Source organism: Calidris pugnax, unplaced genomic scaffold (assembly GCF_001431845.1).
Source record: "Calidris pugnax isolate Ruff unplaced genomic scaffold, ASM143184v1 scaffold39, whole genome shotgun sequence".
NCBI classification, from domain to species: domain Eukaryota; kingdom Metazoa; phylum Chordata; class Aves; order Charadriiformes; family Scolopacidae; genus Calidris; species Calidris pugnax.
Window position 1 is genome coordinate 908855 of NW_015090828.1, and position 144179 is coordinate 1053033.

At 37.7% G+C, this 144179-nt stretch overlaps 1 protein-coding gene across 1 annotated transcript; it reads left to right on the top strand.

The window, feature by feature from the left end:
- The first annotated feature begins 12759 nt into the window (after nucleotides 1-12759).
- Nucleotides 12760-76833, top strand: SH2D4B (SH2 domain containing 4B). Its single transcript, XM_014940401.1, has 9 exons — nucleotides 12760-12943; nucleotides 25083-25242; nucleotides 26357-26504; nucleotides 37423-37567; nucleotides 45834-46048; nucleotides 47175-47179; nucleotides 48747-48874; nucleotides 72411-72631; nucleotides 76309-76833. Exons 1-9 carry the CDS (start codon nucleotides 12760-12762, stop codon nucleotides 76399-76401), a joined length of 1299 nt encoding a protein of 432 aa, XP_014795887.1. The 3' UTR covers nucleotides 76402-76833.
- The last annotated feature ends 67346 nt before the right edge of the window (nucleotides 76834-144179 follow it).

The window sequence follows — 144179 nt, forward strand, 5'->3', positions numbered from 1 at the left end:
GTATTTATGATGTTAGAACTGCTTGTATTCTTCTGAGATTGCTGTGGATTTTCTTCATCTCATTCCACTTCAGTGATGACTATGTATCATTAGACATAAAAAGTTATGACATCAGGGTTTTTTCTTTTGGAATGGAGTTGCATATATAAATTTTTACGATACTCGCATGATAAGCGTGTAAACATGGAAACATATCTTTATATGTGATTTTGCTTATTGATCATTTAGCAAAGACCACAAAATACCTTTGCTCACAAGATCAGGCATCATTAATGGAACGAGGTATTTTGTTGAAATATAACAGCTGCAAAATACAATTATATCTCAGTAATGGAGAACTGCCTTTGTATTCAAATCTCTGTTGAATTAAAAAAAGCAGACATGTTCATAATGGAAAACAAGCCATAGTAAATCTAGAAGTTTATGAATTTCTGGAAGGCAAAGATCATAAAACTCTGGATCTTGGTTGCAATTTCAGAATTTCCACCTGTCGAGCCTTAGTCCTTAAGCCTGAAAGGATCCCTCTAGTAGAAGAGTTCCTGATTGCAGATCCAGATTTTTGTTGTTAAAATCTGGGATCTAGCTTTATTAAACCAGGGAGTAGTCTCTTTCCATTAGTTTCTTTTTAGTTTGTAACACTATTAGCTCTTCCTTTCTCCCTCTTTTTTCTTTTTTTTTTCAAAATGCAGCTCTGACACCAAAATGACAGAGAAGCTGCGGATGCCCCATCCCTGGAATCAAAATGACAGAGAAGCTGTGGATGCCCCATCCCTGGAAGTGTTCAAGGCCAGGTTGGATGGAGCTTTGAGCAACCTGGTCCAGTGGGAGGTGTCTCTGTCCACGACAAGGGCATTGGAACTCGATGATCTTTAAGGTCCCTTCCAACTCTAACCGTTCCATGATTCTATGATTTTATTTCCAGAAAATAAAAAGTTTTAATGCAGCATTTTTGTAATGGAACAGTAACAGCTAAAGAAATATGTTCTCTGAATACTTCTGTAGAATCATATGAAAAGAGGCTGAAGTCGGAAGGAAAAAAATGCAATAAATGGCAATTTCAAGGACTTAATCTTCAGTTTAGCTGAGCTGAACTCTTTGTATAGCCTTGGGCTCTGTGGGAAGGGCCTGGAGCAAGCAGTGACAGTTCAAATTCTTGTGTAGCCTAGAAAAGCCTCAAGGTTGTTACAGTTCTTTACCTACCTTTTTTTTTGGCCCAGAGGGACATGCATATATGCATCTTTTCTTTAAGCTATCTGTTCTATAGCATCCTGCTGATGCCTCGTAGCTTGCCCTTCAGCTGATATGTTTGCTTGGTCTTGTGAGCTGCTGTATAGATTGTATGGAACAGCACAACCTATGGAATGGAGAGTCCTTTGAAAAGTAGCTAAGCTAGTTGTATGCTCCCTGTGGCTTCCAAAGAGCTGTATCAGGGATAAGAATTTGGCCTGTATTTCCCTAGTCCCCTACATATTGCATAATACTCCCTTGCACTTACTGGACTTTTTTCATGGACGATGCAGTGTCTGATCCCATTTCTTCAGTGATCTACAAAGCTTTTAAATATTACATACTCTAGCTAATCCCATTGACTTTACTAGAGTTGACTATACAGCATAAAGTTAAGTGCCTGCTTCAGTCTGTAGGGATAGAAAGCTGCTTTGTTTTCATTTCTAGAATAGTTATGGTTATAAGAATTATTAATTTATATGATCAAAGTAAAGATTCAATAAAACTATCAGCACAAGTACTGCATTACTCCAGTGCCTTCTGGCAGTTATCATGTTTAAATGCTAACTCCTTTGTGCTATTTGGTGACAACTCCACTCGGGAGCAGTCTGTCTCACTCTTGGGTGGGTTTATAGGTTCATAGTAAATAAGCCAGAAGGGACTATTAGATCATCTTGATCATCACAGGCCATTAAAACTTAACCCAGTTATCCAGGTAGCATTTGTTCTCAAAGCTGGATATAACAGATCTCTGACCTTTCTGAATTCTATAGGAGAAAAGGGAGTGACTTCATGGGGGTTCCTGGAGCACTCTAGCGCTCAGAGTTGATGGTTAATTTAGTTTGCAAAGAACTGTTTGTGGTGCCAGTGGAGAAAAATTAAAAACTTCCTGTGAACCTGGGCCTTCCGAGTCAAGTCTCACTGTGAGACTAATGATTATCAGTATAATTTAATTGAAGAGCTGCTTGTATTTATAAGATGTAACCTACTAGATGACTCAGTTGAAACTCCCAATGTAAAAATTCCGTCCTCTAGTAAATAAATCACATTTCATCAGCCTAATAAGAGGGACTAGGTCTTCCCCCGTGGTTCAGTCTCTGAGCCAAATGGCAGTTCATTATAGTAACTGTCAGAACTTAGGAATGACCTCACCTTACGTCTGTAAACTGATCTGATCTACTTGCTTGCTCTCGTGAGGAATAAATGATCTTTACCTAAGAGGTTTAGCTGGGAGGTAGCAACGTACTCAAGGGCAGCATAAGCCCAGCTTCTATGGAAGGGCCAGCCTTGTGGCTAGTGTGGAGAGCTGGGTCACTGGCTGCACAGCCAATGGTCGTGAGATTGTGTGCCAGCCTGGCCTGGACATTGGAGTTGTGAGGAGAGGAGAGAAGACTAAGGAAAAAACACACCTTTCTAGTTTCTTTGTAGTTTGGAGCAGAACAGTTAAGGCTTCTGGAGTTCACGGCAGTGGGAGCAGAGGAGCTACTCTGAGCTACTTGGTTGTGCAGTTAGGGCAAGTGGTCTGTAAAAGAGAAGACAGGACTTATTAGCATGGGAACTACTAATGTGGAGTATGGTAAGTAAGCCTTGACATGAAACATCAGAATCTTGAAAATGTCACAGGAGCTGAACCAGGGATGTGCTAACAAATGTCAAGGAGCTCTAGTTATTCCAGCTATAATGGAAAGGACTTACAGGCAACTGCAGTGACCTGTGAGTGACTTTCAGCTGGAGACTCTGTTACAGATGTGGCTGTGCCCATGGCTGGAGCACATTTTGATAACTAAAGTACGGCAGGTTACTGAGCTGTATGCCAGATTTCTGAGGACAGCTGGCATCAGTTTCTGTCATTCAATGCTTTGCAGAGAATGGAAGAGATCAGAGCTGCTGCTGATCCATACAGGTAGCACTGAGAGAGGAAAAAATCTGAAACAGTAGTAGTACACTGTCTCCTGCGTGGATGGCGTGCTCTCTGCCCAGTGGTAAGATAAAGAGGTACCTAAATAATTCTCAAATGAGCACATAAAACTAATCTTGTGTGGCAATTGGAGATAATATTATTTTTTAAAATGTCTGAATATCCTTTTGAGGGCATGTAGGTGGCTTAAGATGACAATAAAAGGAAAGACCTGGAGCAATAGCCATAACCTGCTTGAATCCAGTGTTAGTTGAGAATGGCTAGAAAATTTGGCCAACATATGGTAGGTGTCTCTTTGCAGGAATTAGCTTATTTGAGCCATTGGGAATGTAGAATTGGGAATTACCCTCTCCATCTTCCTGGTGGGAGAGGGTAAAGGTGGGATATCACAGGGACATTCCCCTGTTGCGGTGAGAGGAGCAGGGGCGAATTTATGTGAGCTGGTCCTCTTTCTCAGGAGTTCACTGCTGACAGTGGGTAGAGGCATTAGAAATCCAAATTGCAGAAGCTTAGAGGAAGGGAGAAAATAAACAAAAGCATGAAGAACTGAACTGTGTGGCACTGGAAAAGCATCAGGACGTGACTGTCATGACTGAGGATATGACAAGAAGAGAAAGAATGATGTGAAATAGAGTTGTTCTTACTTCTGAAGTCTGCCATAAGGCATTGATAGGGGCACATCCCTATTGTGAAACTTGGATCTTTCATGATTTTGCAAATAGCTTTGAAGAGTGTATTTTCTGTTGGGTGAATGGAACACAGACATGAATGCTAAGGCTTGTATTGTGAAAGTGAGTCAGCGGGCTTAATCCAGGTTTTGTGGTTTGAAACTGTGAAAATGATTAGAGTAAAAAAAAAATAAGAAATAAATCAAGTCTCAAAAATGTCGTGGGCTGTTCTTTGTCCCACAGTATGTGACAGGAGTGGAGAAGGTCTTAAAAAGGCTATGAAGTAAAAGGGAAGCATTTTCAGAATACTTTAGGATGCTTTTTAAACATTTTGAACAGCGCCTCAATGTCAAGACAGGGAACGGGCCAAACATGATCTGCAGCAGAAAGGTAGTGGTCTCCTGCGGCAGAGGTTTTGCCGCTTTAGGAGCTGCACAGCAAGTGAAGCTGGGAATTAAGGGGCTTTAAAGAACAATACAATGCCAGAAGTGTTTGTGGATTTTTGTACCTGACCCTTGAAAGCAAAAGAAGTCTGGCTTCTTATGGTGAGTGAAATATTAAAAACAAACCCACAAAAAACCCCACCAGAAATAAAAAGCAAAACAGAAATCATCAGAAGTTTGTTGGTGCAATTCAGAAGGGCAACTGGCTTTGTCTTGCTGAATCAGGTCTTGCAAACAAGAGTCTGATAGTCAAAAGAAATTCTATATAGTCTGCACGTGGAATGTGCTCTGCCTTTTGGAAATCTGTAGGATTTTATTGCTGACAAAGATGACAAGAATAAGAAGTGGCTTAAATGGGCAAAATGCTATGCCCTGAAAGAAAATCACTTGCATGATGCCACTAAAGCAAGACATTTTGTATATAAAGCTGATGAGTCATTTAAATGATTAAAAATTTTCCTATCGGTGGCCTTCAATTACACAAGTAATCAATTTAGCTGCCATAATGCGGTGTCTAATATGATGTGAAGTTGATAGGATATGACTGCTGCATTATACATAATGCAGCTAAATTGTACCAGGGAGTATATTAAAGAAAATTAGCTCTCACATGATACATTTTGATGCACTTAGAGTTAGATGGAAAAAGGTGAACTTACTGAGCATCTTCATAAATTGATATATATCTGAGAGAAGAAACTCACATAATTTAGAGCGTGGTATCTCCTGGGTAGCTTATTGTAATGAATTTCATTGAAAATGTACCAAATGCTGGAATAATTTCATGTAGCAATTAGGTCATGGAATCCAAAGATCTCTTGGGCTTTGCAGATACACAAAGCAAATAATTTATGTAAAGGAGAATATTGAATTCCTGCTTGAAGATATGTATCCTGTCATTATGCAGACCGCAGGGTCTTGGAAAGGTGTGTGCTGAGGGGCAGGGGAAGAGGAGCAGACTATACCAGTATTCTTTAGGTTGCTGTCTACTTGGAGTTTCATCCTAGATTAACAGTTCATTATAAAGATCAGGTAGAAGTGAATCAATAAAAAGGAAAGGTGTGTAGAGCTTTGAGAAAAGGCTGTCACTCAGAAGCTGAAAGGCAACCAGTTCTGCCTTGGAGAGTCCTGGATGGCCTTCCTCAGCTATGGAGACTTCTGCTGAGAAGCAGATGGACTGGTGTACTCTGTACCTAAGCAGCACAAAGCTGAACTGCAGTGTGCAGGGTAAGCATATGCTGCGTTTAATACAGTGAGGTATAACATCAGGATCTGACATGAGCGAGGACATGTAAATAGGAGAGCAGGGGGCAGTGCGTTCTGCGTCTTTCTGAAGCAAGAGATTCCTTGGAGGCTGTTGCCAGTGGGCCTTTTAATCTATGTCCCTACAGACACTTAGTGAGCTGTAATTGCTTCCTAAGTGGAGCCTGCTGCCAGCCAACCAAGTACGCCCTATTCATAGCCAAGGGTCTGACCCGAAGAGCTTGATTACTGTTTGGTAAGTAAGATGTATAGCAACTGTATTAGCACAGACTGAGTGAGAGGATGGTGAAGTACCAAGAGCTGTTTTTGTTAACTGCAGTGTGCGTGTTTTGCCTTCTTTTTCTGCCCTAACCCTGGAAAGTATCTCTCTACAGTGCTTGTCTTACGGGACACTAGTTGCTGCTTGCGAGCCTGTGTACCACGTTTTCTCAGATGAACTCTCTCAAGGAAGTTTGATTATTTTTTTCTTTTGGTTTACTTTACTACTTTTCACTCTGAATTATTTTAATGGTAAATGTTTCATTCTCCATTTTAAAAATTATGATGAGACTTGCCAGCTGTTTGATGTATCTTGCTTTAATGAGTGTATTAATAGCAATGAACATCAAGCATGTAATGTTCTAGTTTGGGTTGCATCCGTGTCTATTACTGTAGGGGTATTAAATTAAAGCAAGTCTAAAAGTTGACAAACTTGTATTAACCTTAAACCTTTGTAATGTAGGTCAGAATTTCAAATATCTACTATCAACTTGACGAAAAATTGGAGTGGTGCCCTTTCTATCCAGCTTCCCAAATCTCTGATAAATTGTGCTGAACCATGAAGGCATTACAGGCCCCAGTGTAATCATGTGTACAACAGCTGTAGCACAGAACACAAAGGGATAGACCTAAAGTAATCTTGCTGGGTAGGATTGCCACGCCGCCAGGCAAAAATAATCACTGATGTGACTTCTTCTGAAGGGCAAGTAATATTGCAGAGTACAGAATTAACCTTGGGAGAGTGGAGTAATGACAGATCACTCTATCGTCTGCAGCCCTAGACTTCAAATACTGCTTTCTTTGGGTTAGTTCCTGTCCCTTTTCTTACCCTCTTGTTGGTGCTATCTATATTTGGGATTGTCTGATTTCCACAGGAGGCTGAGGAGCAACAGATTCAAACTTCAAAAAAATCCAGCTACCTGATGAGACTACTACCACTGTAAATCATCATTGCATCATTAAAATCTCAAATTAGCATTATTTCACTTACAGCTATGTGACTGACAGTATGATAAGACGTCTTTTCTCATTAATTGGTTTGTAACTCTTCTGCTGCATTTAATTTCTTTAAGATGAGGTTTTAATCTATTTCATTCCTATTTTTCTATACAGACCTCAAGTTTTTTCTTAATTTATTATTATTATGGCAAAGCCTTGTAGAAATATCAGTTTTGAACCAGTACAGAGAAGATAACAAAGATGCAAAGTCAGTCCATGCTCAAAACACTTAATAGTCTGATTTACTGATACTAGTGCCATATGGAAAAAGAAGGTCTGGAGAAACATACCCTCATTCTTGCTCTGTGTGGTACTTGTAAGGGAGTAGCAGCTTCAGAGAAATATTCTTATCCAGCTGCAGATTGTGCTGTTGAGGAGCTCGTTTTAGCCCTTAGAGGGAGCCACAGACTTGACTATGGAAATGGAGGAAAACCGGGCAGGTTTTGTTACATCCGTCTGTGATAGAGGAGGTGGGGAGGGGATGATTCTCAATTGCTGGAGTTTTTTCTAGTTTTTAATTGACAGCAACGTGCAAATCGGACACAAGACTGGTTTGTTGTGGTGAGTGCTCTAATGTATTTGCTTTTCTAGTGACAGATTTGTAGGGTTTAGAAGGCTTCAAACGAATGTTAATTTTACCTTTCTCCTTTCACGTTTTCAGCTCGCACACACACCATTCAATTCCAGATTCCACTATTCTCCTTTTGACGCTGACACAGCACTACTTGATAAATTCAGATACTGTACACTGATTCCCCTTAAAAAATGAAAAATATAAAAAAAGAGAGACAAATCACAAAAAATTGATTAAGGCTATGAAGTTCACAGTCTGGAAAACATAGGATTGCCACGTTTTCTGTCTGGGTTTGGTTGGGTTTTTTTTCCTTCTTCTTAATTGTATCCCTTTATTTTAGGATAGAGGTGCCTTACACCACTCCTTTCTTTGCCTGTAATATGTAGGTTACAGCAGAATATTTTTATGCAAATGACATGGTTAAAGTAGGTTATAAGGCTGTGTAGTAAAATTCAAATGAGAATGCTTTTCTGCTGGCTCAGCATTCATAAGCATTGCCAGTAAGTTATTCGGTTCAGGGAATGGAGGATGCACATGCTAGGAGGAAAATGGATGAGGAAATTTGCAAGCCTTGGCCAATTAAGCACTTCTCCTTTCTCTTAAAAATGAAATTAAAATGGTTTTCTGTGCCTTTTCCTCTCCCTCCTTCCCCTTTGCCCAGCAGATGAATTCTAGTGGCAGACTGAGGACTGCTTAAGCCAGAAAGATGCTATACCAGAGTGGGGACAGAGTGTGTCTAGTTGCAGAAGATTAAAGGAAACTCCAAACTTAAATTTTAAACAGCTATGAACTTCTTGCAGAGACGGCTACTAATTAGAGCATCAAGTTGTGTGGCACTTATTGTAAGGTAATGACTGCCAACAAAGAACTGCATTAGTGGTAATTGTTTGTGTATAGGCTGTTGAGATGTAATGTCTTTCTGTGGTGATTTTAGCTTAGTTTGGACTGTTGAATTAGGGATAACCAAGACGGAAGAGCAGTGGGGAGGTCGTTGTCCTTCTAACATTCAAAATACTTCCCAGAAAGGCTGGGAAGATGTCGAATGGCCGCAATCAGGAAGAGGGCAGCCTTTGAATCTCCCTGCTCTTCTGAGTCATTAATTCATCCATATCTTAATCAAGTCTGGGAAAGGAAGGGAAGAGAGAGCACTTCTTTTTCATCAGGAAGTTTTATTTCATGCTTTGTCTGAGTTATCTCCTGTTCCTCAGCTTTCTGACTCTGGCTTGGCTGTAACTGCATCATCCATTACAAAATAGGAGATAATCCTAGAAGTAGCAAGAGTTTTAAAAGTAGGTTTTGTGTTCCTTCAAGGTTGCATTTTGAGTTTTGGACTTCCATAAAATTTCCAAATTTTCTGAGAAATCAGGAAAGTTCATGATCATTTCTTTGTAATAATTCAGAATATTAATGTGGAATATTTATCAAAATGTGAACTATGATGAGAATCAGTGTCTACTAGGTTAAAAATCCAGTCTCGGATTTGCATAGGATACTGCTGGGAACATTTCATATACAGACAACAGGTTCACTGACATAGCCAAGACAGAAACAACCCTTTTATCTCCTTAACTGGGCCATGTCTTCAATGGAGAGAAAAATTGTCTAGTAGACAGACGCTTCCTCTCCCTCTGACAGAATAGGTTTAGAATTGGAAATTCGGTTCTCAGTTATGCAAGGAAATCTGTGGCCTCTTGTTTTTTGACTTTTACTATGGCGTTTTCTTTGAATTTTTGATTGTCAGACATTTCTCATATCCGAATCTGTTAACTTTTACCTGGGATCATTCTAGATACTGTCATTCAAAGAAGAGTGGGGTGTCCAGCTTTCTCTTAGTGAAGAAGATGAACAGGAAGCAAAGCTGCACAGGTGCCTGTGTCTCACTGGTTGTCCTGACACCCCTGTGTGTTATGGGAGTGGGCTGTGAAAACAGTCTACTTTTAAAGATCACTAAAGGCCAGATGTGAGGAGGGCATTAATGTTTAAAATTATGCCTCCCACAGGAAGACAAGCAGTATAGAAAAAGAACATTTTAACACAAGAATTCTTTTATTGTGGGTAATAGGTCACAGCTAGTCAGGAAGGCTCTTAAGTTTGGGCTGCCAGGTGAGGAAACTGGCTTCTCAAGAAGCTTCATCACAGTGGGCAGGAAACAAGTGGAGCAGCTTGGAAGTAAACTGGGCTGGAAAAAGAAAGAGGGAGATAATTTTCCTGCTATCCATCTTCCCCATGATGGTTATACAAAGGGGCAGGTGACTACATTTTGCATAGTCAGGTTTTTATATTCCTTGCAGTGAATGTTTGGGGTCATTCTACTGTAACAGGTCATTTAATTGTTTTCTAATAATTCTTCAAGAGATTTGAGGTATTGGAATGGTGGTTAGTGACTACACTTCATTGTCTGAGTTATTCATTGCTCCTTAGCACTCATAGTCCGGTGAGGGTATATGGAAGGTGGACCTGCTGTCTAATTCTTTCATGACCTGCGAGGTGCTCAGCATAGATGGGTTGAGTGTTGCCAGCTCCTGATGAAGGAGCTTTAGCTCCTGGTGAAGCCGACAGGCTAGGCTTAGTTTGGGTCAAATACTGTGTTGGCCTGAAATATTCAAAGTTTGTGTTTCTGGGAGCATCACACACCATTAGTCTTCTCTGGTAAGTGGAACATCAGATGGTTTCTCAAGCATGCCTAGTACTTGGGATCTGCAGCTAGCTAACCACCTCTCTCCTTCCATTTACTCCATTCCCAAATTGCTATTGAATTAAATATTAATTAGTAAAGGGAGGGAAGGGACCAGGGAAAACACTTGATTCTTCCCATTGGTCCTCTTGAGTTTTGTACCCCATAAAGAAGCATAAGTCTTAAACCAAACTTAGCTACCAGTGGAGGCAAAGGGAGAGAGTTGATGAAAAACTTTCACCCATGTGAGAGTTCAAAGACCAAATGTTCTGAGGCAGAGTATTTTTATCTTGACAAGAAACTTCTGAGAGACTTTGAGATATCTTTCTACTTCTTTGGTTGTTGGCTTATGTCAGAGTATTTATTTATCTTCCTTATTTCCCCTTTGCATTCCCTCCCCCCGCCTTTTTTTTTTTTTTTTTTTAGGGTTGCTATAATCCAAAGAAGAAAAGCTACAACAGAGGAAGTTGGTCAGATTCATTGCTGTGATGAGTTAACACTTCCACATGTGACTTCAAAAAAAAATTTTAAAAAATCCTACAGATTAATACCGCTTGATCATTGAGTTACCACTTTCACATATTTTTGGTGAATAGTTTTCAGGCAATGGGCTGTTTGTGAAATATTCATTTCATCTCCATGCTCTTGCTATTTTTGTTGTGTGACTGCTCATTGAACATTACCAGTAGTTGCCTGAAATTTTGTTTGTATGCTGTCTTGTGTCTTGTATCTCTAGCCTGAGCTACTTCTGCAGCTAAATGCAGTTCTGAAATGTTTTTTTCTTATCATGCTTAAATGCACATAATCCTTGATGAAGAGTTTGTTCTTTGCACTGTGATAGCTTCTGTGATCAGGATTTGATTTCTGTTCTGTGAAGTCAAGTAAAATAAAATAAGAAAGATGACAAACGGGTAGAACAGCAGAACTGCTTGCCCTGAAGCCTTTGCAAAGGCGAGTCTTTTTCAATTAGTGCCAAAATGTAGAGCCACAGCTCTAATATAATTAAATAAAAGCAGAGAAACAAAGGCTAACCCCCCCAGGCTCTCCCCCTTCTATACCTGACCAAGTAAAATAGAAGCAGCAGTAACCAAGTCTTTCCTACCCCAATTTTTTTCTAGCTCAACTGTATTTCTTAAAAATATAAAAGCATTTTATTTGAGGAGACAAAATGTGTACATGAGAGATCCTGAGTTGCAGAATGGCATACATGTGAACTGAACTCTGTACAGCCCAAAGATGTTGGGTTCTGAAATTCTGTTTCTGTTGAGGACATCGTTTGAGTACAAGGTGATACGGTGTCTTCTCTTGAATTTTAGTTTAGATCAGATGTATTTTCTGCCTAACTTTAAGATGATAATATTTTGCTTATCTTAAAAGAAAGTTACATGAATAGATGCATTAACAGTAGAAGTTTTGAATATGAGGATCATGGAATTCATAAAGATTTTGGCAGATATCTGTCTATAAAGCAGGTTTCTTGTCAGGAGATGCAGATGTGCTTTTGCTCTTCGTTCTTGTGTAAACATCATGCAGTGGGATGCGGCTCAGCCTGCAGGTGTGATCTGTGTTTCGTTATGACTCGAGAACCAAGATGTGGCCACTCTTGTAGAAGACGGCCCCCTTCCCACAAAGTGCCACCACTCCCCTGAGGAGCTGGGCCCCTGCCTGGTGAAAGCAGGCTTGGGAATCCAGAGAGTGGGGCGTTTTGCTGTGTTGGTTTTGGGTTCTTTTACGCAATTAAGTGGCTGTTGGACCTGATGCTGAAATAATAGAATTGTACTGATTTGGTAAAACTGTGTTAAATAGCGACAAACCACAGTTTGCTTGAAGAGCAGCATTGTAACTTTCTTCATTCACAAGGTGGAAAATAAATTAACAGCAGGACTTGCATAGGCTGCATGAACTGCTGAGAGCTTACTCTTGTTTAATGAATATTAATTTACTATTTATAAAGTGATAACAAGATTCTTGAGGCTTTTGTTACATTTCCTTTTAATTTTAAAGGCATTTTAATCAGTTTGCTGCATGACAATATTTGTCAACACCAGGTAAATAGGACCTATAACATGACCTATCCTGTTGAGACTAGTTAAAAGGCTAGACTGGGAAATAACATGTGAACTCGTTTCTCCTCTCTTATCAGAAGAGATCAGTTCCCAAAGTGACATAGATATTGTTGGTGTAGGTGATACCTTTAACCATGACATCACTTTAAACCCCTGGGCAACACTTAGAGCCTTGGGAACGGAGCGTATCGCTGCTGAAGGGACCCACTTGAGCTGAAAGTCCGAACCTTTCTCTACATTGAATTTTCTTCTGCTCAAGGGAGCAAAGCTGATGGGTTCAGTCAAGAATCCCTTATTTTTACTGGCTTGCTATCAGGAGCACTGAAGTGACTTTTTTTTTTTTTTTTTTTTTCTCCTGGCCTTTTCATTTTTTACTTTGTCTGTTCCTCCCCTTTCCTTTCACTTGACACCTGTCCCTACCTTTGGAGGATGAGATAAGCAGAGAACTCCATCCCTGTAAGAGACGTAGGAGCAGAATATGCCTGCACGAAGAGAGCCAGAGCAAGAATCAAACTTCTCCTGGGCAGGCAGGAGTGGGAGAGCTCCTTTGCTGCAGGTTGCTTTCTGGAGTGCTGTCGGTGGGGTTTTGTCACTGTACAGACTGTAATTGGAAGAAGCAGATTTATCTCCTTTTTTATTATTTTTTTATTATTATTTTTTGGAGGCACCATGCTGCAGCAAATTTTGCGTGATATGTATATTGACCCTGAGCTCCTGGCAGAGCTGAACGAAGAGCAAAAGCAGATCTTGTTCTATAAAATGAGAGAAGAGCAGCTGAGGCGCTGGAGGGAGAGGGAAGAAAAAGCACGAATGGAGGAGGCCGTGCTGAGAAAGACAGCGAGGCGCAAACAGAGTAAGATTTGTGACCTTCTCCTGCACTTAAGAGCTGGGCATGGTGGGCATGTGACTGGTTATGGTGCAGCGTGCATCTGGAAGAGATGACAAGGAAGGGTGCTAGCTGTCCCCATAGCCTGTCCCCAGCTCGTGTTAACACGCCCTTGGTAGAGAGCTTTCCTTGGAGACCTCAATACAGATAGATTATTGGATTCAATTGTCAGACTTCTTGAATTATTTGGAGCCTCTGAACCCTAGAAAATGCCCGTTAGATAGTTAACAATTCAAAGACTGTTATTATAGAAATGTGTTTCACAGTAAAACTAGTTTCCAAAACTTACTTGAAGCAAAGGCCTTTATGAACTGACTCTAGAGTAAGTTACAATGGTAGCCTTAAAGTGAAGGAGGGATGTTCAGAACGACTGAATCAGTTTAAAATGCCCCCTCACAGATGGCAAGGTGGACGTTGGAAAACCTCATTCTGTTTCATTTCTATTTTCTTCATGTTAATGTGAATGGTGCTCTCCTAAGAGGGATTGTGGCAAAATAGCTTCTCTCATACAGCAGAAAAACCTTGTTCATTTTGATTGATTTGTAGCTGAGAAAAAAATTAAAAATGCAGTTCAGCTCCACAAACCAAAATAACATTGTATTGTTGAGATAATCTATATTATGTTCATTCCTTCAGGAAGACAGATGCAGAAAAATCTAACTGCAAAAATATTTATGTGATGATTTGTCACAGTGTTGACACCTAAATTTCCATATATAAATTATACATTAAACCTGTTCAGCTTCCTGCTACAGGAGACCATTTTCTGGGTAATTAATTTTCTGATTTATAAAGAATAAGAGAAAGGAGAGCAGTGGAGTAACCTATAGATTATGTTTGCTCTGACAAAAGTATTCACAAGTACTTGTTGAGTTAAATTTCACAATAACCCATTTCCATTTTACCTTCTTAAATTGCCGGTTTAAGGTGTTGCTTAGGTTTTACTTTTGCCTGCTGTTAGAAACTTTCTACTTCCTTCAGAACTCTATTAAAGAACTGTTCTTACTGATTTTTTTTTTTTTGTAGGGAGAACCATTGGAATTAGATTTGCAAGTCAGACATTTGGTTCTGCTGAAAAGATATTTTTTGACTTCCATCAACTCATGTGTGCCAGTTACAAAGAATAACTTCCATCTTTCAGCTCATTAACTATACAGATACTTGTAACTGATTTCTACTGTACAGCTCCATAATATGGTGGTAAATGTTCTCATACTGGAGCTCGTTTCTTGTTTAAAAAAAAAAAGTGAAGAAGTCAACCAGTAATTATGAGTGTAAGATAGGAATTGCTGAGCAGTATTTTTGCCTTTTTGACAGAAAGGGGCAGAGTAGATGACTGTAATAATAATTTCTTATCTTAAAAGATGTTTGGCATCAACATTTTTTGGACCTTGAAGCTGCTTAGTTTTCAGTTTCCAGTGATGTATAAATGAATTTCCAAGCATTTCCCCCTAAGCTACACAGTGTAGAATAGGGGGTATTTTTATTCCTATTTAAAATTACTGGCTACCAGGATATATAGAGCTACCGCAACTACATGTTCTTTATTCCTTTGAAACTGAGGGATTTGAGCAGTTTCATCAGCAAGGGTTTGTTTTTGACTCTACTGCATGACACAGGTTTTATGTTCATGTTATTTTGTTGAAGCCAAGAGTTACTCTGGCTTTATAGAGATCTTTGTGGCCTGACACATAGTAGAAAACAGAGGTGAGATTTTAATATCTCCAGTGTTGTGCTGGGTTTCTGAAATTTTCTAATTGACAGCAAGACGTGTATGGTGTTTGTGATTACAATTTAACATTTGCATAAAATAATTTTTTACTAGTTTAATCAGAGTTATCTTTATAGGACTGCCTTTCAGATCCTTCTGGTTTCCTCATAGTTTGAACAGCTATATATGAAAACTTGGCTGCATCTCTTTGGGATGGGATAGGGTGAGATAGAATGAAAGGAATTAATGACAGTGGGCACTTCTCTAACTAAAAATGCTCTGAAAAGTGCTTGGGCTTGATCTGGAGTCCTGTACCCCAGTTGGTACAATTCTCCATCAATTCAAGAGCCTACATGCAATGGTACATGTGAGCCCAGCAACATAGCAAAAGGGGTGGATTTTTTGGAACAGAGCAGTGATTGTGTGTCCAATTTTGGTTTTCTACAGACATGAGGATGAAGGGTTCTTGTGCAAGGTTTAGATGTGTTGCTTTACAGAAACCACAAGTGCAGCATTGGGGAGGAAAAACGTGGCATGTGCAGGTTAGATTGGCCTTGTGCTACAGTTAAAATCAACTGCAGGTTTAGGAAATGCTTATCAGTATGATCACTTTTAATTATGTGGAAACTAACTAGTGAAGGCCCAAACTCTCTAGTGATTTTTATAGAAGCACCATTGAATGCAGATTGTCCATCAATGTCCTATTCAGTACTTGGAAATTTGCTTCTTAGAAAACAAAACCAAGTCCAAACCATGAAATAAGATGTAAGTTGTTAAGAGTGTTTAGCAAGCCAAATAGTGTAACAATCTATGTGTGATTAGTCTTACTCTTAATTTCTAAAGAAAATAATATTAGTCACCTTCAGTAAATGCTAAATTGTGACTGGTTTTCCATTTGGATTGTTTGGTTTCATGTGTCTTGAGGAAAGGTTAAGATTAAAATTTGTATCAGAATGAGTCAATGTTAAAGAAATTACTTCACTTTGGGGGTGAATGAAATGTTTTCAGATTATTCAACAGTTTTAATTTCCTTTCCTTTTTAAAAATACAGATCAATGTCTAAAAGGGAGCAATACATAAACATCACTTCATGATGAAACACATCCTTTAGAAGATATTGAATAAACTATTCCCATGTTTTTGCTGTTTGTACCTAGGCAATGTTTGTACCTTGCCTAAAAATATTAGTAGAATTTGAGCATCATTTGGGTCCTTCTAAAACCGCAGCATTTAGTGAACTTATTCAAGGTAAAAAAAGTATTTCATAGCTTTAATTAAATCGTGACTCCTGGCTTGTACTGAAATAGCTTCACAAGTAAGTTGAATTCTTGGAGGTCTGTCTCCAGTTCATTTGAAAATTACTTCTGGGCAGATCTTTCAGGAACATATTTTTATTGTAATAAAACAGGTTGCCTTCTGTCATTGTGCTAAAATCACTAAGGGAAGTGTCCTCAAAATTTCAGGAGCCCTTTGGGATTTGCTGAGAGTTGACTGACAGGCAGCTTTGCAATTTGCAAAGAAACATATTTATTTGATTAGGCAGGAGCACTTTAACCGGTATAGCTGAGTTGGGAGTAAGTAAAGGACGCTGCCAATTTGGATTTTGACTCTGATGCAGTATCCAGAGCTGTCAGCATACCCAAAATGAGATCTCAGAAACTATTGAGCATTAGGTAGCTGAAGGACAGCCATGTGGGAGGGAAGACAAAGCTGGTCTGTGGCTGCTTATTCTGACATTTATTCGTTGTGAACGGCAGCTCATGATGTTCAGACAGGAGCTGTTTGTAAACACTCCTATTTACCTGTCCTTAACAAAAGTAGCTGGGTGAATATTAGGTAGGCTTATCACAGCATGAGTAGAAAATAATTTCTTTATCTAAATGGCATTTGTGTTAGAAGATCATTAGAGAATAGGTGAAGCTATTTGGAAGCTACTATTTAAAATATCACAAGTGGATGGTTGGAGGATACATCAGTGTCACACGTGAAGGCCAGTGAGTGGGTGTGTGTTTCAGCGTGTGTATGAAGGGTGAGTGGGTGTAGATGCAGTGACATTTTCTTCTGTGTTTTTGAACTCAGAAACGTATTCCTCATTTACGCTAAGGCCTCTGCGCACCCTGGTAATGCTTAGCTAAGATTTTGTCTCCTACAGAGGCATGCTCCTGGCAGTGTTCATTGTCTCTTTCTCTGTATTATTGGATAACCAGAGACATCAGATGAGTATTTCTGAAATTGCTGGCTGTGTGTGGTCTTGAATTCTGTAGAACTCTGTCTTTTGTATCCAAATCGGATACAACTGAAAAAGTAACAGGAGAACATTAACAAGAATGTGAGAATAGTTTTTATTAGGGAACTGAGCCAATTAATTTGAAGCCATGGGAAAAGTTTTGATGTAACATACACCATGTGTACGGCAGCTTGGGATACGATGCAGTTTTGTTAGTACTGTATACCTTGGGGCCAGAACTCATCTGCTCAGAGCTCGTGCCCAGTGTGGCTGTGTACTGAGGTATGGTTAAGCAGCAGCTTCTAAACTGTTTGCTTCTCCGAACCCGGGGCTAGAAAGAGACCCCCAACCTCCATATGACCTAAATATCTACCAGATGGAACAAATCGAGAGGGACTTCTCTGCCCGCCTAGGATTAGCCGTAAATCTGTACTTTTTAGTCTCATATCCTGCCCTGCAGCTGATTCTCCTTTTTGCAGACAAGTAAGAGCAGGATATTGCTGGCTACCTGGGCCTTATTACACAGGAGGTTTCTCTTGCACCCGTGCGATCCTCAGCATTTCTGTTGGCTGAAGCATCTGGCATCAGCCGCTTTCTGAGAGAGGCTACTGGGTTAATTGAGCCACTGGCACGGAGAGCACTCCTGTGTTCCTCTGCCGCATTGTGTTCCTCAGCCTGTCTGGACACAGTGGTGTTAGATGGGCTTTCTTGGACATACTAGTGCTCCGGTAATGATATGAGGTTGTGAATGTCTGCAAGCTCATGAATACTTGATATGGAAAGAGAGCAGTACTGCAGCCAAGGGGAGAATGGGATTTGCCCAAGCTAATTCAATATTTCCTTGTTGATTTTGCCAGTTTTTAGCATAAATGACTAAAACATTCAAGGACAGAGGCACCAGGTTTTGATAGCAGGATTTGGAAGACACAGTAAAACTCAGTGTATTCAAGCCAGGAGCGGATTTAGCCAGACACTGATGGTGGTTCATTAACCTTCAAGTCTACTTGGGTGCTGTGGTGCTAGAAAATCTCACGGTAGTGGTATAGTTGTCTCTGCTTCTGTGGCCTTGTGTGCCTGATAAAAGGACTCAGTGCAACCCTGCCACGCTGCATTAGGTCTGGTGCAGAAAGTGATCCGTAGTTCCTCTGTTCATTCTGTGCCAGAGAACCCTTATCCTTCTGCTTTGAGTTTCCAGCGGACCCTGAAGTAGCTGTGCAGACTTCTGTTTATTCTCCAGCAATGGGAAAACCTGGATGCTTTGTGATAGCTCTGTGTGAGAAACCAAGCCCTGTATATAGCTTTTAATCTTTACAAGAGACCACTGGGATCAGGAATCAGAAGTTATAGTGCTATGATCGTGACTTTATTTTTTTAATGAAGAAAAAAAAATATCAAGTGAATGATATCGATGTGAATGATTTTACACCTTCAACTTTAATCTGATGTGTACCTGCATTTTTATACTGTTTACAGTGAAAGGGTCATTAAAATGACAGACAGGAAACTACCTCTAGATTGTACATGGAGTTAGAACTCATTCTCTTTAAGAGTGAGTTCTGAATGTTATCTCCCAGTTGAAAGTGGGCAAATTGCAAAACTGTTACATATAACAGTGTGTCTTGGCCAGGGAGACAAGAAAATATCTGGGGCATACGAAATAGAGACCACATAAATGCTACTTTATCTCGGTGATGTTTTTTTTGTTTTGTTTTGTTTTTCTTTTTTGGCTTACAATATGCAACCCTACCTATAGATATTGCATATATACATACCATGTGATAATGCAAACCCACTTACCTTTGGGTGTTATGTGCGGTTATCTTTGCTGCAGTTGTTAATTACCATAGTCTTATTTGAGTAACTGTTTCCTCCCTTAATGTTTGCTCTCTTGCAGTCACTCTTCCTTTATTTGATCCTGCAGGGGTATATTGCAGAATAATTATTTCCATGGTAACAGGCTGTAATTCCATAAACAGAAGATTGAGTTTGTTATATGATCAGGAGGCAGCTGGAGAGCTATGAGGGCTGATTTTTCAGCAATGCTGAGATCCCACAACCCTTATTGATGTGTATTACTGTAAATCAGCTGAATTTCTTTCTCCCTCTGCAAATCCTCTTTTAAATAAAAAGGCACACAACACAGCATTGAAACTGGAGGGTGTGTAAACCCTCCAATTGTTGGGGGGATTCTTGAGAAGTTCAGAATTTTCCCCATTTTCTTTTTGTTTTAAGAATTGAAGTGATGGGTTTTTTTAATGTATTCTCAAAAGAGAGGGGTTCATGGTCCTATGACTATTAGCAGATGACAGAGGACAGATGACAGAATTAATTATAGAAAACCTTCAGTTTATTGTGGGATTGTTAGGACAGATGACAGAATTAATTAAAGAAAACCTTCAGTTTATTGTGGGATTGTTATTCTCATTTCTTTCCTTATTACCACCTAATTATTCTAGATTAGTGGATATATGGCAGTTAATGTTTGGAAAAGTGCATTCTGTCCTTTGAACAGTCTCTCAGAAACATTCACAGTAATATCCTAGGTTTTCTCCTTAGAAAGAAGTGAAATTATGTGTGTGTGTTGATTTGTGTGTTTGTATTAAAAACAAAAGAAAATAGACCAAACCACCACCAAAAAAATTGTATAGGGTAAGCTCAAGGAACTGAGAACAGCCTAAGGTTCACCTTCTCATTTTCATCCTAATCAGTGTGCTTCTAACACCTCCTGCACCTAATGAAACTCTGGATGGAACCTCATTTACGCTGCAGAATATCAAACTTCAAGCTTCTACTTTAAAGAAGCCATAAAAATTGTTTGCTCAGAAAGCCGAGCTTCTCATGTGAAATGCATTGTGCTTAGACCAAAGTATAGCAGGCACCTAAACTGAAAAAGAACAACAACAAAAAAAAACCCAGCCCTACAAACACACCAAATCCACAAGCTACAGTTTATCCCTGAATGACAAAAGTAGATCAGGCTGATCAGCTTGATGTCAGCAGCGAATGCTCATGCAGCCTAATTCAAATGCAGGATAAGTTTCAGGAGCCTTTTTCTAGTACAAGGAGAGAAAAGAAAAGGAATGTTTTCTAAAGAGAGAGTTAAAGAATATTTGTATGACTACAAAGCCTTCCAACCAGTGAGGATGGAGAGTCAATTGCTATTGCAGAGATCTGTAGCTTCCAAGCTACAGAGAACTACGGAGAACTATGGTGGGAAGTCTAGCCTCAGGGAAACTAGAGTCTTCAAGGAAATAGCAGACTCTTTTGAGAAAGTGTAAGCTGACTTTGAATGCCATGTCATTTTCCTGAGATTATAAATCAGAGATTTTCTAATTTTCTGATTTTACACTTGATGCAGCCTGTAATATTCCCTGGGACAGAAAGGCAGTTGGGGTTACTTGGTGCTCTCTCATTTTGCTGGACTAAGCAGGCAAACTGTGGCTAAGCGGCAGCACAGCTGGGAGACTTGACACCAAATCAGGCCTTAAATGGTCCTTGGAGTGGTTCCCTTGTAAGCACTGGAGATGGATCACAAATGGGAATTGTCAGGGATGCTCTAACTGTTAAAGCAACGATGAACACGCTTGGAGGAAGGAAGCTGACTCCAGTAATATTTCATTTGCTCTGATTACTGTTATTTTTAAAGCACTTTTAAGTAGAAACGTGTGTGCAAAAGAAGCCAGATACAACCCAAAAGTGTCATAAAAAAACCCCAAACCAATGAAAAACCCCAAAAGATTAAGCCAAGCACTCCCCACCCCCCAAAGCCCCCCAGAACCCATCTGTGGTTCTGCTGCTCTGTCCTGATTAGCAGAGGCAATGAAAGGTCCAGTTCTCCTTTGGGTAACTCCATTTGTTTTAAGCCTTAGTCACAATGTGGAAGCTTGATCCGATTGGAATTGTAGCCTGATTTAGCTGAAGCATTGCTTGCAGCCAGGATTCCCCCTCCTGTGCACCTTAAGGTGCTGCTTTCTCTCCCTCCCAAGGTCTGTATTTTCTGGCAGCGCTCAGCAGTGACATCCTGCCCGCACCAGGGACCTCCTGAGGGTAGCACAAAGGCCAAGAGCAGCCCGTGGTGCCAAACCACTCAGCTCATGGTTGTGCTCCAGCACTCTGTGTGTGTCTAGGAGATTAATAGCGCTGCTGGTAAAGACTAATAATTCTTCGAGGTGAGATTTAGGCCCTATTCCTCTCTAGGGTCATTGTTTTATACTTTCATTGCTGTTATAGAATTTACTGCATAAGTACTTACAAATAGAAAACGTGATTTGGTATTATTTTTGATTGTGTGTGCTTAGAGATGCAAATTTGTGTTGCTGTTTCCAAGGAAGTTTACACTGTGATCCCTTTGCGCAGCAAATTTGGGATACCTGATTTCACATTTGTCTGGAGTCAGCAGCAATATCCAAATTACTGGTCTCAAAGCAGTATAGATATAGGTTTAGGGCTTCTCCATGGGAGATACTAATTCATGGAGGAGCTACAGGTGAAAAGAACTGCAAGAACAGAATTAATGTTGCCTTCTTGTGGTGCTACAGAGTTGTTTTGGACAAAAAAACTGGTAGAATGCTACAGCCCATAAATCGTTGGTCTGAAGAGTTGAGATAGAAAACACTTGGTAAATTATTCAGTACATTTTCCTGATAAAGCAGTGTTTATTTCTAAACCACTTTCATTGCTAGTGTCCAATCCAGACTAATTTTGATGTCCACTACTTCCTAATGGTAATTATTTGCAGCCTGCCACAGGCTCTCCAGGAAAAGAAAAGTACTTTTGTGGTCAAGGCAAAATCTGGGACTCAAGAGATTTGATTTTTATTTCCTGACTCTGCACTGGGCTTTGTGACTGGGCTGAGAAGCTTGCTTCTGAACAGCAAACATTAGGTTCTCCTCCCTCTTTCTCACTCAGATTTCAAGTTTGTTTAGTCAGGAGCTGTCTCTTTTAGATTTACTTGTATTTTCTGTTGTGGTTTTTTTTTTTTCCTTTTTCATTTGGGAATGAAGTGTGTTAACATAATATCTTATTTTGCAGAAAAATGCAATACTTATCTTAAAATATCTTTATGTATCTTAAAGCAGAAATTATTTTATTATAATTAGGTAATTCTCTGCTTGCTAAGCAGACAACACTAGTTTCCTAAAAATATTAAGGAAAATAATTTCCTGTACTTTTAGCTTAGATCTTGCAAATGGTTCTACGGTTTAAAAGGGCGAGCCCAGTATCATTAGCCTAGAAGAGCTGACACTGACCGCTCTGAACCTGATTCTGCAGCTGCAAAGGCTTTTTATATGGCACAAATTCCATTTTCACAGTGCCAGATTTTCTCCCTCAGCTGCTTATTTCTTTTTCTGCACGCTCATTTTTTAATGTTATTCTGTGCTAAGAAACTACCGTGTTTTACGATCAGATTGTGTGGTGAAGCCCATCTCCAACTTTATGGGAGTGTGGGTTTAAGGGAAGATTTGCATGGGAGTAATTTCTTGAAGTAAAATAGAAAGGGTGGTTGGACATGAAAATGACATTCTTCTGTTCTAAAGAAAAACCTGAATTAAAGCATGTGTGCTCAAGTGGAATTGTTTTATAATCACACAAGTGGAGGTGTGTCTGTTTAATGCTGAAGCTTAAAATTGCCAGGTTGTTTGATACTGTTATTGTCTTTCAACTTGAACTATGGATGCGTATACAGTAGTATACTGTGCTGCAGTATACAGCAGGTAGTGCGGAACCAAGAATATGTTATACTGATGTTTTCAAAAGAGTTTATCCATCTACTGTCTAAGCTTTAGCAGAGAGATCCGTTGTTTTAAAAGGAAGGAAGAGAAAAATTTCTCAAGACGCGTCTACAAATCAACTATTTGTTTTATGGGGCTGGCTGAGTAGTAACGGATAAGTTGTGCCTCTGAGAAACATATTGATAACTCTTTGGCGCAAAAAAAAAGGAAAGAAGCAAAGATAAAATTTTTCTGCTTAGCTGAAAAGGTTTTTTTTAAATTCTCTTTCCATCTGGTAAGCCCATAAATGAACTGAAGTAATGCAGTTGTCTCAGAACAGTAGAAGTACTTGGCATCTACCAGTTATAATACAAATAAATTACAATGGGGCATGTTGTTTGCAATGTTTTCTTTAAAGTACTAAATAAAAGGGAACAACTAGGATATCCAGATTCCTCGCAGGAAAGAGGACATTGGCCATTTTTAAAACAAAAGCTGCATTGGTGATGTGGGATCAGTACTTCTGGGAAGTCATTCCATACTCCTCAAGATACTTCACCATGAAATGCAGTAGGTGAAAACCTTGTGGACAAATACTGATATGGTCAGTCGGTTCTCAGCAGACAGCATTCAAATGTCCAAAAAATAAAACATAAATGTTGTGCTGACAGGAACACGGGATAGCACAGAATAGGAACCACAGTAAAATACATTCATATTTATAACCTGAGACATAATTTGATAAACTGTGAAAGAGCAAATGCTTTTGAGACTTATTGAAGGAAAACGTTATTAGCTTAAATTCCCACCCCCATTTTGAGTCAGTACCATTAGGCCAACACTGGGTATTCGTATAAATCACATTTTCAAATTTGATATAGAATATTAGCTTTCATTGAGAGATCTGATACGTTAGTTGCCTTCAGTTCAGATTGTCAACACTTGGTAGCGTGGGTTGACACCGTCACTGCCCGCTGTCAGCAGCCCCGCTCCATTCCCTCCTGCGGCTTTCTCTCTTCAGTCTGGGATGTCAGAAACACTTCATTGATTGTGCATAGGGAAACTTAATCTGGTTAAATGGATACTGTCCTACTGCAGAACAACAGGTAGTTGAAGGTGAGAGTAGCTAAGCAGATGCTAGTAGAGAAAGACGTAGAAAGACTGGAAGCAAAGACTGGCCCTTCAAATAGGACCAGGTTTCTTTTAGCACTTATGAGAGCATCAGAGAAAAACTACCTAGGAGAATGGCAAACTGTCCACTTCTTCACATTTTCAAATAAGACAGGATACCTTTCAGAGACTATGCAGCCATACAAAATTTACTAACCTCAATATTTGGGCAAGAAGGTGAAATCTACTGGACTGTAGTATAGAGGAAGGGAGGTGAACTGATGAACTGATTTTGTGGCCTTTTAGTTTGCATTCTTTAAAATAAATCCCTTGTCTGTCTTGGCAATGGTCTTTGTGGTGGAATCTCCTTTCGTGAAGAACAGTTTCAATAAATTGACAAGAAATAAAGCATAAAAATAGATGCATAAGAGCTGTTTATACCAATTCCTTAATATGAACCTCTAAAATGCATAAAATATCTGTGAGTCGTATGTATAAAAGCAGAAGGAAAAGACCAAACTGCACTAAGGTAGTGTATGTGACTATGAAAAAGTACTCAGATAGGATCTAAGCCAGTGCCCTTTGCAGTGAGCAGGAATGCTGTAGCTGATTCTTGAATGTGAAGGTTCACCAGAAGTCGTCTATTTTGTAAGACGACAAGAGCACACAGGCTTTTTTCATGTTTTTAAAAACACTCTGTCAACACAGTAACCGTAGATTTTTGCATGGTGTCTTTCATGAAAACTGAACCAGAAACTTAATCCCTTTCAGCTGCCTACCTGAGCAGAAAAGCTTCTGCAGTGTTGAGTGGTGTGCTCTGAGTATGCAGGCTTCCTGAAACTCCTCCTTCACGCAGTGGGAGCAGGAAATTCCTGCTTTTTTGGCAGGGTTCTGATGAAGTGTCTGTACGCTCCACACTTGACATCCCCCATGAGCTGAAGCATTGCTAGTCACATAATATTTTTGGTTGTCATTCCATCTCTTTTTCCCTTCTCTTTGTTCATCCCTTGCTGAGTAAAGCAAGAAAATATACCTATAAAGATTGGAAAGGGATCGTAATACCTAAATTCAGGGAAATGCATGTCAGAATTAATAATTCCTTATTTTTGTGGGACAGTGAGTCTTTAAAGATTGTGTGATCTGGAGTGTACAAACGCTTTTTCCCCCAGCATGGCAGATTAATAAAATCTGAACATTTCATCCAACTCCTTAGTAAAGTTTTGTTCTGAATAGTGAATTGCAAACTTGATGTTTCTAAATTTCAGATTCCTCATCTTTTCATCTATATTTACCTAAGAATTTGACCCAGTATTTACAACTTCTGTATCTTCTTGGTGGCTGTTGCAGGTAATGGCAAACACGTGCAGTGGCTGCGTGGGAAGGATGGTGAGGTCTGGGTCTGGGTTATGGGAGAAGCCCCGGGTGACAAGCCGTATGAGCAGATATCAGAGGAGCTCATAGCAGAGCGAGCCAGGCAACAAGCACAGAAGGAGGCAGAAGAACTATGGTGAGGATTTAAGAATCTGAATTCAGGGTCCACTTGACATAATGGGAGACATGGCCTTGTAGAAAGGTGGCAGGTAATGGTGGGTAAAATTGGTAAGTATGTTTTGTGAACATTTGCTTTCACTTGTTTTGGCAATTTTTCAGCACGTGAAAAATGTAATTTTATTTTTATTGAATACTGAAAAACAAAAGCTCTATTTAAAAAAAAAAAGTGAAGCAAACGTTTTTCTTTTGGGTTTTTTTTTTCTAAACCATCGGCCAGTTTGTAGATAAATAAAAATGGAACAACCTGTTTTTGAGATGATCGAATTAGAAATGTTTGTGGCATCACAATGCCTGCAATGGAGATTTGGTGCATAAAATCCTTTTTGAAATTGGTTTTCTTTGCATATTGCTCGTATTAATTCTTATCCCAGCAGTTCAGAAACTGATTATACAAGTGCCATGCTGGTGTTTCCAGCAGGGCCTCTTCCAGCTTTGGGAGAGATTCAAAAGTGTTTTGATGCTTGATATTGTTGGGAAGTAGGCCACCTGCCTCCCGCGCTTCCTTTTGTAGTGCAGCACTGAAAAGTGACATTTTAAATATCAGATTATTCAATCTTATTCCTTTTCATATAAGATTCTTCTTGCTTATAGTGATCGCATATTTAAGCAGAGATTAAAGGCTCCAGCCTGTGTTCTGCATTCCTTTTACATTGTCAGTACTGATAAACAATCTACTGTGAGAATTTGGCAGACATTTGCATTGATATTTGAAAGACAATAAATTCCCAATCATGATTTGCTAGACTGACAGAAAAATCTATTTTTTCAGGCAGGGAAGGAAAAATACAGGGTATGACTCGAAGACATTCAAGAAGTACTTCTCTAATTTAGAAGGTGCTATTTTAATTAGTCATTTATCAAAAATTGAAAATGTCTGCTTTCTGGATAGCTTCCTCAAATCTGATTTGTGGTAGGTCTTTTTTAAAATACATTTGAATTCTTTCCTTCTATGTTTCCATGAAATCTTTTGCTTATTGTTTGTTGCAACCAGTGAGTAAGTATTGATCATCAATTAATAAAAAATAAATCAATGTCTTAAATTATTTTCATTTCCAAATTCTTTTCTGAAGGAGACAAAAGGAGGCTGAAATTACAAAGAAATTCCGGGATGCTATGGCTCAAGAAAAAGCCAGAATAGTGGCAGAAAAATGGAAAATAGAAATAGAAGATCGGAAAGCTGCCAAATTGGAGGAGGAAAAGATTCAGGAGGAACTGAAGGTTTGCATAAAATAATTTAGCTTTTAAAATGGTGTTTTTATATAGATTCAAAGTTCTTGTCACCTTCAGTGCATGTTTATTAATAAGCTTTAAAACCCAGAGTTGTAATTTTTCATCCTGGAATATACAAATAGCTACATGGTGTTCACCAGAACAGCTGGGTGAGTGATGTGAAAAAATTACATATCTCATTCAAAAGTGTCAGGACAATCAAACTGGTTATTCAGCTCACACATTAACAGAATTGTTCAGTCAGCTGTGCTGAGTGAATCATACTGGGGGGAAAGACGTACAATTGTGAAATGCCTCATTTTAAGTTAGTTTTTGCTTGGACATATTTTGTATATTTTGAATGAGTTGTTCACATATTTAACTTGAAAATTTTTTCACTACTTTCTTTAAGATAATGAGGGGTGGATCCTTCTCCTACTCAACATATGGGAAAAGTCCAGTTGGCTTTGCTGGAAGAAGTTAATTTGCCTGATTTTTATCGACTCCATCATGAATTTTCTATGAGCTCAGTTATAGTATTTTGATGCTTGTTTGAAATAATGCTTTTTCATGTTCTCTTGTTGAAAATAACAATTTGAAGACTCAACAGGAAATTAAGGCCCCTGTCTATTCTTCTCATACTACTTTATAAAGCTAAAAACTTGTTTAATAAACGAGAAAAGAAGATAAAATTGGTTTAGTGTGCAGAGAAATTATCATAGCCTTCTAAGTCTGGGACTGCACAAGATTGGTGAGGCTGGGTTTCCATGGAGAAAGCCTGTAGCAAAATATGACTTCTAGGAGATCTGCATCCAGTAACTTCCATCTACATGCCTCTCCCCTGCTGACAGCTTGCCATGTCATTTTTCCCTTCTTGGGATGGTGGTTAAAGGTGTGGAAAGTGCAGATAGACTCCCCCCTTGTCCCTTAGTGATGGGAGGAATCCTGAAAATCTCAATGTTAAACTTATGCGGTTTGATTACAAGCTGGAGTCAGCGAGTTACGTGTCATTCTATAAAGAGTGGGAGTGGGAGTGGAGGGTGGTTATATAGCACAAAGCGAGGGTGGTTCCTGTAGCCTCCTCTGCACAAAGTTGCTGATTTACCTTTGCACAATTAATTTGAATTCATAGGAGAGAACAGGGCCTTTGAAATTTGATGTCAATGAGTAATGAAGCTATACCTTTCAAGTGTGTTTGTTAATGTATGAATAATGAGCAGAGCAGCTAATTAAACATTCTTTCCTCTGCTTTTCAGAAAGCAAAGCCCTCTTGAACAAAGACTGATACAGGCCTGTTCACATATATCTCTGTGGTTGATTACAGTGCACTTGATGGGGTAAATGTCCACAAGCTCAGTATTCTTCTGTTTCAAGAAGACTTTTTCAAAAAGCAGAATAAGCAACTTGTGAGACTTTAAGTGGCAAGCAGTCATCATTTTCTATTAAGGAAAACTAGTCTTTCAGTTGTTGACACAATTTGAAAGGAATGGCACCAAATTCTGTTCATTTCCATGTTGATGGAAAGGTAATGTCTCAGTGATCTGTGTTCCCACTGTTTCCTGGGAAGTGAGGTATCCTCCATTCAACCGAGTGCCTGGTAGGAGCAAGAACTGCAGTGCTCTAAGTGGGGTGAGAATTTGATTCAGTTTCTACTTTGAATTTCAAATACTAACCTTGGCCCAGGATTTCTTTAGCCCTATTCATAAAGTTGCCAATATCTTTATTTTATCAAAGAAACCGAAACCCTTTCCACCCCTCTTTGATTCCCTTAAAATAAAGCATTTGAACAGAATACATGCAAAAATTTAAATAAATGGACCAAAATTTTTAAGACAAGACCCAGCAGAAATGAAGTCTTCAGCTTCAAAAATGCGTTTGAAAACAAGATATGCAGTGGTTATTTTTCAAATGCCCCTTTATTGAGTGTGCTCCCAGCATTTGCTGTATTAATACAAGATAGTCTAATTACACTTCCAGCCCTGGGTCTTCAGTTAGGTTTATAATTTGATATTGTTAGGAGGGACTTGGACTAACATAGGGTTCCACCAGCAGAGGCCCAAATGCAGGACTGATCCCTGGTACTATAACACCTCTCCTTTGCTACTCAGAAGAGCAGCTCATCTATTACTTGGTCTTGAAAGAGCAGATCTCATGCATAGTGCTGGAGAACTACTTAAAAACTGTGAAGGCATTTCAAAGACAAGTAAATCTCACAGGTTAGTATAGGGGAGTTGTTAACTTCTGTCCACTGGTTTATTTAAGCTCAAGTGGCTTTCCATCTCCTTTCCATTTAACCTTTTTTATACCTACTCTTGTGCAGTGGAAGAAGTACATGAAACATTTATGGACTGAGTGGAAAGGTACCTAGACAGGAAAACAGGAAGGTCATGTTTCTGGCATCTACCTCCTACAAAAAGTGACTAGAACTAAGGTGTTTGGAAGAAGATTCATTAATGAATCTGCTCATGTATGACTGCAATCATTGAAATCACAAAGAAATATACCTTTCATGAATGATTCAGGGTGTGGAATGAGATGCAGATCAGTTAGCAAGCCCACTTTAACAGGTTTAAAATATTTAATGAATTGATAATCATTCTTCCGTGATGATGACCAGACAGCATTTAAAGCGGTCTCCAAACTGGGGTATGAAAAGTTCAGTCTCTGCTAATGCTTCATCTTCTTGAAGCATTTTGACTTGGGAGATTGAAACTCTGTGCTTTTTGCTGATGTGTTTAATTCCTAACCATATTGTATCACAAACACTCCTTTTTAAAATGGTTTTATTCCTCTTGACCTATCATGGGACTTTAGGGCTGTCTGCACTAGATAAATGATATCTCACATATCAAAGTGAACGATGATCCCTGCTTCCATTTCCAGCACTATTAGAAAAGTATTGCTTTCCTTGGTGTTTCTTAAGCAGAATTGCCTTTAATTTATGATGCTAGAATATAAATGTCGACTGCTCTATTTTTGCAGTTTAAGGACAGCTATTCTTTTATGCACCTACTGCAAAGGACAAATAAGAGAGCCAATTACTATCATTAATCTTTTTGCTAATTCACAAAGGCTATGAGATCATAGGCATAATTTCCTACTGTTATCAGTTGCTGTCATTAAGAGTCCTGAACAATGTGCAGAGCTAGGGCAAATTAAAGGTATGAGCATCAGCCAGCCAGGGGCGGGTGGTATCCTTCAGCTGCATTTAGAAAGAACAGAGAGATACTCTCTCAGTTTGCTCTTCATGTGGTCTGCATAAAGCAAGAGAATGTTAATAGTAAAGTACGGGCTGTATGACAACATCAGATAACTGCCAAATTTAATAATGTAAGCACAGTTGACATTAAAGCTAAATCACTTCTTAAAATTTCCTTGGGAGATGAAATGTGTGTTAACCAAAAGCTGCATATAAACTTTTATGGGCATAATTTTTCTTCATCAAAAAATATTTAGTGGGAATTTTAATGAGAGTGGCAGTTAAGGAGAAATAATCCTTATTCTATTAGCAGACAACAAGACAGTGCATTATCATTTCCTTCCAAATTTTTTTTCTTTTGATACCAGTTTAAGACCTTTAATTCCAGTTGGGATTGTGGTGAGTGAAGTGAGCTTTTTTTTTAAGGTTTCTTTCCAAGAGTTTCTGTGTCCTGGCTGTTTCCATTCTCATCAAAGAAGACAGATTTAGAATCAACTTTCAGAGAGGAACAGAATAATTAGTGCTTCATTTCAGGAAATCTCTAATAAAGACAAGTTATGCTTAATAGAAAGAACACACTTCAGTCCCATTGACTTGAATGGGCTTTCAACACGTCTGAGTGCTTCACTGTGCCCGAAAGTGCTGGGGATCTGACTCTTAAGACAATTGCTGCCAGGTGTAGAGTTTAGGAATACACTAAAATGCCACCATCGCCACTTACAGTACTGTGGGCTTGTTATGATACAGCAGTGAGTATCCTGCCCTGATCTTAAAAACCCTCGTCTCCAAGTAAACATCAAGCTCTTGAGTGGGCCTGCGAGCCTTCAGTGCAGATAAGCTCCGAGTTCAGCTCTGTGCTTTGCTGGGAACTCTTTCCCAAGGACAGCATATTTAGAATCCAGGAATATGGCAACAGTTTCTTGATGGGGTTTGGCACCCGGTTCATTCTGCAAATGCCTCAGTTGGGTCCATTCAGTTATAATTACAATAATTCAGTAATACTTCATTTTGTTTTCTCTCATGCGACTTCAGAATTAATTTTTTTTCTATAGAGTTTTCTCTTTAACAATGTAGGAAGTGGGGCAGCTGTTAGTTTCTGCTGGGAATCCAGTCTTCAAGGTTTTCTATCCTACTTGTGAGGAACTGTGATATTAATTTCAAAGAAAAATCTTTTCCCCAGTGACATCAGTAACGATTGCTCTGCTGGATCACTAGTGAAAACTAGCAAAGGTCTGATATTTTCCATGGGCAAATGGGAAAATTTGAGCCACTAATGAGGATAGTTTACATATCAGGAACTCAAGCTGTGGAGAGTCCCTAAGATCCAGAGACAAACTCTTAATAGCTTGTCACTTGGATCATTGCTACCCAAGGAGAGTCTGCTCCAGCACGTGCAATAAATCTCAGACCTGTCCCAGCAAGGATCAATCCTTAGCTTTGTGTTCTCTCTCATCTAAAAGAGGGTCTTTGTGAACCAGAGTATGTTGTAACATCCCTACCCGAGCCATGTGTGGATAGCGTGTCCTGGGGCATATCCATGATGGAAACATAACTTCTACATAAAGCATGACTGCGTTTTGTACATAAGTCTCTGTGCAAAGACCTGCATGGTGAAGTGATGAAGACCGTGTGTTCCTCTTGAGAAGAAATCAATGTGTCTCTGCAGACACCTTCTTTTCCGAGACAAGTGAGAGAATTTTCTCAGAAGGTTGGGAAGGAGTTGGACATATTTCTGCTCTGTTAGAAACTGCCAAGTGGGTTTGTGGAGAACGCTGTTCTCTGAATTCAGCTTGCAGTGTCACCCTTGCTGAGGACAGGCTGTCCTGGAGCCGGGGACCCCAGGGTTTCCACATTCCCTTCTTCATAGCAGGGAGTCCTACGGGCTCAGATCTGGAGAGGAGCTGTGCTCTCAGCTCTGTGGCAGGTAGCCTGAATGTCTGCCCTGGCTCAGGGGTGGTTGCTGAGGGGTCTCGGGAGATTCACGGCAGCTGTAATGCAGCCCACTACCTCCAGCTCTTGGGGCTGCCAAAGACTCTTCCTGCCAGCCTGAAACATTGAGGAATCTCAGGCATCCCATGCTTCAGAGAGGACTGTTGTAGTAAATATGTCTTGCAGGTTTTGCCCTGAGCAGGATGGCAGTCATTCAGCTGTTCTGTATCCCATAAGACTCCCCAGGGAGACCCCAGGAGCTGTGGCAGCCAGAAGCTCAGTTTTCCATTGTAAAAAAATAAATTACTGTAATTTGTCTTTTCCTCAGTGCATTTTTTATTTTTTTAAATCTTTCTGCAGCAAAACAATAAATGCTGACCTCATCTTCTCTCATCTGCATTGGACTGAAACATTAGAAGCTAACCGTGGCTAATATTAAATATTATTTAGAGCTGGCTGCAGTAAAGCTATGAAACATTGTGATGCACGCATCTACAGTAACAAGTAACAAGTCTGTGGTAAATGCTCAACTGCCAGAGGCTAGATAAGATCATTTAGCATGTTCAAATTCTCCAGTGGAGTTAAAGCAGGAGAGGATTACTGCTGCCTGTTCAATTGCCAGTGTGATTTGTCGCAGCAGGTCAGTATTTCTTGGCAATTTGCAACTACATACTGCATTGTCACCTTCTTAACTATTCTGGAAGAGCCAAAAGGGTCACGGCACACGATACACCATCTCTCAACTCTCCGGCAGAAGGTGGTGTCTGTAGGTTATTTTTGCTCTTCTCTCTCAGCTCTGATGTGGAGGATTGTGTTCACAGGGAGAAGCAGATAAACTGGTCGCTGTATTCTTCCAGTAGAGTGAACTTGAAAAGTTCAGTTGGTGTTCATTTTAAATCCAAACACATACTCATAATTGACAAACGGAAGTCTTTTCTTTCCTGTGTGATACTAACAAGGATTGTTTCTCCTCACATACCTTTAAGGAGTAGCATAATTTACTTGCATGTGCATTCACGTGCTAATTTGAATAAATACAATTTAAATTTTTGCTTACTTTAAAAAGGAAGATGCTATGAAGAAATTTTGTGAATTCAGAATCAAATACCAACATTAAAGTTTTTCTTGTTGTTACTTCTTTGACTTAAATCTCCTCAGTAAAAAAAAAAAAGGTAGAATTTTCTTAGTAGGCATCACTGCTTTCCATTAAGAACTCAAACTCTACTTGAATTCTGATTTTTTGTTGGTTTTGAGGTTTTTTTAGACACTTTCATCTTTTTACTGAAAAAGCTTCAACAATAGCTACGTTAAAAAAGCAAAACTTGTTACAAAACTCATGTGATTCAGGGAACCTGCTGTGAGAGTGATTTTTCTTTTTTTTTCTCAGTGCATTTTTTATTTTTTTAAATCTTTCTGCAGCAAAACAATAAATGCTGACCTCATCTTCTCTCATCTGCATTGGACTGAAACATTAGAAGCTAACCGTGGCTAATATTAAATATTATTTAGAGCTGGCTGCAGTAAAGCTATGAAACATTGTGATGCACGCATCTACAGTAACAAGTAACAAGTCTGTGGTAAATGCTCAACTGCCAGAGGCTAGATAAGATCATTTAGCATGTTCAAATTCTCCAGTGGAGTTAAAGCAGGAGAGGATTACTGCTGCCTGTTCAATTGCCAGTGTGATTTGTCGCAGCAGGTCAGTATTTCTTGGCAATTTGCAACTACATACTGCATTGTCACCTTCTTAACTATTCTGGAAGAGCCAAAAGGGTCACAGCACACGATACACCATCTCTCAACTCTCCGGCAGAAGGTGGTGTCTGTAGGTTATTTTTGCTCTTCTCTCTCAGCTCTGATGTGGAGGATTGTGTTCACAGGGAGAAGCAGATAAACTGGTCGCTGTATTCTTCCAGTAGAGTGAACTTGAAAAGTTCAGTTGGTGTTCATTTTAAATCCAAACACATACTCATAATTGACAAACAGAAGTCTTTTCTTTCTTGTGTGATGCTAACAAGGATTGTTTCTCCTCACACACCTTTAAGGAGTAGCACAATTTACTTGCATGTGCATTCACGTGCTAATTTAAATAAATACAATTTAAATTTTTGCTTACTTTAAAAAGGAAGATGCTATGAAGAAGTTTTGTGAATTCAGAATCAAATACCAACATTAAAGTTTTTCTTGTTGTTACTTCTTTGACTTAAATCTCCTCAGTAAAAAAAAAAAAGGTAGAATTTTCTTAGTAGGCATCACTGCTTTCCATTAAGAACTCAAACTCTACTTGAATTCTGATTTTTTGTTGGTTTTGAGGTTTTTTTAGACACTTTCATCTTTTTACTGAAAAAGCTTCAACAATAGCTACGTTAAAAAAGCAAAACTTGTTACAAAACTCATGTGATTCAGGGAACCTGCTGTGAGAGTGATTTTTCTTTTTTTTTTTAAAATTTCATTTTTCTTTTCCCATATTAAGTTGTGGTTTGAGATGTTGAATAGAAAACATTTTGATCACCCAGGATTGCCCATGTGTCTGTCCATCTTCCTGAATAGATGGCCTAAATGTATTGGATTTTTTTAGGAAGCGAAGCTAAGCGAATATTCTCCTGATAAGAATAAAGAATAGCTGATTGCATACTTTTTCCAGGAAGAGAACAAAGCCATTTAGCAACAACTGATTTATAGAATTACTGATTCTATGGGGTACGTAAAAGGATAATTTATTTTTTAATTTATTTTTTTTCATTCTGAAGAAGCTGCTGGGCTTTGAAATCAGTGCTTCCTAAAAGCACTGACTTTTCAAAAACTGTCCGCTCAACTAATCTTTTTAGGACTCTGAAGATAACAATGGGAGGATGATGTTAGAAATAATCAAAGACAGTAGCATTAAAATATAAAAAATTGACTGAAGAACAATGCCAGGCTTTTCTTTCTCAGAAATAATAAGTCTAATTTATTGTTCATCATGTGTGTTATGGAACTATTATTCTCTACGCAGGTACTTCGCTATTAATACCCAATATTTCAAGTCTTTTGATTTGTTGTATTATCATAGAAGACAGATCCTCTGCTGGTGTAAACTGGTGGAGCTCAGTTGTGCTAAATGGAGAAATGTTGATTTATGTTACTTAGGGAAATGGAAAAGGTTGAATTCTTTCAAAGGGTGGAGATTGCATTTGTTCCGTTTTCCCACTTTGAAGATGGTGTTGCTTGTCACTGTTAAATTGCTTACTTCTTTTTAGTCTCTTTGAATTGTTAATGGAGAAAAGCATTTAGAACCTTGTCAGCTGGCTGACTATTCCAAAGCAAACCATCCCTGTGAAAGTCAAGACACCTGTCCTTGTTTATTCACACTTGGATCTACACTGTTATTTCTGTATTCATGCAAATATAACATGTCATTCTTCCTTAAACATGCTGTTGTGATCCATGACCAGAACAACCAAACAGTCCAGATTCCTTCTGCAGCTTCTGGCCCTCACCGAGCTTCTAGAGGTTGCAAACAGCAATATCGTTTGCTTTGGAAAGCTGCCTTCTGAAAAGAATTAGAATTGTTTTCCTTTAATTCCAGATTTCTGGTTGACAATAGATAACTTTTGCAGAGCTAGAGAGAACTGGGGGAGGGGGAAGGAAGAGAGAAAAAATAATCCTTTCCTTCCCCATGGTGGACAAAAGATTTTTTCCTGTTCACGAGACAGACATTCCAGATACCTGTTTCACTCTTGGGAAAATACGTATGAATCTCTCCCAGGGGCATTAAACAACAATATTGTTTGGACATTCATATTACTGTATTTGGGCTGCTTTTGATATTGGTGCCCTGGCAGGTGTTAAGACGGACAGCCTTTGAATGAGTACTTTTCTAATGTACTGTAAACCACAAACTATTTACTTTAGGGAAGGGCTTAATCAATTAATATGGGCTTTTACTAAATTAGCATAGCTTTTGGAGAGTTCAACCCCTTTCAGCCTAAAAATGGCTGAACTATAGCAAACATTTCTGTATAGTTTGAATTTCCATATAAGTAGCATCTTCAAACACTGAACAGGAAGAACCTACATTCAAAAAGACTAGGTATGCAAGTTGCTTCTTGCAGGTTTATGAGTGACATCATGAAAGCTCAGTTGTGCATCTCCCACAGATGGAGTTTGGAGAATAATAGAATTTGGTTTTAGTGCCATTTTTTAAATCTCTCCACTCATATTTGCAGTACTTATTAAAATAGACCATGGGTAGTTTTGGTCATGCTGTGAATCCTGCTGCGAGCAAAGTTTGTTTTCAAACTTAGGAAATATGCCTTTCCAGGAAGTTCACAGTGCACAAATATGATATAATAAAAAGGAAACTAACTATGTCCAATTCCCCTAAATCCAATTACATCTGAACATAATTTTCAGACTTTACATCATACTATATCTCAAGAAAAAAATAAATTGCCAGTACAAAGTCTGTAGCTAGACTTTGGCTCAAATACATTAACTCAGCTGATTGATAGACCATGTTGGTGCATTTGAGAAATTTTTTATTCCAGTTTAACATAATCGTTGGGGTGGTTTGGTTTTGCATTGGTTTGGTTTGGTTTTTTTTTCCCTATGCTCAATTATTGCTGGTCCCGTTGCAATGAAATACTAAAACCCCACCAAAAGGGAGCAGTTAGGAAAATGTGAAGATTTTATGAAATCCCACTTCTGATCTTTAATAAACAAAACTTATTTAAGGAAGACAGAAGGATCTCCCCCGAACCTCCTAGAGTAAGAAAGCAGAGTTTCACTAGATTTTATTCAACTGGTTGTCAGTTGCTTCACCCTAGAAAGTTGATAGGATTAACATTTTGCAACAACTCACAATCTACTTGGGGCTTCATTTACTTATAGGTTAGGTTAGGTCACTAGGTTAGTAATTCAGAGAGATTTTACTCAATGACTTATAACTTATCTATAAGTTTGTTACCCAAAAGGGTATAGTGTTGGTTCCATTATAAAATTAAATAAAAACCTGTTCTTATTCATAACTCAAATTATTTCAATAGTGCAAATAACACTTCATAAAGTTCAGTTTTGCATTCTTTTGGGAGGGTCAGCTGAACAATGAATTGAATTTTCTTCTTCACTACCTAAGAAAATTGGGAAAATTTATTAGAAAACAGATACAGATTCCAATTTCTGCAGGAATCAAGCTCTTGTGTTATAGTATGCAAAAGGCCAGATGTAGAGGCAGTCTTTATCAGATTTCCATCTCCTTGAAGGTCTTCTTGGAACTTTTTTGTATGTTACTTGTAGCTAGAATTTGCAAAGTGTGTGCTGAAGTATCTGGGTTGTCTTCCAGAATGTAATGATTTTGGTATTTGGAAAATACTGTTCTCTGTGTTGGGTTATGATGACACATGGTGACAGTTGCTAAACTAAGAACACCAGTAAATCAGTTTCTGAATTCTACAGATTCTGTAGATGATGTGTGTACTGCTGGAGTGACAGTGATGTCTCCACTGGGTTTATGGGTTGTAGGATAGCACAGGCTTTGGTGCCACTTGATAAAACATGTTTTCTGTGTAGATTTCAGGTATTAGGTGTTTGCATGTTCCTTATTCCTGTGATACCCGTGCATCTCAAAACATACTTTCCTCAGAAATTCCTAAGAGGTGGGAAGCTTGTTTGTTGTGAAAGGTGAGAAACCCAAAGCTAGAAGAGACAGTGGTCCAAGGTGACATAGCTACCCCGTGGGAGGAAGCAACTGAAGCAGTGTCCTAACTTTTGGCACATTTTTCCTCTTTAGTCACCTCTGCTTTACTTCATTTTGCCTAGAAAAGAGAAGAAGAGGAAAGACAAAAGGGTGAAGAACAAATAAGGCAACAGGAAGAAATCCGAGCAAAAGAGTTGTATCTGAGCCTCAAGCAAGCTCAGCAGCATAGTCAACACAGTGACGATGACCAGGAGTGGGAAGAACAGTGTAAGTAAAATTTACCTTCACAGGATTAATGTATTTCTAAAAGCAAATAAAGGAGACTTGTAGAATGGAAAAAGATGCTGCTGAAAATCTACCTAGAGCAATGCAAACGATATATTGTTATGCAGGAAATTACCAGCTTGACAAACAAATTACTGTGAGTTTACCACATTTCACATTTCTTTCTGAAAAAGAATCTTTGTCAATGCCTTATAGAAAATTTGTCATGTACAGTGACTGAGATCATTGATTTTTGTCTAATGTAATTAATTAACAGTTTTGGCTTAGTAATAATAATTCTGGATACAGTTATTTTGACAGCTTGTCCTCACCTATCTCTGAAGAGAGTAAAATCTGTCTTCATCTGGATTTTAATTGCTGCCATATGGTGATGGGGTCAAGCTATGACATCATCACTAAAACTCCATTTCAAAAGATTCCAGTAAATAATACTTAGATTGTTGCCCTGAAAAAAATCCTTATGATCATGACCTCACACTATTGAGGTGCTCTTCCTTTTTAGTCACCCTGAAATTCTTTATTATTACTATTAATTTAAAAATACTGGTGTGATTTTTAAAAGCCTGTAAGGACCAGAAAAAAATATTACTGTATATATGTACACATTCATACTGTAGGTAAGTAAAGGCCTACTTTATGAGTAAATAAGACTTAATAAAATGTACATCTACTCCATCTGGACTCTATTGTATAGTTGGCTTTAGAAGGAGGAAATTTGTTTGCGATAAGAATTGTGCATTTTTGGGGAAGGAGGAAGAATATTTTATTTGCCACATCTGTACTCATTTGATTACTCTGCAGAAAAAGGAAATGTAGTGATTGGAAAGTTTTAGCTCATGAGGGGTTATTGTGTTAATTATATATAACACAAAGGTTAGTCAACTAATACTAAAAATGGAGCTTTAGGGAGCTGATAGTCAGTATGTGTTGCATGAAATACCCCTTGAAGTAGGAAGAAAATATTGCTGTAGTGTTACTTATTTCCTGACAGAAGTAAAAGAAATGTTTCAAAATATGCAATGAGTTTATTTTATGGTTTTAGTCATCAGTTCAGGAGTTCCTGAAGACTAATTACTGAAGTCCTATTACCTGGGATTAATGTGATAGTGAATCATTCTGTACAACATGAATTAAATCTATATGAGATATGCTGGTGCAATTTTCCAAGCTTATAGCTGGCTATGCTCATTTTTGATCAATAAAATCTCTGTATATTACACTGTCAAAAAAGAGAAGGTACTTATTTCTTGAAGAATTATCTAAATCCAGGTGTATGTGTTTGTTCAGAAAGGAAAACTGTAGCTTTTTGTATTTTGAGTGTTTAAGAACAGAATGAGGGAAAAAATAGCCCCTTAGTTTTGTAGAAAATGAGGCATTGTCAATTAGCATCAGCTGGCAACCTAGCATAGAGGATGGCATTATGTACTTTAGCACGTCTTTGATGGTGGATAAGGTAAGAAAATATATTTGCAACCTTATTATATAAAAAAAAAAATCTAGCCTGTCTCTACACTGAAATTGTCAATAAAACAAAATGCTATAAACATTACTAAAAGCAGGTATCATATTCTTAATATTGCATTGAAGAGGTAACCAGGGTTTGAAATTGTTTCTAAGGGAATGTACAGGGACAGATACCAGAAATGCAATAGAGGAATTCTGTGAGAAAGCAGGGAGGGAAGGAACAAGCTATGAAAGGTTTTGAACATGATTTCTGCGGTGGCGTTCTTGGTCTGTCAAAACCCTTTCAGCTGCATCATATGCTGATGGATATAATGTACCACTAATATTTTTTCTTGTGTCACCTTTGGAGTGTTCTGTATGCTCTGAAGGAGCTCAGTCACCTCCAGGCCGTGTGCCTCAATACCTAGGGGCCTGTCTGCTTGTGGTCAAAAAAGGGCGACCAGCTGCTGCTCACATCATTTCAAGCTCTCTAGCCTGGCCATCAATTACGGTGCTGCCCAGGCAAAATCCAACCTCAGCACCTTCTAGCTGGCGGCACCACAGTTGGGTTTTGCAGCCTGCTATAAATTCTGTGCTGCCAGAGTTTATGCTGTTATCAGTAATTGATTTAGCATTAAACTAACTGCAGACTAATGACTAGAGTGTATCACATCCTTGTTTATCCTCTTACGCTTATCTCAGTGTCTCAATTTATCCCAGTTGGTTTGAGGGCTTAGAACTGTGTTCCATTAGCAAATGGGTGTGACAACTTAAGATATGAAGATGCAGTGTTTAGTGCCTTATCTGAAACCAGTTCCTGGCTGGTTTAGACTATGCCATCAGACTCTGCAGTGAGCTTCCTGAGGAATGTTAACATCTTCTGTTTCCTTTACTGCTGCAGAAGCCAGAACCTCTAGCAGACAGGCAAGAGAAAATATTTGGAAGTGGGAACCTCTGAATTTGCTATGGAATGAACTAGTATCTCAGGATCACCAGATTTTTCACTTTTTATTTCAGTTTCTGATTAATTTTTTCCCTTTTTATGGTAATCCTTTTGTTTTGTCTTCAAGTATTCCTTTGGGACGCTGAGAGGAAATTTAGTCAAGTTAGGCACATCTATCCAGCTATCCGCTTGTCATCTTTTCTAAGCAATAAATAAATGCATGAATGCATAAGAGAATTACAAGCAGATGTAATATTAACATCTTTTGTCTCTACACACCTGCAATGGAAACCATATTGCTCATTAGGAACAAGGCCAGGCTCCTTTGCATCTTACCTCCTTGAAGTCAGCCCTTCATATTCAACAGTGTTGGGGGGTCAGTACTGAAGAGGAGCAGCAGCTATTGTACAGAGCAAATGTAGCAATGATATTGATGACACTACTAATTTATTTAGTAGATGGAATTTAGAATGTGATGAGGATTCATCTCCCCTCATCACATTATCCCTCAGCTGTTTATTGCCAAGGCAATAAGCAAAGTGTTGCTAATATTAGTTTCTGTTGTTCGGTTCAGTTTGCTTCTGCTGTTTGCCTGATTGTGCCAAATAACAATAAAAGCCTGTAGAACTGCTGTGTGAATTGAAATACATAATTTTAGTGCTTTTTAATATACTAAATAACAAATGTAGAATAGCTTGAGAAATCAGTACTAAAAGGAAAAGAAATATGTTGTGAGAGCAATTATGCACTTTGATTTCATATTATAGACATATGTTGGGATATTTTAGAGGGCAGTTGTGAGTTAATATTTGGAGCAAGTATATTGACTGGCAAATGAGAAGATGAATAGTGGAAAAGAGTGAAAGTATCCACTGTTCATAGCTCTTATTCTTTGAAACTGAGAAATGAGAACCTAAGGCTAAGCTTAGACAGAGGAATGTATATACTCTGATTAGTTTTGAACCTCTCTTACAGGCTATTCCATTTTGTAGGTTTCTAGAGTATTCAATAAACAATGCCCTATATCACAATCTCCAAGTGTGACCTCCCTCTATGAGAACAGATAAGGAATCTGCAAAACATAATAGGAAAAAGTGGAGCATAAATATTAACCTGATTGAATATTACGAAAGGCATTCTGTTAGTACACTTGCAAACCTCTGCAAGCTCTATCAAGCAACGAAGTGCTCAGATACCGTGTGACCAGCTGTGCTCATCTCCAGACAAAAATTATTCCAGTGAAAATGTAAATAGAGTTGAGTGACTTGATCTATTGTTAGGCCTCTCCCTAAGCGCCCACTTTTGGTCTCAATTGGAAGCAGGATACCAGCCTGACTCATTATAGCTTCTTGTGTATTGTTATATTTTTATGTTCTCCTACAAACTATGTCTATGAATTTATTTTTGTCTGAATTTTAAAAGAATTTATGCTCTTATGGTACTTATCTTCTGCAGAAATTCAAGTGAGTAAGTTTACTGGCAGAAGCATTTGATAAAATGCTGAATTTTCAAGTGAGTAGTCCCCAGTTCAGCTCTGCATTAACTAAGCCAGTGCTCAACCTTAAGTATGTGCTCACTGAACTTCAACAGGTCTCAGAGTGTGTTCTTGAATAGGGATGGGATTATTCGGTGCTTTCAGATAAGATTTCTGAACTGGAGCCATATTGCAGAGCATTTGTGGGAAGTTATTGTCTAATTAGGAAATGGAAAAACACTGTGTGATTTGTATGTGCATTCAGAAAATGTGAAGATTGAATTTTATCTATTAAGTAGTCATTTTGAATTGCTCATAAACAACCTTCCACGAATTATTAACAAGGGTAAAGCTGAAACAAAATAATTTAAATATGAGGATGCATATTCATGGAATATGTTTTTTTCTGCTTTCACAAAGCTCTGACTGTAACTCACAGCTCTTCAAAAGCACAAAATAGATTATAGAAAAGGAAGAGTTCCTATTCTTTCACAAATTATGTGATTACTTTCAGCTGCAGTACAGCATGGGTTAATCCTCATCTGTGTCCAAAGGTTTGGTATTAGGACTTTTCCAGGACTGTTCATAGAGATTTCCAAATCCTAAATGAAAATATTAAAAGCAACCTTGCATTTTAGGTTGGCATAGAGGAATAACAGATTCTCGTAAACTGTTCAAGGTAAACAAGGCAAACTCAAATTGACACCTGTAGGATCATAAGAGCTATTACATACACAAGCTTTGTGGTTTCTTCTTCTTAGAGTATGTTCACACTGCAGGTCATGTGGACATGTTGAAGCTGTCTATAAACGGTTTCTTTCTAGAGCTGATAACCATATTATCGCGACAGCACAGACCTCAGGTGGGATATTTTTACCAATTTTCCCGGAGGGTTTGGTAACTCATTTTTGGCCTGCTCTACTGTAACTACGATCATATTGGTGCCTAACCTTTCTAAACAGCTCAGGCGTTTCTGCACGAGTTACAGTGTCATCTGGGCAGAAGTGTGCTTGATTTTATGATCCCTAAAGGAGGATGTACCTGTTGTTGGTATCACACACATGAAAAGAAAACTGGTAGTGGAGATGGACTCATCTTGGACTCTAGATTTCCTATGAGCTTGACGAATCGTTCAAATTCCTGATTTCCCAGTCTTGTCGGTCCTGACATTATTCCATAATATAATAGGAAGATGAAGAAAATGTAGATAATTATTGGTAGTAATTGTTGATGCTAGATGGACTTATGGTGATGATTCAGGGATTTTAAGGACAAAAGACGTAATTCAGATATCTAATCTCCCAACTGAAAATACTGACTATTGAATGTAATGCTTTGCACAGGGGTCACGTCAGAAGTACATTTACTGTAAAAGGACCGTCAGTCAAGAAAACCAATCTGTTCCCATTTAAGATAGTATTAGAAATCCTGACTCCTTTTGCTTTCATGTTGTGTGAAAGGCTATGTTGTGTCCTGAAATACAGCAAGTAATGCAGAATTTGTGACTTTGGATCCAGATATCAAGTTCTTATTTCTAGTGAGGTGGTTCAGAGTCAAAGAAAGAAATATGAATATTCACTAAATTCTATTGTAAGAAGAACCTGCTACAGAAATACGGCCAGATTTATGTTCAGACTTTGAGTGATTTTCTCAAGATATGTATATTTGTGAGACGTGTTGGAATGGGAGGACAGTTCAAGTGACACACATAATCTTGTCTGGAGAGAAAAATTTTTGTAGATTTCTGACTGCAAAGGCTGGATGAATCTTTATCCACAATACTAATTCCATTCACCAAAACGAGTTGATTACTTACCCGACATAAATTCCCTTGACCAATCAGAGAGTTTTCAAAGAAATTGGGCATAACATAGTGACCCAGATCCACAGTAAGAGCTGTTCTAGACAACTCCTAAAGATAGAGGAATGTGAGAAAAGAGAGAGATTTCTGGGAATAACTATAAGGAATGGAATAGAGGGCTCCAGTAATACAAAAAAAAAAAAGGATTAAGAGACCCTCTGTGTCCCTATGGTCAATGATACAATTCTTCAGATAAAATTTCTTCAATAAAAATTCTTCATAACATGAAAGAGATGCCTATATGTGTGTGCATATATATAAAAATCTATATGCATGCATTTAGATATCTATGGCATGCAGCCTTTCCGATCCTGACATATATGCAGACACATATATGGGTATATACATATATGTAAACAGTTATATATAGTTATGGATAGGGAAGGCTGCATGTCATACATACTTTCAAAAAGTTTTCTGAATGTTGATATTTGACAGTTGCAAACTCTGCTACCTCTTTCCATTGTTTTGTGATGAGAAATACTAAAATTTGATACTGTTTGGGAAAAGATAGTCCAGGTCCCTAGCTTCTGATGGTATAGATGTATTAGCTAGCAAAAATACAGTAGGAATGCCCACTGAAAAGAGTATCCATTGCTGAGAAAAGCAGGGCATGAAGATACCTTGCCTTTTTCATTACCAGGCAGTCTGTACATCAGTAGAAACAAATCCCAGAAAGCTCCAGGCAGTCTGCCCTGGTTTGTGTACTGTGATTGTGACAAAAACCGACTGGTTTCTAAATGTCTTACCAAGCTGCATTGCACTCATCTTCCTTCTCTCGCTCCTGTTGTTCCAAACAAAACGTCCACATTTAAAGCAGCCATTACTGAGTGGCTTTACAAAGGATAAATCACAGAAATTTTGTAACTAATGTACTTGGGCCTTTGAAATAGCATATTTACATGACATTATCTACCCTGAAAAATAACGACCTGTAAGATAAATAGTGAAACCCATTACTCATGTTTTCTGTGCTGTACAGTTGTTTGTTACCCTGCAGTTTTAGCTAGACACAGTATGTAGTTAAGTGAAACAGAAATCCTGCCAGTTGGATACGTATGAAACATCTATGACTCATTTATTATGCTATCTTGATGAGCTTTTAGTCTTGTATACCTTTCCACAATTTGATATAATTCTAAACTTAAAGGTCTTTTCTTTTTCCCTCATTTGCCCAGAGGGTTGTATTTCATTTCATTTTGCTTTGAGAGCTTTTATTCCTTGATTCCATTAAACCTTTTCATAATTTGGACAAATCCATTTATACTTCCGCTTGCATTAAATCAGGAGTGTGAACCAGAAGCATGTAAACAGCCTAATGAAATGCAGCTGTCTGATATTATATCATGCAGTCCTAGTCACAGGTACAATCAGAGCAGAGTAAAAAATAGTGTGTGCACTTTATGAATTGGGTATGATCTAAGCCAGGATAAGTCATGGCAGGATTGATAATTGCTACTGGAGGCAATAGCTTGCTGCTTTAATATTTGCTTCACTGGATGTTAAAGTTTGTTTTGTACTGGAATAATTTGCCTGCCTGAAGTTATTTGTGTCTCCAAAAAAATCATCAAAATGGAGCTTGAGGCACCAGAGAAGAGCTGATAGATGACTAATATTTGCAGTATGATTCTTCTTGGTGCATTTAAGTTATACCGTTTTGAAGACAGGGTTGTTAGTACATTAGTTTTAAAATGAAGAAGCTTTAGTGAAAGATGCCTGATCTGCAATGGGCAGAGCAGCAGCTTCATTTCAGGTTATGGAAATGTGTAACTCCCCGGTTGGTACCGTTGATAGGTATGAATTAAATCTGCCAGTACAGATTCTGGTTCTTCATATCCAATTTTGGACACTCACGTGTGAGACAGCCCCATCCAAAGGCATGAGCGTGCCCTGCCCAATGGCTACTAATTTCTCTGCTGTTACCGAAGCCATTTTTCAGACTGCAATTTTCAAGGTGGAGATTTCTGTGACTCTAAGTAGCGTAACAAAGACAATATCTGCCTTTCAGAAAGAAAGCAACATTAACAAAAAAAAGTGCAGCCTACGTGTTAGGTTTTATAGTTGTAAATTTTGGGAGTAGCTCCTGAAATTCTAGTTATATGCACAGTTGCAAAGAATTCTGTTAAACGCAGACTTAAAATTAAGCAGTAGTTAACATTCACTCTTGAAACATAACACTTGATGCACAGCCAGTGGAAAAGATGTCCCGAAGCAGAATTTCTCTTATTACAGCCAAAGCAAGTGTCAGATATAATCACAGTATGTAGAGGCTCAGTTATTGCCAGTAGTGATCAGCTCACTGATAGCTCAGGTCTGGTGTGCTTCCTCTGGAGGTGGGCCTGTGTTTGAAGCATCAGGGAAGTCATCCAGTTAGCCATCTCTTTGGTAGTCCATTGTAATTTGAACGTTCTCGAAATCAGGTCATTTAAGGAATAAAGGTAGTAAGTTGTTCTATAAGGAAAGGGGTAGATGGCTGTTTGTATTTCTAAAGTCTCTCCTCCCCTCTATTCCCATTCATTCCACCCAGTGCGTCGCTCCAAAGCTGCAGATGAGGAGAGGAGCCACAAAGCACGCCGGGCCCGGGACGAGTACCGACGACAATCCCTGCGTGCCATCCAGAAGGGAAGGGTGGCTGGCCTGAGTAATTTGTTCCAGGGTACAAGCCTGAATAACGATCAGGAGATAAAACTGAACAACAACAGTGCGAGTCCTTTGCTGGCTCTCTCTGCAGCATCCAGGTTGGTTTGTAGAGGAGTGACTTTGAAACAGTTTTCTGTTGAATTGCTCCCTCTCCAATCCCCACCGTTTCAATGAACTCTCATTCAGTTGCTGGAAATTCTCAGTCTTGCTCTTTCACTATGACCAGAAAAAGAACAATTACAGAAAAATGAAAACTGATTGAATACTTAATGTATACTAAACACCATTCATTTTTTCAGACAGATTTCTTAGAGTTTGTGGAGAGAGAGATGGGTCCTTCAAAAGTCACTGTGAGATTAGTATGCAAGGCTGTGATATGGAGAAGTCAATTGGACAAATCCTTTGCAGGTCTTAAGCCTCAAGCCCAAAACTGCCTGCTGGTTAACAGCTCTCTGAAACATTTTATAGAGAGCTGTCACACTCTCAACTTTCAGGGATTTTAAGGCTTTTTTCAGACAAGATCAAGTGTCTTTGGTGTTTATTAATCTTTCATCTGACTATTTAGGGACTGAACTGTGGAAGAGGAAAATATTCCAATCAAGCAGATGGGTGCTAGTCATTCTAGTCTTTTTCTGGTTTTATCTTGTATCATTAATTTGGCTTCATGTGGTGATAAAGGCAATGTGAGCACTGGCAGGATGGTAGCATTAAATGCTAAAAATAAAATAATAATAATCCCAACAAACAATATCCAAGCTCAGAAAGGAACGAGTCCCATTACATTGTTTTTCTTTACCAGTCAGTGTAACACCAGAGAGAATCAGAGAATCAGTCCCTTGTTGTTTGGAAATGTGTTCTGCTTTGACACGTTCTTTGCTCTGCTGTGTTGAGACACAGAAGCTCTCTGGTAACAGCAGCCAAAACTCCCAGTTTGAGAAGGAATCAGAATTTTACTGTCAGAGAGTTGGGATTTTGAAGTTATCATCGAATCAACTTGTCAAAGGAATTCTCATTGTTTTTCCAAACTACATAAAGTCTTCTTCAAACTGAAGTATCAAAAACAAAAGTAAAAGTGGTAGATTTTGGAAAAAGACATTGCATAACTTCCACCTGAAGTTCTGAGCTTCTGAGATGAGGTTTTTTACTGTAGAATTTGGTAGTGCTAGATATGATCATTTTCAAAAAGGGCCAGAAAAAAAGGCTGAAAAATATTCTCATCATTTTCCAGCCCATGTTTAATACTATGTATCTGTTTCTAAGCTATGCCTACACTTCAAAAAAACAGGCAGTATTTATTTTTCTTATCTCTTAATACTCTTCTTTGTCGGTGTCCATGACATTACTGTGAAGGTATCTAGAATAATAAAAGTTCCTTTAGACATGTGCTTTAATAGTAAATACACGTAAATGTATATAATTCAACTTCTCACACCTATCAGCAATATGGTAAAGCAGGAGCAGATGTGTATCTGAAATATTTTGGCAGTGGCCTGGGTGGTCAATGAGGAGATACACAGTATGTTGTTATTTACCACTAGTGTGACACGGGTTTTTTTTGCCTCAAGGGAATGTGGGTTCAGCGTTATGTCTCTAAGTTTTTCAGCATAAAGCATAGCTCCTGTAGTTTTTACCTTGCCTTGCCTTTTCTTTTAAAAGAAATCACATGAAAATAGCATTATTTTTACTTGAGATCTCTCTTATAATTCCTATGTAGTTTAGAAAGCTTCCATTCGATTTCTTTCCTACTGTCTGTCTTATGTTACTGAGTATTCTCTTCCCAATGAAACTCTTTGGCCCACTTGGTCACTTTTAACCTTTTGCCTACTGTGGGTTTTTTATTTTACTTTTGTGGTTGTATTTTTTCTTCCTGCCCCTACTGGACAAGCTCCACCAGAGTAGCTGTGTAATTCTGGGATTTGGCCCAAGGCAGAAAAAATTCTGGATTTGACAATTTTTTCCAAACTAAACTGAATTAGAGAGAAATTAGTTGAGAAATGAGAATGGACTGTAGAGCCCTAGAATTCAAAGGGGTTTTTATTTCTTTATAGCAAATATTCAAAAACAGAAATATGCAGCACAGATAATTTGTTGTTGTTTTTTTTTTTAACATGTATCTATAATTGAATTCTCACTTTCTCCCCCTGATCGTGGTTGTATTTTCAAATTTTATGATGAATATTGGTCAGATCTACTCACACAGGTTTATGTAATTTAGAAATAACTGTTACATTCACTGAGGGCTTCATCACTTGATATGAAGAGAAACAATCACTACTTTTAGTAACAGTAAGACAATCTGAAAAGAGGACTCAGTTGTGTATCATCAAGCTGATGTCCACAAATAAAATTACCAAATTGCCATCACAAATTGTCATCACATTACCAAATCTTCATCACTGTTCTTCTTCAGATAAGTAGGATGAAGGCTAGCGTGGGTATGTCTACTTGTACTGTAATTTCACTTTCATTTGGTGAGACAGACGCTTCACAGTGCCCAGTACAGTAGCTGGTTACGTACTTCTAGCTTTCCTACTCTACCTGTCATGGAGCTGCCAGTTAAGGTATATTTCTATGCAATGTAAAAAGTATTACTAAAATTAGAATGTCAGCTCAGAAGTCACCAAACAACTTTAAAGTAATTTGCGAGATAACCAAAAACCCCCCAAACCAATCAAGGTTCTGCAATTCATGACAGCAAGGTGCTTTTTGGAAAAGATTCATTTTCATATTGTCCCTTGCTTTCATACACTGCTAGTTCTCTGTATGAGTCTTTTCTGTAACTACTTGCCTTCCAATGCAGTAACATCTGGGAGCGTCCTTCTAGACCCTTTTCCCGAGATGTCATCATTCGCTGGTTCAAAGAAGAGCAGATCCCTCGACGTGCTGGGTTTGAGAGGAACACCAACAGGATTGCTCAATGGTTTCATGGTAATACACTGATCCTTCATTTCTTATGTAATAGAGCTGTAAGGTTATGCTCAGGAAACAATATTGTCAGCTTTCATCACAAAAAGGAATGTCTAATGACATTGTGAAACATAGTGCCTTTTAAAACAAGATTTTTACATCATTCCTATTACTAGCTTAGAATTTTCCTATTTTGCAAGATCAGGTAAATTAATATCTGTTTAATCCCTGCTGTGCTTTCTAAACTGGGGTAGCATTTTCTTTCTTATTTTCTTTTGCAAACCAAATTTATTGAAAAATCTTGATTTTTCTCAGAAAGACATGGGAGTGTATGATTTTAGGCAGTTTTCATGACATGGGGAAAACCAATTCCTGTTCAGATGCATAATTTGCTGTCATATCTACTGGAGTTCCTACCATCTCTGAGGCTTTTGCTCTCTGTAGAGTTTGCAATGCAACTGAATCTTTGATATCAAATTGACAGGTAAGACTTCTTATTTTCATAGGTTTTAGCAATGATCTTTATATTTGTTATACTTAAACATGGAATAAAAGAATTCTGGCTTAATAGCTGATATAATTGATGGACTGGAAAGACTTTTAAGGTAAATATCAATATTTTTTCCTTGCTGCTTTGGTGAATCTGCTATCTCTTTGTTCAAAGTACTAAGCTGACCTTGATCCTCCTTTCATGATTCTCTGAGCATAAGATGAAGATGTGTGGGCGTTCTAAACTGAACCAGGCAAGGAAGATATCTGAACAAGTTTAATGTTTCATATATTTCAGATTTCTTTCTGTGATACACAAATCCTTAAGTGTTAGAAGACATCAGCAAGCTGTTACTTTCATTGGCGTAATTAATTAGTCGAACACACTGAAGTCAGTCGTGAATAGATTGCAAATGCTACACACTTCCATTTCTTATGAACAACGATGCAGACGGGGTTTTTTGTTTTCCTACAAAATACATTTGGTGTGGTTTCTTTCTGAGAGACAAACTGATTAAAATTTCATCTGTGGAGATTTTTTCAAAAGTATTTTCAACCATGATCTTTCTGTGCGGTCCAATGGTAAATGTTTTCCCTGCTTGTGGGAAGTTCACATCCATAAAAGTTGACATGATTAGTTACCCACATAATTCACGCCTGAAGTTAAGAAGGCATCTGGGCTTGAGCTAACGCCTGTGCAGTCTTTCTACTAACTTGAGTGGCTTTTGGATTAGCCTGTTAATCACTGCAAGAATTGAGGATTCGTGATTTCTTTAGTTTCTCAGATCATGCCGTTCATATCTTAAGAAACTGTGACATTTATAAAAGTGAGCAAAGTACCTCATTTGTCCTCTTCCCACTCAAGGAGTCTGACAAAGATAATTAAGATAGGTTCCCAGCACAGAGCTCAGTGGTTTTCCGTGCAGAGATCCACACGAGTGCTGCTTTGGTACCTGTTTGCTGGGTTAGCTGTTTAAGCTTCTGCAGCTCTGGTCAGATTCATCCTAATCCTTAGTGAACAATTCACCTGTCTCAGAACTCTTCTGGAATGGTGGAAGCTAAACATCAGGTTCTTACAGATGCAGTACTCCATGTTTGGTGGTATTACTGAGTGTTTATGTTGCATTTTGGAGTGCAGAAAAACTTTGAGGAAAACCAACCAACCAAACAAAAAAACCTGGAGGAAAGTACTAGAAAGTATTGACATACTTTAGCTTCTTCTTTTCCAGGAAAAAAACCTCACCTCTTAATTGAACTGGCCTCCAATTTGGGGGCAGAGGGAGGAGGGGAGGGCAACCAAAAAGATTTTGATCCAGCCAAAAATATTTTTTCTATTCTTTATTTACTTATTGAAATAAAGCTTGTGACCTGCTAATTGATCAATATAGGCAGATGAATCTAACTTACAAGGGCATCCTAATGATGTATCGAGATGTATGAAACTTTGTTGTAAATCTGAATTCAGAACATGCTTTGCCAGGACCTCAGCTGCTGGTACACTTCAAAAGGTGGGACGAAATTTGGTGTTTATGATGAGGAGGTCTTTGTCTCAAAAGGGCTAGAGAGGAAGACGCGCATTGTTTTGGCCAAGTTTAGCTTTGACCTGGAATTTTCTTTTCAAACCTCTGTGTGACCCATGCCAGGTAAAGGGAAATTTACCAGCCTTCCCTATATGTTGAAGAGTTTGCCAAACTCTTTCACAAACAGTAGCAAATTGTAGTTTCCTGTTTACTACAGGCATAAGACATGGGGAATAATATTCAATATGGCAACAAAACTAGAGGCCTCTTACTCCCATAAGTATTTAACAGAAGGATGCTGGTGGCCAAAACAGATGATATTTCTGTTTGTTTGCTCTGCCTTTCATTTGTCCTTTAACTGTTCTTTTGCCTTTTTTTTTTTCCCGTTCCCACTGCTTTGCCAGCTGTTATTTTTGATATTTTTCATATTTTTTTAACTTCAGATGTTAGACTTTTTGCTCTCACATACTCTGTTCTGCACTGGGTCATTTTCCATCCAGAACATAGGAGGGGGTTGCTGTTTGCAGAGGGGGCTGATCTCTAAATATTTCCCCAGCTTTAGTTGAGACCAGCGTTTTATGATTGTTGATGTTATTTATTCACGATATAAAAGGGATCTTTCAGAGGCTCAGTGAGTATAACACGGTATGACAAAATGAGGAATTTATTCATTGCCTGTCTGTGTGCATGTTGGCTGAGCATCTACTGTAGCACTATCAGATCTCTACTTGCCTTCGGGTTGAAAGGAAAGTTCGGAGGCTGATATCACAGATCTGGAAACATGAGGTACTTGCCCTAAAGGTTCTACCTTTAAAATGTAATTGCAGTAGCACGGTTCCTTTTGTGGAGAACATTTTATCAAGGGAAGTCAGGGTGGCAGCGCAGGTTACTGGCTGAGGGAGTGGAAAGCTGTGAAGAAGCTGATCAGAGCAAGTTGAAGGACGGGTAGAAAAATGCTGAGAGAAGCAGCAGCTGAGTAATCCCTGAGGTCAGGGAGCCAGGGAAGACCATTTTCAATTTAACAGGATGACGTTGCAAATGTTTATAGATCAAGGTTTAATTTCGGATGGCTAATATTGTTTTCAGGTAGAAACTTGTTTTAAAGAGGAAAACCTAGCAGACCTAAATGGTTTTGCAAATCAGATGCTCTCAGTAAAGGATTCAAGACTTAACATTTCTGATAGTCTACTAATTTTGAGTCCTTGAACAGCAGGAGCAGAACTGCGTATATTGGTGTAGCTGAACTGTGGGAAATATAGCTTATAAAATAAAGCTTGTATTATAGTATTTTCTAAGGGACACAGAAAAGGCAGTAGTTTCGTTTGAAAAACATCTAATAGCGAATACAGTTTGCTGCTTTGAATGTAAAAGCAGATTTTTTCTTCTGCTCTTGAAGAAGAACCTTCCAGTCATTCAATGAATGCATATTAGGAAGATGTAAAGTAAGTGTTGTGTAAATCAGCAGAAGTACAGCCTTCTTGACATTAATGATCTATTTGCTATTTCACTGTTTTATTCTTATCTAGCTTTTACTTCTGTTTGAGAAAAGGAGAGAATCTATCTGTGCACTAAGTAAACTCAGTCTCAGGGCTCTGGGATTTTTTTTTCCCTTTTAGAATTGTTGTTGATGGGTTATCTTGTTGGGAAAAAGATACCAGATCTTATTAAAAATCTCCTGAATTCACTGAGAGCTTTTCCACTGTCTTTCACAGGGCTTGAAAGATGCGTCCAAAAAACAGCTATGTGCAAAGCTTGGTATCTAAAACATCCTGTGACTGTGAAACATCTGGAATGGAATCAGAGAATCCTGACTCAAATGATTAAAACAGTTAAAATAAAAGTTGTCTATTACAATGTACCTGTTATCTTGCACACATTTGCAGGACAGCTCTGGGGTCTCTCATTTGTGCAAGTAAATGAAGAAGGGGAGGTGTGAGATTAATAAGGAGTTACAGAATTTATTTTGAACAATTCTGTGGATAAGATTGAAAAAAGACTTTTGAGATTATAGATTTAGAAGTGACTGTATCTTACTCTCTTTATCGAAACGGTAGATTTCTCTGTTTTCTACTGTGCCAGCCTGTTCTCAAAGAGAGAGGGCTGACGCAGTCGTGATCAGCAGTTTGAATATCTGTGGACTCCGTGGCTTGTGGCTGCTGCAGGGATGCACCCAAGTTGACACAGGCTGATAGTTATTGCTACTTCATTGATTTTACGTAAAAAAAGTCACAGTCATGTAGTATTAACTGTCATTCCTAATCTGTGTGGATTTCTCCAAAAATGTTGTTAGGAGTGAATGTTACTTTTGCTGGAAATCTTGGCAGGAAGAACAGAAATGGAACAAGTTTGAACACCAAATTACGCTCTCCTCACATAACCCTACATTAGAAAATGGGTTGAGGTATAATGTTAGGTCTGAGTGGGGAGGCGTGCACTGCTGTCACCCCTGTTGTCCCTGTTCTGTGGTTAAACCAGGCATGCTATTTGCCAAGGCTGCTTAGTCCTGTGCTTTTCATCACTGCTGAATTCAGACCCAGAGATGAATGATATTCACATCCCAGTGGTTACGCAGGATGAATGAGAGCCCTCTGTTGTGTTATAGAAAGGGTTTGCTGAACACTGAATGAGACAAGTCAGGCTGGAAACTCTGTGTCTAGCATTTGCAGGACTGATGATAGGCTCACTGTTTCTGTACCATGGCCTTTAAATAGTAATAATACTGTAATTTTACTTTACTTTGAAATAATTATAAAGCAATAATGTTTATAACCTACACATACCGGTTCTATTGGTGCACTATACAACAACCAGTTTGTCTTTGAAGTTTTATATATATTCTCAATATGGGTTGATTTACACATAGTTGTTAGAACCATGATAAATCTGTTCACTGTGAGATGGAACACTGTTTTTTATATTTTCAGCACATATTCCTATCAAACATCTACTAGATGTTCTAATCGTGTTTTTTTCAAAGACAGTACAGTATTGGGAGTTAAGTGTCTAGATCCTGTGACAGATTCTGGTACTTGATTGTGGATGTGGAGGAAATGGCCTCAAGTTGTGCTGGGGGGGTTCAGATTGGATATTAGGAAAAATTTTTACACTGAACGGGTTACACTGAAGGGGTTATTAAGACTTGGAATGGGCTGCCCTGGGAAGGGATTGAGGCACCATCCCTGGAGGTATTTAAAAGACAGGTTGACATGGTGCTTAGTGACATGGTTTAGTGATGGTTTTTTATCAGTTAGGTTGATGGTTGGGTAGATGATCTTAAAGGTTCCTTCCAACCTGGACAATTCTATGATTCTATGTCTAAAGTCAAGACAGACACATAACATACAACAAAACCCAAATACTTCATCAGCTCTAATTTAGTTCTCAGCTTCTTCCTTAAGAAATGAGAGGTGTTTTGCTGTTTTCTGAGAAAGAAGGTGATCCTTCATATACTAAGTCATTCCACTTAGGTCATAATGATTGTTTCGGTCTGTTAGTTCTTTTGAAGGCTTTGGAATTGTTTTTCTAGTGCCATTACAGTTCCAAAGTGTCTACACAGACAGGTTATTAGCAAACAAAATAAATGTTTTAGACTCATGGCTCCCCTTGGAAGAGAGCAAAGTATCAAAGTGAGGTAATGTGAGCTGTAACATGCCACAAGGAGAAAGGAAGCACAAAAGAACAGCAGGGAAATTGTAGAATGAGGCAATTGAATAATTAATGTAAATAGGCTAATTGCTAGTGTGGGGAATGAGCTTTCTTATTCTTTTACAATACATTGTCCTTCTTGACTGCTTTTTAACTGGAAGCTATAATCTCAGGATTAGGCGTGTTCTAAAGATAGAAGGCAGCAATTTTTCTGAGCAGGTATTGCAGACACTAAGAATAAGAAATGATAAAGAGCATTTGACCACAAAGGGAAAACACGTTTGAGGTCTTAAGGGTTTCATGGATACAAACGGTCAGGTGCAGTGTCCATACAGTGCACTGCTAGTCAAAGATTTAAACAAAGCCAACAAAACAAGTCCTTTCAATTCCAGTTAGTGCCAGACAATTCTTTGTATTTGTGAAGAATATGCACCAGCTTTTTCATAGAGTTTACTTCCAGGTGAATTTACTAATCTCTTAATGAAAAAATATTTTGTTATTGAAAATCAAATTGCTTTACCTTCTGAAGACTTCTTGTGCCCTTTATTTGAAACACTTTCGGATTTTCTTCTCTATGTGCTACTATTGGAGCATGACAGAGTGAGCAATTGCGATTTCACGTAGTGAGCCATCAGTAACAAATTTACCTGTAATTTTACATTACAGTTCTATGTTCCATCTCCTTATTGAACTGGAGTGTGTGTGAGGCTATTTCTCTGTTACTGCAGCTCCTTCAGTCAGGCTTTCTCTATCACATTACATAAAACAAAAAAGAAGAGGTGTTCCTGAATGGAAAGCTCTGCTGTTAGCATTTGGAAAAGAAGAATAGTTTATAAAAACCAAGTGATATAAGAGCATGAGTTATTTGGAACAAAACTTCTATCAAGACTTAAAACTGACCCATATTAAAGAAACGAAGGAAGGTTAGAGTCAAGTAAAAGGCTCTGACAGCTACAAAATTTGTTTATGCTTAGTCTGGAAGAAATTATACTCTTTATGGTGACCAAGGTGAACACAGAATGCCTTGTTCATCTGTCCAGTTCCCTTTTACATATATTGTAGTCTGCTCCTTACAGGCTGGATCATGGATTCTCCTTTCAGTGTCGATTGTGTATGTGTTAATTGGTTGGTTAGTTAGTTTGTCTATGCACAAGGTGCACTTAGGTGTCAGTTGCTACCAGCACACGACATTCAATTCCTATTGCATATCTTTAAATGCTATATCTGGATGTTTCCTCATCACCCCCTCGAGCGTACCACAGGTGTCCTGTGTAGAACCTCGTTAGTCCTGTACGAATTGCTGATATCCTGCCTATTGTTAGTCCATATCTAACTGTTTATCAGCTGTGCCTCCAGCTCTTGTTCCTTTGCCTACACACTTAAAATATGCTTTCTATTTTACAGGCTTCCATATATTTTCTTCAGCTTATGCTAGACTAAGTCATATTTATTATTTTACCTGCAGTATGTTCTCTTTAAAGCACAGCAAATACTCGCAGACCCAAGGTCAGAAAATGTTACTGGTTTCCCAGCAGATGGCCTTCTTACAGTCCTCCTGTCTTGCTATGCAAAGTATTGAAACCGCAGTCCTATTGATCCAGCCTCAAGGCAAAAGGAAGATTACAAGTTACTGGTTCAACAGCTCCTTTGAACCAATGCTGTTTTCCTGCCACGCAGACACAACTCTCCCAAGCAGGGTATGAGCAGCTGTGGTGTGTTGTCACGCAGGGGGGAAAGGCACATGACTCTGCAAAATTATGTTTGGTTTAGCTTAACTCCAGTTCACCCAGTTAGGAGCAGATTATGACGCTTAAACTGCTTTCACCACAGGAGATAAACAGTAGGAGATGATAGGAAAACAAAGGGAGGAGATTTCTGGGACTCTGTAGGTGACTAATCTGTATGTGCAACTTCACCCTGTGATGCTGGCACGGAGGCAGGATGAGGTGGTGTGAGGGAAATGCATTTGCCCTTCCCCTCCAAAAGTTAAGGGAGTGACAGCTCCCCTTCTTCCCTCTTGGATTTCAGGAGGGGCAGTTCTCCCTTCTTCTCCTGGCCTTTCACGAATGGGACTGTCAAATCACAAATTTATGAATCTTTTAAAGAGGCAAAACTCGAAAAGAGCTGTGTAGGTTAGCGTGCTGATTGATGTGGCTCTGACTGGATCACACGGTACCTTCTCTATTCAAGATTAGTATCTGTAACATAATACACAACAGTTCTTAATCCGTGACAGGGAGGACTCCGATCTAAATTGTATATAATTCCATGGAATATTCTGCCACTGCTGCTACCACTGCTTCTCACGATTAAACACAGCATGGATCTTTCATGAGGGCATGTGGCTACTGTAAATCCATTCCAGTACGCTTGACAAAAGTAATCTTTTGTACTTGGAGTGAGCTGGAAATATTTATAGATATTTCCATCGAAGGTACGAGACAGTAATAGTTTATTAGTCATGGGACAGAGCTCCTCCTGTTTTCTCTCTTAACCGTGTTCCTGTTTACAGGGTGGGGATGGAAGCCTTGAGAGCTACATGGTGGTAGCAGCAAATGATTCTGCACAATTGCTGTATGTGTGCACCTCCTCTTACTATGTAAACTGGAGCAGTTCCATTGATGAAATCTAGCATAAATAAAGACTCTTAATTCCAGACTTCATATTAGAAATTAAGTAAAGCATTCTGTTTGTAACTTTTTCAGAACTTCAGATGAAGTTGGTCCCTCCATTGAAGCCATTTCTGCTTAGTGAATAGTGGCTTCCAACACCTAATTCAGATTATCCTGTTGTGAGTTTGAGCCCAGCTGCCAGCTCCCTTACTTCAGTTCCAGCAGTGGTAGGAAATGAGGCTGTTCTGTGGCTGGTTTTTAGTGCCTTAACTGAGAACTGGGTCAAACCCCAGAGGATGTCCAGAACTGGATCATTGTAAGAGCTGCACGTGGTTATTACACTGCTGCTCATTAGGCATGAAGTTTTTACTATCCCAGTGTTATTCTCATTTGACTTTCAACAGTGCTTCAGTGTCTGGTTCACTTTATTGAGTGATTAAAGGTAACTTTTTCCCATGAGGAACAAGACACTAAATCAATATGCAAGAATGTTGCAAGCAGCTAGAAAACACTACAAAGTTAGCTTAAAGTTCCCAAATCTAGCCAAACGTGTGAGAAGAAAAATTAATAATCGATATTGTCCCTAGATTTATTTTTCTTTGAGCTGGATAAAGAAGTACAGTTTCTTAAGTACTTAGAGAAAATGCCACAATCAAACTGTTTTGTAGAAATCTATCGGAACTGCTATTTTAATTTGAATATGGGAAAATACTCCAGATAGAACATGATTTAAATTTGTGTACCTTTTAGCAATTAAAGTTCTAATGATTACATGATTGAAAAACATGTAGAAAGATTTCTTCTAAGCCCCGTGATGTAATCTGGAAGATTTTCACAGAAGGAAATAGATTTCAGATTTGACTGCTAACGTACTAAAAAATACAAGCATTCCTAAACTGTACACAAATGGAATTCAAAGCAAAAACATTTTCCTTCACCTCGGAAAAAAGCACAAAAAGCAAAGAACACAGTGTATTTTCTGCTTAGTTATCTATTGTAACAACAACTGTAAAATTTGAATTCCAGGGTTTTTCCAGGTGATTTTTGTTTTACTACTCCTATTGAGTGAGCTCTGCTGACACAGTGATTTACTGTTATGGATGTCATTTAGGTTTATGGAAAATGTATCATGACAGCTTCTTCATTATAGCGTTCTAGGTAAAGTGTAAGATATATGTGCTTTTGAAGACCATCATGGGCACATGCGTACATTTGTGTGCATGTAAAGTTTTTCATACTTTTTGGATCTATTGATTTGATTATAAAAAGGAGTAGAGTTGATTGGTAATTTTTGAGCAGGGAATGTATTTTTCTTAATAACCAAGGTTTGTTTTCTTTTATTTATTTAAAAAGAAATTGAGAATGCATTCAACTGCTTTTCTTCTGCATAATTCACAATCGAGAACATTACCATTAAAACCTCCTGAAAACTTTTTATACCTTACACTCACAAATTGTAGTGGTGATTGCAGAGCCAGTTGTGCTGTATGATTGCCATTATCAGCTGATATCTATTCAGAGTATTCATGGTAGTGAGTCAAATTGGCTATGAACTGTGGGCATAATTTATAACAGTAGTCTAAGTTCCTCCTGAAATTAATAGTTTCATGCCAGGAGCGTACAGCAACCCCCAGCTATGTCGTAAGGTACAAGGAAACATACCATGGGAAGAGAGAAGCTGGAGCTTACTGCACTCTGGTGACGATGCCATTCTGGTCCCTACCTACCTGAATAAGCCTTGGTCTGCCTTTCCAGGGCTGATGTAGAATCGACCCCAGAATCAGAAAGTCGACTCTTGTTGCTTATGGACCTGGAGGTCAAACTAGACGTTTAATGAGTCTTGTTGGATGCAATGAAGAATCAAAATCTAACTTCCATATACTCAGATAAAAAGCAAATTAAAATTAAAACAGCATAAGTACATCAATACAAATCACTATCAATATAAAAAGGCCAGTAAAAAACATTAGTAACTCTAGCAAATTAGCAGCTTGTCAAGGCTGTAATGCGATATTTTGTTTACTGCCATGTAACTCAATTAACTTCTAGACATTTCGGTGTCCGTTCATTGGGCAAATGCTCTTACAGTCAGACAACTAAATTAATGAAGTTGTATTCATAATACATGCCCAGTCTACTGAATGCCAAATCAATATGAACATAAAATAGAGCCTTTTAAACTAGCAATATGCCAGGAGGACTCCCAAAGAAATCTCTGAACATTCCTAATGCTCAAAAACATGATCAACCTAGATATCACCTCTCTGTCATTAATCACTAGACTTAGGAAACCTTGCCCACGCAGCTGTGCATTTTGTATTACACTGTTCAAGATATTTGGTCATAGAAATTTGACATTTGCATTAAACTGACAAAGTGTGGATATATATATGGAGAGACTTGTTCTGTTTACATACAAGCAGATTTTGAATATCTAATAGTTCTCATTCATGTCAAAATCTTGATTCTCTGTTTCACAGTAGTAGTTGTGAAACTTGTTTTGTTTTAGATTGAACTGCAAATTATTTGCCTTTTGGAAAGTAATTTAAGTATTTATTAAATATTTTTTTCTGCTGCAGAGGTGCGTCATATAGAAAAAAATTGGATCCATAGCAGTATCAGTGATACCTGCTAGTCTAAAGCAAATCATTCAGTACATCTCACTTATTTTTTTAAGTTTTATTCTAAATAGGATTAAGGTATATTTCCTTTTTGCTTGAAGCTGTAATCTGTATGTTTGGTCGCTTTACTGCACGCAAATAAAATATGTCAACCCACTAATAAAGACAGTAAGTTCAGTTTTCAAAGCCCAAGTATGAAGTGTTGGGCTTTATCTTAATTCAGCAAAATTGTGAAAAAACTTAAGTATGTATTGAAGGCTTTGTCTTTTAATGAAGAAATTATACTGGTTTTATATGAGACATTGACAAGCTTTATGGCAATGTGAAAAAGAATAGAAGTTTTTTTTTTCCTAGGGATGAGTTTGAGACAGTGGCACTGCTGATTTTCTCTGATTTTTACCATTAATAATTGCAGGCTTTTTATAATTTAGCTCATGGTTAAATGTGCTGGTTTTCCCTTCTTGTTTTTTTGTTTGTTTTTTTTTTTTTTTTTTCTTGGAGACGGTCTGATAAAGGCAGGATTACCCATAAAATGTGGTGATACTGATAGAGCTGCTTTGCTTTTGCTCGTCTTTGTAGTCAATCTCTGCATCATGCAGCCTCCAGTGCAATTAACTCATGATTTAAGAGTCATCTTTATGTTCATTTTGCTACTTCTCACTTGGCTTGATGAAATTTGCCAGTAGCTTCCTATTATCTAAGTAATTTGTTCCTTGTCTTCATTTAGTAAATCCAGTGGCTGTTTCATAGGTGTTTACAGCTGTGGCAATAGCGGCACAGGAAAACTGCACTAGGACTTAATGTTGGTGTTTTACTTATTCCTTTTGATATGAAATCATAGCATATTACAATTCTCAGTAATTTATTACTGTTATTACTAGAAAGCTTTTCGGCAGCTGGTTGTCTCAGTCCAGTCTGTGTGGACAAGGGCCTGATTTTTAAATTTCTCTGTATTTTCTGTACTCAATTACATGATGGAAAAATGGGTATAATGGATCACAAAACCGCCCCAGAATAAATGACTGCACAACATACAAGGCAAAAGCAAATCAGGCCCTAACTGTTCTGCCAGAGTTTATGTTGATTTATTATATCATTTATTCAGTATAATATCATAGTCACTGCCTAGACATTAAGAATTTCATGGGCATTGAAGTAAATCCCCTGTTTTCCTCTAGAAGTGGTATATTTATGATAGAGCATGCAAATTATGGGGTAACCGCAGTGGACTTTTTAAATGAACATGCATTATTGCTCTCTGATCTGTATATCCTTAAAAGTGGCCATGTTTTTATAAGAGGGGCTGGTAGCACAAAGGATCCCAGTCTGCATTTGCAAACATAAATGATTAGTTTGCCTAAGAATCCGTGTATTCACAATTTGGAAGTGTCAAAAATTATTTGCATATCAATACTTTAAGTGAAACCATATATAATTGGTTTTAGCATATAGTATTTTTCTTTTGTCAAAATTATTTGAGGACAGAAAGAAGCATCTTAAGAGACATCAATATATTAAAATGTGTAGCACAGAAGCAGAACCTGGTGCTAAAATAAATACATTGTATATTATTTAACATTTAATTTTTTTAAATAGTGCTTATTTTTTAAAGTAGTCCACACTCCAGTCAGTAATGCTTATTTTGGAGCTAGTCAAATATTCATGCTGTTGTAAAGGATTGCATATTTTGTCCTTCTAGGTAGAAGTTTAGTGCTTGACTTGCATTTCTTGTTGAGATTAAACACCTGTTGATTTGCAAGTACAAGTATTTCTTCCAGCACTGGTTTTCAAAGAAAATCTTGGTGGTTAAATGTATATATGTAGTTCAGCGAAGGGAGCAGTGGAAAGCTGATAAAAATCCAGTTTGTGCCAAAACTGCAAAAACCATTTGGAGAAAGATGAAAACAGTAAAATGAAATGACAGAAATTCTACTATGCAACTTAATTACTCTGGAGATGTTCTCTCACATCTTCAGACAAAGCCTAATGAGGAAAAGACATTCTTTTTCCTCAGATAATAACACCCTGCTAACAACAGGGCACAAATGTTTTAGGTTACTTGTTTTCACACTTGAAAAAAGAGCTACGGATTGAAGCCTGACTTTGGTGGTTTGTTTCACATATTTCTCTGACCATATCAAGAAATAATTTTGTGGAATATTCACTCCTCTTAATTAATCTGATTTAGGATATCCTGGACTTATGTTCAGTGCTGAGTGCTTTGTTGTTAGTGGATTATTTTTGTGGTGAGCCTCCAGTTCTGGAAATACTATGAAAGTATTTGAAACCATTTTGTGAGTTTGAAACAAAACCCTTTCCTTTTGAATGGGAAACTTTTGCTTTGAAATTTTGGCTAATTTATAATTTTGAAAGACAAAAGTCTTGAGAGGCTTGAGAGATGGGCCTGTGTGAACCTCATGAAGTTCAGCCAGGCCAAGTGCAAGGACCTGTAGCTGGGTCATGGCAATCCCAAGCACAAATACAGGTTGGACGGAGAATGGACAGGCTACAAAAAGAGACTACCTTTAACTAATTCTTCTACTTTGCCTTTTTACAGAGATCTAAAGCAAACAAAAATGTCACTGTAGGCTTTGCTTTATTTTGTGCAATTGGGTTGGTAAAAGCTCAGTCTTCCATGTTTTTTCATGTCCATGCTGCCCTCTGAAGTATTTAGGAGGAACAAGGACTTACGATGGCTGGAGTTATAAGAACATAAATAGATGCGAGGAGGGCTCTTGCTCTTTCATCCTCTCCTATCACAGGTCAGCTTTCTCATCTTTTTCCTTGACTTAGGTCACATTTGCCTAGCAGAAGATTTTCTCACTCATTTTCAAATTTAGCAAAATTTGAGGATTTAAATAAGAAGTAACAAGGTGAGTAATGTAAACAACTGAAGTGGTTAAGAAGTGCTTGCAAATGATGCTCATAAACTAGAATTTCCCTTTCTTTTTTCTCTGTTACTTGCAAGACTAAGACTGAACGAATGCAAATATTTTTCTTCCTGGCAAAAAGGTGGTGAATACTGGCCACTAACTTTCTAAAAAACTGCCATGCTTTTCAATTTTCACACAAAACACAATATCAGTGACTATTGTACCAGAACAGATGTGTCTCTCTTTGCTTGGCTGGGATCACAACTTAAATCAGTTTTTTTGCTCTACAGCGTTTTTGTGTAACACCACTGTACTATTTCTAGCCCTGTCAGGCTGCTCTAGTGAGGTATTTCTATGTGCTTTACTGATTAAGCAAATTTAAATGTTTCAGAAGATACAGTAAAGTCTTAATATCTACTTTGCATGTGTCACTTCACTCACCTATCACGAAAGTTTATTGACAGTCTGTACAGTTGGCTATGTTTTTCACACATAATAGAAATAAAAATTCCATCCCATCTGTATTGTAAGGAGGTGAATGCATCCTACAGGAGTAATATTTGTAACAAAGTTCCCCATTTGGACAAATGTGCTGATATTTTCTCAAAGCACGTTTGTTTCTTATTTGGAGTTTGCAGACATCCTCATGAATTAACTTATTTTCCATGCTATTTGCAGGAAATGTCAATTATTTAAACAGCATCTAAGATGCTTATATAGGCCTGGAATTATGTACTGATTTATTTATTTATTCATTTAATAAAACCCCACTTCCTAATTTCCCAATCATCCTATCAATTAAGGAAAAAACCCATCATTGTCAAGAATATTTGTAGTGTTTATGTAAGGCATCCTCTTTAGATGCTTGAATCTCCTTGTTGTTGATCTCTCATTAACTTTACTAGATCATAGAGGCTTCCAACTGTAGTCAGTGGAAATAATGCAAAAATAAATATTCTTGCCCCTAAATTTCTATCAATTTACTGATCATACATGGTAAACTACACACATAGAATGTAGTTTGAGAAACTACTGAAAACAGAATGGTTAACTGTTCCACTTTTTAAAATGAGTTTCTTTTCAGAAGCTGTTCAGATGAGTAGAGAGAACTCACAAAACTTAAATGGTGATAGCAGAGGTTTAATGCAGAGTTTTCAGGTCAGAAGAGCCCATCTCTAAGGAAAAAAATAATAATCAAGAATATATATGAGATAAAGCGTTAAAGGTCTTTTGTGCTGTCTTTCCTCCTCTGATAGATGACAATTAATAATGTACAAAGAGAAGAGAGTGTTTGAAATCTTTGTTTTCCTCCTGGCTAATGCGTTCTATAGGCTGGTCTGAAAGGAAGGAAGGAGAGAAACCAAGGCTGTGCTTAGAGGAGACATTAAGGGAAAAATTTATAGCTCTATTATACCAGTGGTGTATTCAGGCAAGTAATGCAAACGCCTATCTTTTATGCGCTGCACTGCTTGTTAGTGAGTATGGTGTAAATATTTTGACAGTGAGTATAAAGGGTTTTTACAGTATTTGATAGTTTGGATATAGAATGAACTTTAAAGGAGACAATTAAGGGGTATATTTTCTGCAGAGTGCATAGGGAATTAACTGTGAGCCACACTGGAAACAATGGATGTAGCACATCTGATTTTCTGTAAACCTGAAGAAAAATACCCATTATAACTGCATTACTCATTTAGATAGGATTTTCAAAGATTCCCAGGAGAGTAAGGCACCCGTTCCCTTCAGAATTTCAGTAGGTTTTTAATTGCTTTAAGGAACGTCAGCCTTAGGAAATTGAGAAGGCTTCTGAGGTCTGAGTTTTCTTATTCTAAGAACTGCTTTATCCTGACAGAACAGAAAGATTAATAATATTTAAAAAAAAAAAATAGAAAAAAAAGAAAATAAAAACCTCAACAAACCAGGTCTCTATATTTTAACGTATGATACTTTTTCCTTGGTGAATTTCTCCTGTGTATAGACGCTCAAGCTAGTCCTATGCACCACATAAGTCCTGAAGGAGAGCTTGTTTAGGGCATGGTGCATGATCAGTATGCCTCCTCCTTGCCTGAAGGGAACTCTTGCCATCATCCTCTGGACCTTGACTTTTTATACACGTCTGTACATAGCCCAGAGCATACTTTCCATACTGCACAAGGCCCACTGGGGAGGCAGCCAAGATTCACTGATGTGTTGTTTCCCAATTCTGTGTGTATTTTAAACGTACCAGGATGGTTCCAAAGGAGAGGGATGGTGAAGAATGGGTAATGGGTCTCTGCTCACCTTTCAACAGCACAGATGTATCTCTATCTTAGGTATCCTACTGTGTGCGTTGCTCCTGAGCTTGTGCAGAAGAAAAGGTGGTGAATGTGGAACAAAGGAAGGTTTTTCCAGAGGCTCACTGACCAGTGTCACTTCACTTTGCCTGTGTAGCTCAGAGACCAGCCCCGTACTGACCACTGAGTACTCGCGTGACCTGTGACACGGCCAGGGGATTTCAAATGTGCATTTTCCCTGCTGATTTCTCAATGCATTCCAGCTTTGCATCCCGTTGCAGTTCTGTGCAGACAGGAAGGTTTTAGTTTATTTACTCTTGGTTCAGGTTTTGCTTTTTGTGACCTATTGCACATTTTTTCTCTATTATCAGCACGGAGACCTACAACGCCTTACTTAGTAACATTTATGGATACTGTGCTATTTAGTAGAATTTAAATGAGGTTACCGACATGCAGCACACCATGCAATAGCTGCATTCTCACCAGCTGTAAGGAGGAAAAGCATTTCATAGGAACTCAGCACCCCTTGGCCCTTGGGCTCTTGCCATGACATTTGTGGCCAGGTTTTGAAAAAAAACCAACCACAGTCATTGTGCTGTTTTGTTGTTTGTTAGGTTGTTTGTTTTTTTTAATGGCCATTTATTTTGATGCCTAAATGGGAACAGAACCCTTTTGAAGATCTAGTCCCAAGTGAGTTTATCCTGCATTAACAGCAGATGGTGAATAGCTTCAACAGCTTTGTTTCTATTACCAGCCGTCTTTGATTTACTCCCTTGCTTTGCTTTTCAGTCTTTATTGCTTCTATTCTGAAATAGCAGAGGCAGAGCTTTTGTTATGTCTCAGCCATAGCTTTTCTCACACAATACTATTGATCTCTTCTTGCACTATTTGGTTTCTTTCACTATCCAAAAAAAGTACTGTGACTAAAAGGAAGGAGGAGAGGATGAAACCTTTTTGACTGCTGCAAATATTTGTGCATGTATTTAATTGTGTGTGCTGCAGAGAAATGACAAGCATGACCTAGATATGCACATTTTCCTTTGGCTATTTCAGCTGCAGATCAATCCATAAACGTGTTTAAATTGTACGTGACATCAGTAGTCTCAAGGATACCATAAAGAATTCATTCTGGACGTCATAGTTTTGTAGATTAATTGCGTCCTTCCCAACAAACATCTGTAAGTATGTTCTGTCAGCTTAAGAGTCCACATATAGACTTGCATCTGTGGGAGAGAATTGAAAAAGTCAACCTGAGGAAACTATTGCTTTGAGTGATGTAGCAACTGCTTTTCCTGAAGAGCATAAACTATATCTGCTCTAGTTCTTGCACTGCAGGGAGCAATCACTTCACCTTCCCTGCTTTTATGCTTTTGATCTTTCTGAGTAGTTGAAGGAGCTGGATTTTTCACCTTCTCCTAGAGAAGAGCTGGTTGCTAGTGTCGTATATTCGAACATTTCTTTCAAGCCTTTAGTGTCCCACCTTTTTATGGGAACTAAAAAAAATCAGATTTGTTCTAAACTTTAGGTTCTCAGCTTCAGTTTTCATCTTGGCTTGTGTTTGTTCTTCCTATATATCTTCCTTTGTTGTGGCCTCTGAAATCTATGACCCCTTCTCTTAGGTTCGTAGGCCAGAGTTCCTACAAGCTGCTCTTGCACTTCCTGAGAGTGGTTTCTGTTAATGCTGGCAATGCTAACACAGGCGTCAGCTCTTCCCAACCCATACTGGCTGCAGTTGGATTAATCTCTTCTGAATTTCTCTTCACTTTTCTGATGATATCTTTCAAAACCAATTGCCTTGCTTTGTATCTTGATCCCAAGGAGGTTGGGTCTTTACTTCCAACTACATTATTTTTATTATAACGGGCATAAAAACCTATGACGTATTTTCCTCTCCTCAAACCAGAACTTTTCTATTTTGATTAAAAGTACCCAAGACACTAAAATAAAATTTGTTTTCAGGCTTTTATACCTGTTTGTTCTGAAATTTGTTTCAGCATTTTGCAAGGTAAGGTATAATCCAACTTTTGACTCTCAAATTAAGTCTCAGAAGAAATTTATTTGGAAATTTTTGGAAAATGTGGTTATTTATTTCCCTTTGGGAGAACATTTTATTCCAAATGGTATAGATACAGTAGTATGTCTGTCTAGCTCATTTTTTCAGTTCCAAAAAATGGAAGGGTTTGGCTGGTGCTTAGCAAACTGATCCTTCTAACCCTTGTGCCATTTTATCGCTATCTTCAAATTACTGTTTAGATCGGCCTGCATAATTGGACAAATATAGTCCTCTATGTTATTTGGGAGTTATCTGCTAATTCCTCATAATTCCTTGTGTTTACTCATTTATTTATTGTTTACACTTGCTCAAGGTGTAATGTGTCTGTGTGACCTCTAGCATGTGAATTATTCATGTAATGATTCCCAGGAATATTTGTATTCATATGGGCTCTGATCTAATCCCATTGAAAACAAAAGAGATATTGGTATTGGCTTCTCTGTGTTTTGGATCCTGCTCCTAATTTTGATTGGTGACCTAAATCACACACTTCCCTGGTTAGATGTCTTAAGTTGTATAAACAGGATGACTCTTTCCTCTTCATTGATTACCTGTGAATATTCATAATTGTTCAACAAATCAATTTTGCATGAAATAGAAGGCTTTTCATAATGGTCATAAAAGCACTTTGGGCATGAATGCTCTCATTAATATTTATTCATGCCAGTATTTGTGACGCTTTTGCTCTGTGAGTAAAACCTTGTGCACTAGAGTGTTTGAGATCAAGCTAATGAAAAAATATGAAAAGAGAAAACATCAGCTAAGCAAATAGCTTCTATTGCAGAAGGGTAAGTGAACACTCCTGGGCTGTGTTTGTCACTGCTGTCCCTCTAATCTTAGTCAACCTCTTGGCATACATAAAAGCATATATGCATACTAAAAATATATTGATCATTAAAGACCAAATTATCTTTAGATATTGACATTATTATTACCTGTGATACATTACACCATTGGTAGATTACAACAATGGACACGATGTACTTTATTTGTATAATTAAAAAAATAATTCTAGACTTCTAGTATGCAGTCTTGCCTTGTTGGCAAAGTTTTTCAGCTTTTCTACTTTGGATTTGTGCTTGTTATGGCATTCTCTTAGCAAATATTTATGTATTTAATCTCCTGAGTTTCACTCAAGGATGTATGTAGGATAGTGCTGAGAGAAGAGTGGGAAGCTGAAGTGTCATTGCATAATATTTCAGAAGAGCATTTTCTGCTGTGGAGGCTGCTGTAAACTTAGAAGGCAGCATCAAGATTTCTTAGCTGTGCCCACTAAATTCATAAAGGACTCTCCGGTTCCCACGTGAGCTTAATTTACTGTAAATGTTAGGATGTTCTTTTTCCTTTTTGGAAGATTGGTGGCAGTAAAAAGAGCATAATTAGAACAAAAATGTTAAGACTTTCCTATCACCTACAAATTGTCATTACAGGCACTGTATTTAAAAATGAAACTGTTAATTAGGAACATGCCAGTTGATGATAAATGTCCTGTGATTTAAAATAACTGTCTTCCAAAATGTGATTCTCTTGCTAGGAACCCAAAGTGCTAAATGTATAAACATTGCAAAACTAGAATGTTTAAGGTGAACATGTAGATGTACGTAGTGTGATAGATGCATGTAGTGAACTTGGGGGCAGGAGCTAAAACTCAAGTCAGCTGATAGGGTTTCCATGCATTCATGAGGAGTTAGTTACACCTTTGATCCACTCCCAGTCAAAATCCTACTGCTCTTTTGCATATCGTTATAGATGACAGCAGTGTGTATACTCTGAGAGAAATTATTTGGCGTGACAGGTAGAAGATATGAGTTTCAGTGGGGTAGGTGACTGCTGTCCAAACACGCTATTCTGTATTTGGCCGAATGACGAGTTAAAATGGTGATACCGATGATAGATTGATTAATTGTGAGGTATTTATTTAAATTACTGATCTGCAAAGTTGTGCTTGCGTGAAAGGATTACTGCTTTTGACAAAGTGCTGCTTTACACCAAGCAAAGATGTTGCCTCTTTTTCTTTTCTTTTTTTTTTATTTTAAAGAGATTAGCAAGAATTAGAGAGAGGAGAAAATTAGCTTTCAAAGCATCAGTAGTTTCTTTTCCAGACAATATTTCCAATTAATATCCTAACTAGCACAAATAAGAGCATTGGTGATTCTAAACCTCTTACTTAAGCCTTGGGAGACCAAAGTTTCTTGACTTCAGTTCAAACAATTTTAAATGTTCATGTAGGGGTTTCACAGATGTTGTTTGTTTCTCTACAGCTGTCTCAAGAGTGAGCAGTGCCACTCTTTTTCTAGTTGTCTTGAGAACTGTGTAGTGTTTTTTAAAGGATAGAGGGAGACTTTCATTGCTGCAATCACCACCCACTAAAGAATTGAACCAGCGAAAAATAAAATAACTGGAAGGCAGAGAGAGGGAGGAGGTGGTGGGGAAAGATGGTTTCTCATGAGCTGTTAACAGAATCAGGAGAGGAAAAGGGAAGAAAGCAGCTGGCTGATAATTTATTACACCATCAGAAAAGAGAATTAAAACAAAAAGGAACTTGGCCGTGAGCAATGTAGCATTTCTCACCTACTCAATGATATAAAGCACCCAGAACAAAAATAAGGTCTGGCAAAGGAGCATCATGTGGAAGCCTGCAGCGTTTCAGCTCTACTCATGGGAGTTGAGAGCAGGTGAAATGATTGTTTAGCATGAAACTAATTGATGCTAAATTAATTTCATATTATATGCCTGGTAGTGATGGTCATTCGAACCCTAGAAATATCCTAAGAATAATGTTCTCCATATAAAACAAACCCTCTTTTTTTACAACTCTCGTTTTTTCTACAAGCTCTCTATTTTTATAGGTGCTAAATTGTCTGGGCCACCTCATTCCCTAGCAGGGCTGCACAGCATTTCTGACACTGCTTGGAGAAGTGGCAGTTGTAACAGCACCCAGTTCCTATTCCAAACGCTACCAGCATGATTCCAATCTAGAATTACAGTATAAATATTGATTATTGGAATTAATGTAGTATTTGCTGGTGATGGAACTGTTTACCCTTTCCGGTGTCCTTGAGTGCTCTGAGCTTGCTAGTGTGGTTCATCTACATGCATTTCTAGCAGAGATTTGTCAAGGAAGAAGGTATCACAATCACTAATGAAACCTTTCATTGTATATTTAAATTAAGGCAATTTGAGAGAAGGCTGGATATTTGCCTGAACAAACAGTGTGATTTCAGAATCAATTTTTGTGTAATACTTGGCACACGGCACCTGGTATTGGGATCTAGTGATACAGCTTCACATAATATGCTGTATCATATGGATTCTTGTTAGTACTATCTTTTCATTTGAACAGAGTTCAAGAATTTTTAACAATTCACGTTGGAATGCTTCCAGTAAAACTGCTTTTACTTTTGCAAAGTGCAGTAATTGCCACTGTTGGCTGAACAGTTGCATGCTGTTTCTAAACAAATGCATACGTTTGCATGTTTACTGCCTGTTTTGTCTGTCTGGTGTAAAGATGATGTAATATCCTCTGAAAAAGAACTGTACGTTATTCAGCAGAGTATATATGTGTATGTTTGTTCTTAGTACTGAGAATATTTCAGTAGGGACGATTGAATCCTTGTTGTGTTCATCATTGCAACAAGGAAAACTTTTAAAGAAATTCATTGCCTTAAAGTAGACAAAAACTGAAAGGAGGAGGTGCTTTTTTATCTTTCCTAACATCACACAGTGCTTGCTTTTAGAACCTAGATCTCCTCAGTCCCTTCCTATGTCTCCCAGAGGCATTATTTTCCTTGTGGGCATAAATAGAGCATCCCAGACTTTGGTCTTTCAGGTGGGCCCTTCTTTGCATGAATTGGTAGTCTCTGGGCTGTGGTTGTTATTACACTAAAACAATGTGAACTCCATGGAACTCTCACTAGGACATGTGTACAAGTCTACAATGACAAACAGTTCCATTAAATATTACATGTATAGTTTTGAGAAAGTTTAGCTTCACAGAGAGTAACTTTGGAACATGTACATATATTATTTATTGACATTTGTGCCATGTTCACATTCAGGATGGCCTAATTCAACATCTGTTCCTGATTAAAGTGAGCATCTGGTATTTCACAGATAATTATGAGACTTGAGCTTACTGTCCTCTAGGCCTAGCAGACAAATTGGAACCGGGTTCTCTAGGTGGATGGTAAGACCTGGTTCAGTGCTGGGTTCAGTTCTGATCACACCTTTTATGTGAGGTGTGGTTGGAATAGGGCTTATCTGTTATACCCTGTTTGCAAGCAGAAGTACCAGCAACCTCAATGCTGTGTCCTAGGATCAGAAAGAAAAAGAGAGATGAAGATTTTTCAAACACAGAACAACACAATGGGAAAATTCTTGAAAGCTCTGCTCCTGTTAAACTTTTTCCCTTGCTTACTCTGAAATTCTGAATTTGGAATCTTTCTTTTGCCCTGACAACTAAGTTAGTCATCCAGCAAAGGAATGAAGTTGCCTCTAAAACAACTACTTGGTGACCGGGATGTGGGGAGAGAGTTTGTTCTCTCATTGAGTTTGCCCAGAGAGGTAAGTTGGCTCATAGAGAAAATGACCACAGGATGACAGGTATCTACTGCAAGAAGCCCCAGCTAATTTGGTCTTCTCTTGTCCCGGAGCAAGGTGCATAGCTCATTGTTGTTCATTATGAATTGTAAAGATGTGCTTACTTCTGGCCAACAAATACAATAGTCAGTCTTTTGTGCTGGTACTCTGTTTAGTTCATGGTTATGTTTTTTAACTAGAGGAGACTATTGCTTTGATATTAAGCCTGAAAGGTTCCAGAAGGGAGGGCCTGTGATCTTTGTTTCCTGATTTCCTCTGTGACAACGTTCCCTAGAAATGCAAGTTTCTGAACAAGTAATCTAACATACCCATCTCTGTTAGCAGCTCTCTTAGTTGTAGGATTTGATTTCTTTGTGCTCCAATTTATCTATGGATGTGTGTGTGTATAGATGTATAAAACCTTATTTCTCCTGGCACTTGCTTTACATTCCTTCTTTAGTGCCTATAGAACAGTTGTAAGGCAACACAGGAGTACTGCAATGCAATTGCAAATATCAGCAATGTGTTGCAAATTCAAATTGTGGAGCCAAACCATGCTAGTCTGCTGAGTTAGCACCTGTGCAGAATTCACTGGTCTGATAGGCCAGTTGCATTTATGCACTTCCTTCGAAAAAGCAGTGATGGGGAAAAAAGCACTTCTTAATCAGACAATTAAAAAGCATATCCCACCAGACTCCATCGAAGCCATTATAGCTATCCTTCAGAACCAAATAGCATAAATGTAGTCTCCATAGCTCTAACTCCTCCTGTAAACATTTCAATCTTTAGAAGTTGTGGTGTTTTAATTTCACTTCTACTCCGTATTTGTTGCATTGGATTTACTCTGACAGACCTGTTATCTGCATAACCATAGGTCTTTTTTTTCTTGCCAGGTATTATCAGCCGCCAGGAGGCAGAAGAGTTGTTGATGAATAAATCTGAAGGAACATTCCTGGTGCGAGTCAGTGAGAAAATCTGGGGCTACGCATTGTCTTATCGCCAGCAAAGTGGGTTCAAACACTTCCTGGTTGATGCTTCGGGGGATTTCTACAGCTTCTTGGGGGTAGATCCAAACCGACATGCAACACTGACAGATCTTATTGATTTTCACAAGGTAACACTTGCTAGGGAGAGATCAATAGCTGAGTGGAATGGATTAATAATTTAAAGAGGAACCATGTAATTTGAAACCACACTGGAAAGTAAAAGTAACTGTAGTGGGGAAAAGAATATACGTATGTATTCTACAGCAAGCCCAGCTGTAGCATTTGTAGTTTGTGTCTGTTGTTGCAGTCAATCAGAAGGCTTTTCCCCTTCTTTCAAATGATTCAACATGTATTTGTGTCCCCTTCTAAGCAGATTCTTACACAATGCATGCTGTCCTGGGCTAAAAATGGACTAATAAGGGCTGACAGAGCTAATGCTTTTTGATCCTCTTTGCTGTGCAAAATTGGTTTGGAAATACCAATACCTTAGAAAGGTCTGTCAATAAAATGTCACCATTTTTCCACCTTTGATGTGAGGGCTGTAATGTGCAAAAGCAAAGGAGTGGAGCCCTGCAGTGAAGCAGGGAAAATTGGGGGTTATCTTTTAGGGATGTGCTACGGGTCATTCCTTATTATCCAAAACAATCGTACAGGAGTAATTTATTACTTGTCTTTGACTATAGGTGGGATTGAACTCCTGTTTCTTGTTCTCTTTTTTATCCCTTTCTCACTCTTGTCTCAAACTAATTCTATTAATTTTTTCCTCCTCCTTTTCTTCACAGCTTTTAAGTTTTTTTCAGTATTGTCTCACAGACACGAAGCAGAGCTTATTTTCCCTCTAATTTTCCTTCTCTTTTAAATCTTTCTTTTATTTCAGCTAGTTTGCAACATCTCTTCAGTCAAACTTGCCCACTATTTCTTCCAGCTGTAATCCTTACATTTCAGTTGTTATTAGCAGTACAGTAGAAGTCGATTATTTTGGATCTTATTGGCTTAATAAAAAGAAGTTGAGTTTCTCAGAATTTACATTACATGAAGGAACAGAGATTATAAGGTGATATCCTTCATAAAAACATAGATGTTCACTTCCTAAATAAGATTTTTAAGTCCCCAAACAAAAAATAACATTAAAAAATCAAGGGCAGAAAATCCCAAACTGAGTCAGGTTCACTGAAAATGATTAATTTGTTCTGAAAGTGAGACTTTTGGTTGGCATCCTCTCCCTCACCTTCTTTCTCCCAGCTTGGCTACCATCACGTGTGCACACAGAGGTGGCTTTATTTTAAGATCAAATAAAAAGTTAAGACAAATGAGGTTTGCCTTAGTGTCCCCTCACAGATCACTGTGACACTGTATTTCCACAAATTATATTTCCACATGGAAGGATAGTAGGTGTCACATTTGACCAAAAAATACCTCCTCCCTAATTTGATATCTTTTCTCAATGGCCACCTCGGAAGCCAACCACACCACAGCTGCCCCTTCTTCCTCTATTCCAGTTTTTATTGCCGAGCATGACATTATATAGTACGGAATATCCTTTTGGCCAGTTTGGGTCAGGCAGCTGGGCTGTGTCCCTTCCCAACTTCTTGCTTGTCCCCAGCCTACTCACTACCAGCAGGGGCTGGGTGGCAAAAAGAGAAAGCCTTGATACTGTGCAAGCACTGATCAGCAATAGCCATAACGTTAGTCTGTTCTCAACACTGGTTTAGCCACAAATTCAAAACACACCAGGATAGAGACTGCTGTGAAGAAGGTTAACTCCATGCCAGCCAGTCCCAGTACAACTGGAAAGAGTCTGACCAGTGCCTTGTCACGGAAAGGAAAGTGCACATACAGCACCTCGAATGCCGATGACCAGGCATTGGGTGTAAAAGCTCTGGCTAAAGTAGTATCTCCTGTGCACCTGGAGAGGGCCGATGGTGACAACCAATTCCAACCATCTCTGCTCCAGTTATGTTCCTGTATTTTCAGCAGAACTCATCCTAGGCAATCACTGTACAGGAAACAGATCTGTTTACAGACAGCTGTAGGGCACTTGTCAGAAGCAGAATGTCTTTAAGTTCCTGACATTTTTTTAAAAAAAAACCTTTTCTTAGCTTTCCCCTGATAATAGTTGATAGCTCCTCCTGTAGTAAGCCTATCAGAGAAACTGGTTCAACTTTAATTTCACCACACAATTCTCTTTTAACTGTCTAGCTTAATAGCTATATTTAAACTTGTCTCTTTGGCAATCACTTCAGGAGGCATCTTATCCTGTCTCTCCCATCTCTCCCATGCTTTTCTTTGAAGCTTTTCTGCCTGTCCTTTCTGATGAAGTACATTGTCAAGTGTCCCAAAGCTCTCTGGTAACCAACAGTGCAATCTTTATGTAAATGACTGGGCACACTTTCTCTTGCAGCTATTGCTATGTTGTTTGGAAAAGTTGCTGCTTTCTCAGGACTATTTTTGGCAAGAGCATACTCCCCCACCCCAAAAGTTGCATGGACTTCTCTTTGAGGGTCCTTTTCACTTTCAGTCAAAATAAGCAGGGTTGGCATAACTGGAATAACTACTTTTTTAGTTGCTTATATTTGTTCCCCTAAACTTGCTTCGTTATGATCTAAAAAAATTAAGAAGTTGCTTGGGCAACTCAGCTGACGTACAAGGGAATGGTAACCATTAGCTGGAAGAACAAACTTCTCATAGAAGAGGGTGTCAGTGTGCATTTTCTTTTGGTACTATTTGCATTTAAGTACTGTGTGGAAAGCAATAACAACGTATCCAAGAAAATTGCTAAGTCTTTGTATTTATTTCCTCACTAACCTTCTCAAAAGCATTTAAGTAGTAATTTTCTGAACTTATTCTCAGTCTGATGTAGTGATTGGGAAGGAACCACAGCCGGGAGCCTGCGTGTGTTTAGAGGAAATCAGGCACCAAATTTCCATTGAATCTCAATAGAAACTACATTAAGTTTTGAAAATGTTAGGCCCATATATAGATCCATAACTTGGATCTAAACTTTCAGATGAAGGATTGCTATTTTAGTCAATATAATTCTGGATTCTGGTTCATTTTGGTGCACCTATAAATCTTAAACTTGTACAAAAATAAAAATGAAGTATCATTACTCTAGGAGTAACTGCAAAGACCAAATTCCCTACTTTTCCAGTAAGTTTTTTTGTATTCATTTTGGTAATCAATTACTGAAATGACAGACTTGGCATGTGGGTATTTAATTAAGGAGAATAGGTGCTATTTGTAAAGACTGTCTTTACCCTAGCAAGGTTAATATCTTTCACCTCTCTGTCATCAGTCAGAAAGCTGTTACTGTTTGTGTGAGCGCTCAACATGGAGCTCTTGCTCCGCCTGCCTGAGGAAGCTTCTTTCATCCCGGTGATTGTGGAAGTAGCATAGTAGGACTGGCACACGCCTGTCCAATTAACCCTTGAGAACATCCTTTGTAGGCATCTGTAGCTGTTTTTCTTAAGTAGTGTAGCAACGTACAGGTGGTAATAAAGCATTTTTTGTACACCAACTGTTTGATTTTGCTCAAAACATTTTTTGTACACCAACTGTTTGATTTTGCTGTTTGGTACTAGCACAAGTTACTCCTGGCATAATTACGAGATAAACAAAGCATGAAGAAAATGAATAGTTGATAGGTCTTTGCTGGTCTGTACTTATTTTATCAAGCATTTTTTTCATAATTGGTTACCAATTACAGTGGAGTGATGGTCTTTATTGCTATCAGTTGCTTTTCTTAGAAGACAGGGAAAGGCTTAGACATCTATGAGTGATGTTTTAATTGTTTTTTTATTTCTAGGAGGAAATCATCACATCCTCAGGTGGAGAGCTACTACTGGAGCCATGCGGACAGCAGAAGAATCCACCAGACTACAGCCCTTTATTTGAATAACTGATCCAGGACTGACAGGGATGAGTTCTGGATCGCTGTAGTAATAGATAGCTGCAAAAGTAAACACTGAAAAGTAGTTAACAAACTTCCAAAGCCACTGGTCTTGTGGCCAAAAAGTATCCTCATTAGAAGGCCCAAATATTTCTGTTTTGCATCTGAATTATCATCATTATTCATATTGGTAACATTTTAAAGGTGAGAAATTACTGGCAAATTACAAATGAGGACTATTCCCAGAAATGTTTCAAGGGGTTGTGGCCAATTGCACTGAGCGCTAAGTTCCTGTCTTAATTTCCTTAATGTCTGAGATTGAAAATGCAAAGCGCAGCAAGAAGGAACTATTCATAGGGTGTTGTGTGAAGTATCAATATTGGTGAACAGATTCTTTTTTCCAAAGCAAGGTTTGTCAGTTTCTGTTGACAGTCCCATTACTCAGTGGTGCACTTTTGATAACAAGAGAAGCAGTCTTAAAACATTCTTTTGCAGTTTGTGGTTGCTGAAATGGTTAGGTGTAGCTGGAAACTTGCCATTGTGCTTTTGAATTCAGGCCTACAAAGTTCACCACAGCAGAGACAGAATAAGGTCATTCACATTTTATTTACAATTTCAACAAGTCCAACAGCCTTGGGAAGAATTTTACTCCTGCGCTGGAAGTGGTCAGTTTATTCTAAACTAATTTTTCTAAAGAAAGCAGTTTGATTTGCAGCAACAACACCTCTCACTGGCCTTGTCATGTTTTCTGCTTTCTGATGTGCAAGATGCAGACAAGGACAAGATATTTTCCTTAACTGAGCTGTGAGTGAAGGTGGGGGTGGTATATTTATCCATAGAAAAGGTGCAACTAATTACATTATCATCATGCTTTTTCATGTTTAAAGTAGATGCGCACAATGTGTTCTAGATCCATTTGTTATACACACTAAACCTCATGAAAATGGACCTATAACCTAGATCTACAGAGCAGTTATTAATGTTTGGACTATTAAAAAAAATAAATCTCATCACAGTAATTAATTTGCCTTCCTGAAATTTATGTCTTAGCAGTCCTTGCACTCTGGGTGTAGGCACACTGAGTGTATTTCTATATGCTACTGCTTTGGGCAGTCTCTGATTTCCTCTGTGGTTCTCTCCCAACTCCCGTTGTAGACTTCCATCCCGAAGCTTATGTAAATCTGTCTCTCCTCAAATAGTTATTTCTATTGACTCACTGTTTCCTTCTAGAATTTGTCTGACCAAGAGGGTAAGCTCATCTAGAAAATAAACTTTTCCTGTGCAAACTTATAAAGCACGCTATACATTTAAGGTGCTACAATAATAATAAATACCTGTAGTAATAATAGCGACAAGTTTTTCATAATTAATTCTGCAGATACCCCATATTAAAGTACAAATTTTTGCACAGAAACTTCATTGTTGTTGAGGAAATTTTTCTTTTGTTAACGTTGCTTTTTGTGTGATTTAATCCATCAATGTTTGTGACCCATGAAAAGAAAATTCTAATGAACTTTCCTTAGAGACTTTGCCGGACAGTTTCTGTATTAATCACTCGGGACAGTGGCTCGGGAGATTTTTAATAGTTACTGTTAGCACCTCATAACAAAGCAAATCAGGAGACAGCAAATAAGCAATGCTTATTAGCTGGAGCAGGTTTTCTTAGTGCACAGTGCTCGGGTAAGATGACAGCTGGGCTTTTCACAGCAAGTAGGCTGACAGAGTTAGGAAATTCTTTAGCTATGTGTCTGGTACCTTGAGAAACAAAGTCACTTGGCAGCTAGACAAAAGGTAAAAATACCCAAATGGTCTTGGAATTTTGTGAAAGTGTGGTCCTCTGCAGGTCACCAGGGGCTGGATTCCTGAAATAGAATACAGCTCTGCATTTCTGAACGTAACACTTACGGAGGCCTCTAGTAGGATCTATAGTCTCCATTAAATGAGAAGCCTGGTATGTGTGATCCAGGATCAGAATACACCTGGTCCTGTGTCCTCTTGTGATGTCAATAACATCACAACAGCATCATCGTTTTCACTTCCGAGCACATTTTCTACCTTTAATTTTCTTATTTTTTCTGTCTGTGTTCCATCCATTTCTCATTCTAGGTTTTACCTGGCTTTAAAATAAATCTCTTCTAAGTTCCCCTGCAAATGAAATTACTTGGAAAACTGCAATTTCATCTGAGAATTTTATTATGCTAATAAATTTCAGAATTCTTAAGCAAAGGAACTGCTTTTTTCTCCCCTCCCTCCCTGTAGCCCCACAGAATTAATGAAAAATAGCCAGCCAATTCATAGAGTAACCAGGACAGAAAAACTGAACAATACATAACCAGAAGCAGGAGCAATAAAATACAGTACAACTTAACTGAAGATGAGTTTTGAAAGAATCAAAAGGAGATCATAGCAAGCAGAAATTAAGAAGAACAGAAGCTTTCCTTGGTAGAGATGTGCAGCTGCTGCCAATACACTTGAGAGCTGTGGGGGGAGGTACAAGTGTGGAGATGTTTTCTGAGCTAACAAATGCTTCTTGTTGCCTTCCAGAAAATAAATAGGCTATGAAAAGGCAGCCAGTTAGTAGGAAGAATAAAGAGAAGGCAGTGAAGGAGTAAATATGAAAAACGAAGAAAATAAGAAAGGAGAAAGTGTTATCCCATTATTCCGAATGCATTTTGGATTTTTGCTACTCTGGGAGTAGGACTGGGCACTCCTGCCTCTTTTTCACTCTGCAAGTCTCCAAGATTTCAGCTTCAAGCTAAATCTACCTTGGAGCTACACTTCACCCTCTCAGTCTGTAAGAGCTGACCTGGTCCATACTGCAGCCTTGAACGCTGCATCTGCTTCACGCTGTCTGCCTCTGCATTTAGTGCTGTCTGAAGCTGTTCATCACTGCATACAAAATCTTTTTAGTGCTGCAGTTTCATCGTCTGGAATGGCTAGCTTTATTCTATTACACAGTGACCTTCAAGTCTTACTTTCTGATCTCTTTTTCTAGTGGTAGGTATCATTGAGTTGTAAGAGGTGCGTGTTATGGATTTCATTATAAGATTTCCTGTCAATATTTCTTGTCAATGAGACCACTGGGAATACACTGAGAAACCTATTATGGTAATTCTGTTTCATAAGGAAAAATGCTGCAGCAATAAGGAAAACTTTTAAACTTTTAAATGAATCAAATTTTTCTTCATATCTGTTTCACAGCAATAAAATACGGCACACAAGGTCCCAAGGTTGTTTGCACGTATCTTTTAAAAAGCAGCTCTTGAGGATTTATTCTTTTTTTTCTTCCTGGATCCACAGATGCATCCATTCTTTCTAATTTTGTTTTCGTCTGTTATAGTACATACACATCTGCAATTTAATACTGCTCTCTTTTCTTAAAGAGAACAAAAACCAAGGAAAGAAATTGACAGCAATAATGCTTGAGATTTTCAAGGCTACTCAAAGAATGTAGATGCCAGTCTATTACCTCTTATAATTACTGTAATGAAATAATTATGTACTATGAGTATTTACATATTAGTTTTATAAAAGAATAATGCAGGTCAGCTCTTAAGTGCTAAATCCCTATTGTGCTGAACAAGTACTGAGCAAAGGAAGATAGCTCCTGCCTCAAGAAGGTGGTACCTGAAAATTTCAGTTGTAACAGAGATGATTTTTAGACTTGCTGAGTAGAAGCTGTTTCCGAAGAGTTCAGAGTTCATTCAGAGTGAGAATTTCCACTAGATTTCAATGGCTTTGAATCAAATTAATAAAAGCTATTTGTTTGCTGAGGTGAGCCAAGATTAATACACTGACTACAGTAAAACAATTCGGTTTTGTACAAACTAGGGATTCACTTCTGTTTTTTCTTTCCCTGAGTTCCCACAGACCTGAATATGGAGCAATAATGGAGTTACAGCATGTTTCACTGTATACTAAATTATTCTCTTTATGTAATGCCACAACGCAAACCTGATCTCAGGTGAAATGTGGTAGTTCATGGTGGGAGAAATTTTTCTGTTCCTTTGTATGAATAAATTTGCTTGCGTAATTTACAGGTTATTTTTCAGTTATTTTCAAGGACTGACTTTCTTTTCTGTTTTATTATGCCTTTGCTTTAAGATTCCTTTTTCCCTTCTCAAGAAGATAGGGTTAGTGACCTCTGTGAAGTAATAATGTGTTCCTGGCTGGGCTATCAATCGTAGAATGAGGTGTTTGTACTTGACCAGATGTTTGATCTGTGTTTCCTGAGATGAATCTTCTGGAAGCATAATGTCTGATGATAATGATGCGTAATTGATTTTTATAGCTAACTTCTTGCCATGCAAGTGCTGTGTGAAACCTTCTCTTCAAATATTTGTTTACTGCTAGTGATTAGTCCTGTAGCTTGTATATTTACATTATGACCCGTAGCTAATGCAAATTTTCTACTAGGCTGGAGTCTTCAATGAGTTTCATTTCTTCTCTCATGGAATTTCTTCCAGTAGTTCTAAATGAAGGTAACATCATTTTATGGTATCTTTATTAACATCGATAAGTGATTTTTTATATGGAGGAGAAACAACTTCAAAAGAGATTGGACATTTAGTGAGCTAAATGCTGTGGGAGCTGAGCCCCCCCAGCATCCACTGGAGTTCGTGTGGCAATTCTTAGTTGATATGAGAATTATTTGTAAGGACTGCCCACCGGAATCACTTTTCACTTCCTCCAGAAAGAAAGTGAGCTACTCTCAAATCTTCCATTGACACTTTTTAATGGAGAAGTGTTCTGTTTTCAAAATGCAAAGCTTCATGAAATTGTTTCAATTCTTTAGAGTAAAAAAAGATTAAAATTATCTAAAGGCATTTTTAATTGCAGAAAATATGAAAAGTATGCACAAATTTAACCCAAACAATGTCTATTTTTTATTCAATCCTAAAAGAAAATGTGCTGCATTAGGCTCCAAAGTCAATACAGATATTCAATGTTTTTGAGATTTCATTAGCTATCCATTCTCTCCCTTAATGCTAGTATCCTTTTAAAGGAGAATGGAAATACCCAGGGAACGGTTATTCAAAATGTCAAGCCTATTAAATATCTGATATGACAACTGAAATAAATTTACAAAGGTTTAAATAAGACCCCAGATAATGTTTTCTCCAGAAAAAAAACCCCACAAGCTACCAAGAGAGGTGAGTTCAGAAAAAAGAACTGAAGTATATTGTTCACAATTTTGAATATTTTGTGCTACATGCTTACAGTATGATTTCCATTTATGCATGGCAAAAAAAAAAGTGTGAGTACTGAAATATAATTAATTTAAATGGAATAATAAATAATGGAAATTGTCTTCTATTGTCTGCTAGCCTCTGAAAAAGGCTAATTCTATCAAGCCTATGGTTATCAAAAAGACTAAGCCTATTCATGAGCTTTCGCAGGAAAAAGGATCTAATTTTGCAGGTTGTCCTTGTGCTAGTCACAACAAAAATCTCCTCCTGGATGAAGATCTCTGTTCAAGAAATGCAACTGTATGTATTTGACTACACATTCAAATACCAAATGGAAACATTTGCAATGAACCACTTGCATGCAAATGAGAAACATCCCACAGAGTAGCCATCATCATGTAGCAAAAATGAATAGCTTGGACTCTAGTTGTTCACCTTAACCTGCACTAGAAATGTTGACTTCATCCAGAGTTCTAAGTCGGTGTGATATCAGCTCCTCTGTCAAAGATCACTGGTTATTTGAGGAGATGTGAGTGTGAAGACTTTCAATACATTGAAATATTTCCACGATAGGAAAAAAACCGACCACCTTAGATAAGAATCAGTTTGCAAAGGACAAAAAGCAGGCTTTGTAAAACTATTGCGGACATCTTCTTCCTATTGGTGAGTAGACATTTAGACAATTTGTTGAAGTCAACGAGAAGTAAGTGGGGAACAAGGATTTCACAGTTGGGTCATTTTTTATTCATTCTGTTCTATGGCATCGCACATACAGTTGTGAAGTGCTAACCCATCTGTTCTAGGAAGTTGTTCAAAATCCAATGGACTAAAAATATTCTGTCTGCCAAGGAGACAGTCAAGGTGATTTGAAAAGGCTTGGATGCTTTTACTTTGGGCCACAGTCTCCAGATAAATTAAGAGGCATCACGGCTTTTATTTTTTTCCCTCTCTTCTTCCCCCAGACCTATTAATAATGAACCAAATTCACAACAACCAAGGAGAAACCTGCCTGCTGGCTAATATTCTGTTTATAATACTGTGTCTGCACCTGCCCATGGTGATAAAATTCATTTCAAGTTACACGTTAGTAATTGATGATCACTTGCCATATCCCTTTATAAAGCTTTTTTATCAATGTCTTTGGTGGTTCATTTTGTATCAGCAGCGAATCAATGCAATTTTAATGGAACAGAGTGCTCTACTTGAGACTGAATTAATGTTGCTTTACCTGTTTCAATATCAAGTGAAGTTTTCAAAGTCTAAAAGGATAGTAGTTTTTCAGATTTTTTTCTTCGATAACTTTGTTTCTGCACAATGGTGACATCCTTGTGATCAACTGCCATAAAGATTAAATGCATTAATGAACATTAGCAATGTGGTGTGAGAGGCAATGGAAAAATGTGGGTTTTGGACCTAATTGCTGGATCCTTGTAAATGTAAGTAGATGTAGCAGGGAACATAATAACTCCTAGAATACTAGCTGTGGAGTCAGGGAGGATCTGAAATGGGTTAAAAATCTCCAAGGTAATGCAGTAATTAACCACACACAGGGTAGTACGACAAGGTCACCAGTTGAGTTCCCATCTTCAAAACTGCAGGAGGAGCCTGTGTTGATGTTGGGATAACCCAGCAGCGCTGCAGGAGTTACACCAGCCGCTGCACCTGCCTCAGAGCCGCCCCTGAGGTACCAGCTCCTTGCCTGCAGGCCTGGCACACAGGGGACTTTTGGTCCATAAATCCTGCTAGTTTATATGTTAAAAGATCTTTAGAAGCTGTGTATTTTTTTATTATTATTATTATTTTAAAAAACAATTAATTTTCAGGCAGTAAAGCTTATCTGCATGCTGAGCGGGCGGCCAGCTCCCTCAGGTGAAATGGCGGGAAGGTCCCTCGGGGCCTCGCCTCTCCCCCTCAGCCCCACAGCGAGGTAGTCAGGCGGCAGTTGTGTGCTGCAACAAATGCCACTTGATTTTGGCCTTTGCAACGTGAGGCTGCTAGACTTTAGCCATTCTAAAAGCAAATTGAACAACCCCTTTGGAGATGAGAGAAAAATTAAGATAAGTATCAGACAAGCAGCAATTCTTGTTTCGCGTTAGATAAAACTCATTGAATTGATCCAAATTCACCTGAGCTGATCGGGATTCATCTCCCAGCTTGGCTTTTGTCACCAGTTTTGGTGGATTTCCCTCTTTTCACCCTCCTGCTCCCCTGTCCCCTACATGGTGGGATGGAGGAGCCATGCCCTTGCCCAGCCCTGTCAGCATGGGGTTTTTGGGGTGGCGGGTGCTGTGGCACTGCCTGAGGTGGCCGGAGGGGCTGGCAGCTGTGGAGGGGGACGCAGGGTGGAGCTGGCATGGCACAGCTCGCTCATCAGTCCTCCAAAGAGACCACTTGGAGTTTGAAGACTTCATCTTGCAGCTTTACTGGAGGAAACCTTCAACAGCAGTTTCCATCTGCTGAAAAACTCCCTATACGCCCTATGGGCCCTATACGCCAAAACACGGGCCTGATAAAAACTTCTTCCATGGCGAATTCCTCTCAGGCTGAACACAGAAGGTAATTCAGACTGACAACTTAAAACTGGCAGTAGGAAATACACGGGGTACCACCAAATGAGTCTGGTTTAAAGACTCCTCATCTGCTGGAAAGGACTTAATTGTGCTATTTGTGGCTGGACAATAGAAAAGGGAGGACCATAAGGAAGGAAGCTGCCATGTTGCGTTCCAAGACAATGAGAGAGAGCCCTCTTCTCCAGTAATATTCACCTGACAGAGGCTAATGTGTAGGTAAGATAGATTTTTTTTTTTGTTTGTTTGGGTTAGTTTCCGAGAATTGCCAGGGTAAAGGTGCTAGAATTCATCTTTAACAAAATGGCTGGTTTTTGAAATAGGAAAACCCGCAGGAGGTTAGCATGCACTGGCCCAATTTGTTGACCAAGTGTGAAGTTCAAGCCTGATCTAGAAAGAATCTAAAGGAAAAGAAAATGTCCAACACATTTGTATCTCTGTGAATCACTAAAATTAAATGAAATATTACTTCAGTATTGAGGATATTTCCAAAAATGTAAATGTTTTCCAGTGTTTCCAATGAGTGTTTTATCAAGCCTTGAATGCAAAAGAAGATAAATTTGCCTTCTCACCTTCGCAGTCACAGCTGAAACACACATCATCAGGGCAGCTTGTGTTCCCATAATGGCACTGTTTCTATTCAATGAAATAAAATGTATCAGTCTCTGAAATTGTAAATTTAAATCTTATCACTAACACCTTTCTCCATACAGCACTAAAACCACGATTTCAGATACAGGAGAGGGAAAACTATCTGAAGACTTAGAATGTCTAAATAAGAAATGTCTAAAATAGAATTGTTGTGGCAGTGAAAGCAGACTGGCAAACAAACAGCTGTGTTCTGGTTAATTGGATGTGCTTTGATACACTCTATAAACTTTCCAAAACTGGGTCTATTTAATACATACTGAAATAATGCTCAGTAATATAACATAATAAAGCTTTTGCATAATAAGGACTGTTGTAAATAGCTACCAAGAATACAACGATGCCTGTTTTTCACAGTGAAATTATTCTGTTTTGATTTCTTTTTCTAAAGTAATCTCAATACGCATCCTTTCACTACAGAAGAACAAGCTAGAGAACATCTAAACAAAGTTAATGTTTTCTTAAATAGTTCAGATGAAATGTTTATGCTTATTTAATACTTTGTGGGTATTTTCCGGGATAACTTAATTTTTAACAAACCAACGAGTCCCAACAGAGAAAATCAAATGTCGATATAGGATATTGTAATTTTAGTTGATGAGAACTAGCAGGTAAAAATGAAGAAACTTCTGCTCTCATTCTGCACAACACACTTGTAGAACCATAGAATAATCTGAGGTTTTATGGGGTCTTTGGAAGTCATGTCTGTACTAAATTTTAGGATGGCTTCTCCTGGACCTGTATTTGCTCAATTTTGTTTAATCTTTCAGCATTTGGGATCCTTTTTTTTTTCTTCCTTGCCACTATACCCTCTGGAGGACCATAGTTGACTAATTTATTAGTTCAACCAATAAATTTTCTGATCTGTCCTTGTATTGTTATGAATTTCTTTTGGCGTGTCATTACTGGAGCTCGTCTTTCAGTAGTTTGTGCCATGCGCTATTTTTTTTTTTTTTTTAAATCTTAGATTGCAGCAGAGTTGCTGGAATTCATTGTGTGTGAATATGGCTAGAAGTTCTACCTAAAGGGGCTGAAAAGTATTTTAAAGAAGCCAGCTGGGAATCCTTGCCCATGTTTCATTTTTGCAGTATTAAATTTCTTAATATGTATGTAATAGAGCTATAGAGGTGTTTTTGTTGTTGGGGGTTTTTTTGTTTGTTTGTTTAAAAAACTATTTGATGGGATACCAGAGGATTTGTTGAAGGCTTCATTTTAGCCTAAACAGCTGGAGTTTTTTCTTTAAGCTTGATGTTTTACAGTGACTGCTGTTGATGCATGTCTGATAAGACACTGTTGCTATGAGGTCTGTAACAGATACAGATATGACTGAGAAAGTGTCTGGGGTGTTGGGAGCAATATAAGAAAAGAAGAAAAAAAAGCAGCCCATTTCTAACCAAAGAATGCAAGGAAACAATTCATCACTATTGACAGCAGGAAAATGAATAAATATTGCAATAGATATATGCCTACCCAATGAATTTATATGAGCATCTGAGTGATGTCCTGTCTCAGGAAGGCTAGTAGACCAGTGTTATTAACTTCTTTGATGGAGATCTTTCCTTTCAGGCGGTGATTTTGTGGTGTGAAATCAACATTTTATTTATTGTTTTTCTTGTATTCTTTACTTTCTAAAGGAGTGTGCATATTATTACATTACGTATTTAAAAAAAATATATAAAAAGGTCTTAGTTGAATGTCCAGAGCTAGGCTCCAACATTCACATTTTGGCGCCACAATAGAAGTGGCCAAACTGAAGTCTCAGATATTCTACATAACTTTATATATACAATGTATGTGCATCATATTGGGAAAATCGTGATTCAATATAGATGCAAAATAATAAATTTGGAGCCTTTGTTGGGGCACAGAAAGTTCTAAAAGTTCTTGGCAATGTATTTAGACACAGATTATGAGAGTCCCTTGTCAATAGTAATTATAAGGCTATAAAAGGAGCCAATGGATTGTGTTTTCTGGGAAAAGTAAACTGCTAATCATAGCTTAACTCAGCCTATGAACTGGTTCAGTGTTTCTACTTGAGTTTTCTTGTTGCTTAGTTTTCCAGGTCCAGGATCTTCTGCTCTTTCTCAGAGATAAAGTTGTTTTTTGTTTTTTTTACTTACAGTCTAGTGTTTGCTGGTAAGTTGTAGTCACTTGAGATTCCTTTGGCAACTATGCCAGAATAGTTATTGTAGAAAAAGTAGAAAAAGATAAACAACTTTGTTAAAGAAAGAAAAACAATTTCAGGAAAACTGAATTCATTCTGTTAATTCTGGTTTTGTAAGTAACAATACCAGAACTCTTTGAGGTTTGAGAGAAGCTCAGCACCTCCACTTACAGCCTCCCCTTAGAGTCTCCTAAGTTCCTGATTCTTACCAGTCTTGAACTGAGTGCCAAATGTATGCTCTGTTAGTGCCTGCCTGATCCAAAACTCCTGGAAATCCATGCAAGTCTGCTTTTTCCAACTTGTTAAATGTCTGATACAAGATTTATAAATAATGGGAAGTCTCAAAAGAAGACCTTTCTAGGAATAAATTCAGTGGACCCCAAAGACCTGAATTCCATGAAACAGTTTCATATGAATGCCTGAACTCTTCTGTTTTGTATAAAAACATCTGAATTTTTGAGAACAGCCAATCTCTAATGAAAATGTCCTTATGTATTTTTTAATCTATCCTGCTACTTTGGATGGTAAGTCTTTTAATAACTCTTCAGAATACATCAAAATGTCATGCTGTGCAGAATGCCTGCTTTTTTCCCTCTGGATCCTGGCTTAAAAAATGAATGCTGTACAGTAGGAGATCATTTTGGATTACAGAACAACTTCTCAAAATGTCAGTGGCAAATAGTCAGCAAATCCCTCATTATCTATAAAACGGCACTGATATTCAGTAAAAAGTCATTTGTAATACTTTCAAATCCATATCCTCACAAACCTTTTATCTTATAGCAATTCTACCAGCACCAAGCAAAATAATACTGTTTAATGTAAAGAGGGATCTTTGGGTTTTTTGCATGCTTAATGAACTTGAGTAAAGGTTTTAGAAACTCCTTCTGGACAAGGGACTTTGATTGTAATAGTGTCTTAAACTAAACCATTTAAAGTTATTTTTATTTCCCCGTCCTTCATCACTGTAATAGATAAAAATCCTTTAGTATGTGTTCAGATACCATTCATTTTCTGAAATGACAGTCTTATTGTTTATGAAACTGCTTTGCTCTGAATGCTAGCTTGAATGTCACTAAATTAATCTTGAGGGTTTGAGTGTCTGACTTGTGTTTAGTTACCTTATTCATTTATACATATTCATTAAAAGCTCTCTATCTTGCGTGAAGTGAAAAAAATACCTGTCCAGTGTTACTTGTGTGGAAATTGTAACTCAATAGGCTTAAAATCAGTATTTCTTCCATGTAGGTCAACTGTAAAATTCCCATTGACCTCATTGGCAGAGAAGTTAGACTCGTATGAGAAGCAGAGAAAGAAAACAACTCAGTGGAAAAAATACTATGAAAATTTTATACCTTCAGACAAAATGTGGTGATGTTCAAGACAAAAAGTGTGAGCGCAGTGATAGGTATTGGTGTCAAATTGAAGAGTGCAAGGTTGTTTAACGGTAGTGTTGGGCTTTCAGCACCCCGTGACTGTACAGTTGAACTTGGTTCTGCAAATTCTAAGACTGAGAGGATGAATTTGACTTTAAGCTTTTGACTCATCTGCTTAGCTTTCTGACTGGCAATTAGGTAGCTGTTTACTGGGAATCCCATTAACGTAAGACAGCTCATCTTACAATAACTTCTGTAAGTCATCAGCCTGGACTGAGCTGCGCTTTATTCAAGGATTCACAAGGGCAAGTCTAGGTATCTGTTTGCAAGCTGCTAGCCAGTCAATCATATAAGAAGTATTAGGAGAGCTTGTAAAATATTTAGAGCTTGTAAAAAAAAAAAAAAAAGTTTACCAGGAGATGTGGATCTGTAAAATTTTAGCCAAAAGAATAACAATAAAAATGATCTTGTAAAATGCATCTGCTACACCTTACGCGCTGTTGCTTACAAGTAAACGTTACTTCAGTAGGCTGCAGTACTAAGTCTTCAAATAGAGATGCTTTTGAAAGGAAAAAGCTCACAAATTTTTGAAACAAAATTGGCTAGATTTGACTTCCAGAAATGATACATTCTGAGTGAAACAGTGTCACAAATGTGTACCAGTCATTTTCAAATTCTAAACAGTTTTAAAATCAGATTCATCCATAGTAGCTAACTTTCAAACATATACATTCTTTTTCATAACATATCACTCACACATGCTCATGACAAAAGTTTGTAAAAAGGTTGTCTTCACTAGAGCCTGGACTGCCCACATAACTTTTCTTTGTCAAACTTGTGGTTCTTGAAAGTATATTATGATTCTTTCTCCAGCTTCTTTTTCCTTCTGAACTGCCAATCGTGGTTGATAATTGAGCAGTCAGCAATGCTGACAGTTACTGGATTGCATAGTTGAATCTCAAAGCACTTTTTGCTAGGAGTACAGATTAGGCAATGGCAGTGGTATGCCTCATTTAATACTTGAGCAGAGTTGGAAACAGCTAGGGCTGAACTTACTTGCATAACTCCATCCAAAAGGGAGAGAGAGCCTGCAAGCTCCAGAGGATAATCCAGACACATTTTAGGATGTAGAAAGCAGATCTTTAAGATGTAAAAATGGGTCTCTAAGGTTTGGTGATCATCACAACAGCCCCTCTAATGTAAAAGCAAGTAAACAAACATCAATTTATTTCCATAGTCTATGCCTTTTATATTATATTATAATTCTCACCTTCAAACCGTCCCCTACATGGGGATTTAGATGATTTTCTTCTGTTGACATTGTCTAGTCCTCTTGTCCTGCCAGAGGAAAATTCAGCCCTATTCAAAAGACTGACACACAGCCAACACATGTACAGTTTTGAAGCTCCTGAGCGGCTGTGCAGGGGAAGTTGGTATTCTGGGAAAATTGTAATGGTGCCTTGCCATGAAAACTGTGTTACCACAACCTGTAGAACAAGGCAGTTGGATGCGGGCTGAAGAAAGGATTGAAAAGAGCATTTGCTACATGATGGGCTGCATTGCTGTGAAGGTCCACCTCAGCAATATGTCAATGATGGAACAACTTCAAGCAAAACACTAAATAATTCACTACAAAATATTTGCTTTGCTAAGAGGAGATTTTTAATGTTACACAAACAGTATACTGAGTTTGTGAAAAAGTATTCAGTGTCCAAGGAAGTGAAGGGTAATTAAAACCTCATTAAAACTGATATAAAGAGAAGGGCTTTGAAAGACTGACTCCCTCAGAAGTTCAACTTACCTAACTTCTGTCATTTTGAGCCTAGTGTACAGAATCTGAACATGAGAATATAGTCTAAATAGTCTTATTCACACAGATAGGAGTGAACTCTTTTGCTTTGCATATTCAATCTGCTGCAAGCAGATGTCAATGTATTCCTCCTGTGCTCAGAGATCTGAGTGAGCATAGTGCTGAGTCAAACTAATAAAACCTGAACTGAGAGAGTATATATTAACTCAGCTGTGACACTGTGCAAATTGTTAAGCCTGCCTCATCATTTTTGGTGCTCAATTTGATGATCATCTAACGCTTGTAATGCTGGAGTTGGGAAAATCCTGATGGGCCCAAGTTGAAGAAGGAAGAAGCGGGAAAAAGATCTTACCAGAGTTGTTCCATTTTACTATTTCTTTCTTTTTTTTTTTTTTAAAGTGCATCAACATGCTACTTGATTTTGTTCAACTTCCATAATTCAACAGTGGTAATTATTCTCAGCTCTCTGGTACTATATTTCTTGTAAATTTTAGCCTCCTAAAAAACACTTTTGTGTATGACATTATTTATACAAATGTTCAAAAGGTTCAGGTTTAGTCACTGGGACAAGCCTACTGAATTGGGATTGTCTTGCTCACCCAATCCCAGTACTTTGGCTAGTTGCCACATCTTTTAAAACAGTATTTTACTGAACCAGGCTTTCAGATACTTTTATTTAAGTGACTGTAGCATCCCCTTGTAGCTGGCTAAGTTTTTAGAATGTGTATATATTGGAATGGAGCCTTTCTTATAGGGAACCCTGGCTGCAATATTCTGCCAAGATTTGATAAGGGAGCATAACTCATCATAAATATATAATGAGAGTAGTTTTGACAGGCATGGAGTCAAGTAGGTTACATTCTGGTTTTGGGTAGACATTCACAATTAAACCCTTCTCAGGGTTTGGCAGATGCAGCCAACTTAAAATGTTTCAGATCACACTAAAATTGGAAGAGGCATAAAGTCTTCCTTAGCTAGTGTGTTACTGTCACTGCAAAAGGCCCGAGTACCGAAATGCCAGGGAATTCACTTTCTCATTGCCCTTCTGCTTGGGAGACAGGCAGCCAGCACACTCTTTTAAAATAAATATTTTAATAGTATTTGGTACTTTGGCTTGCGTGTGGTGGTCTGCCTTTGAAATTAAAGCCAGAGACCAAGACAAAAATTGACTTGTTTTGTAGAAACAGTATCCACTTATGAACTAGGGTGATTACATGCTTTTCCAAGAAGTATAAAAGACAGGTCTGATCATCTTGGCAGCCAGCATTCTGCAGTTCATATATTTGTATTTCAGTGTATATTTCAAGAACAGGCTTGGTTGGGAACATGCTACAGCCAAACTTTTCAAATGCGATGAGTGGTTTTGCATTGTCTCGTTTTGTTCATTAAAGACATTTTGTAAGGTTTTATATTTGCTAGCACTTTGCAGAACAAATCCTTTCAAAGGAACTCAGGCGAAAAATTGAGGCATCCAAAATCATTAGACATTTTTGAACAATCTTTCTTTCCTTGTTATTTGATAAAATGCTTCTTCACAGCTCTTGATTAGAACTTCTAAGGGAAATTAAGGGTCTGGAATATGGTTATCAACAAGAATGCTCAATTGATGGTCTCCATTTGATGGATACTTTTTACATGTGTTAAATATAGTATACAGATATAATGCCATAAGTCAGTCTAATCAAGAGAGAGTCTAGCTCCTGCCTGGCCCACCACTGTCTTTTTGAGAAGATATGGAGATGTGCTGCCAAAACTGTAAATGCTGCTCCTGATCAAGTGATGTGCTAAGAGGCTGTTGGTGCAGGAACAGAAATGTATTTGCCTACAAAAGAGGGGAATGCTAAGAAATACATCAGCCCTTCAGGCTGACTCATCCTCAGGTGGATGTGGAGCAATTAGAGGATAGCAGCCAGAGCCATGATACTCAGGTGAGAGGGATGATGAGTGCCATTTTACCCCATCAGTCCATTGGCATTTCCATTGGCTAATGCAAATTTGAGGCCTCTCCCCATTCTCTCTGTGCTTTGATGTGAATGTGTGGTGAACTTCAGTGCAAAGTAAAAAGCCTCACAGACTGAAAGGAAGTGGAGAGAAAATCAATCCCTGCTAGCAAGTCCCTAGGCAGTAATTCATCTAGGAATCAGGCTAAAGTTCTTGTCCCTTTTTCATGATTTGTTGCTACTGCTTCTTCTCTTCTATGTTATTGCTGCAAAGAGTTGTCCTTTTAACTGTGTAAGCTTTCAAGGTCTCCAGGTAAGTGTTATTAGGAAAACTATTTATTTTTTTCATGAAGCATATGATGGACTAAAAATATGCTTTTTTTTTCCTTTGGTATCTCAAATTCATTTAAGTATTCAAAAGTTTCATTAAAAATGTGAAAGAGAGAAGATTCTGCAGTTTCACAATTGTGATGACTATTGAAAGTAGTCAACTCCATTAAGACTATTGAGACCTGGCTTAAAACAAGGACTTGAATTTCAGTTTCCTATATCAGGTTGCTGCTTTAGTAATTAGCAGGATTTTTACTGTCTTGAGTAAAAGCTTTTTCTCTCTTTCTCCCTTCCTTTTCTTTACTTCTGTATTCAGAAAAACTGAATTTGTCTAATCAACTCATCTTCCTGACGTACCTTGTAGCCTTCTGGCTGTGCTTCACTGGATGAAGAAATCAGAAATAGATTTTTTGTGTGAGGATCTTTTTCTGTGTTTGTTTTTGGTATATTCTCCTGACTTACTTTCTCCCACACCTTTAACAAGATATTCCTAACTGAGAAAAGCTGGGCTCATCAAGTTAATCAGGGGAGTAACTGGTAGATGATTGGTAATGGAGGGTGACGAAAAGTGATTCATCATGTGATCAGGAGAAAGCAGGTATATATGTTTATATGCTTATTTGCATCTCTTAAGCAAATATTTGCAGAGACAGTAAGATTGCTAAGCAGTCCTAAATTTTGGGAGTATGTTTGTAATACACTACAGCACTGCCAAGGCTAAATTACAAGCATAATGGCTTGAATAGCATAGCATTATTAATCATATTTACTAATTAAGAAAATTGCACCGTTCTCCCCAAATATCAGTAGAAAGAAATTACACAGTATTGATGTTTCCATGAGAAATCAACACTAAAGACAGGGTTTTTTCTCCCCTCATAATACAAGTAATTAAATAGGAAAAAACCAGCATTAACACTAGATTCTGTGGGTTTCATACATATGATAGCAATGGACATTATGAATCAGGGTTTAAAAAAGAACATGTCTACTTTGAATACTTTGTGTCTTTCTTATAAGATTCACCTACAAAACACCAAAACACTATTTGTTGTGAATAACAGAAAACGGCTTAGCTTTTACTCAAACTCTTTCAATGGCTTAAAAATAAGTTTAACAAAGCAAGAAAATAAGCTTCTTATGGTCAAAATTTCTATTCAGGAGTGGTATATGCATTACCTCCTTCTCATTGTAAAGCTGCATGAATTTGTACAGTATTCATGGTTTAAATGTGCAAAAGAATGTAGTCTGTATGCAGAACAGGTGATGATCGGTACAATTTTAAGCACCTCATGGACCATCTGGGGTTTTGGTTATGTTAAGATGGAGAAACAACTGCTTGACATGTTGACTGCAGTCAACCAGTACTGTATAATATTTTTCAGTATTTAGTTTAGTGTCTTTTAGTGAAAGAATGCATACAGATGTTAGAAATGTAATATTAGAAAGAGACCTTTTTATCTGGCCCATCTCCTTTCAGTGAGAGAGGATTTATGACGGATGTGTTGTCCTTTGTTGTCTAAGCAGAGACAAAACTTCCCTGGCCACCCTAATGATAAGCACAGAAACACTCACAATTAGAAAATTTCTTCTGATATTTATCTGAAATCTTTGCTGCAACCAAAGTTTGTTTCTCTTTTTCCTTCTCCCAGTGAATCTGGAGAAAAATTTAACAATACAGCATTTTTACCAAACTTCACACTACAGATCTGTTGTCATGTTACCTATAAGATTTCTCTTCTCTAGACTAATCCTACTGAATTCCTGCAGCTTTTCCTTTTAGGTCACATTTTAAAAACCTGTTATTACTCTTAACATTCTCTTCAGGACTCAGTAATTTGCTTTTGTCTGCCTTAAGCAGACTGGCCAAACTGCAGTCAATGCTCTCACCAGGATTACGAAAAACAGAGCAATTTGCTCCATTTCAGATTTACAATACTCCTGTTAGTACATTTCAAAATAAGTGCCCTGTATGGTTGAAGTGTATTTAGGTTTAATTTTAACAACAGGCTCTTCCCTGATGTAATCTGATTGTTTGTTTCCCTTTATGTTTATACTTTTTATTTCCCCTTCCTATGGGCAGTGCTTGCACTGTTCCAAACTGAATTTATTTTACAGACTTTAAACCATTCCTCTGACTTACCAGGGTCATTTCCATTTCTGATCACCTCATCCAAAAGGTTTGCAAATTCTCCCAGTATGAAGCCATGTGTGGATTTTTTGTGTTTATTACATTACTCAACTAATTTATAGATATTATGGCTTGAATGGTTTTAAAAAAAAAATTAATCTCAGGACGGACCTCTAAAAGACCTCACCTAAAGTCTCTTAGTCTGATAATGAGTTGTAAACTATTAGTTTTTGAGATTATTATTTTGCTTACCATTCTGCAAATATTTCCAGTTTATTATAATATCACAGTGTCAAATGCCTCACTGAAGCTGAGGTGTGGCACATCTATTGCTTCATTAAACTAGCTAGGAGGAAGTTCCATTGCTCTAATAAGATGTTTTTGATAAGACTGTACATCATGGAGGTGGATATTGTATTTACTTATCACTATCCTCAGAATGTTTAGCAACTCTTCCGGGATCTTCCTAGGTATCAGATATGGCTGGGTGATCTCTGATTCTCTCTTTTTAAAATAGGCATTTTTCCCCCTTCTGCTTTTGCAATCTCAGTCATACTTTTCCCTAAAAATCAGGATTCATTTCTGATCTTGAAGCGTAATTGTTTACACCTGTGTTTCTGGGGGACCTCCTTCTAGATGTAGTTTTATTCACTTTGCATTTCTCTCCTAGCTGTCACAAGCTAGGTAGGCATGCATGTATTCAGACATTCCCAGAAATCTTTATATGAAAGAACTGACTTCATAAAAAGTAGGATAGAGCCCTCACAACAACATGGCATTTTGAGAAACCATCTCACAATATCAGTGTTTTAAAAATATACATAAAGGAATGTTATTAGAGATGTAAATTTACTTGTACCCTGTAAAATGGGTAAGTTACTTGCACATTATACATAGATGTAAGTGAACGTGCAAGGATATTTATTGGATAATTATTTTCTCTTTTCCACACCTGAAACTTATGAAGGAAATGAACAGAAGTATCTCAGGAAAATGTGAGCTATGACTGTGACTACCAGGTAGCCAGAGCTCCTCCTCAGGATAAGAGGATGCAGAAAATATTGGAAACTGCTAGCAGAAGAAAGCCATAGTCCCAGCCTGAATGATCTAATTACAGGAATATGAGGATTTTTACTATTAAGCAAACTAAAACAGTTGGTAGAGTTTGTATAAATTAATTTTGAACTGCAAACATGCCCCAAAACTGCCCCAACAATCAACCAACTATTTCCCTATTCCATAATATGCAGAGGAAGGGGGAGGGTTGCGGGGGTGTCTGTATTTTTATTGGATATCATGCATTTGATGTAGTGTGATTTTAGGTTACAATCTAGTGGGTGAGTTAAGATGTTTTTAGTGAAATACATGTTACAGGAAGCCCTCAATTTAATGAGATGGTGGAAAGTGATATCAAAATAATGAAGCATGATTTAAGAAAGTTGCAAAAGCTAACTTTGCTCTGTAATTTTTATTTTAAATTAACAAAACATTAGCGATGTTGCATGGGTGGTTATTTGCTCGTATTTATTGAAGAATTGAAACAAGAATGCCTGCATTGTTAGAGCCCAGCCATTGTCACTGGATACGTGCAAGCAAATAAAGTGAGAGCAAAGGCATAAGAAAATATTCAGTGTATTTTAGCCTGCTGCGATCGTTTGGTGAAAATGATTCAGAGTACATCTAAGTCCTCAGAGGTGGTCAGGGGAAAACTGTTAAGTGTATGATGTTGATATATGAAGAATATCTCTGAATTCCACACAAGGACAATTACAAATAGAGGTCTTGCATGAGACCTCAAAGAAGCACTGCAGTAGATTGACATTATTCAGCCAGGATTACAATCTCAAAGCACTAGGTCAACTCAAAGATCAGTTGAATATAGGAGATGTTTTTACATATACTGGAATTATGAATAATGCTAGCTAGTATTTTGTCAGAATGGCAAGAAAGTATGCCCTTAAGAAGCTCTGGCAAGAGTCCTGAGGCTTGAGTATTGCAGGCGAAACATAAGTTGCAAGGGAACGGAGCAGACCTTTGTCAGAGTATTTTTTTCCTGAGATATTTCTGAGTGCTGCCTTACTTTCAGTGAGAATCTTTGTGGGAGGCTGACTGATACAAGGTTAGACAAACAGCTCTAAAAGCTAGATTTATTTTGAAGTAATCTGAATGACTAATTAGGTGATCAATACCCAGCTTCAAGCAAGGCATCTAGAAGTAGCCAATACTCTATTCCAAGCTGAGAACTCAGTTGGAGCCTCACAATAGAACAGAGTTTTGCAAATTCTCATAATGAAATGTCAGACCTTCAGTGCAAGTTGCCCAGCTTCTGTAGCATCGGTTGAATTGTATCAGTGTACAGCAGCTGAGGATTTCTTCTATGGACTTGTACCAACAGAAACATGGACAGTAAGATAAATAAAACTGGCACGTCAGGTTTCCTTTTCAGGAGTTAGAGTTTATCTGGGAATTAAGCTTTAGCATTATAGGGGAGAAAAAACATTTTAAACATGAAAATAATTAATGAACATTAAGCAGCAATTAAAGCAAACTTAAAAGTGGATAATCATGCCTTTCACTAGCAGTTCAGATATAACGTGTTATTTTTCTTTCAGAATGCTCAGTCAAAAGGATTGAATTAAGAAAGGAAAGCAAGATAATAATAGCCTCCTACTTTAATTGTAAATACTGATTCTACATCAAAGGCTCCATTTCTACTTTTAATACTAAGCAGAGAATGTTTTGAGAATTTAATATTTTTTTCCAAAGCCTATGTTTTTCGACATTCCAAAATTGATTCTGCTCTCCCAATATGTGGTCTTTTCATCCCACTGTTAACTTTGAGAAAAGTCTTTCTAACATTTTAGAAACTCTGTAATAGAATAAATGGCTACAGCTACAATAACTGGTTCTTCTAGCCCACGGGTGCTCATGTTTCTGAAAGCTGAGGAGCAAATGTCTTTTTATATGTTGAAAGGGAAGAATGACACATTCAAGCTGTGTTACGTTTTATTGCCCAAGACCTCATCGTGTTCATTAGGCCTTGAAATTAAAGTTTCTTATAAAACTGAATGTACTTCTAAGATTTGGCTGGACTGATGCAAGAGCATAGTTGTACTGAAGACAAAACACACTTTTTTCTAATTTTTTTTTAGTAACATTGCAAGTTACGAGCCACATATGCTCAATTTTTAGGTCAAGTCAAAAGCTACCATTCTCTGAAACATTAACATGGCTTCAGGGATGGTAGATCAATATGATCATTAATTTTTACATGTTCACTAGAGGAACTTTTTCATACTGGGGATGTGGGACAGAAAGCCTTGTTATATGCATTCTTTATAGCTCCTAGTAGAAAACTCATGACTACAACTTTATAGCATGACTTATTTCTTTCTCATCATAACAACATGGAGAATGAGAGCTGAAAGGGTCTGGTGCATTTCTTTTCTGCAATATCTATGTCTGAATCAACCAAAGTCTCAGAAGTCCTTCCATTAATTTTGGTGATTTGCTATCAGTGCATTTTAGAGGCTGATTTGATGGCCCAGCACTGTAAAAGGACTTGAAAAATTCTTCATGCTATTGTTGCAATTGCTGTTACTTTTTTACTTATTTACTTTTTTTTTCATAACTATGAATCTAAGTATCCCTAAGTGGATATTAGTATCATACCTTCTTAAGGTTATTTGATGCTTCCAACAAAAACCTGGTTTATTTTTTTTTAAGAAAAAAAAATTGAAAAAGGTAAACAAAATGGCCTTTCTAAGTATGTGAGATTAAGAAGTGGAAAAGGGAGATGCTCCAAAAAAGACATATCAAATGTTCTAACTTGTAGCAAATTGTATACAAATTTTCCATGACTGCAAAGTAAATTTTTCCTGTAAATTTGCTGTGGTTTTGAATTTTTTTAAAACCAAAAATAGTAGCCTAAAAAGGAATGGCATTATGACAGAGAGGATCATAATTAGTATATTTAGCTAAACTCTCTAATCCTTAGTGATTTGATGGAACACCAAGATTTTCTGTGTTACTACCATATAGATTTTAGAATATACCACCCTCACTTTTCTATTTCTAGATTTATACACACACATACTTGTGCAACATGTATGAAGTATGTATAATTTGCAGTGACAACTGTGACGTGTTGAAGACATGAGTGGAATTACTATTTCTCTTTTTTCTCAGTTTGAAATATCTATTATTCTATAAGTGGAAGGTACATTATCTAAGCTTCAAAATGAAAGTAGGGTCTCGTTCATAAAATCAACTAGGGCAGAATGTTCAACCTGGAGAATGGTGTTAATACAGAAAGGAAATGGACAACAGTCCCAGTAGTAATGTAAAAATATGAGTTCCATGCTTAGATTAGTCTAACTGGGCTAGATTTTTTTCTTACTTCCAGCTCGCTAAACATTCATTAAGTATGAGCCAAATGAGTAATCATTCAGAATGATACCTATAGACTAATAACATTCAGGAGCCCTTTGGTTAATTCTTTGCTTTGTGAGTTGGGAAATTGTAGAGATACGCCATGAAAATACTGCAAAGAAGTCAATTATGCTGGCTCTGCTAACAATAAAGCACTGGAATGAAACCGTACATGACTTAGAAGGATACCTTAAGAAGCTCAGCTTATTTTTCTTATTTACTGAAGTCATTATAAGTGGAAACTTCCTATGGAGTTCCTAGTGCCATGTAGCTTTTGATGCTTGCAGTGGAACCTGGGTATTTGCATTCCCATATTCTTGAGCATGTGCTTACAAGCAACTATTATAAAGTTCATACTACAGTGGCCCAGATGCCGTATAGAGAATGAGTTTCACACTGCTTCTGCTGGGGCTAGAACTTGAGTGGAGTAATCAAGCTATTTTTCTCTATTTCGTGTGGTTCTAATACCCATGGTTAAGGGTCAAGACCCTTAATCAATTCTCTGGGAGTCCTGTGTATCTGATTTCATGCTGCCCTGAGACCTTCCATAGAGAATTCTTGCGATCTCTCGGCTACTGCTATTACCATCAAGAATTTCTGTTGGCACCCAGCAAAATGAGGTCAACAGAACTGAAAGCAAATCAGGAAAAATCCTGTGCATTTTAGGTAATCACTGTTATACTTCAGTGGACATCTTGCAGGCACACAGAAAGAACAGTCTAAATAGCAGTTAGATGATGCTATTTTATCAGCTCAACAAAAACGAAGTTACAGTCTTGAAAAAAGGATACAGCAAACAATTAACATATGTCTATTACCAATACATGGGAAAAAAATCTAAATCTTCACAGTAGTTTGGCTTAAGATTCAGGAAAAAAAAAAATTCCAAAGAAGCCTGGGAAACTGATGAAGGTGTATGATGAGATCGAGAATGGGGAAACTCACAACAAAGGAGAAGTTCTAAATACAAAGTTAGCAATACCTTGCAAGATGAAACCATGTATGAGAAGTCCCTGAGAAGTTGCAGCTTTTTCTCACATCCAGTTATGTGAAGGGTAATCCAGTTTGTAACATTCACTGTTGATCATTGCATACCTGCCTTCAAAGGCATCGCTATATACTGTTTCTAGTTCCTTTCTTATATTTGCAGGAGTTCCATGATTTTCTGGCTTGTTGTTGCATAGCATAATACTGGTAAGGTAATTGTCTCCTTTACACAATGCCAAAGCTGTTACACTACGAAGGTGATGGGCAATCAGTCCTGTTTGCAGATTTGAGCAGATTATAGGTCTGTCAAAAAAGTAGGTGACAAAGCTGTGGAAATAGTGGAAGCAGCGATGATGGGTAACTGTATTATAACAGAAGTATGTTTTCTGGGGTGTGCAGAGGGAATGTTTTATGTTGAACGTATTTGAAGGTGAACGTTTCTGATCAAGTTCCTCAGGAGACCCAGATCTAGAAAGATATATGAATAAGTTTATTGCTGTTCTGTCCCCTTAGTGTGAGTGGCTAAGTAGAAACACTGAGTCTTCATGACCACGTATCATGGTGCTCTTATCCTGGCTCATTCAATCTCCATATCTAACAATACTCTTAACTACTATTGTTCATATCTCTTTCCTGGCACATAGTGTTAAGGGAGACACATTCTTCTTAATGAGTTCTTCTACGAACATTCTGGCTTCTTTCAATCAAGTATTCATTAATTTCATTTATCCAGCACAGTTTTAAAATCTATATTCTAGTCTAATGTGAGTCAGGACATTTTAATATGAGGGAGTTTTGCAGCATTCATTGTGAGGGAACAAAAATGACTGTAATATTATTGAAAAAAATTAGTATTAATCCAGTCCTTACCAAAGCCAGTGACAAAATTCCAAAGACAGCAGTAAGGCCAATGCTTGTGGTCTAAGACAAAACTTACTAGGATGTTTTAAAATCATGTGGCATTTATAACAAGGATTAAGTGTTTCAGTGAAAATCCTGAGCACAGGTCAAACAGCATTTAGAATCCCGTTCTCTAATAACGTTCTACAGGGAAACCTCACATTTGTCAAGCTCTTATTACCAAACAAAATGAATATTCTTACTATCTTTAAAGGTCTGTCTACTTTTCTTTGCACAGGGTGACTTCACTGATCAATGGATATTTAGTGTGTATGTGCTTTTCAGCCTTGAGAATATGACATGTAATAGATCTCTAATGAGTTTTGGGTTGGAGCTGGATTTTTTTTTGGTAAAGAATATCTGGCTTTACATGTACCAAAAAGAGCTCAACTTGCTGTTGTTTTTCCAGAGCCATTGATAGTTTTGGTCTCTTCATTATTATTTAAATATTACAGTGTTTTGTTGTTGCCCGTGAAATTACCATCTAATAAGAAACAGATCGAAGGATAGTTTTAGAGGTGAATACTTAAAAAGGCTCAATCTGAAAGTGGGTTAGCCTTTATAATCATAATTTATATCATCTTGACCTGATTTGGAATAATAATGAGGGACCACAGCCTAAAATAATGTTTTGGGAACACTTTTATTTATATTTGGGTTCTATGGCTTGGTTCTGTTTGTAGCTTGGGAATAATAATAATGAGTAGCAGCACATGCTGTGAAAGGACATGGTAGCTGGTGCCAAGTGCCTCTGTGGATGCCCACCTGTGCTCAGTCCTTCTGGCTGTTTGTACGATTGGTACTGCTGTTCTGCATTAGAACACCCATTTGCATTTCATGGCAATGTTGTTACATAAATAGTCCTGGTGTCCCTTGACTATGTTTTTGTTTTCTCTTGGAAATCTCAGTTAAAGTTGTTAATAAGAACAGACACTTCCATGACTCTGTTCATCAGGCTGCTCACATGCCTCACCAGCACAGAGAGCTAAAATTCCATAGAGGGAAGATTTTTATTCCTTCTGCAGCACCATCCAGAGGCAGAAAAAAAGTTATCCTGAAAAATGAGTGAGGCTTTTCTTTGCAAAATTTCACATAAATTTCTATCAGCAGAAAAATCTTTCCCAAAAGGTTTAAAACATTCTCTCCGCCAATGTCTTGGCAATTAGTAAGGCCTGAAGTTTAAATGAAATTGAAAAAAAATTCATATTGTCCCCTTTAGAAATCTAAGGAAAAACAAAACCATGAGATGATAGAGGAATTATTTTATATGATTATCTGTTTGAGATTATTCTGTCTGTCCTCATAGTTTTGGATATGATTCCCTTTTTCCTCCTCTTCATTTCTGGCTGAATAGTACTACGCAACTCTGAAGGTCTTCTAAAATTAACAAAAAAGCAAGTTTAGGTAAACTTATGAGGCTACAATTCCACTGTCTCATCCTCCATTTCTGGCTGAATAGTACTATGCAACTCTGAAGGTCTTCTAAAATTAATAAAAAAGCAAGTTTAGGTAAACTTGAGGCTACAATGCCACTGTCTTAGCTACGCAGCTGACTTACAGAAGAAGCCTAAACAGCCTGAAGAAAAATAACACTGACTGGACTCTTCATTTCTGGCTGAATAGTACTACGCAACTCTGAAGGTCTTCTAAAATTAACAAAAAAGCAAGTTTAGGTAAACTTATGAGGCTACAATTCCACTGTCTCAGCTATGCAGCTGACTTACAGAAGAAGCCTGAACAGCCTGAAGAAAAATAACACTGACTGGAAGCACAAGCCAAAATTTGAGCTTAATGTTTTTTTAGATAGGGCATATGTCAGGTAACTTTAACACATTCCAGCCCACTTATATGATGTATTAAATCTCAAGGAAACGTAGCTCTCTGGCTTCTACCTTTACCTCTCCACAGATAATTTATCAGGTATAGAATCCACTAGTTTCCTTTAGCTGCCTCTGCTGTGGAACTGAATAGATGTGCTGGTTCATTACTTAAGATAACCTCTTATAGAAATTAGTCCACAGAAATTAGTGGTTACCTGCCTAGCTGGTCACTTCAATGCATATATTCCATATTTACATGTACATTCACATTTGCATCAGCAAAATTGAAGTCAGCTGACACTGTCACCCTGGTGATAATTACAATAAAATTTCCTCATCATATGAAACTAAAGGGGAAATTATATTTTGACAGAAGAGTCATCAGGATAGAATTAGTACAGATTGAAACACGTCTGGGAAAATTAAGTGCGTACACCTGACAAATAGATTAATCTTTTTCCAAAATAGCATTGCATTTACTTGCACGCGGGGAAAGAAATCAGGAACCCCATGGCAAAACAGGACCTTTTTCTCCTTTGGAAGATTTTGCTTGTAAAACATGGTATCTTATATGGCATACTAGAGATAATAAAATTCAAAATACTTATGAAAATAGTTCTGCATGTCACACTTTAAAGCTTTCACACACCGTGTGTTCCTGTGGAAAGTTCATGTCACAGTTACACAAAGGAAAAAAATTGGAAGGAAGACTAGGATAATACTGTGAAGTTCAATGATAGTCTGCCTGTGAGTTGATATAAATAGTTAACACACTGTTGGCATCTGCCATTCAGACTGTAACTCATTCTTCATCACAGGAAAAAAGAGAGCTCTGTTTCTTCCAGGACGTTGTTAGTAAGTGAAGGGATGGCCAAGTGCATACTCCTATAGATAAGTCGCTCTGGAACTCGTAGGCATCATCGAAGGAGGTGACTACCACTTAAGAATATGAATATTTATGGGAAAAAATTACTTTTTCTCTCTGAATGGTGTAATAAGCGATGTCAATTTAAAAGTGCCATGGTGGGGGAGGAGACCAAGCAGTTTTGGTGATGTGTTTTTTTGAACACAGCATATGAAAGCACAAAACCCCACAGAAATGCCTTTATTAGAAAGCTTGAGGTAGTGTTCTGTTTTCATTTATTCAGAGATAATGGGGATTAGAACAGAAAATTCAGATAAAACCAAATAGGGTGGATCAAAGCACCTGTGGCTACTTAATTTTGTAATTTGATTATTTAAAATTATTTGAAATTGTAGCAGATTTCTTGAATGAAGTCAAATTAATACCTTTTGTAATGAAATGTGAGTGACAAAGTAAATTTAGCAACCTGGACTATAATTGCTCAGAACTTTCTCTTCCAACTCCCCCCCCCACCTCCCCCTTGGCCCTCCACATGCCTACAAAGACTTCAAGGAGAATCCTTAGATCTGATTTACTGGGCTCAGTGCAGTGGAAACTGGGTGCTTTCTGTTTGTTTGTGTTCCATGATACTTGTTGGCGGTTGACTGAGTATAACAGATTAATTTTAAAATGTGTGGGTCAAGATGTCCTTCCGTGTTGTACCTCTAGAGGCTGTGTACTGCAGACTGTTAGAGCTGCACTTGATTTTTCTCTTCAGAATGTTCCCTGAATTAGGCTTGCTAACAGGTTATTCACGTAGGCTTCATTTCCATGCAAGGAAGCACAGTTTACAAACAGCGAAACATCAAGAAGACGTGTTTTTTTTTCCCCTCTCTTGTTTTACTCTTTACCATGAGAAGATGTTGCAGTGAGAATAAGCAAAACTTATATGCTTCAGGCTCCTGAATTATCCCTCTGTTTCAGGGCAATGTATGTCAAGGGTAATGCTAAGTATATGTGTATAGGGACAGCAAGCTATGTCCTATAAACTGTAGTCCATGTCTTCTGGAGGTATGCAAGATTTCTGGTGCTTGGACTCCTTTCAGACGCTTGAAAACATCCTTCCCTGTTGGATGTTTCTCTTTGACCATGGTAATATGGAGAAATAAGTCCAAACCCGAAGAGGTTTTAGATATTCAGTGCAGTATTTGCCCTTTGTCAGTGCATGACCTTGACTGTAAGAATTTTGTTGTGAGGTTTAACAGGAAGGCTGTGTTAGCTGGTGTAGAAGCTGAGCAGTGTTGGCATAGACTAAGATCTTTTGATGTGAAAACACAAGCATTCACATACAGAAAGAGATCTGTAGTCTCCTCGACTTTATGAGCTTGACAGTGGAAACTGTATGTTTTGTGTCTGCTTACCTTCATGCACCCTGTGGTTGTATCTCTCTCTGAAATAACTTGTCTCTTAGCTGTAACAAAGGAAAAGAGCGCCTATTGCTTGAGCTGCTTGCAGTTACTAACACAGGATGTCAAAAACCTGATTAAGCTAAGAAAGGAGGTTGTATTAAGAAAAATAAAGAATTATCTGAAGATAGATCCTTTAAACCCACTGCTGTGACACAAGGAAGAGACAGGTGGATAACATGCCACCTTCTAAATACAAAGCTCATTTGCACCTCAGCTGAGACTGATTTCTAGGCAACTGCCAGGCAGATGCTGTCCTCGTTTGTGTTTGTCCACCTCTTAAAGAGGATGAAAGGCGGCCAGGGAAGGGAGCCGTACTGCGGTATGTTATGCAAAACAGGACTGTGAAAATAACTGCTCCTGAGCAGTGCAGAGTAAAATGAGACGGACTGTCTGCACGAGCCACTGGCCTCGGAGGCACAAGTGCCTTGAACTTTTTCTCAGCAGGTGGCACTATTGAGCTTATCATGTTGGCACTGCTGGGTCCTCACTAGATTTCTCCCTCCCTGTCGCTTTTTTTTCCTTATATATATAATTATTTTAATATCATGGTGATGCGTTCTGCATGTGTCTCAAACTGCAAGTCGTGACAGGGTGTTGTTGTACCCCATTAAGTACCAAGGGCAGCAAAAACACGGTAGAGGAACAAGGGTTCTCACATTGTGCACGCTGGAAGTCAATTTCTTTCTGCTACCAGAATCAAAACCATTCTGATTCTGAGTGGAGCCTATTTGTATTATATTTTTAATGACTAATTCTATTCCTTAGCTGAAATAAATTGCATGTGTATTGATAGAATACATAATGGCATAGCAAATAGAGTTATGGACAGAGTTTCAGATGGCTAAAGTCCTCTCAGCATCTTGCCCTGTGCTCCAGATGCAAAATACATCCTACTGGGGGAAACTCCGTGGTCTTTATGAATGCTGGCCCCAGCCTTGCAAGTAACTGCCTCCCAAGCAACCTATTGCCAACATTTTCAGTGTCGTTCTGCAGAAGTACTGAAGTATGAAATACTTTTAAGATTATAGTAACCACAATTTTAATATACTTTTTGATTCAACCCAGTTTCCCATGGTTGAATGTTCGCATTTTACCCCTGCTGGTTCACAGTGAGATCTTAGGGTTGCCATTGCTGTAAAACTAAACATAATGAAGGTCTAATCTCATAAAGTTGATTGGTGTTAAAGCAAAGTTTGGGCTTAAAGGAGCTAACTATTCCCAATTCATTCTTCTGTAGCTACTGTCTGAATTAGCTGCTTCTGTTTAAAAGAAGCATAAACAAATTCAGATCTGTGTACTTTTTTACTTGAAAAGAGTAGGACCAATGACAGATCATGAATAAGAAGCATCAGGAGTAACAGCTAAGAGTAATTACCCCTGCAAACTGTTTCTCAGTGTAATTTGTAGAAGATACTCTACATTAAGACTCATGAGGTAAAAGACAGACAGTCATTTGAAAATACTTGCAACTGGAATGTTGGCAAGTAGCAAGTGAAAAGTGACTAAAGGTAACATGCAATTCTGATTGTTGTCTATTCCTGGTTGCTTGAAAACATGGATGTGGGCATGAGATATTAAACATGTAGTATGGAGAGCTGGAATAATAGTGACCAGTTTTAGCAAGGATCTTGATACTTTGTTCAGAAACCATCTGTTAATCTATCAGTTATTGCCTAGATTTTTCACTGAATGAAAAAGAGAGTATGTTTCTTTACTTATCTCTTCTGATGCGTTAGGAGCTTTCTGGGCAGGTATTCCATCGAACTGGAAATTTAAAAGATATAGGTGTTTTAGGGCTGAAGTTTCAGCAACATCTGATATGACTAATCATGGGTGATTCCTTCAGCAACTAAGGGATGCTACTGGAATATCAGAACTTATCCTCTCTATAGACCAGTGAGAAATAATCAAGCTGCAGAGATGGTGCCCAGAGGTATGAAACATGACGTGTTTCAGGGATCTGTCTCCAAACCTTTGTTGCTCAAGGAACAAGTGAAGCCTCTAGACAAAATTGTTTCCTAACACAGCACAGAATAACATCAGCACTCTCATAATGCACAGCTGTGTATCTTGTACCCTGTGGAGTTCAGTCTCTGCTCTGGAGAATTGCTTACATGACATTGCCATCTGGATGCATACAAATTATTTTGTTCTTAGTTTTATAAAAACATTAGCCTGGCTGCTGAGGGGAGGTCATTCAGGGTGTCTTTATCAACATGTACATAAACACATGTTCCCTGCCCAGACAAGCTTACAATGTATTATTGCAAGGACACAAGAATTGCTTGATGGAAATGATAGTGATACTACAGAGATGTAAAGAATTTAGTGGTTTGCCTACTTTACTAGTAAAGAGTGTCACTGCAGCAAGCCTCTTTTAATTGTCTGTTACTTGTTGCAAACAACATCTGTTCTATGGTAAGACCAGTTAGCGGGACATGGTATAAAAATGTCTCAAAGTCTGCATTTTGATCATCTTGTGCTCTTATTTGTCCCATTCTGACCTTGCAACTGCAAGACATCCTCCTCATAAGTATAGTGCTTGATTTATTGCAGTTCCCCTTCAGTCAGGCTTCCAGCAGAGTAGCTGCTCTGCTTATGCTTCTTCCAAGTTCAGGGACATATTTGCTCTCTGATTTTGAACAATCCTGAGCAGATTACACCTCTTTTGTTGTCTTTATATTGGCTGCCTGTAAATTAGCAGACTGTAAAAAGTACAAATAAGGGGTAATTCAAAACAAATTATATTTCCAATTTGCGTTGGCTTGTTTTGTTTTGTGGTTTGGTTTTATTTTTGGGAAGGGGAGTGTGACTTATTTTGTCTTCTTTTCTTAAAAGTCTTTAATGAAAAAATGTGTTAGGACATGTTTGTATGTGTAATGCATGCCTCAAGAATTTGGCAGGTTGTGTGGGTACGCTGAGATGTTTGCCAGCCTCAGACAAGAAATTGCATTTTCCTGTCTTACCGATGGTCAGTGAGGAGAGGGTGTTTGCCACCTTCAGATCCTTTTGTTCACAGGATGTATTTTTCCTCCAAGCAATTAAAATGTAATGATGATAGCAGTGCTGTGACATATGTGGGCTGAGATTTGAAATTCCTTTTGGAAAAAAGGTCTCAAAACATCAAAGCACTTCACAGTCCTTAGCTGTGTCACCCTGACAGCTGCTCTTGGGCAATATATTAATCCCAATTTACACACAGAGAAATTGAGGCACAAATTGGTAGATTAAATTTACTAAGTCTGGGTTATACCAGAAAAATACAGCTCCACTACAGCTGCTGAGCCAAGGCTTGGGAATGTGCCAAGGGGGGAATTTCTGTTGGACCTGTGGTTTGCATGCTGCTGAAAAGGACACTTGAAGATCCATGAGTGCTTAAGCTTAGATAGGGAAGAATAAATGAACTATCTGATGAAAAATCAAACAAACATTTAGGCTGTTTAGAGAACAAAAAATCAAAAGAAATATCAGGAAAAACAGTGCAAAAACTGTTTCTCCATTGCCCAGTCACAAAACTGAGTCTGCCAGAACAATAAAGTTGTTTAGTTGTGTCAGAATTACAAGAGGGAAATCCTGCTTGATCATCGCTCATTTGTAAATAAGATGAATATTAGTATCATTGCTATTTAGTCTTTCAAGACCACGTAACTTGTTAAACATCAAAGGAGGAGTCCACTCCAAGCTCTATTTATTGTACCGTCGACCATCTAAAGAACTTGGAGAGACTAAGAAGCTGACAGGTTCAATCACAATGCTACTTACTTATGTATTCAGCAGCTCAGTGAACAATGCTCTGCTGATCTTAGTGAAGCAGCTGCAAAACTGTTTGACTGAAAAACAGCAGGTAAGATGATGTGGAAATGACCTTCATGCATGCTGTGTACAGTACAGGCTGTCCATGCTACAGAAGAAGTGGAAGAGTAGCAGCTATGGACAATTAGCAGCAGTAGAATTAATATGACTGGCTAGGAATCTTCAGAAAGAGATGTTCTTAGAATAAGTACTCTTAGATAAAAGAGAGATTAAAGAAGGGTATTTCTCAGGTTGCTGCCATGCTTCAGTCCGTTTAACCTCTAACAGCAACTCAATAGCACTGTGCGTGTGGTGTATTTCCCTACTGGTTCTCCTCATAGTGCTTAATGTTTAAGTAGACCTCAACAGTCAAATTATTGCACCCTGAGCTCAAATTAAGGCTTAAATTCTTGAAACTTTGACACCAACATGTGACAGGTTATGAAATGGAGCTAACCTATGCTGCTTTATTTAGAGAGGTGATGGATTTGGGGGATCCATGTGACCTTTTAGAGGCAGGAATACTGAAACCTTCTTGCTATTCTGATGTATATATTTCTCTTGTTCTGTATTCTTTTTACAACAAAATGATGACTGATGTTTCTTCATCTCTTATAGTAATTTTCTGGATGATTTCAACAGGCTGTGTTCAGATAAGAAATGCTGCTATTTTCTTTTAATTAAATAAACCACTGTCACTGAGAGCAATCTTACCCTTGGTCTCTCCAAGTTATACTACATGGTTGTCTCAGAAAGAGGTAGCGAGCAAATATGGTTGCTGTTACAGGGAAATAAGCTATCCAAGCTGTTTTCTTAACTCATGTGAGTTCTTTACTGGCACAGCTTTTCTGCCCAGTGCCACTCTTTGTAGAAATGCACTCAATTCTGTTTTGGTCAGAGACTGTGGAAACCAAATTGCCTGAGCAGAGGCTTAAGTAGGAAAGCTTTCTTTTGGCAGCTTCGTGACAGAATATTTCCTCCCCTGGCTTAGTAACATGTTGACTTTTACAAGATATGGCTGTGAAGAGTATTTTTATGGTGCTAAAGACAAATTACTGGAGGATACTAAGAGCTTTCAATTTCTGCCCTTTTGATCAGAAATTACCTAAAGTGCATTGGATTATTTTGTCCCTGATTGGAAAATCATTTGATCATTCTATTAGATGTGGATGGTGAATATCAACTTCACATGAGTTTTTCTATTTTCTCTAAAAAAAGTGAGATAGTATAAGAAACACAGATGTCAGGGTGGATAGACAAAAATGAGCTTTCAAGATAAAGCTATGGAAAGAGGTTTAAGGGAGTCCTTGGCTGTTTACAGTGGAGATTGGTGAGAAAGGAAGGACTTTCATCTCTTTTTGCCACAGGTAAGTGTGATACTGAAATTCTGTGTGAAGTTCCAGTACTCATGTTCTTCAAAAGAATGTTGAAAATATTCTGACAGAGCAAAAAAGAAACAAAGCCCATGTGTATATGAATTGGAGATTATTATTTATAGAAACACAAAAGAGGTCACCCTGATTAGTTGACCACCAGGGAAGATTGAGACGTGGCATTCATCACAATGTATGAGTATTTTGAAAATAAAAAAGTAATTTGTAGGAAAGGGCTGTTCAGTGGAGAAAGGCTTAATGACGTAATGGATGTCAGGAAACTGAAGCCTGAATGGAAGTAAAATAAATCTAAAATGCAAACTTTTAACTTTGAGATTATATTTTGCTGACCTTGTATCAGGACCAATATATTTTGCTAACCAGTTACTAACCCAGAACAGAGGGAAATATAGTATAGTCACCTTGGAAAAAGAGGGAGGCATGCAAGAAGATATGTCAGATATAAATTGTTCAGCTGTATTATTTATACATTGCATAATTGTAGGTGCTTGTCATGGGGCATCTACAGTCTCCATCTGTTAATTTTATTGTTCACTTTTTTAATACAATTGATAAAATTATATTTTTCCATCTGACCTTAATGAGCAGGGACTTTGCATAGCCATTCTCATTTCAACCTACACTGTAATTCAATAAAGTTAAAATACTGGTGGGTTGAGATTTGGAGAGAATTATTACTGACTTCCTGGCTTGTTTGTCCATGGAAAATGAAGGAAGATTTCTGGGTCTAAACTGGAGGTCAATGAAGGACACCCCTTATCAGTCTGAAGACAGTATGGGGTCATCAGACCCTACCATGCCACCACATATGAAAATGTGAAGAGTAAGAATGCACACATACTTAGCATTTTAACATGATAAAATAATTCTGTTTACATGACTGTCTTCTCCAGTGACTACCAACAGTGCATAATAAATCACCTAAATTATATTTAGAGAGTCTTACTATTCTGTAATTGCTGCAATAGCATGTTTTGTATGCTGTGATTGCCTTCTACTATGCTCGTTTCACTTGGAAGACATTGAACCTCTTACCCGAACAAATTTTTGCCCTGTACCATGTTTCCTAGGCTGCACAGTAGGCAATACTTCTGAAAGAGTAGGGGTCAGGAGAGAGAAGCAGAGTGAAAAAGTGAATACTGAGGAACATCTAAATGTGTTGTCTCACCAAGAGTAAAGCAGTAACAATTTGAACAATAGCTAGGGCTTCTTATGATGATTTCTTTCCTGTTCTTTCTATGAATTCTAGACCAGAGTGCAAGGTGAAAGCTTAACTACAGTAGTTTACTTCAGAGATGTTCATAGGCAGCGGAGTGTGCCGGACTTTATTGGACTTTGAAACTACAGTCAATGGCATTTTCTGCCATTCTGATGCTCATCCTATTCAAACAGTAAATTTACTATCTAATCACAAGTTACCGTGTCAGTCTAAACAGAGTAATTCAGGGCTTTAATGTATAAGATAATCCAACAAGAATGAGAGCCCGTACAATTACTCTTGTGTCTGGTTCTTCATTATGGAGGGAACCTTTGTTCTTTCAGTGTTAGTGGCCTTATATCCTTTGGGGCTTCCAAGGTGCCCGAGCCCAAGTTATATATGGCAATCAGAAAGGTTTTACCATTTTCCAAGGCTGTATAGTGGAATCAGGTGCTCATGGAAAGCAAACTAAAATGTTGTGATCATTCTGTAATTGCTTCATCATAGGATAGAGGCCTTGTTCTTTGCTCCCTTTCACTTTGGGTAGTTGCATGCAAAGACTGTAATTCACCTGGGCGAAGAGTTCGTGGTCCATGATCCATCAAGTATTCTCTACTCACTGATGCCCATTGTAACACTTTGTTTTCTCTTGGCACAAATTAAGCAGACATAGAAGATTAACAGCCCTGGAGAATCAGGCCGATGTTATTGCTGGAAGTCATTATCGACCTTTTAATTTTGTGCATTATGCACCCTCAGGGACACCCACAGGGTAATGGTATTTTAAAATAATGTCAATATTTTGACATGAAAACCTAACAGGGACACTAAGACTAACTCAAACCAGAGGTGTTACAAATAATTCATATATAGCCACATGCAGAAGGGATATGCTCAGTCCTGGAGGCCAAGTAACTTTCCGTTGTGCATATTATTCCTTTTTGGATGGTTTGCCTCCAATTTAACACTACTGAAGTAATTCATAAAGTGCTCTTCTAATGATTTACATAAATATTTAGGGGGAACAGTGAACATGATAGGTAAAAATGAATTCTGCTGGGAAATGGGACTTTGAACTTGTCCGTTCCTTATATGTGCTATCTATAATATTAGTTCCTCAGGATAAGATGTGCTTACCTAGGTGTTGTATAAGGTAGCCTAGCATACTGGGCACCTGAATTTATAGTAATCTAGAAGACTATTCAGTTGGCTGGGAATCACGAACATTGACACTGTTTTCCTATTGCTGACACAGCTTTGCCAGGTAACTTGGCTTGAATCACTTAATCTTGTATGGCATTTTTGTATTACAGATATAAGACTTTCAATAGTAAGAAATAAATTCTGTGGAATAGGAAGGGCCAGAGATAAAAATTTTTCTTACATGTTTTTTTACATTTGTCATGATTTTTTTTGATGTATACCACAAATATGTACATTTATAGAGGATCATTGGTCTCCCTGGCAGAATGCCAAGCAGAAGTAGCTAAGTGAAGCATTGCAAAAACAGCCAAGTCAGAAAAGCTGACACTGCACAAGGTATTGGACTAAGAACTATTAGACTTGGAGAACCAAGATTCTCCATTGTTACATTTCAAGCACAATACATTTGGGGAGCTTGTACTTTCGCTGTATATGCTACGCTTGTCCTGAGATGTATGAAGAATTCATGTTCTAGGACTGTTCATTTGGCAGTTAGCACCCAGAAACAGATTCACCTCTCCTGGAACCATTTCTAGCCAGAAGCAAGGAAGCAGCTGTCTGAGGTAGCGCATTACTTCAAGAAACAAAACAGCAACGGTACCTGTTGGCTCTGTTTTGCTTCCATTGGGTCCTTGAGAAGTGGGCCCTGCTATTGTTTCTGTTAAGCTGCTGATACTACTGCTACGGGCTAAGTGAGATTTTAGACAGATTATAACCACTGACTGCTGCTGCCAGTTGCAGCAATATCAGTCACCAGCAAGTTTGGCTCTTGAGATCCTTCTGCTGCCACCCAGAACTCAGTGGAACCTAATAGCAGCCTTCCAGTACCTGAAGGGAGCCTACAGGAAGGCTGGGGAGAACCTGTTTAGAAAGGCCTGTAGTGACAGGACGAGGGGCAATGGCTTCAAGCTGGAGGGGAACAGATTTAGATTGGAGATTAGAAGGGGGTTCTTTACTGTGAGGGTGGTGGAGCACTGGAACAGGTTGCCCAGGGAGGTGGTTGAGGCCCCATCCCTGGAGATATTCAAGGAGAGGCTCGACGAGGCCCTGGGCAACCTGGTCTAGTTGGGGGTGTCCCTGCTGACTGCGGGGAGGTCGGACTAGATGACCCTTGGAGGTCCCTTCCGGCCTGGGAAATTCTATGATTCTATGATTCTTTTCTCCCCCTTTCTTAGTCTCTCATCTCTGTGGTAGCAAAATTCAGTGTTGCCTTCAACTCTCCTTTTAACTATCCATTGTAGTTTAATCTGAGCTCCTTTGAAAATACGGCATTTTAAAGTATGAAATTAATATTTTAATTAATGGAGAATATAATGATTTATACATTTAAAGATGGCAATACAATACAGGCTAGGATGATTTCGTCTCTCATTGACAGAAAATTGCGTAGTAAACTAAGGAGATTTTTTTAAGAGTCAATGACAAGTTAGTTACTCTCTCATATGAAATAAATCAAGGGTGTAACAAAGGCTGATGTACCCTACAAGACTAATGTTTGCATTACAAGAATGAGGAACTATGATTAAAATGAACACTATGGAAAACTGATTTATAAAACCTATTTTTAAATCTACCTAAATTGTATTAGCCCAGAGCTTTTACTCAAAAGCTATTGCTTTTTTTTATTACCCTAAAACTAACTGGAGAGAAGGCTAAATGTTTCAATACCAGACTATAGCCATTTATATTGATATTCTTAATTACAGCAATGGAGTTGTCACCTATCTGACAGAAAAATAAACTCATCATATAGAAAGAGGGGTCCAGTGGTTAAGACCTAACTATTCATAATTGGTCAGGTGATGCTCTAAAGAAACAATCCATCCTATAGGTAAATGACATGAAAGATCTAACTTTAAACCAAAAATCTTAAACCACTTAACTTATGTCATCATGAGAAGAGTAACGTCTAACAGTGTAAGTCACTTTACATTTCTGTTCTTGTCTCTGAATTTCTATTCATTTTTAAAATGAAATGTGAGTTGGAATCATTGTCTTCTGTAGCATTAATGCTCAAAGAAGTGATGAAAGAGTCCATTTTGTAGCCTAGAAGTTGAATGAAGCCTGGCATAGTTGAATGTACAACCTTGTTTAGGTCCACCATCATATGGCTTGCAAATAAGTAATTATGGACCTTTAGCAACTCATATGATTTATGTGTGACTTTTCTACCTAGGAACAGAATTAAAGGGTTATTTAAGTCATGTACTAGTAAGTAGCTGGAAAGAGCCTTGAAAGGATTATTGGTTTTCACCACTGTGTAATACATAAGTTATGCAGGATAGGTATATTTTACTCCAACATCCATTATGGTCTTTTTAGGGTGGATACGCACTGCTAGATGAAGGTCTAACATAAGCCAGCAATTTTTGCTTCCTAGTCTAGCAACTTCACAGTTCATATAATCTTTCATATTTCTTCTCTGCACTAATTTATCAAGTAAAAGGTATGATTCTTTCCATAAGTGGCATATATAATGAATAATGACAAGGTATGGGTTCACATTCAGGCAAAAACCCAATAAACTTCATTGAGCAAAGTGCATTAAAAATTGTAATTGTAAATAATGTTCTTCAGTTTTTTGTGAAGTATATACTGACCCTAAGCTGAATCTATAATTCCATTGGTCCACATGTGGAGAGACCCATCTACCCTTGTGTAACTTGCTGATTTGTAAGAAAACTACTTACAGCGGAGAAATGAGAATCCTGTATGTGTAGGGAGTTCTAAGCTTAGCCTTGGTCTGAACAGTTCAGAGTTGGAGCACAAGATTAAATGGGGCTTCAACACTTTTGCATCCAGAAGAGGACTAAGACTTGGCAAACGTGCTATAATAATGCTTTGAACATCTCTTATTCAAGATTCTTGAAGAGCTTGTATTGACCAAACCATCTATACTGTGCACAACTTGGGAGAAAAGTTCATCTAGATAAATTATGTCATATGAATTTGAGAGACGACTAAAGCTGCAAAATATAAGCTGTTATCACTGTTTATCTGAAAAGGTAAAGAATAGTATGAAAAAACATATTTTTTAAAAGGTGATGTAAGGTTTATTGCATGCAGTATCGTTGCATTGTAATAACTGTGTTTGGGAAAACAGACACCTTCATAAAATCTGCTATTCTAGATGACCTATATGAGGTCAGCTTCTCCTTAGACTACATGGAAGGATATTTTGCAAGTGTCATGGATTTATGTCAAATTTGTGATTTCCTGACTTATTCATGTGACAAAAAAGTAGCTTTATTGGAGCGCAAATTAAGTTTAAAGTGATTACCCAAAGGTGTTCTAGTGCTAATAATCTACTGACATGGGTGTGCAATGCAGAACATGTTTTCATAACAGACAATGTTGAGTGACAGCTGAAGCAATTTATAAGAAATACACAAGTATTTAGCTCCTCCGTTAGAATCACTATGACAGGTTCCAGTCAAATTTTCTACTTGACATATTAACTATTTCCAGTTTTTGTTGTGGTTTTTATTAATCTAATAATAACATGAATTGCATAGGTAAAAAAACCTACCTTGAGTATGTGTGGGAAGCCTGCTTCTCAAAAGTTCCTGTTTGATTTGTTGTTATTGATCCAGTTTTATGGGATATTCAATATAGGAGAAGCAAAGAAACCATGCAGTTTTTCATAGTCTAGAATGAGTGACATTATTAAAGGCTGGCTTCTACGTGCTAGCAACTGTTTAGGTTTTCTGTTACTGCCTGTTAAATTCATATAGATTGGCATGGCATGATGGTTCTTTTCCCATACTCTGGTTGCTTCTGAGTCAAAATAACTCTTTTAATTAATCACAGAACATTAAAATGTGTCACTATAATTCCGTGCACTTAAATATCCTGCCCTGCATGCTTTATAATTTATCTAAGTGGCCAAAACTCTAATGCATGACAAACTGACCACCTGCCAGCATCCTTTTGCTTTGTAACGCAGTACATAATGTCCAATATTGTTAGACTTCAATGCCTCTTGCCAAACATCTTTGCCCTTTTTATTGCAGCAAGAAGGGATGTGCTTTGAAGCCTCATTCCTTCTCTGAGCGGACCTGGCAGGAATGGAAGCTCAGCCTCTAAATGGGGTGATGATGCATGTTAATTATTTATAGATTAATTGAGTGGAAAAGGTGATATCACTGGTAAAAAAGCAGTATGTCACAACCTCCCATCCTACTCAGACTAAATAGTAGTAACGTTTGCAAATAGAACCATTGGGTGAAATGGTATGAAGTTTTGGGACTTAACCATTATTTAGTATTCAGGAATGCTCAAGCTACTTCACTATATGAGGGCAGCCTAAAAGATCTCTGTGATCAGTACTTTTTACATTTAGTCAAGGATACAGAAAAGTCCAGAAGCGAGAACAAGACTGAAAAAAAAAACCCAAAACAAAACAAAAAAAATAGGTGAAGGAACAGAAGAACATCACAAAAACTGCTACAATTTCAAGAGTTAATGATGTGTTTTCATATTTCTAGATTCTGTCTGTTTCCCCTTCACTTTACTGGTGCAAATCACCTTGAGATACTTAAGTACTAGAAGATCAGGCTATTGCTTTTTTTATTAAATCATTGTATTCATTTCAATAACAGCAAACTCTTCAGGTATTCAAGTAAATACCATCCATAGTTCCACTGCACTTAGATGACAACCTGTCACAAATTATAAATATCCACCTATACAGCATTAAAAAGTGTCATCTAGGGATTTTCTTAATCTTTGAAGAAGACAAAGACACTATATTTGCATGATAGTGCTACGTACCTCTAGAAGATCGTGAACACTCGCATTTAATTCATGTGGTATAATTAGAAGAAAATATTTACTTATACTGGATAGCTGTGAAATGATTTGATTGTTTGCTCCTAATGCATGAACACTGATTACTACCCTGTAACATTAGTGAAAGCAAACATTTCACAATAGGAAAAGAAAAAATCTGAAAGAACCTCACTCAGTATTATGTTTTCAGTTTCAAGAATACAAAGTGCTGTATTAACTTCCCTGGAGCCATAGTATGTAGCCTCTATGATTCTACATAACATGCCTTTGTTAAGGCATTGAGGAGAAATAACTTACCTCCTTATTTCCCTGTGACAGCTAGCAATATTTATGGTATATCTGCAGAGCTGCTGCTATTCCTTTAGATAAATCATAGTAGGACCAAACATTTGAAATATTTACTGTTTGTTCAAAACGTACAGAATTCTTTTTATTTCTTTCATATTTTTTTTAAGCCCTTAGTATTTTAAAGATCGCTTGATCACCTGGAAACCTAAATATATTTCTCTTTAATTGACATTATCTCAGAATTACATGCTTCAAAGACCAGGTACTTTCAAGGAAAACAAACCTAACATTGCAGGATCTGGGGAAGAAGTATGACACACTGTCGTGCAGGATGGCAAGGAGGGAATGGACTAAAACAGCCTCCTCTCTGACATGCAGAGCAAAGTTGGCACTATAGAAAGTCATGTTGCATTAGGTCTGTACAATATATTCCTTAAAGAGCAAGGATACAGACCATTACTGTTACTGTTTATTTCTCAGTTTCATCTCAAAATGCTGAGGATTTCTAGGATTTCTAGGAAATCAAACAGCAGTTCAGTGTGTCTGCTCTGTCATAGATCCAGAAAGCTATGAAAGTAATCTTACTTGCAAAGAAATCATTTTGTTGAGGAAGGTAAGAAAGAGGCGTTATGCTTGTGCCTGTGAGAATGTGAGCAAAAAAACCTATACTTTGGGAGAATTTTTAAAACTTCTCATTAAAGTTTGAAAAAATTCTAGTGCTCTGTAACATGGCTGCGGATGTTTGTAAGACAAGAAATGTCAGAAACTTACAGAACTGGTCCAGATTTTATTACTTGCCTTTTTAATGTCTAAGTCTTTATATGAGCACTTCTTTTGCTGGGAAAGAACAGCGGAAAAACATTTCCTTTAACCTGTCGGTGCAGGTTTTAAGAAAGGTGTTCGTATCTACTTCCTCCCTTCCACCTCTCTCCAGGACTGACATAAAACAGATCTCTAGGGCCCAGATTTTCTGTTTTTGTGGTGTGGTGGTTTTGTTTTTGGTTTTGTTTTTTTTTCCCTCCTGCCTGTCTCTCTTTGGAGATGCACTCATTTCACTGGGCAGGGATATGGGAAACCTTCAGACATTCAGATTTTTTCCTTGATTGAGGATTTTGTTTTCTTTCTATGGAAGATTTTAAAAATTATTATTTATGTTGTTATGATTTGTTCAGCCTTAGTTTTCCAGGGTATTCAGATTTTAAGCTCAATTTTTATCATCTTCCAGCCTCCTAAGAATATCTCTTTATGAATTAAATTAGGAGGAAAAAAAACCCCTAGTCATTTTTGCTGCTGTGGACTGACTTCTGACAACAATGAAGGGTTAATTTCAGATTACTTGCCAACATATCCTTACTTGGTAGTTCAATTAATTTATTGAATCTTCTATATACTTTCCCCTGAATAGCCAGTTCTGCGAGTAGGTTTTTTGCTATTTTTTGCTTCCCACTGAATATTAAGCATCTCACTTATTAACAGATACTATCTTAGGGACTTACAGACTGTTTGTCTTCACAGCACTTTGTGGAGTTTCTGCCTGTGTGATTTTATTGGAGTAAAGTGCTTGCTATGGTAGACCTGGGTTACTAGGGCAGTGGAGCATGCTGTTACTTGATTTGATGTGGAGGAGGCGAGTGTGAAGTAGATGATCTGAGAGGTGGGTATGAGTGGCTGTGATCGTAGAGTGCTGGAATGAGAGCATTGGGGTGTAGGGGTAGGGAGAATGAAATTAGTGCCTTTGAATTGCTCTGAAACTGCTTGACTAATAACCAGCTCAATTTATAAGGCTGATAAGTGGCTTTCTACCTTCTGTCAGACTATTATGAGTGAATAGAAACCTCTTTCCCTGATGTGACCAAAATGGTTTCTATTGTCCTCAATACATTTGGAGATCTTGTGTTGCTAATTTATGTTTATAGTGTAAATATACACACATACATATAATTCTATGCATATATATTCAATGTTTGCTCACAGTAAATCAAATCCTTTTCTAAGAATCCTCTGAAATATTGGGACCACGCTAAAGGACTTCCAGCTTCTGACAATGAAACTATTGACAATATTCTAAATGAAATTTTGTAATGTTCCAAAACATTCTAAAGGAAATTTTCTAATCTCCCTTTCAGCTGGCACGTTTTTTTCCATCTTAAAAGGCAGGTACCATAGCATTAGGACTAAAGGTTCATACATATAAAATAAATAACCATGACAGTAAGAATGAAAATGTTTCATATGAGATGAATAAATAGCCCAAGCCTGATTTCAGCTTCGGCATTGCTTACACACCTGCTAACAGCCCCATACCAAATAAGGACTAGTGCGGTGTGTAACTTTAACTTACCAGTTATACACTGGGTTTGTGTTTGTATCTGACATGTATTTAGGCACTTCTTCTAGTAGCGATAGCAGCATATAGAGGAGCATGAATTAAGAATCATACACTGTGACAAAAACTGAAGTAAAAATGGTAACAAGCATAGCTTCCATGCGATTTAAAGCACTGAGCATTTCAGAAATGAATTGTCTGTGAAATGTTCAAAGGGTTGACTTGAAATCTGTAAAGCTAGAGAGAAAAAGGAATTCCCATTCTTCCCTCAGCTTCAGCACTTTCATCTCGTACTTCAATCTTTCATTCATAAATTATAATTAAAACCAAAATATCATTACTAAAAGCTAATTTTATTTAACCAGCTAAAATCCTGGACTCACACAATTTCAAATATTTTTACTTGGAAAGGAGAAATCAATGATTACATCACATGCTGGGACACCAGCGGGTAGTCTGCGTTCTTCTGTGCCATAGTTTACTTGGAAATACCTTTCCTGTCCTGAAACCATTATTTTCACCATTGGAGAAATCAGATAAGACCTCTTGCTGTGTTGTGCTATCTCACTTATCCTTCAGCAGTGGGAAAATGCAGACCAATACAAAAGTATTACTGTTTATTTTTTTATTAATTTTTCAAGTTTAAACGTGGAGGCAGGAAAGGGAGAAGTCCTTAAAATCCTCAGTTAGAATCAAGTCTCTTTTAACTTACTTATGGGTGATCAAGAAGAGCAAGTTGTAATTTATAATGATCATATGATTACCCTACTTAAGATATTAACTGTGCCCCTTCCTGAAATACTGCCTAGAACATGTCTCCTTATCAACCTGCTAAATGGTAACAAATTATATGTGCAATTAGTATGTAACCTTTTAATTGCTTCGCTGTGCGTTAAATTCCTGATGTCTTTTTCAGATGTCATTCAGAAAATGCCACAGATCAAGTCCTTCACCAAGTATGTAATATAGAGCAAACCTGACTTGTTACAGCTTTAAGATTTATTTCGTTGAGCTGCAACTCTTTTTCTGTTTTCAGAATATGGCTCCCTAATCTGCATAAGGTGATTTTTTGTTTTGGTTTTGTTTTTTGCTTTGCTTCATTATGTTTGAACCTAGCACAAAAATGCTCCTAGCTAGTAGAAGGAACACTTCCTGCATAACGATCTGCATAATTCCTTAAATAAGGGATGAGTGGCAAGTATGGATCTAAATTATACTTTCAGGGAAATACCTTCCTATATTCCCTGCAGTTACATCTAGACTAATAAAGCTGCACTGGAAGGAAAGAAGTTTGTAACTCTGGTTTATGTTTATTCATATTTTGCCAATTGCTCTGGCAGGCCATTGAAAATGTTTCCTCTCAGAATCCTGTTTTCAAATCAGCCAAACTGAATTTCAAATAAGCCCTTTTACAAAATGCGACAATAACAGATTAAGGGTAGCAGCTGTTAGCTAACATGATTATTCCTATCAGTGGTATAAACAGTACCACTGTTACTTGTCTTATTTTGATACTGGAATAAGGGAGTCTTGACTGTAGATCCTAAGAAGAAAGCTTGGATACACGAGGAAAACTATGTTTGGATTGACGAACTGCAGATAATATAGCATCAATTAATCTGTGGGATAATGCTTGTTTAGATATTATTGGTTTCATTATTTTATTGTTTGGTTTGCTTTTTTTTTTTACCATTGTAGCACAATAATGATAAAGCGCCTTCTAGATATTGTCATCAGTTGTCAGAATTGTCACTTCCCTGGAGAAAAGTGCCACTGTAAACATAAAACATCCATTGAAGCTAAATGCAAAAAACTAAACAAAACAAGAAGAAGGCTTGTGTGTAATACTGTGCAGTATCTGTGAAAAACAAGAATTGTTTTTACTGTATTCGTTTATTTAGAGAGTGCAGCTGATCCACTTCTATCTGCAAGTCCTCTGACACTTGCCTTAAGAATGTCAGACTCGGACTCCATTGTAATAACCCTTGTTGCAAATTTAATTCCCATCTGCTTACCTATGCAGACACTTGGAAAGATAGTGACAAAAATGCTTCTTACCAAGCACGAATTAGGAGGGAATATCTTTGAGTCAGTCCTTTTGCAGAACAAAGACATTACAAAGTTTTGCTTCTGAAAACTTTCAAGTACACCATGGCGGTTGTCTTCCAGCCTGAACCCAGGCTGTACTCCATAGCCTGCTTTCTGGTCTGGGTTTCAGGAAAGGACTCTGTTTTGCTGATGGCGTCTTCTGGCAGTTACAACTTCTACTATGAAGTTGTGGTAGCCAGTAATCCAGAGGAACTCTTTCCTTGGAAGACAGAAAAACCTGTGCAAAATGGGGTATAAATGCAAAAGCAACCCATGGCTGCTCTCTAACTCCTCTACCACATTACCAAAGCAGAAGGGTGTTGGGGCACCATCCTGGGCGTGAGATAGTGTGATCCCTGTCCCAGGAGAGAAGGAATTGGGGGCCCTAGTGCTTCTCTCTGGCCAAAAATGTGCACTTGTGGGTTTTTTTCCTGCCATTTGACCATTAAGCAATTTGAGAGGTGTGTCCATCATGTCCTCTATGCACTTGTGGATGAGATGTTACAGAGGGTTACTTGGAAATCTCCTTCTATTCACACTCTATAGCTGCCAAATTAACCAAAATTGTCCTTTTATATAACCATATCATCCAATACTCTAATTAAGCCATAAAGAAACCTGTTAGTTTAATTCATTGCATTTAAGCCTGTCTTTTAAAAACCCTTTCTCTGGGAGGGGTTATGAATTTTCTATTCATAGACAGCTGAGGGGAATGCAAAAGATTCACCCCCCAAACAAATTCCACTCTGCTAGTATTTGTGTGCAAATAATTAATTTGGTTTTAATCACAGTAAAGTTTTGATTATACAGCTATAAGCAGTGTGGCAATTAATTACAAAAACCCTCAAATAATTGTTACTGAACAAGTATAGTACAGAGGAAGAGTATTAACCCAGCAACACAAAATTAAATGTGCCAGCAGGAAGAAAAAGAAACCAAAACATCTCCCCAGAAAACCTGTCACTTTTTCAAGAATTTATTCTTTCCATTCCCACTTTTCCCAAAGTACTGTCAAAAAGTTTGCTAGAAAACATTTTTTTTTTTCCAGAAATGTAATTGAAAAGGGCATCTCATTTGCAGATGAATTATGTCACTGAATACATTAGTAAAATATACAGCAGCCAAATCACCAAAGGAACATGTATAATGAAGAGATTGTGAGCAAGTTCTAGAGTGATATCTGTTTGTAAATTCATGTGTTGCAAGCTATAAACAATGAACAAATCTCCATCTCCGTCAAACCCATGTTTGACTTCAAATGTATTCTTGAGGCCCACTGAGGCCAAAAAGATTTTACCACATTGTTAGTCATTTCCCAGCCAGGGTCAAAAAGACATCGAGTTCACAAAGGTGACAAAGGGTTGAACACGTTGACATAATTTTTCACTCATTCATGAAAGGACTTCCTATTGGTTAACAAACACCAATACCACCTTTCTTTTTTTTCCCTGATATTCTCATCAGATCAGTGATACTTGTAACTAGTAAAAGATTTTAATTTTTCTGCTATTCTAAACCATGTCCTCTTCTACCTGAACACTGATTTTAAAAGTAGGATTGAATGTTTTAAGATGACCTATACAGAGCTGTGTGTAATTATCAAATTTAATGCAAATTTTCCTTATAGAAATCTAACAGTTTTGTGAATTTTTTCATTGTTTTTTTAAAAATTTTACAACTTCGCCATTTATGCAGAGTAAAAACAACTCTTAAAGTTTTTCTTAGCCGAACTCATCTTTTATTTTTAGCAGTAAACAGTAAAAAGTACCCAACGAAAATAGAATTTTCTTTCTGCTGGATTTCCCATCAAAGGGAATTTTTTTGACAGTGCTCATGAAATGTACCACTTAATTGTTCCATCATTTGAAGATGCAATTTAGTTTCAATGCTAATTAACAAAGAATGCTTAATTAGAATAACAATGGATATCTAATTTTATTCTCTTTCTTGCCTGATCCAGGATACAAGTTTTATTTTAAAGTCCTATTAAAAAAAAATCTAATGTTCTTTACTGCTGCAATTCCATAGCTTGCCTGGTTTTTAAGCCATGGTATGACATACATTTAGTTTTTGTAACTCTATTCCACATTACTATGATGAGAGGGACCATTAGATTCTGTTGCTATATATAGCCTTTCATTTATCTATTTGTGTTTGGGAAAATTTCGAGATTTGGGAGAACAAGCTGTGATGTTCTTAATTTTTGTAATACTCTGCTGAGTAGTGGATGTATTTTGTAGAAGGAATTAACAAAAGAATGTAATCACCCATTGGAGCATTAATTCAAGTGAGCTCTTAGGGAAGACTTATATCATAGAAATGATTGCTGTCTTTGCTGGAATCTCCCCAGAAATGCTGGCCTAGAACTACATTTGTTCTTTTCCCTGCCTGGTGTGTATGTGCAATTCAGTCACGTTACACATTACTCAGACTTCCTCCAGAGCTGAAATGAAAGGTCTCAACTGCAGGTTATGAAAGGTCTCAACTGCAGGTTATGAAAGGAAATGGAATGGTAGATGAGAAGACAAGAAGGCAGAACGGACATACCAAATCCCATATTCTCCGAGCTGGTTTGTAAAGATGATTGGTTCTGCTGTAGCTGTTTCACTTTCTGGTGTCTGCCTCAGGCCCCAATGTGCTGGTGACAATTGGGATATTCAGCACCATCATCGAGAGGCAATTTCAAAAAGCAAAAAACTGTATGAAACATACTGATTTCCTTTGTCAAAGGAAAATTTCCAAAAGATCCTAAAACTTGAGTGAAGGCTTATGGCATTTCTTAGAATATTCATAGTAATATTAAAGGTATTCACTGATTTGGGAATCTGGACCCTTTCTGAGTGTGTTTAAATGAAGTGCTTTAGAGATAAACTATTATTTAAAGCCTGGACATTGTTTCTCAACCACCATTACAGTGAATACACTGACTATTGCCAACTTGAGACCTAAAGATTCTCCTGAAAATAAGAGTAAGCCACTTTTAGTGTAAGCTGTATAAAGTAGCATGAAGGCGATCCAGCGGATTGAGTACTGGTGAAGGATATTGCCATGAGCCTGACATCAGGAAGCATGTTTTATTACCATGAGATTAATATTACTAACCATAGCATTGATTTGTTTTTCTTTTTCATAACTTTGGCCAAAAAAATCAAATAATAAAATAGAAATTGCAGTCCAGTTAGAAAGAAAAACACAAACCAGTTCAGTCTTACTTCAGTTCCTGTAGAGAGTGAGCAGAGAAAGTCCAGATCCCAGTCAGTGATAAGTAACTTGTTGTTCCCACAGATATTAGAAGTTTAAAGAACACTAACAGAAACTCCCCTTATATCTTTTAGTGAATTCGTTTAAGTTGTGAAATAATGCACATTACTTGGGTCACAGTGCAAAAAGAGTTCTAGCAATGTCAAAAATAATGCCAGCACCAGAAGGCTAAATAAAGGTAAGGAAGGCTATACAGGACAAACCCACGTCACTGGACAGCAGGGAGGAGAGCTCATTACCTTGTGCTCTACTCCCTCTCATGAGGCAGTTGTAGAGAGCAATGAAGTCACCCCTCAGTCTCTGCTAAGGTGGATAAACCTAATATCCTCAGTTGCTCCTTATAAATCATGCCCTCTAGTCCTTTCATCATCTTTGTTGCTATTAGTAATTTTGTGTACAGTACTGGAGGGGTGGGGAGAGATAAGGAATTAGCTTTATGTATTCACGTGATGTTTAATAAGGAAGTAATGTCTTCCTTACATCAATTTAGGCCTTGATTCCCACATTTATAATGTGATACATGGTTTTCAGTGGTAAAGGTATTGGTAATAAAAGTATTTTGTTTCAGATTAACTATGAATGATTTGCAGAAAAACCAAGAGCTTCACACTTCTTAAAATTCCACTATGATTAAAGTAATTTATTGTTTATCGTCCCAGACTAAACCAGATTATTTCTTAAATCAGATTAAATTTATATAAGAAACTTGTTGTGAGAAGAAAATGTTTATGTGGAAGAGGAAAGCCATTATACTAATTTCTGATTGAATATTTGTAGCTGCAATGATGAGTCTCAGGATACTGTGGTTTTTTGTTTGTAAATTGTAATGATCTTCAGGTCAGGAAGAGAGGGGGATCTGAAAGAGTCTGTGGGATTTGATTGTCCTTTTGGTAATCCTTTGGGAAAAATGTGAAAGTGAATATGTGTTTTTTTACAAATGGAATTTATGTTCAAAGAATCCATATATTACTGATGCACATCAAAATCTTATTCCTCCCTTTCCTTTTACCTTGGTGTGTATTGATAGAGCTCCAAGGCAGCAGAAGCATATTTCAATTTTGGGTGGCTACAGCTGACAATGCAGTGAGCTGGTGGAAACTGTCAGGATGATGAAGCAGCGCTCCACAGTGCTTCATTTGCAGAGTAGGAAGAAAGGAGGAAAGTTGGAATGAGCTATAAGTAGGGGCAAAGGATCCCTATAGTCATAGATCATCTGCCAAATGCAATGCCATGGGATGAATACTACCTTGAGTCCTTAGCAGTATCTCTCATGTGCTTCTAGCTGTCCTTTGTGATCTGTGGAAATATTCCACTACCTTCAGTAACCTTGTAAAAATCCCAGTTAACTGGAATTTGCAGAAAGGAACACTACGACATTTAAGTTAATATATGTCTAAAAATATATATGGTATAGTAACTAGGATGCCGTTATTAGGTGGCAATCCGTGTACTGCTTGGGGTGCTGCTTGATATCATGTCTTTCTTTGCCACAATTATCATGCATTTAACAGGAAGGAAGGTAGGTTTCATTATTCTTTTCTTTGCGAATAAGGAAACCAATTACAGATCTTAACAGATTAGGTTTAAATCAGTTATTGTCCTTATAGTGGAGACACTGAATGAGTCAATAATATGGAGTGACCAGAGTAGAATCTATGTTTTTTTTCTCTGAAACATACTTTGCCAAAGTGCTGGATGGTGAATTGCAAATAGACTTACCTCTTTCTCTGTTATTCACATACTGTTTCAAAATCTGCATTTATTGAGTAGCTTTAGGAAACCAGTGTGATGAGATATTAATTTTCTTCCTTCCAATTTTCCACCACAGATTACTCTGCTTTGCAAAGCCAATCATAATCAGTCCAATGAAAGAGTTCTTTTAATTCAAATGTATTTTTACATTATTTAATACAGCGTGTTTTTTCATCTAATTCTTAATTTTCTTCAGCAAAGATACTAGATTTTGGAAGAGAGACTGAGTTTTCAGATGCATAATATGCACACATCTCACTTGTTGGTTTGAGTGGCAATGCAGCACCAGTAGCTGATACTTCTGAGTTATGACAAAAACTGCAATACACAGAATAGATTAGAATTAGGACCAGTGAGATTTCAAACTCACTGTGGCTGCTTTTAGCTATTAGATATTTTAGACAGTATTCAGGCAGAACATAATTTTCTAAGTAGTCAGCCTAGTCGGATCTGCAAAATGGTGCTATAAACATCAACAGTGTTCCTGTCACTTCCTCTGTCTAAAAAAAAAAAAAAGTCAATAATTTAGAACTTCCTGTTTTGTTTCCAGCAGTGAATACTGCAAAATTCAGTTGCTAACAGCATTGCTCGCTCTCTCTGTGCTGCAGTCGTGGTCAAACCCAGAACTATTGACTCACAGAAGTTAAAACTGAAAATTGTTCTGTTGAAGATCACACTAGGATGTGCTAGAGCCAGAGAAAAGGAAATTCTGACTTTGTTTTCAAAACTTGCTTGGTTGAGTTTGACTACGAATATTGCATATTATTTAAGTCTATTGATATATTGTCAATATATCTTTCAAAATGAGGGAATCATGATGTTTTCTTTTGAGAAGCACTGCACTGCAGAGATATGAGAATAAATACTTGTGAATGGTGATTTGCAGGTGCTATTGAATGGATCTATTCTATGCTTGACTCCTTTTTTTGTGTGTGCCGTACACTTCTAAATTACCTTAACTTCATAATAACTGTTCTATTAATATTATACTCATCTTGGAAACATTGTCTTCTGAAAGTTCTTCTGTTAGAATGGTGTCAAAATAAACCAGACCCTACTAATAGCTGTGATGCTGAGTAATTAGCACATACTGTATTTAGTTTCCAGGCGTCTCCGTCTGCTTTGTTCAAAAGAAGTAAGGCATAAACAATAACCTTGTGATCTGTTTTGTGTGAAAATTTCAGCAGTATGAGATGTAATTTTTTAAGAACACACCAGGCTTACCAAATCTGTTATCACTAAGCCTGTTCTGTCTTCTGGAGTTCAGTAATCAAATGTGGTATTTTCTGTCATAATTGTAGTATTCAGAAATAGCCTTTAGAATGTGCAGGAGAATTCTAATAGTAAATCCCATTTTAATTTTATGAGAATGCTGTGAGAAGATATGCAGTATGAGAAGCACTTGTAACTGACAACTGGGTGTATATGAAATAATTATCATCTTTGAAAAGATGTTGTTTTATTAGCTTCTGTTAAATGTAGTATATAACTGCAACAAAATAATTGTCTCTCTCAGGAGATGTTAGATACGTAGTGTATAAAGCCAAAGGTCTGCATAAGACAAATTTGAGGGAGTAGTGAATAAATAATCTGAAGAAAAATAGAAATAAATTATGGGTTTTTTTTTGCTTTTTCTTATATACATTATAGTAATGAAATAACAGGTTACAGTTGTGGAGAACTGGTGTTGAAGAGAGAAATATCTTGTTTTGGTAGCACTTAACACTGGCTAATTCCAAACTATAGGTGACTTTTATTTTCATTCATCTTTTTATTGTAATTATTTTCTTCATGTAATGTTTCATTTAAATATTGTTATTTAAAATGAATCAACTGTAGAAATATTTGGAATATTCAGGCATTTAAATTGCTACCACAAGAGCTAGTTGCATAACAGAAGAGGGATGTAGCAGTTCCTACCCCACAGCTAACCCTCTGTCCCAGAGTTGGAACGTGCTGAGCTGTTTGGTTAAATCAGCAGAAGCAAAAGCTGAAATATCACCATTTCAGAGCACAGTGTATTGAGGGAAACCAAAACTGCCCTTTGGTTTTCTCTAATACATAAGGCTGTAATTTGTGGTTATTCAGTAGCTACCACACAAGTAGCTGTGCTTTCCCTATGGTCAGCTGGAGCAGGATTGTGTGATTAATGCAAGTCATCCCTGATCATGAATCAGAACCTTGAATATTTTCAAAACCTAGGAGTTAGCAAATAATTCCCATCGTTCTTCTCTCGACTAGTTTTAACATGTTCTGTGTACTAATTAATCAACCCAGTCACCAAATGCAGGAACCAGCACATTGATTGGCAGTTTTGGATTAAAGAAGGCAACTAAAGAGTACTGATTTTTGTGCTGTAGGTAATCGACTATTACTATGTCTCTCTCAGTGTGGGGAAACTGAAATCAAGAAAGTTAAGCCAATTCACAGAAGTCCCTGAAATTAAACAAGGATAGATATCATGATCTATTATTTACTGAACTTCTCTGAATTGCCCACTGCAAATAGAGTTACTACTGATACGTAACTTCTCCCTGGAAGTGTTTTGAGCAATAGCTAAACAATTTCTATGGCATTGTAAAAGCTATGAAGTTAGTTATATGATTGTTTGCAACAGATGGAATTCAGGGATTGCTGGTTCTCAGATTTCAAAGTATTCCTGTGACGTGTGCACATTAAAAAATACCACCAGGTGAAAATTTTTAGGGTGAAGCTTTTTTCTTTTCTTTTTGACCATTAGGAATTCATGTATATAAACTTTACGCAGCTCGAATGTTAGAGAGTGAAATTGTGCTGCACAGAGAGCCACTGCTCAGATCACGTAGTTTAAACCAAGTCAGGATCAAAACACTTTATAGAATAATTAACACCATGTAGTTAGCAGACAATCAGTGAACTATACATTCATGATCAATAGCAGACAAGCCACAAAACCAGACGCTTACAAAATATTATCATGCCCCAAAATTTCTAAACACCCCTATGTAACTAATCCCAAAGGTTTTAATACCCCCCACTGATGGGCTCAGACCCCTGCCCAGCCTCCTCACCCTCCCTGAGAGATATATACCTGCTCAAGGTGTGGATCCTTACTTGGTACACCCTGAGGGCTCACTCTCCTGGCTGTGGGACAGCTTGTGGCAGCATCAAACTAGGTTTTGATACCTCTGTGTCAACCTCAAGGCCTCCCCTCTCTTAGAAACGATCACGCTTCTATAATTCTTTTCAGGCTGACTTCTTTGTTTCAGAAGTCTTTATAATTTCACAGTTGTTATTTATTCCAGCTGATGGTTCTCTTTTGCTTTAACATGAACTATTTGGGGAAAACCTCCTCCCAGATAGTTTTGTGTAATTTGATGCACTCAAACACTTGCATTCCTGTCTTTACAAGTGTTGTTATCCAGGCCATTTGTCAAAAGTGGACCATGGGAGCACTTTCACACTATGTAGTTGAAAGGAAATATTTATAGCAAGTGTTTTGAAAGCTTTTGGTTAGTTTTCTGTTTTGGGCAGATGGAAACATTGGTGTTGAAAGTGTTGGTTCAGATCTTAAAAGGTGAAGTGAACGCTTTGGAAATTTTCACCCTGTCATAGCTTTGTCATGGACTTGTCCATGCTTGTCTGTCTGTTGGCACAGTTCTTTCTGCCCTTAACAGCAGAACCATATTGAAAAATCAAGGATATATGCGAGTGGGTTTGTGTGTCCTTGATAATAGATACATACATATGGCTCCCATACTAACCAATTATAGTAACTCGTATGTAACATACTTCTCAATTTGGTCGTTATTTTCATTTATATTTTGCGGTGCATTAGGGCACTTCAAGTCCTGAATTATGTTTACATAATAAGCTGTTGATAAAATGAATTATGTTGCATTCTTTGGCTTATATGAATTAATTAACATTGTATTTTCCACTGGAAAGGACATTTGCTCATTTGCTGTCTATTATATCTTTACTGTGTCTGCTTTGCAGTGATAATTTGTAAAAGTTTTGAAATTGAATCCTACTTGTGTGTTCAGACACATATATTAGGGTGATATCAAAGTCTTTTTTCACCTTTTAGTAGGATCACTATTAAATCACCTTCTGCTTAACAAGGGATATTTAAATGTTTGGTCAAGTTAACTTTGCACCTTCTGTTTTAGAAGTTTGTTTATTTGTAAAAGTTAAATGGTGAATAAGACAGAGCAAGTAAAACTCATGAGAGCCTTGCTTTCTTCCTAGCTTACCTGCAGTGGACACATTAAAGGATATATAAAGGTGAATAGAGACTCCATTTCTGTATTTTATTTATTTTATCTCCAGGCCTTTAGTGCATTACCTAGATGGAATTTTGGTATTATTTGCAGTGTCAGTAGTCTGTAGAAGTGAACAAACTTCTCATGTTTAGCACAAGGCTGAGTACATTCAACGCTCATGACAAGGTTATAGCTAGAAAATATTACAGCTCATCTCATGGGCTTCACGAGAGTCATTTGCAGTGTTTCAGCCAAAGACTGAAAAATTGTGCCTGCAAAGACATAGGCTCCAAATTCATGTGGAGAGCAAAACGAAGTTATGGTCTTTACAATCCAGAACAATGATCTTTTCTTCTCCCTATAGCCAAAGAAGCAGAAAATAAGAAGAATACATTTGTGTTGCAAAAGTAGTTGAAGTACCCTGGGACTATAGAAAATTGCTCTCCAGAAGTCAGAATAATGAACCTTGCTACAACAAAGTAAGTACTTTTTCCTTTCCATTTGTGGTTGACATTTTGCAACACTGTGTATATCACTGATAGACTTGATTATGGTACCAGAGAAGATCCATATTTTCTAGCAGGATTGATAATTTTCTGGCTCCTGGAGTCTTCCAAGGTATTTTTCAGTCACTAATATTGCCGTGTGTTTCTTGTTTGACTTTAGTTAAAGCGACTGATAGCTTTATACCTCCTTCTCAGTACGTAAAATGGATTTTACGCTATTTCCTTTGCTTTTTTATATTGTAAATTCTTACGCACGTACAAGAGGGCTGCTGGATTTGGATTCTGATCTTATTTTAGTGTAAAGTACAAAAAAATCCATGAGGAAAAGAATGATCTTTATTACTTTTCTTTAGACTGTTGTATAGGGCAAATCTGACCGGATCAAAGGCCCTTATTATCATCTTCCAGAAAATTCAGTGCAAGGGGTCTCTATGCATCACAGCCCAACACTGGGCTCATTATAAAGTTTTTCTCTCTGTAAAATAGTTAATCTTTAACGTAAGTCCCATGATGTTTGGTATTATACCAGTTTCACAATGAAAACAAGGTTACGCTTTGCATCAGGAGTCTTACTAAGTGCTTTCTGGATCTACCGATTCATTAGTAAAACATCTACAGATTTATGCCACAGGATAGATCAAGTCTATCATCTTGCCAATCCAATGAATGGCTAGGATCGGGCTGACTTTCAGAAAGACAACAAGAACTGAGATGACAGCAAAGGAGAGGCAGATGGCATGAACAGAAAGAACTCCATGTGAGGGGACATGTGGAGTAAATAGCCAACAGCACAGATAAAATGTCTTGGTGTTTCACTTACCTTAAAGTTGGCATTCCCTAACTTTTTGCTTTTGCTTTGTAACAATAATGTTCTTTTAAATGGGATATCTTTGCCTTTGATTTATCATTTGTCTAAAGAAGCAACCTTGCTTTGTGTGTGTTTTTTGATTTGACAGTCTTAGCACATCCAAACTTACAGTTTAATTTGTGAACGTAGTAGGCATTTAAATAGCTCTTTAGGAAACAAATAACACTTATAAGTATATCAAGGATGATATACTTGGTGATAATTTTTATGCTATTACACTCTTAATTATATTTTTCCATGCATTTGTTTTGGGGGTTTTTGTTGTTTTGTTTTTTTTTTTTTAATTTTATTTTATTACTTCAGCAGTCCATGTTGTTGATGAATTCTTAATGTGTTCTAATGCAGTCAAGGCTCACGTTAGCACAGAAAGCTGTTATGATAATATGCTTTCTCTATTCAAGACTTGAAATTTGTTCCACTTTCTCCTCTTTTTTTCCCATAACAAGAATAGAAAGAATTTGCCGTTTGAAAACTAAACTTATGGTGCTTTGCATTGTATACAGTAGATAATGCTAAGAAATCAGCATTTCCTATATTAAATATCTTGAGACTTTCTCTACTAAAATTGAAGTTATTAGGGCAATAAGGAATGCTGAAATGCGGATTGTGTAGTTGCTGAGATTTCAAAAGCAGTGTGGAAAAGGTATGTGTCAGCTTTGTAGTGACAAGGAAATAGAAAGGTAACTGACGAGAGAAGTAATCAATAGTGTGTGGTGAGGAACTGGTAGGAAAAGAGAGTGTTGACAGAGGAGAGGAAGATGGCCAGAACACTGGACCTTCAGGTGTTTCTGACTGGCAAGTTGTCGGGTCATTATTTCTAGCAAAATTCAAATAGCTCAGAAGATGGTCTAAAAATTATGTCCTCAGGTTTGGTGACGGACAGATTTATTATTCATTTACATCTTCATCAATTAGAGCATGAATGAATATGTATTTTCAAATCTCACTTCCTTGGTGAAACAGGCAGTTTGCCCTCTGTACATTTCTAATTAAGCTCCTCTCCAGAGCTGTAGTATGCAGAGTGGTTCTTGATTATACTGTTTGAAATATTGTTTAATTTGTATACAGAGATCTGTAAATATGTCACTTTCAGCCCCTGTTACTACTGAAATGAAACAACTCATTTCTTCATGTTTGTAAACCTCACATTCTTTTATCAAGAAACCAGCATACTTATTTTTTTTCATGACCATGTGTTAACTTTCTCTGATTTCTTTTTTTTCCTCTACACTTTTTTTTCTGTACTTCAAGATCTTACTATAGCCATGGCAGTTTGCTAAACTGTAAACAGAACATATACAGGTCATTTTTATTTAGTAGCCACTGAAATTCAAGGCCAGTCCAAAGACAGTGTCAGATGAGAGCAATGTATTCAAGACAAAGCAGTGAATCACCACAACAATGATTGTTCTCATTGTGAAAAATTTTCATCTCATGTCCAATTGGAATCTCTCTAGAATTAACTTGTACCCATTACATTTTGTCTTTTCCATGTGGCTCCTTGTGAAAAAGGGAGTGTCTATGTTGTTTGTAGCCACACTTACACTTCACTCATACCATGAGACTATCTGAGGAAATTACCTACTTATTGGGCAGGGTGCTGAAAGTTGTTATTTTCCCGATAACAGGAAAGATAGAATACAAGATTGCTCTACATCAAACAAGACTCTCTGTCGCTGCTGACTGTGGGGAGGCCAGACTAGATGACCTTTGGAGGTTCCTTCTGGCCTGGACCATTCTATGATTCAAATAGAAATAAAAAGTGTTAAAACTAAAATGAAAAGTGCTGTAAGTATAAAAGAATTCAGCACTTGCCATATTAATTCACAAGGAACATGTTGTTTTTCCACAAATCATAATTACAGTCAAGTAGTGGTAAATACACAACCTCATTTCATATGCTCATGCCTTTAACAAGGTTATTCCTCTCCCTTATCTTTATTTAACAGAGCCCATGGTGTTTCTATGTATGGTTTGATGCAAAACCAATGTATTCTTTGGTGGCTTTTGAAGACAATTTCTTCAACACTAGTTGCAGAAACACTTGTGGAACTGATATATTTGCATTTCAATACAACCTTGTTGAACTGGTTTCTACGATCAAGATGAAGTTGACTGTCCCTCAACCTGTCTCTCTCTAGAAATGCTTTTTTTTGTTGCTTCTTTGGGGTAATTTTTCTAGCTCTTCACTGCTTGAACACAGTTACAGACTGACCCGTGGTTGTGTAGACATTATTTTACTAATTTTATGGGGCAGGTGGAGATATGAAAAAATCAGTGTAAGGGTCTGAAGAGGCTTCTTTTTAAAGACATGTTGATTCAGAGAAACAGAAAAGCTGGCATTTTCACAAAGTCATTGGAATGCTTTAGTATTTCGTGACAAACACACACACGTTACACACAGTAATATGACTAGTAGCAGTTGTCTCACATAATTAATACCCTCTTCAGTGTTGGCAGAAGCAGCAGCAGCAAATGTGGGGCTTCCAGGAGCAAGAAGCAATAGCACCAGATTGTCTTGTCAGCCTTACCCTAAGCTACTGCTTATTTTACCTTAGAGCTAGAGAGAGCAAAAACTAGAGTATGCTTCAATGCTGCTTAATGGAAATTTACCACCTCTGACCATTTTTTAGTTGGTAACATAACTTCTTCCACATTTGGTCTATATAGATAGGCAGAGAGTCTTTCCACAAGCATGGGAAAGCTTTTTTGTTTGCTTGTGGTTTTTTTGTTGTTTTTCTATTTATTTATTTATTTATTTTAAATCTAAGTCATTCTTGAGTTGTCTGTATTTCTTGAGTTTAAAAGTTTAGAAAATACTTCCTCTCCCTTCCAGGAAATTTTTTATTTGTTAAAGTGCTACAATTGTGGTATAAGAAATTGAAATATTGCTCTACTTTTAATCACACATTGGAACAGCAAGGGTGATTTTGAACCCTAATGGTAGAAAAAATGAAATAATTCTTGCAGCGGTACAAATTACCAAAGATCAGCTTTGCACTATGTTTAGAAAGACACAATCCACTTAGGCCTTGTAGTAATGGAACATTTCATTCAAAGTAACTAACCTTCAAGTTTGTTTTGTTTTGTGAAAGCTTATAGTCTATACATGGCTTAAATGAAAGTTAAATTCAGAGAGAAGTCTTTGTTCATGTGCTTACATTATAAAAATACCTAAAAAGGAATGCTAGCTGACAAACCAAAACTAAGGAAAAAATTTTGCATCAGATTGACATTGGATGGAAAGATATGTATAAGCTATAAACTGAACAGTGTAGAGATACATATATGAGTGATCCTTGGACAACTGGTTATAGCAGATTAAAGAAAAAGACCAAAAGGAATTAAGAGAAAAAGCAGGCAACTTGAACAGAATGCTGAGCAATTCATCTATTTATAGTTTGTAATGCTGGAGAGATCGTGTAATTACCCAGTCGAGCTACTTGTACAACTCCTAGTTTGAAACCTTGTAAGTAGAAGGAATCATTACAGACCTGACTGGCTGTAAATTGTCCCTCCCTGGGACTAACAGCACTCGTTCTCTTGCTGTTCCAATAAACATGTCAGGGTGTATAGGGACCTCTCTATTCAGGTACACTACCACCTTCCATCCACTTACTCCCTGCTGTGATGGGCAGTTGAGTTCATGTTTGTGTGTTTCATGAACGTTATTTAACCCAAACAACTTTGACCTGATTTAAGAAGAGCCATAGCAATCCAGAGATGCCAGTGATATCTGTGAATGAGTTTCTTTTTATTTATAACAAAAAGTTGTCTTTGATTTACAAACACATATAAATATACACATACACATGGACACAACATATGTAAGTATATAGGGGCATCTAGGGAATGGATTATGAGGATTAAGCTTTTGTTGCTGCAGTGTAGTGTAGGGCAATTAGTTCCATGAAACAATATATAGCAGTAAACTAAATTACTATTTCTCCTCACTATGGTGCGCGTTTGTTAAAAATACTGAGTGCTTGCACTACTAAAGCAATTCAGATCCTTGAAGTATGTGTTCCAAAGGGAGTTAGAGCAGATTCTAATCTTTTACCAGGAAAACCGATTCACAGCTTCCTAGAGATGGCTGGTTAATAAAAGGATTGAACATATTCTTGAGCTAGGGAAAGGAACGAGTGTGGAACAGCACAGCCTTTGCAAGAAAACTAAGAGAAAACTAAAAGTAATTGTATAAATATATGTGTGACCCCTGGGACAAATGTTTATTTCAGTTGTGACTCATGTTCAAGGTTCTTCAAAATTTTCGCTTGGTAAAAAAACCTAAAGAACTCTTCCCCACTTCCCAGAAATTCTTATACTTTCTGCTTTTTTTTTTTAATTATTATGCTTTTAATATTTTTGTGGTTTAATGTGGTTTAGTTTAGATTATAAAAATATTTAGTTTATATGTATTAAGAAAAACATGGGCAGACCAAATATTTTCTATAAGTAGCTTCACTTGTAGTCACAGCTAGTTTATGGAGGCATAGTATAAGCCCTTTCAAGTTTTAAGGAGTTTTAAAGGAAAAGTTGTTATTTTCTCCTTGGATATTAAAAGATATTTTCCTCCTTTAAAACTTTTTCCTTACTATTAAATTTATGTCGGATCTAGGCATCTCAATGTATACCATTCCTCCTTTCCCAGTGCTTCACACTCTGATGTTCTAGTCTGTAAATTCTCTACAATTGCTACCCTCAGAAATCACAGGTTACTGTATAGTCTCTTTGCTAAACACTTCTCTCTCTTGTGCTAAGCATACCTATTTCCTCGTTCTTATCACTAAAGGAGCAGGATGAAGCATAGCTTCTCCCAGAACTCCTAACACAGAAGAGATGAAATGTCAACATCACATTAGAATAGTGACAATATCTATTCACTGTGGCAAAGGGTTTACAGACCAATGTCTTTATGTTGCCCTTTTTTTTTTCTTTCAGAACACTTAGAGCAGTTCTTGCCTGCAAGCTCTGCTCTTATAATTGGCCCTGGTACAAACAGCAAATGGGGGACAGACGTGTCCTTCGTTGTCTCCTTTGAGCCTTGTTTTTTTGCTTACTGTTTATCCAGGCACTAGGTATCCTGTTTGGCTATTTCTGGCAGCAGGTATCTTAACCTGGCACTCTGCAAGTAAGCATGGTCAGTGACCTACTGGGAACGCAAGGATTTATCATTTCATTCCTCATTTATATGCTGAACCTATGAAGTAGAAGCTGATATCTAAAAAAGAAAAAAAATAATGAGTGTAACAACCTTTATTTATTTATTCTGGATTCTCAGCACAAGGAAATATGTTTGCTTTTGTATAGCTTTTTGAGTCTTTTAATGGAAGAAAACCAAAGCATAAAAGTTACAGGTTGTAGCCTGTGAGGAAGATAACTGAATATCTCAGATCAAAGTATCACCAATGTGAACTTCAGCACTTGTATAATGAAGTCTTACTTGAATCACTGAGTAAGAATTTTTCCGTTATTTTTAGCTGAGCTGAAGATTGGTACCGCTGCCATCAGTGGGAACTCTAATGATGGCTTGATTGGAAACAAGATTCTCCTTCCCCCCTTGCATCCTGTGATGTGTGGCAGGCAGATCACATCCCATGTGCAGACAGCAGCACATTTTCTCTGACTGCAGAGATTGCCTCTATTCTGCTCCAGGGCAGCAACAATTTGCAGATTAAAATGCACAAATGTTGTACTGTTATCTTATCAGTGATAGGAAGATTAGCCTACTCAACCTGAAGCCAGTGAAATTTTTGAGCTGTTGTGTGAATTAGCTTGAGTTATGTGATGTGTGGTAAAACATAGACCAGTAGGTTTGAGCTCCATCACAGGCTGTAATTATGCCCTTTTTTTAATGGTCACTTTTCAGAAAACTCTTCAGTAGAAATAAACAGAGGCTGTGACTCAAGATTTCCCTTCTAGAAAGAGCTCCCATAGCACTATCCTGGCTTCATTAATCCTCCTGGCCTCCTTAATATTGCATCCTTGGTCCTTGTCTTCTGTCTGTGTTTTATAAAAACAGAGGCAGAAATTTACTTTCAGAAGAGGATTCTGGGCTGCGATTCTGTGTTGAAAGAAGCACCTTCTCGCAACCCTTGACTAGGCCTTATCAATGTGTTCACTGGAGAATTTTCAGCAAAACAAGTAAGAAAGAGGTCAAGCTGTTTTATGAGATACAGATCACCACCTCTCTGAGGCACTGACCCATTCAATTGTTGCTTTTTAAAACAAATAGCTATGCTTTCCATGGAAGTTCAGTATGGTTCAGTGGTAATGCAGGAAGAAAGCCCTGCTGAGCTATCATACCTCTCCTCCATAACAAAGTACAAGTCTCCTATTTAGTTTTAGATATGTAAACTAGTAGGAAAATTTACCTAAATAGAGTAGGTAAGGAAGGCAAGACAAAACTAGTTAAGTATGAAAGTTTCCCCTTTAAATTAAGGTGCAGTTTCTGAGAGAATGAAAAAATGACTGCACCATGGAATTTTTTTTATGTCTTCTACTTCCAGTTATTGTAAGCCTGTATTTTCCTTCAGTATTGAGTGTGTTAAGGGAAAATATAGCTCAGTATCTTTCAGATACTCATTAGAATCAGCAATCACTTTTTTAACCTTTGACAGTTAGCACCATGGAATTTCATCTCAGGTGTAGGCTTTAGAACAATAAAGGTTAATAAAACCTTATTGTCAAGACTATTGTTTTCTGTGATGAAATCATTGCAACTTGAAAATTGAGTTCTACAACTGGAGGAAAGTGAGGGAGGGGGGAAAATATTATGTCTGGATGAAATGTAATTCTAAGGCAAGAGAAATACTGAAGTCATACCCAGTTGAGCTGTCCTACTCCATTTATTGATTTATTAAGCAAAATGGTTAGCGAGGACATGCTGATGGAACATTTAAATTTTACAGATACTCTCTGACATGGAAAAGCATTCATTATGCTAGGCTTTCAAGAGCCAAATATATAATGCAATGCAGACAAAGATTTTGAGTAAGAAAAGTATCTCAGTATTTGGTCTTAATATATTTATTGGAACAGCTCAGAGCTTTTGTCTTTTGGGTGTGTGTAGGTAAATATATATGCAAATATACATACTGGTGTTAATAATGTGTAATTTTTGTGTTGTATAATGCAAGACTTGTTTGTCCACGAAACTGCTGATTTCGGGAAAGCTGAAAAACCTATCTTTAAGTAACGGTTTGAATGAAACACATGTAATAGCAGGGACATACTCAGCCTATTGACACTGACAAGATTGCTCCATCCTTAAATTTGAAGTGAGATTGCACAGTTTTATAATTTCCGAACAGGAATATATTATGACTATTAATGTCAGGGCTATGCTGTGATGCTGATCTCTGTAAGACTGAACAGAGGATAAGCAAGCATGAAAATCTGAACCATCAGATTAGATACCTACATTAATGTTTCCATAGGGTAACGAAGTATGTCTACACATAAACTAGAGCTCTTGGGATGGTGAGTTGGTTACAAAATAATAATATCATGCATTGCTTATATTTATGGTATATTCCATGTAGACAAACAGTATCCTTACATGTCTTTTTGATGATAGCTTAAGACTGGAATGCCAGGGTTTTGACTGATGAGATATCATTGCTGCTACTGACAGCAAAGGTTATCTTTTTACATAAGAGCAGGATGGTATTTTGATAAATTTATTTGCAAACACAGAGCAAATGCATGCAGCTGTGCTTGAGACCTTTACCCAGGGAGTACTGCACTTTCATCTTCCCCTGTATTCTTAGCAATTCTTTTCAAGTTTTTAAGTTTCCTTAATTTGTTTTTGATTCGTGGTTTTTTTTTTTTTCTCCATTCATTCAAGTACTGTTTTCATTTTTTTCCTCATTGTATGCCTGCTAATCAGGAAGAATGTGTAAATAAGACACCATTAATATTCAGACACACTCAATGAGTTAAATTAACCTATTTTGTTTGTACGATGAAATTGATTATCTTTTAGTAATAGTTAAAATTTCCTTATTGTATGCCTGCTAATCAGGAAGAATGTGTAAATAAGACACCATTAATATTCAGACACACTCAATGAGTTAAATTAACCTATTTTGTTTGTACGATGAAATTGATTATCTTTTAGTAATAGTTAAAATTAAGGTTAGGTAATTAAGACTTTCCTGTAGGCTCAGGAAATTATTTTAGTAAAACCATCATGAATATACGATAACTATATTCCCCCTGAGTGAAGAAGGCTGGAGTTAAAAAAGCAGACAACCTGAAGATGATTACTGCACTACTGCAGTTTGTTTTTCAAGTTTTAATTAAAATATTTAATGTGATGGTTAAACCACAAATCAGTCAGTGATGCACCACAGCTGAAATTTATTTCCTGATTTTAAGTCCATCTTAAAAGGTAGAGAGAATTTTTGCTCCGTTCAAGCAAACAATTGACAATTGTTGTAAATCTGGTATTTTCAATACTCTCTAGCAATTAGGAATAAAACAGGGTTCCTGCTGAGAGCTCATTATCAGAAATTGTTTCCTACAAGAATAATTTTTCTTTTTTTTTTTTTTTTTATAAAATAAGCTTTTTTTTTTTTTGTCCCCTTTCCCCCTTTTTTTTTTTTTTTTTTTTTTTTCCTTTGTTTCCTTTTGATCTTTCTGTACTTTTTTACTGAAAGGTCCTTAAGATGAAAGTTAAAAGAGCTGGGAAACTGTGCTGAACTTTCCGTATTAGAGGAGGTGGGACCCGTATGTATCTTGCATTTAAGTGTAAAGGGTGTAATGACCATGATAACATGATCTACCTTCAATCTAGGATCTATACTCTTTCTGTGATGATTTTCTACATCCCCACAAGGACACATTACCAAATTCTGCTTTTGGAACGTATCAGTATAAGAAACAAAACCAAACCCATGGAGAATATCTTAAGGCATAGTGGAAGCATTATCTCTGCAGAGCTACATGCCAGCAAATTCAGGAGGAAGGTGATTCAAGTCCATAGGAGCCTGCATACAGCAATAGGAAGCTGAACCATCTCCTAGTAGTTCGCCGTCTCCTAGAAGTTTTCAGTAATTACCACTGAAAGCACAGTGGTAAAAAGCTGTTTTATTTGATTAACACTTTTGATTTTTCTCACACACATGGACACACACCAATAAGTATATACAGAAAGAGCAAGTGAGCAATCCTAGATTTCATCCTTTTACCTTTCCTTGGTGAATTTACTGAGAACCACGGCAAAGCATTAGGGTCCTGATTTTTAGTTTCACTGCTTATTAGCAATCTACCACAAACTCTGCACCTGGGTTTGATCAAGACACAAAGGCAGTTATGATACCTACTATGAGGCAACTGAAGCCTGCACATGTCAGAGGAAGAAACCTCAGTACCATTCTTTAAAAATGTGATTACGTATTCAGCAAAGTAATCTCAAGTCATAAATGAAGAAATTCACAGTAATATCTATATACACTATCTACAGTAATAATAAAAGTGTAGAATTTGTCCTTTACTGAAAATGTGTTAAAATGATATTAACATAATCATTTTAGCAGAAATAGTAGTTTAAATTTCTGAAAGGAAGTGACGTTGAAAGCATACAAGAAAACTTGATTTGCAGAAGCCTTCAGAAGAGGATCGTGCATCTTGTTGTGCACTCCAAAAATGGAAATTTCTTTCCAATATCACAAGGCATTCTGCCAGTTTTCCCTGAGTAGCACAATCACTTTTGGTTGTATTGAAATGTAAGGTAAAAGAAGCATTCTTTGACAAATCTTTGCATATATAATAGAGATTATAAAAATTGATTTTTCTTTTGTCTTGATAGTCATTGAACAGTGTTTTTTCTTAAAATAAAGACATCTTTTTAAGATGGCACCAATGTGGCCAGCTGCTACAGGGAATACAGTGTTAAAATCTATATGTCCCAACAGTGCTCAAGTGCCATGGTATCATTTGATACCCCTTACTGTGAGTCAGACCAGTTAGATAAATATTCTGCACTTCACTGTTCATTAGCCTGACAGTTGCAAATGAGGTGCTTACAGTTTATGCAATGTTTAATCCCAGGGCTATGAGGATGTAGGAGAATGTGAAGGCCTTTGTGCCTCTGTATGTGTGGAGCTTGAGAAATAGGATCATAGGAATATTCTTACAGTAATAATATAGATTGCCAAATCTTTTTTTTTTTTTTTTTTTTTTTGGAAGAGGTTATCTGCTTTGTGGACATTTAATTGACCTTTTTATTTCTTTTGTACAAGGTGAATATATTCCTGGAAGACTGTGCATGCTCTCACTTCCCAGTTATTTTCGTGATAAATGAAGTAGCTTTCTTCCTTTCAGGGGTCAAAACTTACATTTTGTATCCTATCAGAGCAAAAGAACAAGTTTTGAAAAATGGGTCCAGCATCTAGGGAATTGCATTGGGATCTGAAGTGTCCACATGTCCCTTCTGAATTCAGTCACACATGATCACACTCTGTGATTTCGGGAAAAAGACATTTCAGTCTTTTTGGGGTGAAAACACAGGAGTATTTTTGTTTCATTACTTACCTGAGTCGAGCCATTATTGTGTTTCATTTGAATTTCTCGCTGACTAAATAAGGACTGCGTTAGTTCCTGTCTCCTGTGCAGGGTGCTCAGTTCAGTGATAGTAATTGGATTGTCTTAGTGATTTTGTTAAGAAAAGCTAAAGTCAGTACATACAAGAGCTGGGAAATAAAAAGATATTGTTCAAGGTCGTTGACATGACAAAGGTCAGCACCTTGCTGTCTGTCAGACATGCCAAATGTAGTATTTTGACAGAGTAGGTTGACCTTGACAACATCTCTGAATGGGTTTTTGCCTGGGAGTTCATAAAAGATAATGGCGGGGAGCAGATGTCAGAAGCGCATAGATTTTTCTGAGAAAGGAAGAAGAAATGCAAAAAGAAATGAGGATTACATGAGAACAGGTGATCACAAAATTAGAATGTCTGCAGGCTGACAGCCACAGGAACAGATGGCAACAGAATTCAGACTGAAGTAGAAAGGAAATACAGAAAAAACGCAGACGGTCTTAGAGTATAGTGCACATATGATCTGCTGTACTATACATATGTAGGTGTGAATACAAAAATAAAAGGCAAACCCAAGCTCTATATTGTGAATAAACCTGTGGATTTAAATGTCACAGAACTCTACAATGCTTAAGTCAATTGGCCCAGTTCTTTCTTGTTTTTCATATTTTAAAGTGGAGCTAACGCATTACTATACTGATTTGGTCCAGAACAAATGACTTCCAAAAAGGAGAACAATGGAGCAATGAAAAATTCAACACAGTGTCAACATGAGTGAGATTTGCATAATTAGAATTTTGTACAGCATCTAGCTCTGTGATCTAAGTTCTCCCGAGCTGAGCAGTTGCATTAGAGTGATGAAAAAGAGTAGATGGAAGAAAGGAGGTTAATCAATGCGACTAAGAAGAATGAGGAATGGAGAGGATT

Bases quoted from the DNA above. Each gene is read 5' to 3' on its own strand.
- SH2D4B (XM_014940401.1), top strand. From the start codon at position 12,760: ATGCTGCAGCAAATTTTGCGTGATATGTATATTGACCCTGAGCTCCTG. The intron at 26,505-37,422 runs GTTTGCATAAAA...CATTTTGCCTAG, and splicing joins AGATTCAGGAGGAACTGAAG to AAAAGAGAAGAAGAGGAAAG. The intron at 48,875-72,410 runs GTAATACACTGA...TTTTCTTGCCAG, and splicing joins GATTGCTCAATGGTTTCATG to GTATTATCAGCCGCCAGGAG.